Source organism: Heterodontus francisci, chromosome 13, assembly GCF_036365525.1.
Source record: "Heterodontus francisci isolate sHetFra1 chromosome 13, sHetFra1.hap1, whole genome shotgun sequence".
NCBI lineage: Eukaryota > Metazoa > Chordata > Chondrichthyes > Heterodontiformes > Heterodontidae > Heterodontus > Heterodontus francisci.
This window is the reverse complement of record NC_090383.1, coordinates 44,230,571-44,364,364: the sequence shown is the minus strand read 5'-3', so window position 1 is coordinate 44,364,364 and position 133,794 is coordinate 44,230,571. Positions and strand designations below refer to the sequence as shown.

Below are 133,794 nucleotides of genomic sequence, written 5' to 3'. Positions count from 1 at the left end.
TTCAGGCGAGACAGAGGAGGGGGTAAAAGAGAAGGGGGCATTGTAATATTAGTTAAGGAGTCAGTTACTGCAGTAAGGAGAGATGATATCTTGGAGGGGCATCAAATGAAGCTTTATGGGTAGAGTTTAGGAATAAAAAAGGGACAGCCACATTGCTAGGTGTTTATTATAGACCCCCAGATATTCAGCAGGAAATTGAGGAGCAAATATGTGCGCAATTCGCAGAGGAGTGTAAAAATAATAGGGTAATTATATTAGGTGATTTCAACTTTCCCAACATTAATTGGGATAGTCATCATGTTAAGGGCTTAGATGGAGTGGAGTTCTTAAAATGTATACAGGAGAACTTTTTAGCTCAATATGTAGAGGATCCAACAAGGGAGGGTGCAGTGCTGGACCTAATTCTGGGGAATGAACCTGGACAGGTGGTGATGTGTTGGTGGGGGTGCATTCTGGTGATAACGACCACAACATGGTACAATTTAATCTTGTTATGGAAAAAGAAATAGACAAGTTGCAAAAAAAGGTTTTTGACTGGGGGAGAGCGAATTTTAGTAAAGATTAGAGCTACAGCACTGAAACAGGCCCTTCGGCCCACCGAGTCTGTGCCGACCATCAACCACCCATTTATACTAATCCTACACTAATCCCATATTCCTACCAAACATCCCCACCTGTCCCTATATTTCCCTACCACCTACCTATACTAGTGACAATTTATAATGGCCAATTTATCTACCAACCTGCAAGTCTTTTGGCTTGTGGGAGGAAACCGGAGCACCCGGAGAAAACCCACGCAGACACAGGGAGAACTTGCAAACTTCACACAGGCAGTACCCAGAATCGAACCCGGGTCCCTGGAGCTGTGAGGCTGCAGTGCTAACCACTGTGCCACTGTGCCGTAAAATAAAGCAGGATCTGGCCAAGGTAGACTGGAAAGAGTTACTTGTCGGGAAATCTACAGAAGAGCAGTGGGGGGCATTCAAAAAGGAAATGGGGAGGGTACAGGCCCAACATGTTCCCTCTAGGGAAATAGGTAGGAGCAACCAGCCCAGAGAACCATGAAACATTCAACGATGAGAAGGAAAAGAGAGGCTTTTAGCAAATACAAGGAGAGCAAATCAATGGAAACATTAGTGGAGTACAGAAAGTGTAGGATGGAGCTTTAGAAAGCAATTAAGAGAGCAAAGAGGGGATATGAGAAAGCTCTGGCTGGTATAAGTAGGGAAAATCCTAAGATATTTTAAAAGTATATCAATGGGAAGAGGATAACCAGGGAAAGAGTAGGACCCATTAGGGACCAAGGGAGAAATCTGTGGGTGGAGCCAGAGGACATTGGTAGGGTGTTGAACAAATACTTCACATCTGTCTTCACCCAAGAGAATGAGGATGTAGATATGGAACTCAGAGAGAGAGACTGTGAGGTTCTTGAGCAAATTGTCATAGGGAGTGACAAGGTATTGGAGGTTTTGGAAGGCTTAAAAGTGGACAAATCTCCAGGTCCAGACGATTTGTGTCCCAGGATGTCCCTGTGGGAGGCGAGGGTGGAGGTTGCAGTGACTCTGACCCAAATTTTTAATTCCTCTCTGGCTACAGGAGAGGTGCCAGAGGACTGGAGAACAGCTAATGTGGTCCCACTATTTAAGAAAGGTTGTAGAGAAGCCAGGAGTGGCACGTCAGTGGTAAGGAAACTATTGGAGAAAATTCTGAAGGAGAGAATCTATCTCCACTTGGAGAGGCAAAATTTGATAAGGAATAGTCAGCATGGCTTTGTCAGAGGGAGGTCATGCCTAACAAATTTGATTGAATTTTTTGAGCATGTGACCAGGTGTGTAGATGAGGGTAGTGCAGTTGATGTAGTTTACATGGATTTCAGCAAAGCCTTTGACAAGGTCCCACATGGGAGCTTATCAAGAAAGCAAATGCAGATGGGATACAGGGTAACTTGATAAGGTGGATTCAAAATTGGCTTAGCTGTAGGAGACAGAGAGTGATGACAGACGGCTGTTTTAGTGACTGGAAGCCAGTGTCCAGTGGCGTACCACAGGGATCTGTGCTGGGTCCCCTATTTTTTGTCATTTATATAAACAACATAGATGACTATGTGGGGGGTAGGATCAGTAAGTTCGCGGATGACACAAAGATTGGCCGAGTGGTTAACAGTGAGGTTGAGTGTCTTGGGTTACAGGAAGATATAGATGGGATGGTCAAATGGGCAGAAAAGTGGCAGATGGAATTTAACCCTGAAAAGTGTGAGGTGATACACTTTGGAAGGAGTAATGTGACACGGAAGTATTCAATGAATGGCCTGACACTGGGAAGTTCCGAGGAACAAGGGACCTTGGCGTGTTTATCCATAGATCTCTGATGGCAGAAGGGCAGGTGAAAAAGGCATATGGGACACTTGCCTTTATCAATCGAGGCATAGATTACAAAAGCAGGGAGGTCATGTTGGAGTTTTATAGAACTTTGGTAAGGCCACAGCTGGAGTACTGTGTGCAATTTTGGTCACCACATTATAGGAAGGATGTGATTGCACTGGAGGGGGTGCAGAGGCGATTCACCAGGATGTTACCTGGGATGGAACATTTAAGCTATGAAGAGAGGTTGGATAGGCTTGGGTTGTTTTCGCTGGAGCAGGGAAGACTGAGGGGTGACCTGATCGAGGTGTACAAGATTATGAGGGGCATGGACAGGGTGGATAGGGAGCAGCTGTTCCCCTTAGTTGAAGGGTCAGTTACGAGGGGACACAAGTTTAAGGTGAGGGGCAGGAGAGGAGGTTTAAGGGGGATTTGAGGAAGAACTTTTTTACCCAGAGGGTGGTGACGGTCTGGAATGCACTGCCTGGGAGGATGGTAGAGGCAGGTTGCCTCACATCCTTTAAAAAGTACCTGGATGAGCACTTGGCACGTCATAACATTCAAGGCTATGGGCCAAGTGCTGGCAAATGGGATTAGGTAGACAGGTCTTTAATGCATCAGTGCAGACTCGATGGGCCGAAGGGCCTCTTCTGCACTGTATCATTCTGTGATTCTGTGGGGCCACATTACAATTTTTGTCTTACATGGGGAGCCAGTGAGACAATTTCGGAAAGATAAAGGAATTAAAAATTTATCTCACTATTTATCAACAACAAATGTGCATTTTTGTGAAGAAACTTTAAATGAGAAGATTAATTTTTTTGACTTATTTTCTCATCACTATGTTGGACACTGACTTAATGAGATACCTGGCATTTTGTTGCTTGCACAAGTAGTCAATGTTTGCCCGTACACTTGTAGTGATGCAGAGTATTCCAGATAGATGTCCATTAGGAGTGATCTTGATTACTCTCTCTGTCTCTCTCTCACTCCGTGTTCCCCCCTCTCTGTGTTGTTCCCCCCCCCCCCCACCCGTGTTGTTCTCCCCCATGTTGTCCTCCCTTTCTGTGTCCCCTCTCTTTCTCTGTCTGTCCCCCCTCTTTCTTTCTCTGCCCCTTCTCTTTCTCTCGATCCCCCCCACTCTCTGTCTGTGTCCTCTCTGTCTCTCTCTGCGCCCTCCCTCTCTCACTCTGCCCCCCTTTCTCTCTCTCTCTGTCCCTCTCTCTCGCTCTCTGTCTTTCTCTCTCTGACAGTTGCAGGGAGCAAGAGCGCTCAGCACAGCAGCTTTGTGGTTGGTCAGTTTTTTAAAACATCGCGCTGAGTTTCACAGTTGACAGGTCCAGACATCGGGAACAGTGGTTTCTGAACACAGGGCAGACTCAGGGTTTTCCGGCGGCCTTTAAATAAAAAGTCGGAAAACTCCAAATCTGTCCGAAGTTGGGAAATCACTGTTACCGCTCTTATGCAGCACCTGTCAGCTGTGAAATTGACAGGTAATGTTTTAAAAAGCTGGTCTGATAGAAGAAGACAATGGAAAATTTCTCATCTCTGAAATACATCCGTGGGCTGGACGGACACATTTGGCGGGCCGTATGTTGGACAACCCTGCTCAAATCTAATCGTCCTTCTCACATCTCATCCCCTCGTCCCACACTTCTGATTTACAAGCTGCAGATGGTACAAGTAAATATCCCCCACACCTCCAAACCACAACTTACCCTTGTGCCTTTTACTATTCAGATAACCAAGAGGTGCAACCTGGCCAGGCAGTGGAAGTACACCAAGAAGAGAGTGATGATAAAGACACAGCACCATCAATCGATTTCATACTCGCACCAGTTGAGATAATGACACTGTGTGTACTTTAGAGAATAGCATAGAGGTGGGCATAAGTGGGCTGTGGCCAGGGCAAGGGGCAAGGATAGTACAGGTGTCAGCTTGCCAGAGTTAGAGGTCAAACATGGATTCCACTACAGAGGACTCAGATGGAGACTCTGATGGGCCAGCTACAGAAGAAGGCTATTGGATATGCACAACATGGTGCATTGGCAGGCCTATGGTCAATAACAAGGAGCATGGAGGAGCATCAACTTGGAACAGAACTTTGTGCAGAGCTTGGAGATCATCTTTTCCTGCGTGCAAGTGATGGCCAACTCTGTTTGTATATTTGTGGAACCAACCATGATTCATCGTCTGGCTGATGTCATAGCTTCCACTGCAGAGCAAGCAGCAGCCAACCAATATCTGCGTGTTGCAGTGGAAGCTCAGATTGCTAGCATGCAAGCTCAGGCTGCTGCCATCATGGAAAAAGAGGCTTGCAGCAGTCTTTCCTCCAGCAGATTATTAGGACTTCTGAGGCACCCCAGGAGAGTGGCAGTAGCTTCAGGAAGAATTTGTTTTCCCAACCCTGTGAGTGCTCTTCCTGTTGCCTGTTAACCAACCAGCCCAGACATGCCGAGATGGTGAAGTCCGCAGCCGGGTCTTTTAGGCCCACAGCTGCTTGAGGTCATCCTCCAAGGCCATCTGCAGTCTCCCCTACTGAAAGTCAGCAGCCTTCTACCAGCCACACTGCATTCCACTGCAGGTTGTGCCAACCCTGTAATGGGTTTTGCAGGCTGTCTTGCTGACTCTGGAGAAACTAAGTGAGATATACCAGGACAGGCAAAGGCACACAGAGTACAGGCACTACAGGAATCCGCAAGTGTGACCAGTTGACTTTTGAATGCAATATGGCATAAGTTAATTTATAAATTCGGTTTGGAAAGTTTATTTTGTGGTGGTTTTTATTTTTTCATGTGGCTAAGTGGACCCTGTAATCATAAGATCATAAGAACTAGGAGCAGGAGTAGGCCGTCCGGCCCCTCGAGCCTGCTCCACCATTCAATAAGATCATGGCTGATCTTTTCGTGGACTCAGATCCACTTACCCGTGCTCCCACCGTATCCCTTAATTCCTTTATTGTTCAAAAAGATATCTACCTTAGCTTTAAAGACGTTTACTGAAGAAGCGTCAACTACTTCACTGGGCAAGGAATTCCATAGATTAACAACCCTCTGGGTGAAGAAGTTCCTTCTTAATTCAGTCCTAAACCTGCTCCCTCTAATCTTGAGGCTATGCCCTCTTGTCCTAGCTTCGCCTGCCAGTGGAAACATCCTCTCTACTTGTATCTTATCTATTCCCTTCATGATTTTATATGTTTCTATAAGATCCCCCCTCATTCTTCTGAACTCCAATGAATATAATCCCAATCTACTCAGTCTGTCCTCATAAGCCAACCCCCTCAACTCCGGAATCAATCTAGTGAACCTCCTCTGCACCCTCTCCAGTGCCAGTATATCCTTTCTCAAGTAAGGAGACCAAAACTGCACACAGTACTCCAGGTGTGGCCTCACCAGTACCTTATACAGCTGCAACATAACCTCTCTGCTTTTAAACTCAATCTCTTTAGCAATGAAGGACAAAATTCCATTTACCTTCCTAATTACTTGCTGTACCTACAGACCAACCTTCTGCGATTCATGCACAAGGATACCTAGGTCCCTCTGCATAGCAGCATGCTGCAACTTTTTACCATTCAAATAATAATCCTTTTTCCTGTTACTCCTACCGAAATGAATGACTTCACATTTATTAACATTGTATTCCATCTGCCAGACCTTTGCCCACTCACTCAATGTATCTATGTTCCTCTGCAAAGTTTCACAGTCATCTGCACACTTTGCTCTGCCACTCATCTTAGTATCATCTGCAAACTTTGACACCCTACACGTGGTCCCCAACTCCAAATCATCTATATAAATTGTAAATAATTGCGGTCCCAACACCGATCCCTGAGGCACACCACTAGTGACTGATTGCCAACCAAAATAGCACTCATTTATCCCCACTCTCTGCTTCCTGTTAGTCAACCAATCCTCTATCCATGCTAAAACTTTACCCCTGACGCCATGCATCCTTATCTTATGCAGCAGCCTCTTGTGCGGCACCTTGTCGCAGGCCTTTTGGAAATCTAGGTACACCACATCCACTGGGTCCCCATTGTCCACCTTGCTCGTAATGTCATCATAGAATTCCAAAAGATTTGTCAAGCATGACCTGCCCTTCATGAACCCAAGCTGCGTCTGCCCAACGGGACAATTTCTATCGAGATGCCCTGTTATTTCTTCCTTGATAATAGACTCAAGCATCTTCCCCACTACAGAGGTTAAGCTAATCGGTCTATAATTTCCCATCTTTTGTCGACCTCCCTTTTTAAACAGTGGCGTCACATCTGCTGTTTTGCAATCAACTGGAACTACCCCAGAGTCCAGCGAATTTTGGAAAATTACCATCAGTGCTATTTCTCCCGCCATCTCTTTTAGTACCCTGGGATGCATTCCATCAGGGCCAGGAGACTTATCAATCCTTAGCTCCATTAGCTTGCCCAACACTACCTCTTCCGTAATAATGATTGTTCCCAGGTCCTCACCTACGTTCGTCTCTTTGTCAATTACTGGCATGTTATTAATGTCCTCCACTGAGAAGACCGATACAAAATACCTGTTCGATGCCTCGGCCATTTCATCATATCCCATAACTAAATTCCCCTTCTCATCCTCCAAAGGACCAACGTTTACTTTAGCCACTCTTTTTCGTTTTATATATTTATAGAAACTTTTGCTATCTGTCTTTATATTCTGTGCTAGGTTTTTCTCATGTTCCTTCTTACTTTTCTTTATAGCTCTTTTTGTGGCTTTCTGTTGACCTTTAAAGTTTTCCCAATCTTCTAGTTTCATGCTGCTTTTGGCCACTTTGTATGCCTTCTTTTTCAATTTGATAGCCTCCCTTATTTCCTTAGACACCCATGGCAGATTACCCCTTTTCTTCCAGTCCTTCCTTTTCACTGGAATATACTTTTGCTGAGCACTTTGAAAAATTGCTTTGAAAGTCCTCCACTGCTCGTCAACTGTCCCACCGTAAAATCTTTGTTTCCAGTCCACTTTAGCCAAGTCCTCCCTCATTCTATTGTAGTCCCCCTTGTTCAAGCGCAGGACCCTGGTATTGGATTTTATCTTCACACTCTCCATCTGTATTCTAAATTCAACCATACTGTGATCACTCCTTCCAAGAGGATCCCTAACCATGAGGTCATTAATTATTCCTGTCTCATTACACAGTACTAGATCTAGAATAGCTTGCTCCCTCGTCGGTTCCATTACATACTGTTCAAGAAAACTATCACGGATACACTCAACGAATTCCTCCTCAAGGCTACCCTGACTGAGCTGGTTCGACCAATCTACATGTAGATTAAAATCTCCCATGATAATTGCCGTACCATTTTTACAGGCATTAGTTATTTCTTTGTTTATTGCCCGCCCCAATGTGATGTTATTATTTGGTGGCCTATAGACTACACCTATCAATGACTTTTTCTTCTTAAGAGTTTCTAATTTCCACCCAAATGGATTCAACCTCATTCTCCATAGAACCTATATCATCTCTCAGCACCGCCCTGATGTCGTCCCTGAGTATCAGAGCTACACCACCTCCCTTACCTTCCTGTCTGTCCTTCCGAATAGTCTGGTACCCCTGGATATTTAACTCCCAGTCGTGACCAACCTGCAACCATGTCTCCGTAATGGCTACCAAATCATATTTATTCGCGATGATTTGTGCCGTTAACTCATCAACATTGTTACGAATGCTACGAGCATTCAGGTAAAGTGCCTTAATGCTAGCTTTCTTACCCTCATGATTCCCAACATCTTTCATAATAACTCCTGAGTTATCCTTCCTTTCTGCTTCTTTCATCGTCTGCCTTGAACTTAAACCCTCCTGCACACATGTTAGCCTGCTGCTTACCTTTTTATTTATCATACTCCCTGTCGTTTTCCCTTTCCCTTCCCCCCGAGTAATGGTCAGTAAGAGGGAAGGTAAGGTTTGGGACTATTGGTGAATGGGGAATTGGGGTTGCGGTTACTGGTATCGCACTTGGATGAGTTCTTCACAAACAGTCCGGGCAGAAAGGGGCTGTCTAGATTGCCTCTTCTCTTCCTTTTCCTCCTTATGCTCCTGCTCATCAGCAGCTCACCATTAACATTGTGACAAGGTCTGTCCCCTCATCATGACAAGGTTTTGTAGCATGTAGTAAACCACATGGAAGCTTGACAACCATTCTGCCCAGTACTGCATGGTACCTCCAGTGGTCCAGGCAGTGGAAGCGTTGTTTCAGTATGCCAATGGTCTGCTCTATGACATGGTTTTCATCATATGCATGTTGTGCACGCTTGCATTGGTTGCATGCCGGAGTCATCAGCCATGTCATCAGCACATAGCACTTGTCACCTAGCAGCCACCCTTTGGTTTGCCATGTGACTCAAATGCAGCTGGCATAGTGGATTGCTGCAGGATGAAGGCCAGGATACGGGGCATGATTCTTTGCCCATGCAGGACATTGAGGGAGTGAAATCCTTTTAGCTTCCAGTAAAGGGGAAAATTACTGCCATTTTGACAGTCATAGCACCCAAAAAACAGGCATGAGCAAGCCAAATATCTCAGTTAGTTTCTCCAGAGTCAGCAAGACAGCCTGCAAAACCCATTACAGGGTTGGCACAACCTGTCATTTCTTAAGAGGCATTCTGAATCCTTGTGTTGTTCTTATCATTGGCTGAGTGCATTTATGTTTGACCCGCCACTGTACATCAGGAGACAAGAAATCTCCTTCCAGCCCATGGTGGAAAGAAGCAGCAAGTCTTCAAAAGGCCAAACAAATGGCAGCTAATATGATTTTACCCTGGGGTCTTGCACTATACCCTGACCCTGAGCTGTCAGGAATGAGAGATGAGTTAACACCCTACATTTCCAGGGATGTGAGAGTAGCTACCAATTTGTGCTATTGTCCTCTTTTATATGTAGGTGATTCTTTGGTCAGAGGCTTTACCACTCCCTGTAATGTTCACTCATCTGAGTGCAGTTCTTGCTTCCAGAGTTTTCTTTAAATTGTATAAAAAGACCTTATCTCAATGTATGATTTAGGGATTACAACAAGAGCTAATGATTCATTCTTGCTACATTAAGTTACTCAAGCACAGTAATTTTTTTTATTCATTCGTGGGACATGGGCGTCGTTGGCTAGGCCTGCATTTATTGCCCATCCCTAATTGCCCTTGAGAAGTTGGTGGTGAGCTGTCTTCTTAAAACGCTGCAGTCCTTGGTGGTGCAGGTACACCAACAGTGCTGTTAGGAAGGGAGTTCCAAGATTTTGACCCAGCAACAGTGAAGGAACAGCGACATAGTTCCAAGTTAGAATGGTGTGTGACTTGGAGGAGAACTTACAGGTATTGTTCCCATGCATCTGCCTCCCTTGTCCTTCCACGTGGTAGAGGTCATGGGTTTGGAAAGTACTGTCAAAGGAGCCTTGCTTAGTTGCTGCAGTGCATCTTGTATACTGTTGCCAATGTGCGTCAGTGGTGCAGGGAGTGAATGTTGAAGGTGGTGGATGGGTGCCAATGAAGCAGGCTGCTTTGTCCTGGATGGTGTTGAGCTTCTTGAGTGTTGTTGGAGCTGCACCCATTCAGGCAAGTGGGAGAGTATTCCATCACACTCCTGACTTGTGATGGTGGACAGACATTGGGGAGACAGGAGGTGAGTTACTCACTGCAGAATTCCCAGCCTCTGACCTACTCTTGTAGCCACAGTATTTATGTGGCTGGTTCAATTCAGTTTCTGGCCAATGGTGACACCCAGGATGTTGATAGTGGGGGATTCAGCAATGATAATGCCATTGATTGCCAAGGAGAGATGGTCAGATTCTCTTTTGTTTGAGATGGTAATTGTCTGGCACTTGTATGGCGCGAATGTTACTTGCCACTGATCAGCCCAAGCCTGAATGTTGTCCAGGTCTTGCTGCATATGGACATGGGCTGCTTCAGTATCTGAGGAGTCACGAATGGTGCTGAACATTGTGCAATCATCAGCGAACATTCCGACTTCTGACCTTATGATGGAGGGAAGGCCATTGTTGATGCAGCTGAAGATGGTTGGGCCTAGGACACTGCCCTAAGGAATTCCTGCAGTGATGTCCTGGACCTGAGATGATTGACTTGCAACAATCTTCCTTTGTGCTAGGAATGACTCCAACTAGTGGAGAGTTTTCCCCTGATTCCCATTGACTCCAGTTTTGTTAGAGCTCCTTGATGCCATACTCAGTCAAATACTGCCTTGATGTCAAGGGCAGTCAGTCTCACCTCACCTCTGGAGTTCAGCTCTTTTGTCTACATTTGGGCCAAGGCTGTAATGAGGTCAGGAGCTGAGTTGCCCTGGCACAAGCCCCCAGATGTTAGGAGGAATGTGCAGGGGCAACAGCTCTGGGTTTGACGTTGTCATTTCCAGTGCCTAGGTCAATGTCGATGCCGGGTGGTCTGTCCGGTTTTATTCCTCTTCTGAGACTTTGTAGCAGTTTGATACAACTGAGTGGCTTGCTAGGCCATTTCAGTGAGAGTTCAGGATAGTAGATGGGTGGCCATCCAGAAAAGTAGGAAGAAGCAGGAATCTTCGGGGTTGGTGCCACTCTCAAACCGGTACTTGGCATTGGAGACTGATGGGAATGACAATACCTTGAAGGAGTGCAGTCCAGACCATGGCACCAATGTGCATGGGACTGCACAGGAGGGAACAGCAAAGAGTAGAAATGCAGCCGACATAGGAGATTCTATACTTAGGGAGACAGACAGGCATTTCTGTAAGCTTCATTATGAATCCCGCGTGGTGTGTTGCTTCCCCAGTACCAGGGTAAAGGACAACACAGATAGGGTGTGGAATATTCTGCGGGGTAAGGGAATGAGCCAGAAGCTGTGGTACATATCAGTACCAACGAAAGAGAGAGATCAGGTATTGACGTCTACGGTCAGATTTTCAGAAGCTAGGGAGAAAGTTACAAAGTAGGACTGCAAAGGTAGTAACCTCTGGCTTACTCCCAGTGCCATACACTAGCAAGAGGGAGGGCTTCAGATTCTGGGACTAGTTCTGGGGCAGGAGGCACTCATTCAAGAAGGGACGCATTGTACCTCAACAGAACTGGGACAAATGTCCTTGCGGGGAGGTTCACTAATGTGGTTGAGGTGGGTTTAAACTAAATTGGCAGGGGTTGAGCACCAGCATATGGAAGTAGAGAAGGGGAATAAGGTGCAAAAAAGAGTGAGAATATTCAATAGTACTAGAGAAGGAAGTAGTACCATATTAGATAGGAGCAGACTAAGGAGGACTATGAGGAATTAAAGGCCTGCTCAGGTCACAAAAAAAACCCCCGACCCAAACCTGACAGAACCACATCCGACCCGACCCAAGCCCAAAAGCCAGACGTTGGGTTTGGGTCAGGTAGTGGGCCTTTATGAGGAATAGAAAGACAGATATAGAATGCATGTATATAATTGCACAAAGTATGGTGAATAATGTGCAAGCACAAGCACAAACAGCCATGTGGGAATACGATGATGTGGCAATAATGGAAAGGTGGCTTAAAAATGGTGAGGACTGGGCGCTTAATATTCATGACACAAAGTATTCAGAAAAGACAAGGACAGAAAAAAGGGAGATGTGCTACAAGTACTGATTAGGGAAGACATTGTAGTGTTGGAAAGCGAGGATGTTCTTGAGGCAAGGACTGAATGAAATTGGTTAGAGTTGAGAAGCAAAAAGGGTATGATTACGCTACTGCAGGTATTCTATAGGACTCCAAATAGTTGGAGAGATAGAGGGGCAGGGAGATCAAAGAGATGCATATGAACTACAGAGTGGAGATATTGGGGGAAATACCCAAATATCGATTGGGATAATGTTACAGTAAAGGGAGTAACTGCTGTCTTCACAGTCCAGAGTGTCTGCAGCCACGGCATGCGGTAAGTCCATTGAGGTGAAGAAGGAGCTGCGGGACCCGAGAGAAGTCCTGTGAAAAGGTGCCCCGAACACCCAAAACATCCACGAACGGCCCCCCCGGCCGCAACTTCAAAGCGCCCGCGGGAGATGGCTCGGAGAGCATCTGCAGCGCACTGTCGGCAATGCTGCATGCCTTTATTTAAACCACTGCAAAAAAAAAAAACCCTTAGCAAATGTAATCACCTCGAAGTCTGCCAAATGATGCTTCACCTCCCGAAGGACGTGGATGAGCTTTCCGGACGTCGATGGTGGGCACTGAGGAAATGGCTTATTACCTGCACCAGATTCCACCCCCCCTCCCCCCCCCTTTACCCCCCTTCCACCCCCCCCCCACCCCCGTCCCCTTCCCTGCTCCACCCTCTCAGCTCACCCCCTCACAACCCCGTCCCAGCCCGCCCCCCCCTCGCACCATCTTCACCCCGCACCCCCTTCCCCTGCACCCCCCCCCCCACCCCCTCCCTCTACCCCTCCCCCTTGCATCCCCTCCTCCCACCGGCACCATCCTACACCTGTGTAGGGGCCCCAACAACCCCACTGCCTTGTGGGCGTCTCGGGAGAGACCAAGGCTAAGGGAGTAAACCCTAACAGAAAATCCGGAGCGGAACCCCGTAGGCGGTCATGTGTCACCTTTGGCATGTTTCCGGCAGTTCCTGCAGCCATACTGGTGCCAAACGTCGTGTCCTGCACTCCTTTGGACCCCACCAGAAAGGCCGAGAGGGGGGCTTTGACGACTGGGCAACTCTCAACCTCCATAAATTTGCCCAGGCATGCGCCATGGAGAGGTCACTCCATAGTTGCCTCACAGCGACTGAAACAACACGGAAGGCAGCAGTTACGGGTTATAAGTCCAGATAAATTGGCGTAGAAACTGGGCGCCACGGGTTGCCTTTGTCGGTGGGAGAGGTCATTGCACCTCACTGGACAGCTACCGCCCGCCTCAAACCGGGCAGCCCCCGGTCAATAAGGTTCTGTCCCGCCACAGTCTGCCTGCTTCAATGGGTGCTTGGAGCTCAGGGTCATTGCCCGAAAGGTGGACTGATACACCGCACCAAACAACATGAAAAAAGGAAAGAAGGTACCAGCCCTTCGCTTTGCAAGCTGGAACGTCAGAACTATGTGTCCTGGCCTGTCGGAAGACCTTACACAAATCAACGATTCTCGGAAGACCGCCATCATTAACAACGAGCTCAGTAGACTCAATGTGGACATTGCAGCACTTCAGGAGACTCGCCTCCCCGCGAGTGGCTCTCTAGCAGAGCAAGACTACACCTTCTTCTGGCAGGGCAGGGATCCTGAAGAACCAAGACAGCATGGAGTGGGCTTCGCCATCAGAAACTCCTTGCTCAGCGTGATAGAGCCTCCCTCAAATGGCTCGGAACGCATACTGTCCATCCGACTGCTCACCACCTCTGGTCCAGTACACCTACTCAGCATCTATGCTCCAACACTCTGTTCCGCACCTGAAGCTAAAGACCAGTTCTATGAACAACTCCATAACATCATTAGCAGCATCCCCAACACCGAACACCTATTCCTGCTGGGGGACTTTAATGCCAGGGTTGGGGCCGACCATGACTCATGGCCCTCCTGCCTTGGGCGCTATGGCGTTGGAAGGATGAATGAGAACGGGCAGAGACTGCTTGAGTTGTGTACCTATCATAACCTCTGCATCACCAACTCGTTCTTTCACACTAAACCCTGTCACCAGGTTTCATGGAGGCACCCAAGATCACGTCGTTGGCACCAGCTAGACCTCATTGTCACAAGGCGAGCCGCCTTAAACAGTGTTCAAATCACACGCAGCTTCCACAGTGCGGACTGCGACACCGACCACTCCCTGGTGTGCAGCAAGGTTAGACTCAGACCAAAGAAGTTGCATCATTCCAAGCAGAAGGGCCACCCGCGCATCAACACGAGCAGAATTTCTCACCCACAGCTGTTACAAAAATTTCTAAATTCACTTGTAACAGCCCTTCAAAACACTCCCACAGGGGATGCTGAGACCAAGTGGGCCCACATCAGAGACGCCATCTATGAGTCAGCTTTGACCACCTACGGCAAAAGTGCGAAGAGAAATGCAGACTGGTTTCAATCTCATAATGAAGAGCTGGAACCTGTCATAGCCGCTAAGCGCATTGCACTGTTGAACTACAAGAAAGCCCCCAGCGATTTAACATCCGCAGCACTTAAAGCAGCCAGAAGTACTGCACAAAGAACAGCTAGGCGTTGCGCAAACGACTACTGGCAACACCTATGCAGTCATATTCAGCTGGCCTCAGACACCGGAAACATCAGAGGAATGTATGATGGCATGAAGAGAGCTCTTGGGCCAACCATCAAGAAGATCACCCCCCTCAAATCTAAATCGGGGGACATAATCACTGACCAACGCAAACAGATGGACCGCTGGGTTGAGCACTACCTAGAACTGTACTCCAGGGAGAATGCTGTCACTGAGACTGCCCTCAATGCAGCCCAGCCTCTACCAGTCATGGATGAGCTGGACATACAGCCAACCAAATCGGAACTCAGTGATGCCATTGATTCCCTAGCCAGCGGAAAAGCCCCTGGGAAGGACAGCATTACCCCTGAAATAATCAAGAGTGCCAAGCCTGCTATACTCTCAGCACTACATGAACTGCTATGCCTGTGCTGGGACGAGGGAGCAGTACCCCAGGACATGCGCGATGCCAACATCATCACCCTCTATAAAAACAAAGGTGACCGCGGTGACTGCAACAACTACCGTGGAATCTCCCTGCTCAGCATAGTGGGGAAAGTCTTTGCTCGAGTCGCTCTGAACAGGCTCCAGAAGCTGGCCGAGCGCGTCTACCCTGAGGCACAGTGTGGCTTTCGTGCAGAGAGATCGACTATTGACATGCTGTTCTCCCTTCGTCAGATACAGGAGAAATGCCGTGAACAACAGATGCCCCTCTACATTGCTTTCATTGATCTCACCAAAGCCTTTGACCTCATCAGCAGACGTGGTCTCTTCAGACTACTAGAAAAGATCGGATGTCCACCAAAGCTACTAAGTATCATCACCTCATTCCATGACAATATGAAAGGCACAATTCAACATGGTGGCTCCTCATCAGAGCCCTTTCCTATCCTGAGTGGTGTGAAACAGGGCTGTGTTCTCGCACCCACACTTTTTGGGATTTTCTTCTCCCTGCTGCTTTCACATGCGTTCAAATCCTCTGAAGAAGGAATTTTCCTCCACACAAGATCAGGGGGCAGGTTGTTCAACCTTGCCCGTCTAAGAGCGAAGTCCAAAGTACGGAAAGTCCTCATCAGAGAACTCCTCTTTGCTGACGATGCTGCTTTAACATCTCACACTGAAGAATGCCTGCAGAGTCTCATCGACAGGTTTGCGTCTGCCTGCAATGAATTTGGCCTAACCATCAGCCTCAAGAAAACGAACATCATGGGGCAGGATGTCAGAAATGCTCCATCCATCAATATTGGCGACCACGCTCTGGAAGTGGTTCAAGAGTTCACCTACCTAGGCTCAACTATCACCAGTAACCTGTCTCTAGATGCAGAAATCAACAAGCGCATGGGTAAGGCTTCCACTGCTATGTCCAGACTGGCCAAGAGAGTGTGGGAAAATGGCGCACTGACACGGAACACAAAAGTCCGAGTGCATCAGGCCTGTGTCCTCAGTACCTTGCTCTACGGCAGAGAGGCCTGGACAACGTATGCCAGCCAAGAGCGACGTCTCAATTCATTCCATCTTCGCTGCCTTCGGAGAATACTTGGCATCAGGTGGCAGGACTGTATCTCCAACACAGAAGTCCTTGAAGCGGCCAACACCCCCAGCTTATACACACTACTGAGTCAGCGGCGCTTGAGATGGCTTGGCCATGTGAGCCGCATGGAAGATGGCAGGATCCCCAAAGACACATTGTACAGCGAGCTCGCCACTGGTATCAGACCCACCGGCCGTCCAGGTCTCCGTTATAAAGACGTCTGCAAACGCGACATGAAATCGTGTGACATTGATCACAAGTCGTGGGAGTCAGTTGCCAGCATTCGCCAGAGCTGGCGGGCAGCCATAAAGACAGGGCTAAATTGTGGCGAGTCGAAGAGACTTAGTAGTTGGCAGGAAAAAAGACAGAGGCGCAAGGGGAGAGCCAACTGTGCAACAGCCCCAACAAACAAATTTCTCTGCAGCACCTGTGGAAGAGCCTGTCACTCCAGAATTGGCCTTTATAGCCACTCCAGGCGCTGCTTCACAAACCACTGACCACCTCCAGGCGTGTATCCATTGTCTCTCGAGATAAGGAGGCCCAAAAGAAAAGAAAGAAAAGGGAGTAACGGACACAGGGCATTCTGAAGGGGGAGGAACAGCCAGAGGTTGTGGTACACATCGGTACCAATGACATAGGCAGGAATAGTGATGAGGTCCTGCAGGGGGAGTTAGGTAGTAAGTTAAAAAACAAGACCTCTAGGGTTGTAATCTCTGGATTACTCCCTGTGCCACGTGCCAGTGAGGCTAGAAATAGGAAGATAGTGCAGCTAAACACGTGGCTGAGCAGCTGGTGTAGAACGGAGGGTTTCAGATATCTGGACCATTGGGCTCTCTTCAGGGACAGATGGGACCTGCACAAGAAGGACGGGTTGCATCTAAACTGGAAGGGCACTAATATCCTGGCTGCAAGGTTTGCTAGCGTCACTCGGGAGGGTTTAAACTAGTGTGGCAGGGGGGTGGGAACCAGAGCAGTAGGACAGCTAATGAAGTAAATGAGGAGAACATAGTAAATAAGGCCAGTAGGACTAAGAGGAAGAGCAGGCAGGGAGATGTTGCTGAGCACAGCGGGACTGCTGGTCTGAAGTGCATTTGTTTCAATGCGAGAAGTAAGGCAGATGAACTTAGAGCTTGGATTAGCACTTGGCAATATGATGTTGTTGCTATTACAGAGACTTGGTTGAGGGAAGGACAGGATTGACAGCTAAATGTTCCAGGATTTAGAAGCTTCAGGCGGGATAGAGGGGGATGTAAAAGGGGTGGGGGAGTTGCATTACTGGTTAAGGAGAATATCACAGCTGTACTGCAGGATACACCTGAGAGGGGTCATGCAGCGAGGCAATATGGGTGGAGCTCAGGAATAGGAAGGGTGCAGTCACGATGTTGGGGGTTTACTACAGGCCTCCCAACAGCCAGCGGGAGGTAGAGGAGCAGATATGTAGACAGATTTTGGCAAGATGTAAAGGTAACCGGGTTGTGGTGGTGGGTTATTTTAACTTCCCCAATATTGACTGGGACTCACTTAGTGCTAGGGGCTTGGATGGGGCAGAATTTGTGAGGAGCATCCAGGAGGGCTTCTTGAAACAGTATGTAGAGAGTCCAACTAGGGATGGGGCCATTCTGGACCTGGTATTGGGGAATGAGCCCGGCCAGGTGGTCGAAGTTTCAGTGGGGGAGCATTTCAGGAGTAGTGACCATATTTCCATAAGTTTTAAGGTACTTGTGGATAAGGATAAGAGTAGTCCTCGGGTGAAGGTGCTAAATTGGGGGAAGGCTAATTATAACAATATTAGGCAGGAACTGAAGAATTTAGATTGGGGGCGGCTGTTTGAGGGTAAATCAACATCTGACATGTGGGAGTCTTTCAAACGTCAGCTGATTAGAATCCAGGACCAGCATGTTCCTGTGAGGAAGAAAGACAAGTTTGGCAACTTTCGGGAAGCTTGGATAACGCAGGATATTGTGAGCCTAGACAAAAAGAAAAAGGAAGCATTTGTAAGGGCTGGAAAGCTAGGAACAGATGAAGCACTTGAGGAATATAAAGACAGTAGGAAGGAACTTAAGCAAGGAATTAGGAGGGCTAAAGGGGTCATGAAAAATCATTGGCCAGCAGGATTAAGGAAAATCCCAAGGCTTTTTATACGTATATAAAGAGCAAGAGGGTAACCAGGGAAAGGGTCGGCCCACTCAAGGACAGAGATGGGAATCTATGCGTGGAGCCAGAAGAAATGGGCGAGGTGCTAAATGAGTACTTTGCATCAGTATTCACCAAGGAGAAGGACTTGGTGGATGATGAGCCTAGGGAAGGGAGTGCAGATAGTCGCAGTCATCTCATTATCAAAAAGGAGGAGGTGTTGGGTGTCTTGCAAAGCATTAAGGTAGATAAGTCCCCAGAGCCTGATGGGATTTACCCCAGAATACTGAGGGAGGCAAGGGAAGAAATTGCTGGGGCCTTGACAGAAATCTTTGCATCCTCATTGGCTACAGGTGAGTTCCCAGAGGACTGGAAAATAGCCAATGTTGTTCCTTTGTTTAAGAAGGCCGGTGAGCCATACGTCAGTGGTAGGGAAACTATTAGAGAGGATTCTTCGGGACAGGATTTACTCCCATTTGGAAACAAACAAACTTATTAGCGAGAGACAGCATGGTTTTGTGAAGGGGAGGTCGTGTCTTACTAATTTGATTGAGTTTTTTGAGGACGTGACGAAGATGATTGATGAGGGAAGGGCGGTGGATGTTGCCTATATGGACTTTAGTAAAGCCTTTGACAAGGTCCCGCATGGCAGACTGGTGCAAAAGGTGAAGTCACACGGGATCAGAGGTGAGCTGGCAAGATGGATACAGAACTGGCTCAGCCACAGAAGACAGAGGGTAACAGTGGATGGGTGTTTTTCTGAATGGAGGGATGTGACTAGTGATGTTCCGCAGGGATCAGCGCTGGGACCTTTGCTGTTTGTAGTATATATAAATGATTTGGAGGAAAATGTAGCTGGTCTGATTAGTAAGTTTGCGGACGACACAAAGGTTGGTGGAGTTGCGGATAATTATGAGGATTGTCAGAGGATAAGCAGGATATAGATCGGTTGGAGACTTGGGCGGAGAAATGGCAGATGGAGTTTAATCCGGACAAATGTGAGGTAATGCATTTTGGAAGGTCTAATGCAGGTGGGAGGTATACAGTAAATGGCAGAGCCCTTAGGAGTATTGACAGGCAGAGAGATCTGGGCGTACAGGTCCACAGGTCACTGAAAGTGGCAACGCAGGTGGATAAGGTAGTCAAGAAGGCATACGGCATGCTTGCCTTCATCGGTCGGGGCATAGAGTATAAAAATTGGCAAGTCATGCTGCAGCTGTACAGAACCTTAGTTAGGCCACACTTAGAATATTGCGTGCAATTCTGGTCGCCACACTACCAGAAGGATGTGGAGGCTTTGGAGAGGGTACAGAGGAGGTTTACCAGGATGTTGCCTGGTCTGGAGGGCATTAGCTATGAGGAGAGGTTGGAAAAACTCAGATTGTTTTCACTGGAACGACGGAGGTGGAGGGGCGACATGATAGAGGTTTACAAAGTTATGAGCGGCATGGACAGAGTGGATAGTCAGAAGCTTTTTCCCAGGGTGGATGAGTCAGTTACTTGGGGACATAGGTTTAAGGTGCGAGGGGCAAAGTTTAGAGGGGATGTGCGAGGCAAGTTTTTTTACACAGAGGGTGGTGAGTGCCTGGAAATTGCTGCCAGGGGAGGTGGTAGAAGCAGATACGATAGCAACGTTTAAGAGACATCTTGACAAATACATGAATAGGAAGGGAATAGAGGGATATGGGCCCCGGAAGTGCAGAAGGTGTTAGTTTCGGCAGGCTTCAAGATCGGCGCAGGCTTGGAGGGCCGAATGGCCTGTTCCTGTGCTGTACTGTTCTTTGTTCATTGAGGGGTGGAATTTCTGAAATGTGTTCAGGAGACCTTCCTTGACCAGTATGTTCATCGTTCAACTAGGAAGGAGGCATTGCTGGATCTGGTGTTGGGAAATGAGGTGGGCCAAGAGAACCAAGTGTCTGTGGGGGGCACACTTGGGTAAGAGTGATCATCGTCACATAAGGTTCAGCTTAGTAATGGAGAAGAGCAAGGAACAATCTAAAGTAGAACTTCTAAATTGGAAGAGGACCAACTTCAATGGGATGAGAAGGGATCTAGCCAGGTAAAATGGAACCAAAGATTGACAGGGAAAACGGTAATGGAACAATGGTGACCTTTAAGGAAGAGATGTTTCAGGTATGCGTTAGGTAAATTCCAACAAGGACGAAAGGCAGGGAAACCAAAGCCAGGGATCTTTGGATGATGAGGGAGATAGAAAATATGATGAAACAAAAGAGGGTGTTTGATGCATGTCAGGTGAATTCTACTAAGGAAGAGGATGCTGATAAAATATCAGTAGAAGCAGAGATGGTAGAGATAATGGATAGGGTGAAAATTGACTGGATGTACTGGAAAGGCTAGCTATGCTATGGATGGCTTGCATCTCACGTTGCTAAAGGAAGTGGGAATGAAGATCACGGAATAGCTTGTCAGAATCTTCCAAACCTCTGGCACCTCCCTCTAGATATGGGGGAGGTGCCAGAGGTTTGGCGAGTGGCAAATGGAAAGGGTGTAAGGACATTCCTAGTAACTATAGGCCATTCAGTTTAACGTCAGTGGTGGGGAAAGTTTTAGAAACACTAATCAGAGAAAAGAGGCACTTGGAAAGGTTTGAGTTAATTAAGGAGAGCCAGCACGGAATTGTAAAAGGCAAATTGTGCTTGACTAATCAAATTGAATTTTTAATGAAGTAACAGAGAAGATTGATGAAAGGAAAGCAATGGATGTTGTCTATTTAGATTTTGAGAAAGTACCACATAAAAGACTGGTTAACTGGTTATGAAATAGGACAGTCAATGTCAGCATGGATAACAAATTGGCTTAAGGACAGAAAACAGGTAAATAATTGCTTTTCAGACAGGAGGATGGTAAACAGTGGTGTTCCCCAAGGTTCAGTGCTAGGACCACTGCTGTTTTTGAAATAGATAAGTTACTTGGACATTAGAATACAGAAAATTTCTAAATTTGTTGATGATATCAAACTTGGAATTGTGACAGAGAGTCAGGATGATAGCCACTCCTGGTCCACTCCTCCATTACCCCCACCAACTCGTCCCCTTCCCATGGCACCTTCCCCTGCAATCACAGGAGGTGTAATACCTGCCCATTTACCTCCTCTCTTCTCACTATCCCAGGCCCCAAACACTCCTTTCAGGTGAAGCAGCGATTTACTTGTACTTCTTTCAATGTAGTATACTGTATTCGCTGCTCACAGTGTGGTCTCCTCTACATTGGGGAGACCAAACGCAGACTGCGTGACCGCTTTGCGGAACACCTCTGCTCAGTCCGCAAGCAGGACCCCGAGCTTCCGGTTGCTTGCCATTTCAACACTCCCCCCTGCTCTCATGCTCACATCTCTATCCTGGGATTGCTGCACTGTTCCAGTGAACATAAACGCAAGCTTGAGGAACAGCATCTCATTTACCGATTAGGCACTCTACAGCCTGCATTGAGTTCAATAATTTCAGAGCATGACGGGCCCCCCATTTTACTTTTATTTTTAGTTATTTTTTTATTTTTCATTTTTAACATTTTTTTTTTGTGTTTATTTTATTTCATCTTAGTTTGTTCAGTTTGCTTACCCACTGTTTTTTTTTCATGTTTGTACTTGCGGCTGTTCAATTTTCAGTCCGTTAACACCCTATCTGTACTAGTGCTTTGTCTTTCAACACACCATTAACATATTGTTTGCCTTTGCTCCATGACCTTCTGGTCAGCTATTCTATGACCTTGTCCTATTTCCACCTTCTCCTTGTTATCTCTTGCCCCACCCCCGCTTTACTTGCTTATAACCTTCTACATTTCTAATATTTGCTAGTTCTGAAGAAAGGTCACTGACCTGAAACGTTAACTCTGCTTCTCTCTCCACAGATGCTGCCAGACCTGCTGAGTATTTCCAGCATTTCTTGTTTTTATTTCAGATTTCCAGCATCTGCAGTATTTTGCTTTTATTTTATTTTTTTATTTAGAGATACAGCACTGAAACAGGCCCTTCGGCCCACCGAGTCTGTGCCGACCAACAACCACCCATTTATACTAACCCTACAGTAATCCCATATTCCCTATCACCTCCCTACACTAGGGGCAATTTACAATGGCCAATTTACCTATCACCTGCAAGTCTTTGGATGTGGGAGGAAACCGGAGCACCCGGCAAAAACCCACGCAGACACAGGGAGAACTTGCAAACTCCGCACAGGCAGTACCCAGAATCAAACCCGGGTCCCTGGAGCTGTGAGGCTGTGGTGCTAACCATTGTGCCACTGTGCCGCCCTCAGGATGTCAGGATGATAGCAATTGACTTCAACAGGGCATAGGGATAGGGAGAGGCAATATAGACTTAATGGCACAGTTCCAAAGAGTGTGCAGGGACAGATGGAACGGGGGGTTCCTGTGCAAAGATCCTTGAAGGTGGCAGGACATATTGAGAGAGTAGTTAGCAAAGCATATGGGATCTTGGGCTTCATAATATTCATAAGATATTGTGTACAAAAACAGGGAAGTTATGCTGAATCTTTATAAAGCTCTGGTTAGGCCACAGCTAGAGTAGTGTGTGCAGCTCTGGTGACCACACTTTAGGAAGGATGTGAGGGTCTTTGAGGGTGCAGAGGAGATTTACCAGAATAGTTCCAGGGATGAGGGATTTTCGCTAAAAGGTTAAGTTGGAGAAGCTGGGGTTGTTCTCCTTAGAGCAAAGGAGATTGAGGGGCAATGTGAGAGAAGTGTACAAGATCATGACTGGTTTAGATTAGGTAGACAAAGAACTGTTTCCATTAGCGGATGGTACAAGGACTAGGGGACACAGATTTAAAGTTTTGACAGGCAACATAGAGGGATCATTGGAAACATATATTAACCCCCATTAACAGGCTCCTTATATAAATAAAAACCCTAACTTTCTGTGGTGAATCGAATTTATTTCTCCAGTGCAACTGCAGCAATTTCTAGACACTCATGGGGAAGCTGATGGCGAGCTTCAGTTTATGTGAGGTTAACAGCAGAGCAGAAGAAATCATCCAGCAATTTGTGGCGATCTGCAACTCATGGCATCTCTCTTCCTCACCAAAAATTGCATTTTTTAATTACACATTAATAACGGTATGCGCTGTGAACTACCCATTATTTTTGAGGCAAATTTTGGGCCAATGTATTGAAGGAGTATAACCAGTCAGTCATTAACAACAGTCTGCAATCACCCTTTAATTTTGTTAAAGCAGTTGTGTGAAATGCCTGCTCAATTTTATCCAGTGCCATTAGTGCAGGGCTTTGTTGCAGCAAAAGCTCAAGTCTGATTCATTGTCTTTCAACACACATTGCTATTCCCATACCACCACCAATACATAAAGCAGCGACCCCATGCTTTCCTCCTGTTCTCTCCAAAGCATAGAGAAGCGTGACCAGGATGCGGCACCCAGACATTCCCAGGGGGTGACCCAAAGCAATAGCACCACCTTGGATGTTTACCTACAAAACACAATCAGATCTAACGTCAATCAATACAACAACTTGTTTTCTAAAACAAAAGTAACTTTATCCTAGAATTTTAACTCTGATTTATCAATCAATTGCTCCTGAAGGCAGTAAATTGTGTGGAAGGTACAGTTCTATGGGAGGAGGCAGCTTCCTGGTATCTGGGTGATGAGTGGGATAATCCTAGCTGGCTCAGCAAAATAATGCAAAAACTAATAAATATGTCTTTTTCAGCTAATAAAAATACCTACATTAACATTATGTCCAAGGCTAGTTGAGAGATGACTGCAAACCCTGGTAGTTGTGATCTGGTCACAAGCTGTACAGAAACTGGATATTCACCAATTACAGGATTATGGGGATCCCTAAACAGGGATGTTCAGTACGGAGCAAAAGGTTTGCTTAAATTCATTGAAAATTTGGAGTTAAGAGTACAATTTAAAAGTTCTTTGATGGCTAAATGAACTGCAAAGTGTTGCATTGAGCAGTACACAGCAGAAACTCGCATGTGTGATCTGTGCTACATTAGCTAAACTCAATAAGCACATTGATAACTGGCTTCAACCCCTTAGGAAGGGAGCTGGGAAAAAACACAGTAATGGTTCTTCCCTCTGATCCATGAATGAGTCCTTGTGAAGAGAATGTGTGAACACTGGATGGCTTTGTTGCAGCACCCCCATGTTTGAATAGCCCACTGCTACTCGCTGACTTGGCTCACAGATGAAGAACTGGCATTTGGGTGAGCTAACAGATGATGGCAATACTCATGCAAGCATACTCTAGTAGGATCTGGCACCTTCAGGAGCAGTGATGGAGAGGGGAGAACACTCAGGGAAGGATTAGACATAAAACACAACACCTTAAGTGCCCAAAATTAAGCTGTCATGTTCTCTGATGCTCTGGGTAAAAAATATAGCAGAACCGTCTCAAGCAAGGGTCTGTTTTTGTCACTGACAACAATGTCCTCTCTGAGCTGCGCAGGTTTGTGGCGACACAGCAATTGGGAATGTGCCACACAGGCGACAAACTAGCCGCTCGCCAGTAGCATGCACAAGTGTGCGGCAATCTTAAAGGCACTGCGCAGCACAACAAACAGGCAGCACACAGCAAAGCAAAATTAGAGGAAACACTGACTGGCACACAAACTCCTGTCTAGCATTTCAATCTGCTCCAATATATTTCTTGTATTCGAGATTGTTGTATAACTCATGCTTTTGCAATACCTGTCTTTTCCAGATACACCATCACAGATACTGTTAAAAGGATTTTTGTATCTACATCTCACCTTTTCTGAGTTTAAACCCAGCTCCTTGACAACAGCGACTGACTGTGCTGCAAAAGCTTCATTAATTTCAAACAGATCAACTTCATCCAGTGTCCAGCCAGCCTTCTCCACCTAGTCAATTTAACAAGTCAGTTAATGGAATCCATGGCTGAGCAGTACTTTTACACAACTATGTGTGCCTCTGGATGCTGCTCTTAATGTAAAAAAAAACTCAACTTGTAGATTTGTTAGAGGGAATACTTACATAGTAAATTCATTATCATGGGTGGTCTCAAGTTAGTGGTCAGCTGAGCCAAGATGCAAAAGCAAGCTATTTCCATGATGCCACATCTCTTATTTTCCCCATGAAGCTTTGCACTGACTTATTCTCATCTGCATGACCGTGAGACAACACCACCAAGCAAGTCAGAGACTTGTGTGACAGAAGCATTAAGTTAGCAAGGCAGGTGTGCACACAGGAAATCACAGAGTTAAGGGATTGAAAAAAGAAAGACACATATTCATAAATATATACAGAGTTGCAGATGGCGACTGTGACAGATGCCACACTTGTGTCTCTATTAGATTATTGATTTTAATTTCTCATTACTAGTAACAACACACAAGGGGTGAATAATCCCACAGAAAAAAGACCAAGCTGTTCAATACAATCTGGTTCAACTTCGAATCCAGGCTTCCTGGATTGGTATCAATGTTTGTGTGTCAGTGAGTGCATTTGACTGGTACCTGTCGAAATAATAGGTGGTTTTAAATACCAATGTTGATTGAATACAGAGGCAGTGGGTTGTACCTGCTTTACAGTACCTTTGACTTTCCAATTGAGATATTTTAACTGGAGGGAAAAATGTCCCGTGCCACTTCAAAGAATGTCTAACATTCTAATTTTAATCATGAGAATCGCTATTCTTTGTGATTGAGCTTTGCTTCAGTAAAACTTCAAAGGATTTAGACTGTGAATGAGTTCACCTCAAGAAGTAGTTTAAAGTCTCCAACCAGCAGTGGGTTGAGGCTAGTGTGATTCTCATTGCATTGTACCATATAAGATCCAGTCATGTTGAAAGATAGCTTAGGGAAAGCATCTTTATTTATCTTTGATAAATGTATAACAACAAACACTTGCATTTATATAGTGCATTTAACACAGGAAAATGTCACAAAACACTTCACAGAAGCATAATCAAAAAAAATTGACAATGAAGCTAAGAAGGAGATTTTAGGAGAAATCAATAAAAGCTTAGCACAAAGATTATAAAGGTTATAAGGCAGGTCTTAAAGAATGAAAGAGAAGTGGAAAAATGGGCTATACTGAAGGTTAGTAAAATATGTAATACACTATTTTGGGATTAATAACATTCACTTAGTGAATTGATTTCCAACAATTTACATTAATATAGCACTTTTATTATGGGGAACAAAGAAATGGCTGACCAACTAAATGCATACTTTGGTTCTGTCTTCACGAAGGAAGACACAAATATCATACCAGAAATGTTGGGGAACACAGGGCTTAGTGAGAGAGAGGAACTGAAGGAAACCAGTATTAGTAGAGAAATGGTGTTGGGGAAATTGCTTGGATTGAAGGCCAATAAATCCCCAGGGCCTGATGGTATGCATCCCAGAGTAGTTTAGTTTAGTTTAGAGACACAGCACTGAAACAGGCCCTTCGGCCCACCGAGTCTGTGCCGACCATCAACCACCCATTTATACCAATCCTACACTAATTCCATATTCCTACCACATCCCCACCTGTCCCCTATATTTCCCTACCACCTACCTATACTAGGGGAAATTTATAATGGCCAGTTAACCTATCAACCAGCATGTCTTTGGCATGTGGGAGGAAACCGGAGCACCCGGAGGAAACCCACGCAGACACAGGGAGAACTTGCAAACTCCACACAGGCAGTACCCAGAATTGAACCCGGGTCGCTGGAGCTGTGAGGCTGCGGTGCTAACCACTGCGCCACTGTGCCGTACTTAAGGAAGTGGCCCTAGAAATAGTGGATGCATTGGTGGTCATCTTCCAAGATTCTATAGTCCCTGGAACAGTTCCTACAGATTGGAGGGGAGCTAATGTAACCTCAGTATTGAAAAAGGGAGGTAGAGAGAAAGCAGGGAATTATAGACCAGTCAGCCTGACATCAGTAGTGGGGAAAATTCTAGAGTCCATTATCAAAGCTTTTATAGCAGAGCACTTGGAGAACAGTGGTAGAATCGGACAGAGTCAGCATGGATTTACGAAAGGGAAATCATGCTTGACAAATCTACTAGAATTCTTTGAGGATGTAACTAGTAGAGTTGACGAGGGGGAGCCAGTGGATGTGGTTTATTTGGACTTTCAGAAGACTTTCGACAAAGTCCCACATAAGAGATTAGCATGTAAAATTAAAGCACATGGGATTGGGGGTAGTGTATTGCAATGGATAGAAAATTGGTTGGCGGACAGGAAACAAAGAGCTAGGACCCCAGCTATTCACAATATATATTGATGATTTAGATGAGGGAATTAAATGTAATATCTCCAAATTTGCAGATGACACAAAACTGGGTGGCAGGGTGAGTTGGACAAGTTGAGTGAGTGGGCTAATGCATGGCAGATGCAGTATAATGTGCATAAATGTGAGGTTATCCACTTTGGTAGTAAAAACAGGAAGGCAGATTATTATCTGAACGGCTATAAACTGAGAGAGGGAAATATGCAGCGAGACCTGGGTGTTCTCGTACACCAGTCGCTGAAGGTAAGCATGCAGGTGCAATAGGCAGTAAAAAAGGCAAATGGTATGTTGGCCTTCATTGCGAGAGGATTCGAGTACAGGAGCAGGGATGTCTTGCTGCAATTTTACAGGACCTTGGTGAGGCCACACCTGGAATATTATGTGCAGTTTTGGTCTCATTATCTGAGGAAGGATGTTCTTGTTATAGAGGGAGTGCAGCGAAGGTTTACCAGACTGATTCCTGGGATGGCGGGACTGACGTATGAGGAGAGATTCGCTGGAGTTCAGAAGAGTGATCATAGAAATCTATAAAATTTTAACAGGACTTGACAGGGTAGATGCAGGAAGGATGTTCCCGATGGTGGGGGAGTCCAGAACCAGGGGTCATAGTCTAAGGATACGGGGCAAACCTTTCAGGACTGAGATGAGGAGAAATTTCTTCACCCAGAGAGTGGTGAGCCTGTGGAATTCGCCACCACGGAAAGCAGTTGAGGCCAATACATTGTATGTTTTCGAGAAGGAGTTAGATATAGCTCTTGGGTCTAAAGGGATCAAAGGGTATGGAGCGAAAGCAGGAACAGGTTACTGTTACAGCCATGATCATAATGAATGGCGGAGCAGGCTCAAAGGGCCGAATGGCCTACTCCTGCTCCTATTTTCTATGTTTCTGTGTTTTAGTAAAAACGTCCCCAGACACTTGAGCCATAAAGGAGATATAAGGATGGGTGACCAAATATTTGGTCAGAGAGGTGAAGTTTAAGGGTTTTAAAGGATGAGAGGTGGATAGATGAGTTTAAGGAGGGAATTCCAGAATGTGGGACCCAGGCAGCTGAAGGCATAGCTACTAATGTGAGGACAAAGGGAAGGAAATGCACAAGATACTGGGGGGAGGTGTCACAGAGTTGGGGTTTGGCAATGTGACACCCTTATTCAAGAAAGGGTTTAAGAACATTCCTCGTAACTACACACCGGTCAGTTTAACATTAGCGATGGGTAAGGTTTTAGAAACAATAATCAGGGGAAAACTCGAAAGACACTTGGAGCCAGCATGGATTTGTCAAAGGCAGATTGTGCTTGACTAATCTAACTGAATTTTTTGATCAAATAATGGGGAAGGTTGATGATGGGAAAGCAATGGATGTTGTCAATATGGATTTTAAGAAAGCGTTTGACAAAGTACCACATAAAAGGCTGGTTAACCAAATTGAGGCTCATGAAATAGGAGGATCAGGGTCAGCTTGGATAAAATAAAATTGGCTTAAGGACAGAAAACAGCAAGTTGTGCTATATATGACTTGGGTATTGGAACACAGAATAAAATTTAAAAATTTGCCAATGATACCAAACTTGGGAGGTGCGGCAGACAGTGAAGATGATACCAATCAACTGCAACAGGACATAAGCTAGCAGAATGAGCAGACAAATGGCAGATGGAATGTAATACATAGACGTTTGTGGTGACGCATTTTGACAAAAGTGACAGGAAGAGGCAATAAAGTCTAAATAAATGGTACAGTTCTAAAGATGGAAAGGAACAGAGGGACCTGGGGGTTCATATGCATAGATCTTTGAAGGTGGCAGGATATATTGAGAGAGTTGTTAGCATAGCATATGGGATCTTGGGCTTCATAAATAAAGGTATTGAGTACAAAAGCAGGTAAGTTATGCTGAACCTTTATAAAACTGGTTCTTCCACAACTGGAGTATTGTGCCCAGTTCTGGTCACTACACATTAGGAAGGATGTGAGGGTCCTTGAGAGGGTGCAGAAGAGATTTACCAGAATGGTTCCAGAGATAAGGGATTTTCGCTACAAAGTGAGGTTGGTGAAGTTGGAGTTATTTTCCTTGGAGCAAAGGAGTTGAGGGGAGATCTGAACGAGGTGTACAAGATTATTACCTTTAGATAAGGTAAATGAAGAAAAGCTGTTCCCATTAGTTGATTGATAATGAAGAGGAAAGCTGTAGACTGCAGGAAGATGTCAATAGACTAGTCAGGGGCAGAACAATGGCAAATGGAGCTCAATCCAGAGAAGTGTGAGGTAATGCATTTGGGGAAGGCTATTATAGTAAGGGAATACACAATAAATGGAAGGATACTGAGAAGTGTAGGGGAAGAGGGACCATGGAGTGCATGTCCACAGATCCCTGAAGATGGCTGGACAGGTAGATAAGGTGATCAAGAAGGGATATGGGATACCTGCCTTTATTAGCCAAGGTATAGAATATCAGAGCTGGGAGGTTATACTGGAACTGTATAAAACACTAGTTCGGCCACAGCTGGAGTACTGCATGCAGTTCTGGTCACCGCACTGTAGGAAAGATGTGCTTGCACTAGAGAGGGTACAGAGGTGATTTACAAGGATGTTACCTGAACTGGAGAGTTTCAGTTATGAGGAAAGATTGGGTAGGCTCGGGTTGTTTTCTTTGGAACAGAGGAGGCTGAGGGGAGATCTAATTGAGTATACAAAATCATGAGGGGACTACATAAGAGTGGTTAGGAAGGCCCTTTTCCCCTTGATTGAGCAGTCTGTAACCAGGGTGCATAGATTTAGGGTAGGAGGTTTAGAGAGGATTTGAGGGGAATTTTTTTTTTACCCAGAGTGTCGTGGGGATCTGGAACTCGCTGCCTACAAGGGTGGTAGAGGCAGAAACCCTCATTACATTGAAAACATACTTGGATATGCACTTTAAGTGGCATAATCTACAAGGCTACAGACCGAGAGCTGATAAGTGGGATTAGGTTGGATGGCTACTTTTCGGCCGAATGGCTTCGTTCTGTGCCGCAAATTTTTATGATTCCATGATGCCATGGACAAGATGGTGAATTGGGCAGAAGGTGGAGTTCAATGTGAAAAGTAATATTCCTACAATCTATGTACCAGGCTTCACCCCAAGCATAAACAGAAAACTAAACCTTAATAATCTAGGGACTGTGATTCACCTCAAACAAAACTGGTAATTGATATCTCTACAATTCAAGGACCAGACTTCGATTCAACTATAACTCAAAAATTATACCCTTACAATCCAATGAACTGGCTTTTGATCAACCAAAAACTAGAAATGATACAATCCTAATCTAGGGACCAGGATTCATCCCCAACCAAAGTTAGAAAAAGATATTATAACCCAGGAACATGGCTTCAACTCAACCATAACTAGAATATAACACTTTTATAATCCAAGGACCAGATTTCAACCCAATTAAAACTGCCAAGAAATACAATTGTAATCTACAGACCAGGTGCAACCTCAACCAGAAAATTATACTTCTAATTCACGAACCAGGCAAAATCTCAATCATAACTAGAAAACAAAACATTTGTTTTCCAGGGCCCAGGCTTCACCCTCAACTAAAACTAGAAAAAAAACCCTTATAATCTAGGGAGCAGACTTTACCTCAACCAAAATTAAAAAATTATACTTATTATCTAAGTACCAGGCTACATCCAAACCATAAATAGAAAATTATATCAGTATAATCCAAGAATCAGGTTTCACCCATAACCAGATTATATCCTTACAATCTCGAGCCCAAGTCTACAGTCAACCAAAAGTATAAAATTATACACTTATAATGCAGGAACCAGCTTTTCCCCAACCAAATCTAGAGAGCAATATATTAATATTCCAAGTACTGATCTTCAATCCAACCAAACTAGAAAAAAAAAACCTTTCAAATCCAGGGACCAGGCTTCAACTCAACTATAAGTAGAAAATGATACTTTCATAATTCAAGGTCCAGGCTTCATTGCAACCAGAATTGGAAAGTTATACCCTTATAAGGTAACCTAGTGAGGACAAAAAGAAAAAGGAAGCATTCGTAAGGGCTGGAAGGCTAGGAACAGACGAATCCCTTGAGGAATATAAAGACAGTAGGAAGGAACTTAAGCAAGGAGTCAGGAGGGCTAAAAGGAGTTATGAGAAGTCATTGGCAAACAGGATTAAGGAAAATCCCAAGGCCTTTTATACGTATATAAAGAGCAAGAGGGTAACCAGGGAAAGGGTTGGCCCACTCAAGGGCAGAGAAGGGAATCTATGTGTGGAGCCAGAGGAAATGGGTGCGGTACTAAATGAGTACTTTGCATCAGTATTCACCAAGTAGAAGGACTTGGTGGATGATGAGCCGAGGGAAGGGAGTGTAGATCGTCTCAGTCATCTCATTATCAAAAAGGAGGTGGTGTTGGGTGTCTTGCAAAGCATTAAGGTAGATAAGTCCCCAGGGCCTGATGGGATTTACCCCAGAATACTGAGGGAGTCAAGGGAAGAAATTGCTGGGGCCTTGACAGAAATCTTTGCATCCTTATTGGCTACAGGTGAGGTCCCAGAGGACTGGAGAATAGCCAATGTTGTTCCTTTGTTTAAGGAGGGTAGCAAGGATAATTCAGGAAATTATAGGCCGGTGAGCCTTACATCAGTGGTAGGGAAATTATTAGAGAGGATTCTTCGGGACAGGATTTACTCCCATTTGGAAACAAATGGACTTATTACCGAGAGGCAGCATGGTTTTGTGAAGGGGAGGTCGTGTCTCACTAATTTGGTTGAGTTTTTTGAGGAAGTGACGAAGATGATTGATGAAGGAAGGGCAGTAGATGTTATCTATATGGACTTCAGTAAAGCCTTTGACAAGGTCCCTCATGGCAGACTGACACAAAAGGTGAAGTCACATGGGATCAGAGGGGAGCAGTGGAAGGGTGCTTTTCTGAATGGAGGGATGTGACTAGTGGTGTTCCGCAGGGATCAATGCTGGGACCTTTGCTGTTTGTAGTATATATAAATGATTTGGAGGAAAATGTAGCTGGTCTGACTAGTAAGTTTGCGGATGATACAAAGGTTGGTGGAGTTGCGGACAGTGATGAGGATTGTCAGAGGATACAGCAGGATATAGATCGGTTGGAGACTTGGGCGGAGAAATGGCAGATGGAGTTTAATTCGGACAAATGTGAGGTAATGCATTTTGGAAGGTCTAATGCAGGTGGGAAGTATACAGTAAATGGCAGAACCCTTAGGAGTATTGACAGGCAGAGAGATCTGGGCGTACAGGTCCACAGGTCACTGAAAGTGGCAACGCAGGTGGATAAGGTAGTCAAGAAGGCATACGGCATGCTTGCCTTCATCAGTCGGGGCATAGAGTATAAAAATTGGCAAGTCATGCTGCAGCTGTACAGAACTTTAGTTAGGCCACACTTGGAATATTGCGTGCAATTCTGGTCGCCACACTACCAGAAGGACATGGAAGCTTTGGAGAGGGTACAGAAGAGGTTTACCAGGATGTTGCCTGGTCTGGAGGGCATTAACTGTGAGGAGAGGTTGGACAAACTCGGATTGTTTTCACTGAAACGGCGGAGGTGGAGGGGCGACATGATAGAGGTTTACAAAGTTGTAAGCAGCATGGATAGAGTGGATAGTCAGAAGCTTTTTCCCAGGGTGGATGAGTCAGTTACTAGGGGACATCGGTTTAAGGTGCGAGGGGCAAAGTTTAGAGGGGATGTGCGAGGCAAGTTCTTTACACAGAGGGTGGTGAGTGCCTGGAACTTGTTGCCAGGGGAGGTGGTGGAAGCAGGTACCATAGAGACGTTTAAGAGGCATCTTGACAAATACATGAATAGGATGGGAATAGAGGGATATGGACCCCGGAAGTGCAGAAGGTTTTAGTTTCGGCAGGCATCAAGATCGGTGCAGGCTTGGAGGGCCGAAAGGCCTGTTCCTGTGCTGTACTGTTCTTTGACAGAGGTGATGGCGAGCAACAGTCCTATGTGTGATAGGACACAACACTGGGATACCATCCCAGATAACATTGGAGTAGTTGAATATTAAGTTTGTAACTTAAGGATCAGCATTTCAAACTGTCCCAGTCATTTAAATTACTTGATTTCAAGAAAACAAGACACTGAACTATTTCTGGCAGGTTAACATCGAATGATTTCTATTTTGAAACTCTGTGAAGAAACAATAGTCCCTTTCTTGACATTCACATTTATCCTCCATAAAAATCATAAGCAACAAGCTACAGCACTGGCAACTACCCGACAATGTGGAAAATTGCCCAGGTACGTCCTGTCCACAAAAATCAGTCTATGCTCAATCATCAACAAAGTGATGGAAGGTATTGTTGACAATGCCATCGAGTGGCACTTACACAGAAGTAACCTGCTCACCGATGCTCAGTTTGGGTTCTGCCGGGGGCAGTCGGCTCCAGACCTCATTACAGCCTTGGTTCAAACATGGACAGAGGACCAGATTTCCAAAGGTAACATAAAAGTGACTGCCCTCGACATCAAGGCGGCATTTGACTGCGCGTGGTATCAAGGAGCCCTAGAAAAACTGAAGTCAATGGGAATCAGGAGGAAAACTCTTCATTGGTTGTAGTCATACCTAGCGCATAGGAAGATGGTTGTGGTTGTTGAAGGCCGATCATCTCAGCCCCAGGACATCACTGCAGGAGTTCCTCAGTGTAGTGTCCTAGGCCCAACCATCTTCAGCTGCTTCATCAATGACCTTCCTTCAAATCGTAAAGGTCAGAAGTGGGGATTTTTGCTGATGATTGAAAGAATTTAAAAAAACTAAGACTGAACTTTTTATTTTCTGAAAGGGAGAGGTTTTTCTACTGATTTTTCTAATGGAATTATCGGACTTATCCGATGAAATAACCAAGAAAGAAAAATGAAATATTCTGTTATATTTTGCTACATTCTGTATGATATATGTAATACAGTGAGGCCTAGTATTAACGAACAAAGCTCCAAAGGAGCTTGCTTGTCTTACCGCTTTCCTTATTGCTGGTATAGGGCCAATTCCCATAATAGCAGGATCCAATCCAGCCTGTGCCCAGGATACAATACGTGCCAAAGGTGTCAGATTTCTTTTAAGAGCTTCTGATTTCTTCATCAGAATTACAGCTGCCGCCCCATCATTTATACCTGCCGCAAAAGGAACAGGAAGCAAAATAACATCGATCCAGTTACTGTGATAGCCAATCACTCTGCTGAGAAAATGAAAATGACAGGAGTTTAAAGGAAAGGCACCTCACTCACCTGATGCATTAGCAGCAGTGACGCTGCCAGTCCCATCACTTAAAAAACACGGCTTCAGTTTTGACATCACTTCATAGCTGCTCCCGTGACGGGGAAATTCATCAGCTGACACTTCAATAGAGCCTGCGAAAGATATGTTTACGTCCAGTTATTTATAAGCAGAAGCCAACACCGAACACGTTAACAGCACTTTCAGACAGACCCCTGGTGCAGTTTCATTGTTGGTGTCCTTTTCATGTGAAAACCACTGAAACTAACATCTACTTCACACCCCAACAAGCATTCAGAACAAAAGGATGAAATGCATGTATGATGTACCAATTTTTACTGTCCTAATACCCTGAGTTTGTATTTTTCAGTGCTATTCTTTACTCATGGTGCAGAATATGTCCAGGATCTGTTTTACTATAGTCTGTACAGAACTAATAATAAGAGAGAGCTGAAGTTGGGAATGGAAAAAATCCCATTGGTACAGTAGAGGCGTTTCACCAAGGGAGCTTTACACTGAAGTGGTTTTAGAGGGAGAAAGTACAACAATCAACCAATAAGTTATCAAATTTATTTGATAGAGGATGAAATGCCCATGGGATTGGATGCATTCAAATTACAAATGGATCATCAATTCATCCAGTACAATGCCCCTAAAGATAACACACTAGGAAAAAAAGGAGAAAAGCATTTTAATACCCAGCACTGACATTGCTTGCATGCCAAAAAACATAACTAGCAGAAACAGAGTATACCACCATAATGTTAAACTTCAGGAGTGAGCAAGTGTGGCCACCAAACCCTGATAATTTTGCTCCTGAGGCTAAATGACTAGGTCCTGTTTGTGTCTTTATATCTTATTGTTACGACCAGGTGAGAAAGGGGTCTACGGGTCCCGAGCAGCCTTCACCTGGTCTTACCGTAACAGGGTTTAATTTTAAACACACCGTGTTTTTAGCACCCCCTTGGTGTATGCTTATTCACCGCTTTTCAATTATAAGGCAAAGAAACCAGTACAAACAGGTTTCCTTAGATTTAAAGAAGAAAAGTTGAAATTTATTAAACTTAAACTCTAATTCGGTTGACGCCTATGGATACATGGCACGCCCATGCTAGCATGCATACGCGAGACACACATGCAGATGGAGACAGAAAAGAGAAGACAATAAAGTGGAAAAGTTTGAGGCAATATCTGAAGAGTTTTTGTTACGGTTCTTCAAGCTCACTGTAGAGTCATTGATTGTAGGTCGATCTTGCTTTTTGTGGGGCCCAGTATTCTTCGAAAACCTTGTTGCTGTAGGAGACTTTTCTCTCTTGGTTTTCATGTGTCTTCTTCAGTGGGTTTTGGAGTTTCATGAGAAAGAGATGGGAGCAGACAGGAGAGAGATCTTCACAGTCCAGGAGCAAACAGTCTTTCTGAGTTCAAACTGTTTGCACAATTCAGAAGAACAGAAACATAGAAAATAGGAGTAGGCCATTTGGCCCTTCGAGCCTGCTCTGCCATTCATTATGATCATGGCTGATCATCCAACTCAGTAACCTGTTCCCGCATTCGCCCCATACGCTTTGATCCCTTTAGAGCCAAGAGCTATATCTAACTCCTTCTTGAAAACATACAATGTTTTTGCCTCAACTGCTTTCTGTGGTAGTGAATTCAACAGGTTCACCACTCTCTGGGTGAAGAAATTTCTCTTCAACTCAGTCCTGGAAGGTTTACCCCGTATCCTTAGACTATGACCCTTTGGTTCTGGATTCCCCCACCATTGGGAACATCCTTCCTGCATCTACCCTGTCAAGTCCTGTTAGAATTTTATAGGTTTCTATGATCTCCCCTTACTCTTCTGAACTCCAGCCAATATAATCCTAACCAACTCAATCTCTCCTCACGTCAGTCCCGCCATCCTAGGAATCAGTCTGGTAAACCTTCGCTGCACTCCCTCTATAGCAAGGACATCCCCCCTCAGATAAGGAGACCAAAACTGCACACAATATTCCAGGTGTGGCCTCACCAAGGCCCTGTATAATTGCAGCAAGATATCCCTGCTCCTGTACTCGAATTCTCTTGCTATGAAGGCCAACATACCATTTGCCTTTTTTACCGCCTGTTGCAACTGCATGCTTACCTTCAGCGACTGGTGTACGAGAACACCCAGGTCTCGCTGCATATTCCTCTCTCTCAGTTTATAGCCATTCAGATAATAATCTGCCTTCCTGTTTTTGCTACCAAAGTGGATAAGCTCACATTTATCTACATTATACTGCATCTGTCATGCATTTGCCCACTCACTCAACTTGTCCAAATCACCCTGAAGCCTCTCTGCATCCTCCTCACAACTCACCCAGTTTTGTCTCATCTGCAAATTTGAAGATATTACATTTAGTTTCCTCATCTAAATCATGAATATAAATTGTGAATAGCTGGGGTCCCAGCACCAATCCCTGTGGTACCCCACTAGTTACTGCCTGCCATTCAGAAAAAGACCCATTTATCCTTACTCCTGGTTTCCTATCTGCCAACCAATTTTCTATCCATCGCAATACACTACCCCCAATTCCATGTGCTTTAATTTTACATGCTAATCTCTTATGTGGGACTTTGTTGAAAGTCTTCTGAAAGTCCAAATAAACTACATCCACTGGCTGTCCCTCATCAACTCCAGTAGTTACATCCTCGAAGAATTTCAGTAGATTTGTCAAGCATGATTTCCCTTTCGTAAATCCATGCTGACTCTGTCCGATTCTATCACTGTTCTCTAAGTGCTCTGCTATAAAATCTTTGATAATGGCCTCTAGAATATTCCCCACTACCGACGTCAGGCTAACTGGTCTATAATTCCCTGCTTTCTCTCTACCTCCCTTTTTAAATAGTGGGGTTACATTAGCTCCACTCCAATCTGTAGGAACTGTTCCAGAGTCTATAGAATCTTGAAAGATGACCACCAATGCATCCACTATTTCTAGGGCCACTTCCTTAGGTACTCTGGGATGCAGACCATCGGGCCCTGGGGATTTATCGGCCTTCAATGCCATCAATTTCCCCAACACCATTTCTCTACTAATAGTGATTTCCTTCAGTTCCTCTCTCTCACTAAGCCCTGTATTCCCCAACACATTTCTGGTATGATATTTGTATCTTCGTGAAGACAGAACCAAAGTATGCATTTAGTTGGTCAGCCATTTCTTTGTTCCCCATAATAAATTCCCCTGTTTCTGACTGTAAGGGACCTACATTTGTCTTCACAAATCTTTTTCTTTTCACATACCTATAGAAACTTCTACTGTCAGTTTTTATATTCTCCACATGCTTGCTCTCGTACTCTATTTTCCCCTTCTTAATCAATCCTTTGGTCCTCCTTTGCTGAATTCTAAACCGTTCCCAATCCTCAGTTCTGTTGTTTTTTTCTGGCAAATTTATATGCCTCTTCCTTGGATCTAATGCCATCTCTAATTTCCCTTGTAAGCCATGGTTTGGCTACCTTTCCTGTTTTACTTTTGCGCCAGACAGGGATAAACAATTGTTGCAGTTCATCCATGCGCTCTTTAAATGTTTGCCATTGCCTATCCACCACCATCGCTTTAAGTAACGTTTCCCAATCCGTCATAGCCAACTCGCGCCTCATACCTTTGTAGTTTCCTTTACTAAGATTCAGGACCCTAGTTTCAGAATCAACTATGTCACTCTCCATCTTGATGAAGAATTCTATCATATTATGGTTGCTCATCCCCAAGGGATCTCACACCACTAGATTGACAATTATTCCTCTCTCACTACACAATACCCAGTCTAGGATGGCCTGTTCTCTAGTTGGTTCCTCAACGTATTGGTCCAGAAAACCATCCCGTATACACTCCAAGAATTCCTCCTCTATGGCATTGTGACTAATTTGATATGCCCAATTTATATGCAGATTAAAGTCACCCATAATTATAGATGTTCCTTTATTGCATGCGTCTCTAATTTCCTGTTTAATGCCATTCCCAACAGCACTACCACAGTTTGGGGGTCTATATAAAACCCCCACTAACGTTTTTTGCCCCTCGGTGTTTCTCAGCTCTACCCATACAGATTCCACATCGTCAGAGCTAATATCTTTCCTCACTATTGCGTTAATTTCCTCTTTAACCAGCAATGCAACTCCACCGCCTTTTGCTTTTTGTCTGTCCTTCCTAAATAGTGAATACCCCTGGATGTTCATTTCCCATCCCTGGTCACCTTGCAGCCATGTCTCCGTAATCCCAACTATATCATACCCGTTTACATCTATTTGCACGATTAATTCATCCATTTTATTGCGAATGCTCCGCGCATGAAGGCACAAAGCCTTAAGGCTTGTATTTTTAACATTACTTGTCCCCTTCTCTCTATTTTTCACTGTGGCCCTGTTTGATTCAGGCCCTTAATTTCTCTGCCTATCACTTTTCTTATTCCCCTACTGTCTTTTGTTCTCGTCTTTGATTCCCCCTCCTCTGACTCCTTGCAAAGGTTCCCACCCCCCTGCCATTTTAGTTTAAACCCTCCCCAGCCACTCTAGCAAATACTTCCCCTAGGATATCAGTCCCGGTCCTGCCCAGGTGTAACCCATCCAGTTTGTACTGGTCCCATCTGCCCCAGAACTGGTCCAAATGTCCCAGGTATCTAAAATCCTCCCCCTCACACCATCTCTTCAGCCGATATATCCTGCTATTTCTACTCTGACTAGCATGTGGCACTGGTAGTAATCCTGAGATCACTAGCTTTGAGGTCCTACTTTTCAACTTACTCCCTAGCTCCCTATATTCTGATATTCTGCTTTTAGGACCTCATCCTTTTTTTTTTTTACTTGTGTCATTTGTACCAATGAGTACCATGACCACTGGCTGTTCACCCTCCCCTTTCAGAACGTCCTGTAACCGCTCTGAGACATCCTTGGCCCGAGCACCAGGGAGGCAACATACCATCCTGGAGTCTCTTTTGCAGCCACAGAAACACCCATCTATTCCCCTTACAATTGAATCCCCTATAACTATTGCATTCCCATACTTTTTACTCCTTCCCTGTGCAGCAGAGCCAAACATGGTGCAACGAATTGGGCTGTTGCTGCTTTCCCCTGAGAGGCCATTCCCCCCAACAGTATCCAAAGCAGTATACCTGTTTTGCAGGGGAATAGCCACAGGAGATTCCTGAACTGCCTGCCTAGCCCTCTTGCTCTGCCTGGTGGTCACCCATTCCCTTCCTGCCTGTGGAATCTGAGCCTGCGGTGTGACCACCTCTCTATACGTGCTATCCACGATACTCTCCGCCTCGTGGTTGCTCCACAGTGTCCCCAGCTGCCGCTCCAGCTCCAAAACCCGGGCTTCCAGGAACTGCAGCTGGAGACACTTCCTGCACACATGCTGGTCCCAGGCACTGGAATTGTTCCCGGCTTTCGACATGGAGCACGAGGAGCACACCACGGCTTTGAGCTCTCCTGCCATGACTTAACCTTTACTCTAGGACCCTTCTTTCCTGGTCCTCGTCACTACAGAACTCCCAAAAAAAAACTACTTACTACATATTAAAGCAAGCAAGTCCAGTAAGCAGGACGGGCAGGGGCAGTACAGGGAGCATGGAAGGTCTGGTAGGCTAAACTGCATTTACTTTAATGCAAGAAGCCTTACAGGTAAGGCAGATGAACTCAGAGCAGGGATCGGTACACGGGATTGTGATATTATAGTTACTATGGAAACGTGGTTGAGGGATGGGCAGGACTGGCAGCTCAATGTTCCGGGGTACTGATGCTTCTGGCGTGACAGGTGTGGAGGTAAGGGAGGAGGGGGTGTTGCACTGTTGATTAGAGAGGACATCACGGCGGTACTTAGAGAGGATATCCCGGGGGGAACGTCCAGTGAGGCCATATGGGTAGAACTCAGAAATAAGAAAGGGGTGATCACTTTGATGGGATTATACTATAGGCCCCCCAATTTTCAGAGGGAATTGGAGGGGCATATATGTAGGGAAATCACAGATAGGTGTAGGAATTATAGGGTTGTAATAGTAGGTGATTTTAACTTCCCTAATATTGACTGGGACTGCATTAGTGCTAAGGGATCAGATGGAGAAGAATTTAAGTGCGTCCAGGATAGTTTTCTGAAGCAGTATGTGGATGGCCCTACTAGAGAAAGGGCTACACTCAACCTCCTCTTAGGAAATGAGGCTGGGCAGGTGGTTGATGTGCCAGTGGGGGAGCACTTTGGGACCAGTGACCATAACTCTATTAGCTTCAAGATAGTTATGGAAAAGGATAGGACTGGGGTGCAAGTACATAGTTCCCTGAAAATGGCAGCACAGGTAGACAGGGTGGTGAAGGTGGTGTAGGGCATGCTTGCCTTCATTGGCCAAGGCACTGAGTACAAGAGTTGGGACGTCATGTTACAGTTGTACATAACGTTGGTTCGGTCGCATTTGGAGTACTGTGTGCAGTTCTGGTCGCTGCACAACAGGAAAGATGTGATTAAGCTGGAGAGGGTGCAGAAAAGATTCACAAGGATGTTGCCTGGTTTGGAGGGCTTGAGTTATAAAGAGAGATTGGAAACGCTGGGTCTGTTTTCCCTGGAGCGAAGGAGGCTGAGACGGGACATGATAGAGGTATATAAAATTATGATAGGCATAGATAGGGTAGATAGCCAGAGTCTGTTTCCCATGGTAGGGGTGACTAAAACTAGAGGGCATAGATTTAAGGTGAGAGGGAGGAGGTTTAAAGGGGATCAAAGGGGTAAATTTTTCACACAAAGAATAGTGGGCATCTGGAACGAGCCGCCAGAGGAGGTGGTGGAAGCAGGAACAGTAGCAACATTTAAGAGGCATCTGGACAGGTACTTGAATGAGCAAGGCATAGAGGGATAAGGAATTAATGCAGGCAGGTGGGATTAGTATAGATAGGCATTATGGTCGGCATGGACGCGGTGGGCCGAAGGACCTGTTTCTATGCTGTACGACTCTATGACTCTATATGAAAATAAACTGTAAACCTTTCTTACCTTAGATACTTAGCCAGCTATTTAGAGCTATTCCCTAACAGCAGTGACTCACCAACCAATCACCTTGCAGCTTTCCTATGACGTCACTGTTGGCTTTTTTTTTCTTTTTTTTCCAAAACTTCGGCACGCTGGAAGAGGTTCGACTGCTCTCCACTCCTGAAGGTAAGTGAAGGCCCCGAGCCTCGCGTTGGATTTATCCGCTCCCGGTTCTGGTTGTTGCCACACAGGTCCGACTGCTCTCCACTGCTGAAGGTAAGTCAATCCAGGTTGCCTAGCAGGTTAGTCATGTGACTAACTGGTTTGACCACGTCTTGGATTGTATCACCTTAGCAGTCTCTTACATATCTGGTGATCAAGGTCCATTGTGGGTTGAACGTGTCCTTTGTCCTTCCAAGCACTGTCTGTAATATGCAAATGTAATTTCCAGCCATGGTTGATCTGTTTAACAAGTCCTTTCTTCATTCCAGTAACAGTTTAAAATCAATGTTCATGACAAAATTAATGTGCCTCATTCTTGGCAGGTGGGGGCCTAGCATGACAATTATTCACTGGTTTGAATTTAGTGGGCCTAGAGGTCCATTCATTGGTGGCTAAAGCCTAAATTAGAACACTAAGATCTATTAATATCAGCAACTTGAGATCCGTGCAAATTAATATTTACATGGGTCCAAATATGCAAATGAACAGGAACATGTATTTAAATAGGCACATAAGTGAGATCAAAGATTAAACTATATAGGAGACATGAGGCTCCGTATGACCCATGAAGACCATTCTGCTGTTAAAGATTCTGTTGATAAGATGGTGAAGTTACAACAGTTCTCTCTTAATTTGCTTCAGTTGTTATGCAACATCAAACACAGAAACATAGAAAAATAGGAGCAGGAGTAGGCCATTTGGCCCTTCGAGCCTACACCGCCATTCAATACGATCATGGCTGATCATCCAAACTCAGTATCCTGTTCCCGCTTTCTCCTGGTATCCCTTGAATCCTTTAGCCCTAAGAAATATATCTAACTCTTTCTTGAATATATTTAATGATTTGGCCTCAACTGCTTTCCGTAGTAGAAAATTCCACAGATTCACCATTCTCTGGGTGAAGAAATCCTGCCTCATCTCAGTCCTAAATGGCTTACCCCTTATCCTTAGACTGTGACCCCTGGTCCTGGGCTCCCCTGCCATCGGATACATCCTTACTGCATCTAGTCTGTCCAGTCTTGTTAGAATTTTGTAGGCTTCTATGAGATCCCCTCTCATTCTTCTAAACTCTAGCGAATACAAGCCTAATCGACCCAATCTCTCTTCATATGTCAGTCCTGCCATCCCAGGAATCAGTCTGGTGAGCCTTCGCTGCACTCCCTCCATAGCAAGAACATCCTTCCACAGATAAGAAGAACAAAACACTCCAGATGTGGTCTCACCAAGGCCCTGTATAATTGCAGCAAGACATCCTTGCTCCTGTACTCGAATCCTCTCGCTATGAAGGCCAAAATACCATTTGCTTTCTTAACTGCCTGCTGCACCTGCATGCTTACTTTCAGCGACTGGTGCACAAGGACACCCAGGTCTTGCCACACCTCCCCCTTTCCCAATCTATAGCCGTTCAGATAATAATCTGCCTTTCTGTTTTTGCCACCAAAGTGGATAACCTCACATTTATCCACATTATACTGCATCTGCCATGTATTTGCCCACTCACTCAACCTGTCCAAACCACATTGGAGCTTCTCTATATCCTCCTCACAGCTCCCACTCCCACCCAGCTTTGTGTTGTCTGCAAACTTGGATATATTACATTTAATTCCCTCATCTATATTATTAATATATATTGTGAATAGCTGGGGTCCTAGCACTGATCCCTGCGGTACCCCACTAGTTACTGTCTGCCACTCGGAAAAAGACCCGTTTATTCCTACTCTTTATTTCTTGTCTGCCAACCAGTTCTCTAACCATGTCAGTACCTTACCCCCAATCCCATCTGCTTTAATTTTGCACGCTAATCTCTTATGTGGGTCCACATCGAAAGCCTTCTGAAAGTCCAAATACACCACATCCACTGGTTCTCCCTTATCTATTCTACTAGTTACATCCTCAGAAAATTCCAGTAGATTTGTCAAGCATGATTTCCCTTTCATAAATCCATGTTGACTTTGTCTGATCCTGTCACTGTTTTCCAAGTGCTCTGCTATTACATCTTTTATAATGGACTCCAGCATTTTCCCCACTACTGACGTGGCTAACCGGTCTATAATTCCCCATTTTTTCTCTACCTCCCTTTTTAAATAGTAGGGTTACATTAGCTACCCTCCAATCCGTTGGAACTGTTCCAGAATCTATAGAATTTTGAAAAATGACCAACAATGCATCCACTATTTCTAGGGCCACTTCCTTAAGTACTCTGGGATGTAGATTATCAGGCCCTGGTGATTTATCAGTCAAGTCAAGTCACTACTATAAATGTTGAAAGAAACAATTAACACTTATATAAAAGCAAAATAATGCAGGTGCTAGTAATCTGAAATAAAAACAGAAAGTGCTAGAAATACTCAGCAGGTCAGGCAGCATCGGTAGAGAGAAGCAGAGTTAACGTTTCAGGTCTGCGACCTTTCATTAGAACCTTTCATTAACACTTATAATTTAATTAGTGCTCTAACTTGAACTCAGCTTTACAAATATCCCACATACTAAAACTGATTGCTGGTAAAATCAATCAGAGACACAAAGGAGGAAAAGGGCTACAGCATAACAGGCCACACCATAAACTTGTGGCATCAGTACCACTGCTGTCAGTGTCTACAGACTGAGTGTGGCTGTGTGCTTTTATAGTCGCTACATAAATAATTGGCGCCAGGTCCCTTTGAAGGATTGACTGTTAAATGCTGTACAGACCAGGAAGACCCAAGATTGATAGGTAAATTGGCCATTATAAATTGCTCCTAGTATAGGTAGGTGGTGGGGGAATATAGGGACAGGTGGGGATGTGGTAGGAATATGGGATTAGTGTAGGATTAGTATAAATGGGTGGTTGATGGTCGGCACAGAGTCGGTGGGCCGAAGGGCCTGTTTCAGTGCTGTATCTCCAAATAAAATAAAATAAATAAATTCATTCTGCACCTTCATACCAAACTGGGTGATGCAATTGGTCTAGGTGCTCTTGAGCCAAGGGAAAGGCTCAACTGCTAGCTGCCATCTAGAAATTGCTGCTGGAAGTACAAATGTGTATGAACACTTGGAAGGATCAAGGTACCACTTGACTTGGTGGAGGTGCCCTCTGCAAAATCAAATAGCCTGTGACATGTACAGTCAAAGCTGACAGATGAATGAATCTATGATTAGGGTTAAATATCAATGCCCCAGTGTCAGGCAGCACTTTCAGAATAGGAAGGGTGAAGTTACTTGATGTCTCCCACAAAAAGCAAAGCTTACCCACAATCAATGTTAAAGATTGCACTACCTCCTTTGAAGGATCGCGCCAATACCTTTTCTAGATTTGACAGAGACGGGGACAATTTCCTTCTCAAAAAATCCAGCTTTTTGTGCCATTTCAGTTCTTTTCTGGGACTGTACAGCAAACTTATCCTGTTCCTCTCGGCTAACGTTCCACATTTTGGCCACATTCTCGGCTGCACAAGGAGAGGAAAAACAATAATAACACATCGCGCTGTAAAAATCATGATTAGCTGCTCTCCCGATTGTAGAAATGAAGATCAGGCAGGGTATATAACAGGCAGTTTATCCAATATTGCTTTTTTTTTTACATTATTTGCCATAGTCAAAATGACTCCCCTTGTCTAAGAACTTGGTGCTGGGCGGTATTGTTCAGTGTGCTGTGATCACTTCACACAGTTCTTGTTTTATTTATTTCTTCTGATCTTTCAAGCACCTCCTGCAAAATAAACTAGCCTTAATCAAAAACAGTGGCCAAATTTCCTATCACAAAGAAACATATGGGTATAGCCTTGGTGGACTGAAACTCCAAGCTTTTCCCAGTTCCTATGTGATAGCCTGACTAAAAATCAGCAAACCTTGCTGTAAGGCACGCTGGTTCAGCAGGCTTGTCTGCTGGCATGCCCTGTGCCCTGCTACCCAATGTCCACTCGAATGTCCTTAGTTTCACTTTATGATTCAGAAGCAGAATTAACTCAAGTGCCAACATTTAACATATCGCTAAACTAGGCATGACAGATCACATTTCCATAGCACAAACCAGTCAGACTTTTCCAGGTGATGCTCTACTCTCAAATGCTGGAGAAAACTTACCCACACCCTTAAATCCACAGTATTTAAAGGTTTATTTTATCGCCCACTTTAGAATCATCATTCACACACCCTTTTTTACACCCTCTTTCACATATCTTCTACTTGGCAAGTCAAAAGGTTGGCTATGGCAACACTCTTTGCAACTGAAATAAGTACAACTGAGCAAAGGGAACAACTGTTCATCCTAGCCATGTCCCTCATTCAGTGCTGTATGATCACATTATTGCCATGCATTTGGATTCACAGCTATAACTGGAGCAGAAATAACAGAATACATATTGTATACAGAATGTATATTGTGCCTTTCATGTCCTCAGGATGTTCCAAAGTGCTTACAGCCAATGAAGTACTTTTGAAGTATAGTCACTGTTGTAATATAAGGAAATGTTTCAGTTGTGGGATAAAGATTGGCTAGCGAACCAGGAGAACTCCAGTTCTCTTCAAATAATGTCAGGGGATCTTTTACATCCACCAGAGTGGGCAGATGCTGCTTGCATTTAACATCACACTGGAAAGATGGCATTCCCTTGCTGCTGCACTGAAATTTTAGCCTAGATTGCATGCTCAAGTCTCTGAAGTGGGATTCAGTAGTGAGAGTGCTACCACTGAGCCAAGATTGGCGCTTAAAGGAACAAATTTCTCTCAGGTTTGCAACAGTATCCACTTGATTCACTCACATGCTGAAAAAATCCTGTTTGTCTAAAATAGCATTTACCATACACTGGAGGGGTCTTTTCAGTAGTAAGTGACAGCTCTTACCTGTTATTCCCATATGGTAACAGTGAAATGCATCCATCAGACCATCACAAAGAATGACATCCTGAAGCGATACATCACCCATTTTGACTCCAGTTCTCATTTGTGCCACGTGCGGAGTCTAGAGTACAAAATTGAATGTAGCTTTTAGTTTACCACTTTACAGTGGGTCTGCACTTGTGACAGGTGCTTGAGATAAGACCTGGCTGAAAGGAACCACCGAGATTCATTAAACTTCAGTACATTTAAACAAATATCCTAACCTGCATATTTTTATCAATAAAAAGTGTGATTTAAACATTATGCTAGACAGATTAAATATTACTGTAGGGAAGCACACACATATGTGGACTGGCTGTCGACAGGTGCTCATCCACGATGCTCTCTGGTGGTAAAATAGTCTGCCAACACCCATGCTATCCCAAATGACCAACTGGGTGAGGTACCAACGGCCTGTGGGTGCACATGTTGATATTCCAGCAACAGAGAGAAGCAGAAAAAGTTGGTATGGGGGCATGGAAAAAGGACTTCTCCATGCTTTTAAATGAAATTGTCTGCATACAAGGACAACCTGAAGCAATTTTTTGTCAGTGATTGTGAGATTGGTTTTCTCTAGGTATATGAATAGTAAAATAGTAAGTAGAAAAAGTAAATAGTAAAGGGAGGAATGGGACCAGTTAGGGACCAAAAAGGAGATTTGGGCAAGGCTGAATAAGTCACAATGAGAGTATTGTTTCCAGTTCTGGTCACCACACTTTAGGAAGGATGTGAGAGCCATAGAGAGATACAGCACCGAAACAGGCCCTTCAGCCCAAGTCCGTGCCGACCATCAACCACCCATTTATACTAATCCTACATTAATCCCATTTCGCTCTCCCATCCCTACCTTCCTTCAATTCTCCTACCAACTACCTACACTAGGGGCAATTTACAACACCCAATTTACCTGTCAACCCACAAGTCTTTGGCATGTGGGAGGAAACTGGAGCACCCGGAGGAAACCCACGCAGTCACAGGGAGAACTTGCAAACTCCACACAGGCAGTAACCAGAACCGAACCCTGATCACTGGAGCTGTGAGACTGCGGTGCTAATCACTGCACCGCCACCGAGTCCTTGAGAGGATGCAGAGGAGATTTACCCAAATGGTTCTAGGGATGGGAGATTTTAGTTAAAGGGTTAGGTTGGAAAAGCTGGGTTTGATCTCCTTGGAACAAAGGAGATTGAGAGAGATTTAATAGAAGTGTACAAGATTGAGACGGGCTTAGATAAGTTAGACAAGGAAAATCTGTTCCCATCGACTGATGGTACAAGGACTAGGGGGACACAGATTGAAGGTTTTGGGCAAGAGATGCAGGGGGAATGTGAGGAAGAACTTTTTGTACAGAGTGAGTGGAAATGACCTGGAACATATTACCCACGAGGGTGGTGGAAGCGGAGACAATCAATGATTTTAACAGGAAATCGGATGGCCACTTGAGGGAAATAAACTTACAGGGCTACAATGATCAAGCGGGGGAAATGGGACTGACTGGATTGCTCTGCTGGCAAGGACTTCATCAGCCGAATGGCCTCCTCCTATACCGTATGACACTCTGCTACCTGCCCTCTGATTGCGCATGTTCAGACCTTAATCATGAATGTGCTGATACCTTAATTGAAGGCATTTTATAAATCTAAAATATATTACATCTACATTACCCTTGCCTACTCTTTCTGTTACTTCTTCAAAGCATTCAACAAGATTGGTCAAGCAGGGCCTTTCCTTTTGAAATCCAAGCTATCTACTCTTTCATTGTATTATCGGTTTCTAAATGCTTTTCTATTACATCTTTGAGTCAAGATTCCATTATCTTTCTGGTTGATTTTATTTTTCTAACTTGAAGTGCTAAGTACAACTGCTGCATCTGCTGCAACTTGAGACAGACCAGAAATCGACTCTTGAGATCTTCTGGTCTATAACTATTGATACACCAGAGAGTATTTTCATCCCCTATGTTTCCAAGCTTTGTATCTTCCAGAATTACATCAGTGTGCAATGTAGAGCCTTGGGGGTCCCATATAAAGTTTAAATCACTGCTCTCATTAGTTCCTATATAATCCCATGCTGTTGATACACATTGTGGTGTTCTGATTTAGGGTTGATTCAGCAATGAGGCAACAGTGCCACGAGCAGCCCTTTCCAAACTTCCAAGCTTATGCAATTCAAATAAGCAAGTAACAATTATTAGTGCAAATAGGAGTGAATTATCTGGACTTGAAGTGTTGGTTTGGCTGGGATTGGGAGCTGCTTCTGGCCTCTGGGGTACAATTTTGGAACCCCTGCACTAGTCAATTGAAAGAGTTTCTGACATGTGGTATGATAGCACAGCGGTTATGTTACTACACTAGTAATCCAGAGGCCTGGATGGATAATCTGGAGACACCAGTTAAAATCCTGCCATAGCAGTTTGTGGATTTGATACCAAACTGTCCGAGTCCTGAAGGACATAGCTGCCAGATGGTGAGAGAACCAAACTGAGGGAAAAACTTACTCAACCTCTTCCTTGAAAACCTATCCATTGAATCAGTTCGTGACAGTCTTGGCAGGACTGACTTTTGCAGACAAAGCTCCATCTTCACACTGTGTTTTATTTTGTTCAGTTATGAAATCTAAGCATCAGAGTTCAGAAGAGTAAGAGGTGACTTGATTGAAACATATAGGATTCTGAGGGGTCTTGATGGTGGATGTGGAAAGGATGTTTCCTCTTGTGGGAGAATCTAGAACTAGGGGTCACTGTTTAAAAATATGGGGTCGCCCATTTAAGACAGAGATGAGGAGAAATTTTTTTCTCTCACAGGGTCTTGAGTCTTTGGCACTCTCTTCTCCAAAAGGCGGTGTAAGCAGAGTCTTTGAACATTTTTAAGGTAGAGGTAGATAGATTCTTGACAAGCAAGGGGGTGAAATGTTATCGGGGGTAGGCGGGAATGTGGAGTTGAGGTTACAATCAGATCAGCCATGAACTTGTTGAATGGCAGTGCAAGCTCGAGGGGCTGAGTGGCCTACTCCTGCTCCTAATTCGTATGTTCATATGTATCGCTGGCAAGGCCAGCATTTATTCCCATCCCCAATTGCTCCCAAGAAGGTGGTGATGAGCTGACGCAATGAACTGCTGCAGTCCATATGGTGAAGGTACACCCACAGTGTTAGGCAGAGTTTTCCAGGATTTTAGCCCAGCAACAATGAAGGAATGGTGATATGTTTCCAAAAAAAAGAGAAAAGACTTTCATTTATGGAGCACCTTTTACGACCATCAGACATCTCAAAGCATTTTACAGTCAATTAAGTACTTTTTGAAGTGTAGTCACTGATGTAATATAGGAAACATGCCAGCTAATTTGCACACAGCAAGCTCGCACAAACAACAATGCAATAATGGACTTAAGGACAGAGGAAATAGGAGCAGGAGTAGGGCATTCGGCCCCTCGAGCCTGCTCCACCATTCAATAAGATCATGGCTGATCTGATTTTGGCCTTAACTCCACTTTCCTGCCTCCCCCCATGACCCTCCCTTGTCAATCAAAGATCTGTCTAACTCAGCCTTGACTATATTCAATGACTCAGCCTCCACTGCTTGCTGGGCAAGAGAATTCCAAACACTAACAACCCCCTGAGAGAAGAAATTCCTCCTCATCTCTGTCTTAAATGCCAGACTCCTTAAATTGAAACTGTGCCTCATAGTTCTAGATTCCCTCACGAGGGGAAACATCCTCTCAGCATTTACCTTGTCAAGCCCCCTCAGAATCTTACATGTTTCAATAAGATCACCTTTCAATCTTGTAAACTGCAATGGGTATAGGCCCAAACTGCTCAAACTTTCCTCATAATACAAACCCCTCATACCAGGAATCAGCCTAGTGAACCTTCTCTCAACTGCTTCCAAAGCATGTATGTCCCTCCTTAAATAAGGTGAGCAAAACTGTACACAGTACTCTAGGTGCAGTCTTACCAATGCCCTGTACAGTTGTAGCAAGACTTCCTTTTATACTTTTGTACTCCATCCCCCTTGCAAAACATTCCATTGCCTTCCTAATTACTTGCTGTACCTGCATGCTGACTTTTTGTGATTCATGTACAAGGTATACAAGGCCGAGGTATAGAATACAAAAGCAGGGATGTAATGCTGGAACTGTAAAAAACGCTGGTTAGGCCACAGTTGGAGTATTGCGTACAGCTCTGGTCACCACATTACAGGAAGGACATCATTTCTCTGGAGAGAGTACAGAGGAGATTTAAAAGAATGTGGCCAGGGCTCGAAAGTTGTAGCTATGAGGAAAGATTGCATAGGCTCGGGTTGTTTTCCTTAGAACAGAGGAGGCTGAGGGGTGTCTTAATTGAGGTGTACAAAATTATGAAGGGCCTAGATAGAGTAGACAGGAAGGACCTGTTTCCCCTAGCAGAGAGGTCAATTACTAGGGGGCACAGATTTAAGGTGATTGGTAGAAGAATTAGAGGGGACATGAGGAAAACCTTTTCACCCAGAGATTGATGGGTGTCTGGAATTCACTGCCAGGAACGGTGGTGGAGGCAGAAACACTCAATTCTTTTAAAAGGTACATAGACATGCACCTGAAGTGCTGTAACCGGCAACGCTATGGACCAGGTGCCGGAAAGTGGGATTAGATTGGGCAGCTAGTTTTTTCAGCCAGCATGTCCACGATGGGCTGAATGGCCTCTTTCTGTGCCATAATTTTTCTATGGTTTTCTAAGGGACACCCAGGTCATGTACCACAGAATTCTGTGGTCTCTGTCTATTTAAATAATATTCTGCTTTTCTATTCTTCCTGCCAAAGTGGACAACCTCACATTTTCCCACATTATACTCCATCTGCCAAATGTTTGTCCATTCATTTAACCTATCTATATCCCTTTGCAGACTCTTTGTATCCTCCTCACAACTTGCTTTCCTACCTACCTTTGTAACATCAACAAATTTGGCTATAATACCCTTGTAATTGCCTTTAATTAATTTTAAGACACTAGTTATGGACCCACATTTCTCACCCTCAAACTAAATGTGAAATTCTATCGTGTTATGATCACTCTTGCCTAGAGGATCCTTTCTGGCATAAGTCATCACAAACGCATCTTGTTGATGCTCAATTGAATGCAACAATGCGCATCATAACTGGAACCCTCGCTCAACACCCCTCCCCTGACTTCCTGTCCTCACAAACATCACTCCCCCACAAATCTGCCGACTTACGAAAACCCACAAGCTGGTTGAAACCGGCCATACTGCACTTCACTTACCACTCCATAATAACATGTTCATTCCACCTACTGCCTGCCTTCCATCTCAGCGCCCCATATGGAGCAACCTTTCTGAGCAAGATCTACCAGCAGACATCCTTTGAATCAAGGAATGGGAAACACGGGATGTCACTAACACGTTCCTTGTGCCAAACCCCATCTGTCGAATGGCAGGCTTTGAACTACCATGGCGAGAGTGGTCCTTGCTAAACAGATTCAGGATAAGCCAGGGCCCCTGCAAAGCCAACCACCACTGCTGGGACCTCAGTACAAATCACTTATACATTTGTGGAGGGACACAAACAATGCTGCACATTACCGAGGAGTGTCCCCTTCTTCAGACTAAGTGGCAGACTAATCACCTTAAATTCAGCAAATGAGGAGGCTATCGCTTGGCTCTGAGGATTCGCATTTGCTAAATAAAAAAAAGTCAAAGGATCCTTTACCATGAGGTCTTTAATTAACCCTATCTCATTGCACATTACCAGGTCCAAAATACCCTGGTCAGTTCTAGAACCTATTGTTCCAAGAAACTGTCCTGAATACTCTCTATGAACTCATCCTTCAGGCTACCTTTGCCAATTTGATTTGTCCAATCAATGTGAAGATTAAAATCACCAACCCTTACTGCCATTCCTTTCTTGCAAAGCCCAAATATTTCTTGATTTATACTCCGTCCTACTTTGTAACTACTGTTAGGGGGCCTATAAACTACTCCTACCAGTGACTTCTTTCCTTTGTTGTATTTTTTTTATCTCCACCCAAACTGATTCTACATCTTGATCTTTTGAACCAAGATCATTTCCCACTATTGAGCTGATCTCATCCTTTATTAACAGAGCTACCCCACCTCCTTTTCCTTCCCAAATGTCAAAAACCTTTGAATATTCAGGTCCTAGCCTTGGTCACCTTGCAACCATGTCTCTGTAACGGCTATCATATCATACTCGCTTATTTCTATTTCTGTTATCACTTCATCTATCTTGTTACGAATGCTGTGAACATTCAGATAAAGAGCCTTTAATTCTGTCTGCTTACCACTTTTGCCTACTCTGCCGTTATTTGCTGCTGCACTCTTAGCTGTACGCCTCTGTCCCTTCCTGTCACACTCTGGTTATCATTACCTATATCGTTACCATGCACTATTTCCTTGTCCTTTCCCTTTAACTTTTCAAATCTCCCCTCACGTGAACCCTTCCCTAGTTTAAAGCCCTCTCTACTGCTCCAGTCATATGATTCGCCAGGACACTGGTCCCAGCGCGGTTCAGTTGAAGGTTGTTCCAACGGTACAGTTCCCACTTTCCCCAGTACTAATGCTGGTGCCCCATGAATTGAAACTCATTTCTCCCACACCAATCTTTGAGCCACACATTTAACTCTCTAGTCTTATTCACCATATGCCAATCTGCTTGTGGCTCAGACAGAAATTCAGAGATTATTACCTTTGTGGTTCTGCTTTTTAATTTAGGCCCTAGCTGCTCATACTCTCTCAGCAGAACCTCTTTCTTAGTCTTACCTATGTCGTTGGTGGACAAAAACTGGATCCTTCCCCTCCCACTCCAAGGGCTGGATTTTATGGGCCCCCCCCCCACCCCGAGGCGAAGTCTGAGGTGGGAGGGCCCATAGAATCACGACGGCGGGGGGGACAGGGGCGCAGAGGGCCCACCGTCACCCCGTCGCCAAGTGATTTTCCCAGGGGCAGGATAGGCCGATGACTGCCTTCCCACCCAGGGGCCAACTGAGGCCCCTAACTGGCCTATTAATTGCCACTTAAGAACAGCCACTTAAGGGCTTCTCCCCCCCCCCCCCCACCGCTGCTGGGATCGGCAGTGGGTGGGGGGGGTCTCCACCACGCAGGAAGGGCACCTTGTAAAATGAGGCCCCTCCCTGTGGGCTTGGGCAGGGGTGTACCTCCTCCATGGGCAATCTGTGGTCCATGGAGGGCCCCAGCCGGGAAACAATGCACCTACCGGGAACACATCCTCCTGGGCTTTACAACCACCCCCAAAACCCTCCTCGCTGGAGCCTTCCAGACTGGCTCCGTGACCCTGCCTCACTCACCTTGGGCCTGGGGTTCCAATGCTGGGCCTGTGTCCAAAGTTTCTGCAATATCCCTGTCTTTAAAGGGACGGAGATCCCAACGCGGGAAACTTGGACAAAAAAAATCAACGGTGGGTCGCTCCAGGGGGGATGAAAAGGCCGAGGTGGGGGAGCCCCGCCTCCTACACAAAGTCCAGCCCCGAGATGATGTTCTTAACCCTGGCATTGGGCAGGGATCACTGCCTTCAGGACTCATATCTCTCCCCCTTACTATACTGTCCCCTACTACAAATATATTCCTTTTAACTCCCCCCACACTTGAATGGCCCCCTACACCCCAGTGCCATGGTCAGTTTGCTCACCCTCACTGCAGTCCCTGCTCTCATCCACACAAGCTGCAAGACCATAGAACCTGTTGTTCAATTGCAGGGGCTGAGACTCCTCTATTGCTACCTCCTGGGTTGCCATACCCGTCTCTCTTGTAGTCACACCCTCCGGTCTCTGACCACGGACCAAATCAGTACCTAGCCTAAAGGGTGTTACTTCCTCCTGGAAGAAAGTGTTCAGGTAACTTTCCCCCTCCCTGATGCATCGCAGTGTCTGAAGCTTGGACTCGAGCTCATCAACTCTGCTCTGATGTTCCTCAAGCTGCAGATGTGGTTGCTGTGGATCACACAGGTGTCCACCAGCTCCCACATGCTACAGCTGCCACACATTAATTGCCGTGTCATCTTTACTGTGATTTATTTAACAAGTTAGGCTTAGAAATACCACTCAACAATTATCTGTAGTTATATCAATGGGTTTAACTAGTTAATCGATAAATTAAATGAAAACTTATATCTCCCCAGTACTAGTTTAAACTACTGCCCCCATTTAGAGAGAAAAAAAAAAACTTAAAACTCAACCACTCACCTGCCTGCTCGTCTAATTAATGCTTCCGGGCATCAGCTCTCGCGTCTCGCTGCTGGTTTCTACCTCTTTTTCTCAGACCACTCTTTTTGTGTAAAAGGTCAGAACAGCACCTCCTCCCTCACTGCACTAAATCTCCTCACTTCCCAAACTCTCACTATGTCTCGAGCTGCTACTTTTGTGCCTGCTCACTTTGTGCGCTTAGCAAGACCACCTGCATTGAAACAGCTGAAATTCTACAGAGCAGAGTCATGCACTGCTGGCTATGGAAACCAGTTCTAACTAGCTACCTAATTAACTAACTGTAGCTCCCTCTCTCGCAGGGAGCTTGTTTATCCCTGACCTAAGACTGAAAGAAACTGAACTTTAACAGTAAATTGTAGTTAAATGCTAAATGCAAACTTGACTAGCTTTCAGAATGACATTAACCCTTAAAACCCCCGTACAATAATTCCCAAACTCCCACTCTGTCTTGAGCTGCACTCAGTTACGAGCTGCTACCTTCATGCTTACTTTGACCAGATAATCTGTTTTTGTGACATCGATTGAGGGATAAATATTGGTCAGGACACTGGGGATAACTCACCTGCTCAACTTAAAATAATGCCATGGGATCTTTTACACCTACCTGAGAGGGCAGACAGGGCCTCAGTTTAACGTCTTATCTGAAAGATGGCACCTCCAACAGTGCAGCATGCCTTTAAGAACAAAGAACAGTACAGCACAGGAACAGGCCATTCGGCCCTCCAAGCCTGCGCCGATCTTGATGCCTGCCTAAACTAACACCTTCTGCACTTCCGGGGCCCATATCCCTCTATTCCCTTCCTATTCATGTATTTGTCAAGATGTCTCTTAAACGTCGCTATCGTATCTGCTTCCACCACCTCCCCTGGCAGCAGGTTCCAGGCACTCACCACCCTCTGTGTAAAAAAAACTTGCCTCGCACATCCCCTCTAAACTTTGCCCCTCACACCTTAAACCTATGTCCCCTAGTAACTGACTCTTCCACCCTGGGAAAAAGCTTCTGACTATCCACTCTGTCCATGCCGCTCATAACTTTGTAAACCTCTATCATGTCGCCCCTCCACCTCCGTCGTTCCAGTGAAAACAATCCGAGTTTATCCAACCTCTCCTCATAGCTAATGCCCTCCAGACCAGGCAACATCCTGGTAAACCTCCTCTGTACCCTCTCCAAAGCCTCCAGGTCCTTCTGGTAGTGTGGCGACCAGAATTGCACGCAATATTCTAAGTGTGGCCTAACTAAGGTTCTGTACAGCTGCAACATGAAGTAGTACTGCACTGGAGTGTTAGCCTTGATTTTTGTGCTCAAGTCCTGGAGTGGGACTGATATATTTTGAGAGGACTTTGAGAGTATACTATAAATGGCATGATTTTGAAAAGAGTAAAGGAGCAGGGATATTGGTGACCAGATACACCTTAAAGGTGGCACAAGCAAGTTGATGAGGTGCTTAAAAAAGCACAGGTTATTTATGTTTATAAAAAGAGGCACAGAATATAAAAATCATCATGCTAGAACTTATATAAATCATTGTTTAGGCCTCAGCTTGCGTATTGTGGACAATTCTGGGAACCACATTTCAGCAAAGATTTAAAGGCTTGAGAAAGGGTCCAGAGGAGGATTACTCGGATGTTACCAGTGATGAGGGATCAGAGGTTGGAAAAGTTAGGACCGTTCATCTTGGCACAGAAAAGGTTAAGAGATGACCTAATAGAGGTTTTTAGGATGGTAAGAGGTTTTTGAAAGATAAGAGAAAAAGCATTCCCTCTGGCGAGTGAGTCAATAACCAAAGATCACAGATTTAAAATCATTGGCAAAAGATCCAGAGGGGAGATAAGGAAATTATTTTTCACTCAGGGTGGTCGCGATCTTGAACCTGAACAGGTTATGGAAGCTATTCCCTAAATAATTCAAAAAGGAAATTGAACTGGTACTTGAGGATGAGAAACTTATAGGGTTATGGACAAAAAGTGTGGGTGTGGGTCTAAGCACAGGCACGACGGGCTCATTAGTATGGCCCTGCTGAATGATTCTATGATTATCCAGGAAAAAGCAGCCCGCTTGATTGGCGCCCCATCCACCACTGTAAACATTCTCTCCCTCCACCACCAGCACACCGTGAGTACAGTATGTACCATCTACAAGATGCACTGCAGCAACTCACCAAGCCTTCTATGACGGTGGCAGGGCAGGTTGAGAAAAGGCATACAGGATTCTGGGCTTTATAAATAGAGGCACACTGTACAAAAGCAAGGAAGTTATGATGAACCTTATATTGTGCCCAATTCTGTGCACCACACTTCAGGAAGGGTGTGAAAACTTTAAAGAGGGTGCAGAAAAGGTTTACGAGAATGGTTCTGGGGATGAAGAGCTTCAGGTACGTAGATAGTTTGGAGAAGCTGGGGCTGTTCTCATTAGAAAAGAGCAGGTTGAGAGGAGATTTGATAGAGGAGTTCAAAATCATGAGGTGTCTAGACAGAGTAGATAGAGAGAAACTATTCCCATTATTCACGCCATCACCAAGACTGCCTATTTCCACCTCTAACATCGCCTGACTTCGCCCCTGCCTCAGCTCATCTGCTGCTGAAACCCACATTCATACCTTCACTACCTCAAGACTTGACTATTCCAGTGGATTCCTGGCTGGTCTCCCACAGTCTACCCTCCGAAAACTTGAGGTCATCCAAAACTCTACTGCCAGTGTCTTAACTTGTACCAAGTTCCCGTTCCCCTATCACCCCTGTGCTCGCTGACCTACATTGGCTCCTGGTCATGCAATGCCTTGATTTTAAAATTCTCATCCTAGTTTACAAATTCCTCCATAGCCTTGCTCCCTCCTTATCTCTGTAACCTCCTCCAACCACACAACCCTCAAATATCTGCGCTCCTCTAATTCTGGCCTCTTGCGCAGGTTCAGTCGAGGCATTCAAAAGGGAATTAGACTGTTAACTGAAAAGAAAGAATGTGCAGAGTTTCGAGGAGAAGGTGGGGGAATGGAATTAGGTGAATTGCTCATTTGGAGAGCCGGTGTAAACATGATGGGCCGAATGGCCTCCTTCTGCGCTGTAACAATTCTGTGACTCTGTGATCTCCGATTTTAATTGCTCCATCATTGGTGGCCGCACCATCATTTGCCTAGGCCCTAAGCTCTTGAATATCCTCCCAACACCTCTCTGCCTCTTTACCTCGTTCTTCTCCTTTAAGAGGGTCCTTAAACCCTACCTCTTTGACCAAGCTTTTGGTCATCGCACCAAACATCTCCTTACATGGCTCGGTGTCATATTTTGTTTTATAATATGAACATAAGAAATTGGAACAGGTGTAGGCCCCTCGAGCCTGCTTGGCCATTCAATAAGATCATGGCTAATCTAATTGTGGCTTCAACTCCATTTTCCTATCTGCCCCCACAAAATGTTTGACTCCCTTGTAGATCAAAAATCTGTCTAACTCAGCCTTGAATATATTCAATGACCCAGTCTCCACTGCCCTTTAGGGTAGAGAATTCCAAAAGATTAATGACCCTCAGAGAAAAAAATTCTCCTCATCTCCGTCTTAAATGAGAGATCCCTTATTCTGAAACTGTGCCCTCTTGTTCTAGATTCCCCCACGAGGGGAAACATTCATTCAGCATCTAACCTGCCAAGCCCCCTCAAAATCTTATACATTTCAATAAGATCACCTCTCATTCTTCTAAACTCCAATGAGTATAGGCCCAACCTGCTCAACCTTTCCTCAAAAAACAACCCCTTCATCCCAGGAATCAGCCGAGTGAACCTTCTTTAAATTGCTTCCAATGCAAGTATCTTCTTCTTCTCCTTCTTTGGCCTCCCTGTCTCGAGAGACAATGGGTAAGCGCCTGGAGGTGGTCAGTGGTTTGTGAAGCAGCGCCTGGAGTGGCTATAAAGGTCAATTCTAGAGTGACAGACTCTTCCACAGGTACTGCAGCTAAAATTGGTTGTCGGGGCTGTTACACAGTTGGCTCTCTCCTTGCGCTTCTGTCTTTTTTCCTGCCAACTGCTAAGTCTCTTCGACTCGTCACGCTTTAGCCCTGCCTTTATGGTTGGCTGCCAGCTCTGGCGATCGCTGGCAACTGACTCCCACGACTCGTGATCAATGTCACAGGACTTCATGTCGCGTTTGCAGACGTCTTTAAAGCGGAGCCATGGACGGCCGGTGGGTCTGGTACCAGTGACGAGCTCGCTGTACAATGTGTCCTTGGGGATCCTGTCATCTTCCATGCAGCTCACATGGCCAAGCCATCTCAGGCGCCGCTGGCTTAGTAGGGTGTATACGCTGGGGATGTTGGCCGCCTCGAGGACTTGTGTTGGAGATACGGTCCTGCCACCTGATGCCAAGGATTTTCCGGAGGCAGCGAAGATGGAATGAATTGAGACGTCGCTCTTGGCTGACGTACGTTGTCCAGGCCTCGCTGCCGTAGAGCAAGGTACTGAGGACACAGACTTGATACACTTGGACTTTTGTGTTCTGTGTCAGTGTGCCATTTTCCCACACTCTCTTGGCCAGTCTGGACATAGCAGAGGATATGCAAGTATATCCCTCCTTAAATAAGGAGACCAAAACTGTACGCAGTACTCTAGGTGTGGTCTCAACAGTGTTGTGTAGCAAGACTTCCCTACTTTTATACTTCATTCTCCTTGCAATAAAGGCCAACATTCCATTTGCCTTCCTAATTACTTGCTGTACCTACATGCCAACCTTTTGTAATTCATGCACGAGGACACCCAGATCCCTCTGTACTGAGCATTCTGCAGTCTCTCTCCATTTAAATAATATTCTGCTTTTCTATTCTTCCTACCAAAGTGGGCAACCTCACATTTACCCACATTATAGTCAGTCTGCCAAATTTTTGCCCACTCACTTAACCTATCTATATCCCTTTGCAGACTCGTGTGGCCTCCTCACATAGAAACATAGAAAACAGGAGCAGAAATAGGCCATTCGGCCCTGATCCGCCATTCAAAAAAGATAGTCTAATTCAGTACACTGTTCCCGCTTTCTCCCCATATCCCTTGATCCCTTTGGCATTAAGAAATATATCTATCTCCTTCTTGAATATATTTAATGACTTGGCCTCCACTGCCTTCTGCTGGAGAGAATTCCACAGGTTCACCACCCTCTGAGTGAAGAAATTTCTCCTCATCTTGGTCCTAAATGGCATACCCCGTATCCTGAGACTGTGACCCGTGGTTCTGGACTCCCCAGCCATCGGGACCATCCTCCCTGCATCTAGCCTGTCTAGTCCTGTTAGAATTTTATAGGTTTCTATGAGATCACCTCTCATTCTTCAAAACTCTCGTGAATATAGGCCTAGTCGACCCAATCTCTCCTCATACATCAATCCTGCCATCCCAGGAATCAGCCTAGTAAATCTCCTTTGCATTCCCTCCATGGCCAGAACATCCTTCCTCAGATAAGGAGACTCGTGTGCACACAATACTCTAGATGTATACAAGGTCCTGTATAACTGCTAAGGTACCGCATGGGAGATTGGTTAAGAAGGTAAGAACCCATGGGATCCAGGGCAATTTGGCAAAGTGGATTCAAAATTGGCTTAGTGGCAGGAGGCAGAGGGTGATGGTCGAGGGTTGTTTTTGCAAGTGGAAGCCTGTGACCAGTGGTGTACCACAGGGATCAGTGCTGGGACCCTTGCTGTTTGTAGTTTACATTAATGATTTAGACGTGACTATAGGAAGCATAATAAGTAAGTTTGCAGATGACATGAAAATTGGTGGTGTCGTAAATAGTGAGGAGGAAAGCCTTAGATTACAGGACGATATAGATGGACAGAGCACTGGCAAATGGAATTTAATCCTGAGAAGTGTGAGCTGATGCATTTTGTGAGGACTAACAAGGCAAGGGAATATACAATGGATGGTAAGACCCGAGGAAGTACAGAAGGTCAGAGGGACCTTGGGGTGTACTTGTCCGTAGATCATTGAAGGCAGCAGCACAGGTAGATAAGGTGGTTAGGAAGGCATATGGGATACTTCCCTAATCAGCTGAGGCATAGAATATAAGAGCAGGGAGGTTATGATGGAGCTGTATAAAACGCTAGTTAGGCCACAGCTGGAGTACTGTGTACAGTTCTGGGCACCACACTATAGGAAGGATGTGATTACAAAATTATGAGGGGCATTGACAAGTTAGATAAGAAACTTTTTCCCTTAGCGGAGGAGTCAATAACCGGGGGCATAGATTTAAGGTAAGGGGCAGGAGGTTTAGAGGGGATTTGAGGAAAAATCTTGGCACCCAGAGGGTGGTTGGAATCTGGAACACACTGCCTGAAGAGGTGTTAGAGGCAGGAACCCTCACAACATTTAAGAAGCACTTAGATGAGCATTTGAAACGCCATAGCATACAAGACTACGGGCCAAGTGCTGGAAAATGGGATTAGGATAGGTGCTTGATGGCCGGCACGGACACGATGGGCCGAAGGGCTTGTTTCTGTGATGTATAACCCTAACAACTTGCTTTTCCACCTATCTTTGTATTATCAGCAAATCTGGCTTCATCCAAGCCGTTAATACAGATTGTAAATAGTTGCGGCCCCAGCACCGATCCCTGTGGCACTCCACTAATTACAGTTTGCCAATCTGAAAAGACCCATTTAGCCCAAATCTCTGTTTCCTGTTAGCCAATCCTCTATCCATGCTCATATATTACCCACAAAACCATGTGCTCTTATCTTGTGTAGTCACCTTTTATGTGGCACCTCACCAAATGTCTTTTGGAAATTCAAATACATTACATCTACTGGTTCCCCTTTATCCACCCTGCTTGTTAGATCCTCAAAGAACACAAATTTGACAAACACAATTTCCCTTTCATAAAACCATGTTGGACTCTGTTTGATTGTATTATGATTTTCTAAACAAAGTGACTCCTGACAATTGCAGCCCAGCGCTATCATCAGAGCACTCCCAGCTTCGCACATGTGCAGAACAGACTCTTGCTGTCAGTATGGTGCTGCGCATGTGCAGCCTATGTCAGCACCCGACATGTCAGGACTAATTCATGTATGCGCGCGAAAACGTCATCGCGGACTGCAATGTCTGATCGGCGCCTCGCTCCCCGCCTCGCCACTTCTCCCCCCTTGGCCACTCACACCCCGCCTCGCCACTTCTCTCCCCTTGGCCACTCGCTACCCGCTTCACCCCTCCCCTCACCTGTCGGCCACGCGCACCCCGCTTCGCCACTTCTACCCCCTCTGCTCTGCCTCTGCTCCCTCCCACTTCTGGGGTCCGCTTCCATCCGCGATTGCCGCCTCTCTTCCCTGCATGGGGGAAGAAGGGGAGAGAGAGAGTGACAAGTTAGGCAGAGGAGGGGAGGGAAACTGCGATCGGGGAGCACAAGCGGGAGGGAGCGGGGAGTACAAGCGGGAGGGAGCGGGGAGCAGAGGCAGAGCAGAGGGGAGGCAGCGGCAAGGCGGGGATTGAGTGGCTGACAGATGGGGCGGGGGCAGTTGGGTGAAGCGGGGAGCAAGTGGCTGAGGGGGCTAGAAGTGGCGAGCAGATGGGCATGGGAGGCAGCGGCGAAGAGAAGCGGGATAGCAGAAGGGAGTGGGATAGTGTTGGGGGTGGGATGGAGGCAGCGATAGCAGCCACTGTGGGCATTTGGGTTTCATTTGTTTTTGTTTGATTGATAAATTGAGCAGCGCCATCTTTACTACTGGCAGCTGCCAAAAACGTCGCTGACAGTGATGTTTCAGTACATGAGGCTGTATTTGTGCATGAGCAGGTACTGCGCTACCTAGTGGTTGTGTTGTCAGCAAACGCAGCCTTTTCAAACTGTCCTGCTACTACTTCCTTAATGATGGATTCCAACATGTTCCCAATGACAGACATTAGGCTAACTGGCCTATAGTTTCCTGCTTTCTGTCTCCCTCCTTTCTTGAATAGGGCGTTAGTGGTTTTCCAATTCGCTGGGACCTTTCACAATCTAGGGAATTTTGGAAAATAACAACGAATGCATCCACTATCTCTGCAGCCACTTGCTTTATGACCCTTGAATGCAGGCCATCGCGTCTAGGGGACTTGTCAGCCTTTAGTCCCATTAGTATTCCCATTACTTTTTCTTTGGTGATAGCAATAAAAGCCAACATGCCACTGATTTTCCAAGTTAAGACTTCCTTAATAATAAGTTCTAGCATTTTCCTGACGACTACTGTCAGGCTAACTGGCCTGTAGCTCACTCTTTTCTCTCTCCCTTCTTTCTTGCATAGCTGTGTTACATTTGCTAACTTCCAATTTAATGGGCCCGTTCTGGAATCCGGAAGATTTTGGAAAATCATATCCACTATCTCGGCAGTTACCTTTTTTAGAACCCTAGCATGTAGCCAACAGATCCTGGAATTTGTAGGCTTTTAGTCCCTGAGTGTTCTCTAATACTTTTGCTCTGCTGATATTAATTACTTTAAGTTCCTCACACTTATTAGCTCCTTGGTTCCCTTTATTTCTGGTATGCAATTTGCTTCTCCTACTGTCTCTGCTATTTCCTTATTCCCCAAAATAATTTCTCCTACCTATGCATCTAAGGGACCAACATTTACTTTAGTTGCTCTCCTCCTTTTTATGTACTTGTAAAAGATCTTACAATCTGTTTTTATATTCCTGGCTAGTTTACTCTCATTCTTATTATTAACTTTTTGGTCACCCTTTGCTGGTTTCCAAACCTCCTCTAATCTCCAGGAGTGGTAGGGGATTCCATAATTAGGGGTACTGATAGCAGGACTGAGAGTCCCGCATGGTATGTTGCCAGGGTGAGGGACATCTCTAATCGGCTTGAAAGGATATTGGACAGGGAGGGGGAGGATCCAGTTGTTATGGTCCACGTTGGGACAAACAACATAGGCAAGGCTAGGCAAGAGGACCTGTTTGGGGATTATCAGGAACTAGGAACAAAATTACAAAACAAGTCCTCAAGGCTAATAATCTCTGATTAACCAAACCACGTGCAAATTGGCACAGGGATAAGAAAATTAGGGAGGTAAACACGTGGCTAAAGGAGTGGTGTGGGAAAGAGGGGTTCCATTTCATGGGGCACTGGCATCAGTATTGGACAGGAGGGAACTGTACCGTTGGGACAGGCTCCACCTGAACCGATCCGGGACCAGTGTCCTAGCAGAAAGGATAAATAGGGTGGTCACAAGGACTTTAAACCAGTAAATGGGGGGGGGAGGGGGAGGCCTCAGGGGAAATCAATCCAGTTTCAAAAACAAGTAACAGGACAGAGAATAAAGAAACAGTCAGGAACCCTACTTCAGGAACTGCAGGTAATGGCAAAACTGCAAGATGTATACTGATTAAACCAGAAGAGAGAAATAATAAACAGGCAAATAAAGCATCAGTGCTGAGGGACAGGTTAGGGGGTATAGCCCAAATAAGAGTTCTATATACAAATGCACGGAGTGTAAGGAAAAAACTAGATGAGCTGCAGGCGCAAATTCAAATGGAAGATTATGATATGGTGGCCATTGCGAAGACGTGGCTGCAGCATGGTCGGGACTGGTAACTAAAAATACCTGGTTATAAAGTTTACAGGAGGGACAGGGAAAATGGCAGAGGGGGTGGAGTAGCCTTACTGATTAGAAATAATATCACCTCATTGGTGAGGGATGATATAATGAGGGGAAAGCATCCAGTGGAGACCTTATGGGTGGAACTGAGGAACAGAAAAGGATCTAAAACTGTAACAGGTGTTGTGTATAGACCCCCTAGTAGCAGTTCTGAGGTGTTAGATTGTATAAATGCACAAATTAGGCAAGTGTGTAACAAAGGCAGAGTAGTATTAATGGGGGATTTTAACTTACACATAGATTGGGAGAGACAGACTAGCACCTGTCAGAAAGGTGAATTTCTGGAATTATCCGGGATAGTTTCCTACAGCAATATGTCCTAGATGTAACAAGGGGACAGGCAATATTAGATTTAGTTATGAGTAATGAGCCAAATTTAGTCAGTAGCCTAACTGTGCGTGAACACTTACCAAATGGTGATCACAACATGATCGAATTCAAGGCAGCGTTTGAAAGTGAAAAGCACGAATCAATTACTAGAATTTTAGACTTGGGTAAGGCTGACTTTAACGGGATAAGACAGAGACTGTCCACGGTAAACTGGGAAGATCTGTTAATTGGTCAAACGACTGAAGAACAGTGGAGAATATTTAAAGAAACATTTAACGAAATACAGAGCAAGTATATACCCGAGAGGGAAAAGCTCCACTTCACAAAAAAAACAGCCATGGACAACGAAAGAGATTAGGGATAGCATAAAACTAAAAGAAAGGGCTTACAAAAATGCAAAGCGCAGCACAGATCCGGCCGAATGGGAAAGATACAAAGACCAGCAAAGGGTCACAAAGCAGCTTATAAGAACTACTAAAAGGGATTATGAAAGGAAACTTGCAAGGGACATCAAAGTCAATAAGAAGAAATTTTATAGTCACTTAAAGGGAACACGGGTGGTCAAGAGCAATGTAGGCCCACTAAAAGCCGAAAATGGAGATATTGTCATTGATAATGGGGAAATGGCAGACATGTTGAACTTTGCCTCAGTATTTGTAGTTGAAAAGGAGGATAACTTTCGGAAGTTCCGAAAAAATTAATAGCCGATAGGGACAGGGACTTAATACAATTAATTACAATACAAGTAAAACATCAGTAACAAGGAAATTAATGGAACTAAAGAGTGAGAAATCCCCAAGACCTGATGGTTTCCATCCGAGGGTGTTAAAGGACGTAGGGGAGCACATTGTAGATGCCCTACCTATAGTCTTTCAGAGTTCCCTAGATTCAGGAGTGGTCCCTCTGGATTGGAAAGTTGCACATGTCACTCCACTTTTTAAGAAGGGTGAAAGGGGGAACCAAGGAAATTACAGACCAGTTAGCCTGACATCTGTGGTGGGGAAGTTGCTGGAGTCTAAATTCAAGGACAGGGTGACTGAACACCTAGAAAAATTTCAGTTAATCAGGGACAGCCAGCATGGATTCATGTTCAGGAGAGATGTTAGGAAGCACTTCTTCATGCAAAGGGTGGTAGAGGTTTGGAACTCTCTCCCACAAACAACAGTTGAAACTCGATCAGTTGTTAATTTTAAATCTGAGATAGATTTTTGTTAAGCAAAGATATTAAGGGATATGGGCCAAAGGCAGGTATATGGAGTTAGGCCACAGATCAGCCATGATCTCATTGAATGGTGGGACAGGCTCAAGGGGCTGAATGGCCTACTCCTGTTCCTATCTTCCTATGTTTCTATGTGTACTACTATTCTTCCCAATATTATAAGCCTCTTCTTCCCTAGCAAGTTACAGTTGGATCTTTCTTGCTCAGTTTTTTTTTTAATGGAATGTAATTTTGTTGATCATTTTGAAAGATTTCTTTAAATGTTTCTCACTATTATGTACCTCTATACCTTATCCAATCAACCTTATCCAGCTCTCTCCTCGTACCAATGTAATTAGCTTTGTTTAAGTTTAAGATTCTTGGTTTGCAATTGTGTCTATCGCTCTTAAACTTAATATAGAATTCAATTGTATTATGATCACATTTTCAGAGATCTTTTACTATGAGATTACTAATTGGGGCGGCACAGTGGCGCAGTGGTTAGCACCGCAGCCTCACAGCTCCAGGGACCCGGGTTCGATTCTGGGTACTGCCTGTGCAGAGTTTGCAAGTTCTCCCTGTGTCTGCGAGGGTTTCCTCCGGGTGCTCCGGTTTCCTCCCACATGCCAAAGACTTGCAGGTTGATAGGTTAATTGGCCATTATAAATTGCCCCTAGTATAGGTAGGTGGTAGGGAAATATATAGGGACAGGTGGGGATGTGGTAGGAATATGGGCTTAGTGTAGGATTAGTATAAATGGGTGGTTGATGGTCGGCACAGACTCGGTGGGCCGAAGGGCCTGTTTCAGTGCTGTATCTCTAAACTAAACTAAACTAAAACTAAACTAACCCTGCCTCATTGCACAATATTAGATCTAAAACAGCTTTGTCCCTAGTTGGTCCCAATTGTTCGAGGAAGCTGTTGTAAAAGCATTCTACAAACTCATCTTCCAGACGACCTTTGCCAATTCGATTTGTCTAGTCCATATGAAGATTAAAATCCCCTACAATTATTACGTTGCCTTTGTTACAAGCTCCAATTATTACTCCAATTAAATGATCTGTCCAATTGTATAACTACTGTTATACAATACAATGATGGGGTATAGATTAAATTGTCCTTGACAGAGGACAAAGGATCGGCACAACATCGTGGGCCGAAGGGCCTGTTCTGTGCTGTATTTTTCTATGTTCTATGTACTGTTAGGGGCCTCACAACTACTCCCACCAGCATTTTCTGACCCTTGCTAATCCTAATCTCCACCCAAACTGATTCTACTTTCTGATCTACTGAGCCAAGATCCTTTCTTACTACTGTCTTTATGTCATCCTTTATGAGGGCTACTCCTCCTCCTTTTCCGTTCTGCCTGTCTTTTCAAAATGCAATGTACCTTGGAATATTTATTTCCCAACCTTGATCACCAGAGACTATTATCTTTGAGGCTCTGCATTTTAATTCTGATCCTAGCTCCACAAACTCTCTCAGTAGAACATCATTCCTAGTCCTACCTATGTTGTTGGTTCCTACCTGAACCAAGACAACTGGATCCTCCCCCTCCCACTCCAAGCTTGTATCTGTCCGAGAGGAGATGTCTCTAACCCTGGCACCAGGCAGGCAACATAACCTTTAGAACTCCTGGTCTGGCCTGCAAAGAACAGCATCTATCCCTCTGAATATACTGTTTCCTAATACCACCACATTCCCTTTCACGCCCCCATTTGAATGGCTTCCTGCACTAGGGCGCTTTGGTCAGTTTGCCCATCCATCCTGCAGTCTTTGTTCTTATCCACATATGAACCAAGTACTTCGTATCTGTTGGTCAAAGTCAACGGTTGAGGCTCCTCCATCACGACATCCTGGATCCCCACATCTGCCTGACTCGCAGTCCCATCCTCCTGACCCTGACCATAGACCAACTCTAAAGTTCTACTTAACCTAAGCAGTGTGACTGCCTCCTGGAACTAAGTGTCTAGGTAACTCCCCCTCCCTAATGCTTTGCAATGTCTGCAGCTCCTGTGAATGAATACATTTTCAAAATTTCCAAAAATGTAACACTTTGACAAATTAAATACTGCAGTGTATTAGTTATATATTATTGGAATAGCAAGTCAGTGGCCTGGACTAGTAATCCAGAGAATTTTTTTTAAAAATTCATTCATGGGATGTGGGCATCGCTGGCCAGGCCAGCATTTATTGCCCATCCCTAATTGCCCTTGAGAAGGTGGTGGTGAGCTGCCTTCTTGAACCGCTGCAGTCCATTTGGGGTAGGTATACCCATAGTGCTGTTAGGAAGGGAGTTCCAGGATTTTGACCCAGCGACAGTGAAGGAACGGTGATATAGTTCCAAGTCAGGATGGTGTGTGACTTGGAGGGGAACTTGCAGGTGATGGTGTTCCAATGCATTTGCTGCCCTTACCCTTCTAGTTGGTAGAGGTCGCGGGTTTGGAAAATGCTTTCTAAGGAGCCTTGGTGCATTGCTGCAGTGCATCTTGTAGATGGTACACACTGCTGCCACTCTGCGTCTGTGGTGGAGGGAGTGAATGTTTGTCGATGGGGTGCCAATCAAGCGGGCTGCTTTATCCTGGATGGTGTCGAGCTTCTTGAGTGTTGTTGGAGCTGCACCCATCCAGGCAAGTGGAGAGTATTCCATCACACTCCTGACTTGTGCCTTGTAGATGGTGGACAGGCTTTGGGGAGTCAGGAGGTGAGTTACTTGCCTCAGGATTCCTAGCCTCTGACCTGCTCTTGTAGCCACTGTATTTATATGGCTACTCCAGTTCAGTTTCTGGTCAATGGTAACCCCAGGATGTTGATAGTGGGGGATTCAGCAATGGTAATGCCGTTGAATGTCAAGGGGAGATGGTTAGATTCTCTCTTGTTGGAGATGGTCATTGCCTGGTACTTGTGTGGTGCGAATGTTAATTGCTACTTATCAGCCCAAGCCTGGACATTGTCCAGGTCTTGCTGCATTTCCATACGGACTGCTTCAGTATCTGAGGAGTCACGAATGCTACTGAACATTGTGCAATCATCAGCGAACATCCCCACTTCTGACCTTATGATTGAAGGAAGGTCCTGGATGAAGCAGCTGAAGATGGCTGGGCCTAGGACACTACCCTGAGGAACTCCTGCAGTGATGTCCTGGAGCTCAGATGATTGACCTCCAACAACCACAACCATCTTCCTTTGCGTTAGGTATGACTCCAGCCAGCGGAGGGTTTTCCCCCTGATTCCCATTGACCTCAGTTTTGCTAGGGCTCCGTGATGCCATACTCGGTCAAATGCTGCCTTGATGTCAAGGGCAGTCACTCTCACCTCACCTCGAGTTCAGCTCTTCTGTCCATGTTTGAACCAAGGCTGTAATGAGGTCAGGAGATGAGTGGCCCTGGTGGAACCCAAACTGAGCGTCACTGAGCAGGTTATTGCTTAGCAAGTGCCGTTTGATGGCACTGTTGGTGACACCTTCCATCACTTTACTGATGATTGAGAGTAGGCTGATGGGGCAGTAATTGGCCGGGTTGAACTTGTCCTGCTTTTTGTGTACAGGACATATCTGGGCAATTTTCCACATTGCAGGGTAGATGCCAGTGTTGTAGCTATACTGGAACTAGGGGCGCGGCAAGTTCTGGAGCACAGGTCTTCAGTACTATTGCCGGAATATTGTCAGGGCCCATAGCTTTTGCAATATCCAGTGCCTTCAGTCGTTTCTTGATATCATGTTGAGTGAATCGAATTGGCTGAAGTCTGCCATCTGTGATGCTGGGGACTTCAGGAGGAGGCCGAGATGGATCATCAACTCGGCACTTCTGGCTGAAGATTGTTGCAAATGCTTCAGCCTTATCTTTCGCACTGATATGCTGGGCTCCCCCATCATTGAGGATGGGGATATTTGTGGAGCCACCTCCTCCAGTTAGTTGTTTAATTGTCCACCACCATTCACGGCTGGATATGGCAGGACTGTAGAGCTTAGATCTGATCCGTTGGTTATGGGATCACTTAGCTCTGTCTATCGCATGCTGCTTATGCAGTTTGGCATGCAAGTAGTCCTGTGTTGTAGCTTCACCAGGTTGACACCTCATTTTGAGGTGTGCCTGGTGCTGCTCCTGGCATGCCCTCCTGCACTCTTCATTGAAACAGGGTTGGTCTCCTGGCTTGATGGTAATGGTAGAATGGGGGATATGCCAGGCCATGAGGTTACAGATTGTGGTTGAGTACAATTCTGCTGCTGCTGATGGCCCACAGCACCTCATGGATGCCCAGTTTTGCATTGATAGATCTGTTCGAAATCTATCCCATTTAGCACAGTGGTAGTGCCACACAACACAATGGAGGGTATTCTCAATGTGAAGGCGGAACTTTGTCTCCACAAGGACTGTGTGGTGGTCACTCCTACCAATACTGTCATGGACAGATGCATCTGTGGCAGGCAGATTGGTGAGGACGAGGTCAAGTAAGTTTTCCCCTCTTATTGGTTCCCTCACCACCTGCCGCATACCCAGTCTAGCAGATATGTCCTTTAGGACTCGGCCAGCTAGGTCAGTAGTGGTGCTACCGAGCCACTCTTGGTGATGGACGTTGAAGTCCCCCACCCAGAGTACATTTTGTGCCCTCGCCACCCTCAGTGCTTCCTCCAAGTGCTGTTCAACATGGAGGAGTACTGACTCATCAGCTAAGGGAGGGCAGTAAGTGGTAATCAGCAGGAGGTTTCCTTGTCCATGTTTTATCTGATGCTATGAGACTTCATGGGGTCCAGAGTCAATGTTGAGGACTCCCAGAGCAACTCCCTCCCTACTGTACACCACTGTGCCACCACCTCTGGTGGGCCTGTCCTGCCAGTGGGACAGGACATACCCGGGGATGGTGATGGCAGTGGCTGGGACATTGTCTGTAAGGTATGATTCCGAGAGTATGACTATGTCAGGCAGTTCATTGACTAGTCTGTGGGACAGCTCTCCCAACTTTAGCACAAGCCCCCAGATGTTAATAAGGAGGACTTTGCAGGGTTAACAGGGCTGGGTTTGCCGTTGTTGTTTCCGGTGCCTAGGTTGATGCCGGGTGGTCCGTCCGGTTTCATTCCTTTTTATTGACTTCATAGCGGTTAGGTACAACTGAGTGGCTTGCTAGGCCATTTCAGAGGGCATGCAAGAGTCAACCACATTGCTGTGGGTCTGGAGTCACATGTAGGCCAGACCAGATAAGGACAGCAGATTTCCTTCCCTAAAGGACATTAGTGAACCAGATGGGTTTTTACAACAATGGACAATGGTTTCATGGCCATCATTAGACCAGTTTTAATTCCAGATTTATTAATTGAATTCAAATTCCACCTTCTGCTGTGGTGGGATTTGAACCCATGTCCCCAGAGCAATACCCTGGGTCTCTGGGTAACTTGTCCAGTGACAATACCACTACGTCACCGCCTCCCCCTATGCGAGTTCAAATCCCACCATGGCAGTTTGAGAATTTGACTTCAGTTACAAAAAAAACCCCTGAAATTTGGTGTTCGTAAATGTGCCCATGAATGATTGTCATAAAAACCTAACTGGTTCACTAATTTCCTGTAGGGAAGGAAAACTACCACCCTGATTTATGTGACTCTGTGGTTGACCCTTAACTGCCCTCTGAAGGGGCCTAGCAAGCCTCTCAGTTGTATCAACGCATTACAAAAAAGCTCACATGTACTTCAGCGGATCAAGAAGGTGGCGAACCACCACCTAATCAGAGAAATTAGGATGGGCAATAAATGCTGGCCTTGCCAGTGACCCAGAGAAATTTTTGTTTTAAATCTGCACATCAATCAAGAAGTTGTGGTGAGAATGACACCTAGTGACAGACCAACTGTGCTCCTACCTTGCTCATACTTTCCATGCCTCCTGCTACCACAATATTGGAACTGCCCGTCTGGATGGCCTGCATTGCGAGACACACCGCTTTCAGTCCAGAGCCGCAAATCATCTGACAACTCCATGCTGGCACCAAATATGGGATTCCGGCACAGACACTAGCCTGGCGGGCAGGATTCTGTCCTTGGCCTACAAAACAATTGAAGAAAAATATAATAGGAATGCTTTCATACCACAAAGCACAACATCATTACTATAAAAAAAAGAACAAAAGATGTGCAAATGCTTTGTCAAAAGTTTCTGAGTTATTTGTCTTGTGTGAGAGATTTGATTTTATTGGAAACTTTTTTTTTACTGGTATTTTCCCATCTCCTCCATCTCTCCTGAAGGCTTTGACATCTTGCAGGCTAACTGTTGCACATACTGGTCACTTGCCCCTATTTATAGCCTTATCCAAGTGCTCATTATTGCCTGTATGACCTTTGAAAATGAGCGATAACAGGCTATTCCATTATGCGAGGCATCACAGCTTAGCTGGATCCTCACTGCATTAGGATATTCATGGTTTACAAAACATAGTCAAAGAAACTACAAAAGGCAATGGCGAATGATCATTTAAAAAGACAGCAGGGATTAGCAATACTAAAGGGAATAGAGCCTGAAAAAAAACGTAAAAAGAGTGAGTCGCATTTGGGGATGCATGTTTTCATTACAGGGTTCAGAAAGCCAATCAGGAGCATGCAGCTCAAAGATTCAAGCTGAAACCTTCAGATGGAAAGAGTTGCCCCATCAGAAATAAGCGTTGGAAACGGAAGTGAAAAACAAGTAGGAGAATCATAGAATAATTCAGCACAGGAGGCCATTTGGCCCATTGTGCCAGTACCAGCTCTTTGAAAGACCTATCAAATTAGTCTCACTGCCTTGCTCTTTCTCCATAGCCCAGCATTTTTTCCTTTTCAAGTACTTATATTTTGAATATTATTATATCTGCTTCCACCACCCATTCAAGCAATGCATTCCAGGTCAGAACAACTCGCTGCGTAAACTGTGGTTTCCTCATGTCACCTCTAGCTCTACCTCACCACACCTCTCCTGACCCCTCCAATGTCTCTAAATTGTCATGCTGCTTGTCCAAAACTCAGTACTGGATGAGCAGAAATTTCCTCCGACTAAATATTGGGAAGACAAAAGTCATTATCTTCAGGCCCTGCCACTAACTCCATTCTCTAGCCACTCCGTCCATTTTGACGTCACCCCACACCCTGGCAACTGTCTGAGGTTGATAAAAAACATTCACACATCAGTGTCGTATTTGACCCCAACATGAGCTTCCAACTACATATTCGCACCATCACTAAGACTACCTACTTCCACTTCCATAACATCACCCAATTCCACCCCTGCCTCAGCTCATCTGTTGCTGAAACCCTCGTCTGTGCCTCTGTTACCTCTAGACTACTATTCCAATAAACTCCCGGCTGGACTCCCATCTTCAACCCTCCATAAACTTGAGCTCATCCAAAACACTGCTGCCAGCATCCTAACTTGCACCAAGTGCTGTTCATTGACCACCCGTGCTCGTTGACCTACATTGGCCTGTGGTGCAGTAACACCTCAATTTTAAAATTCTTATCTTTGTTTTCAAATCCCTCATCTGCTCTAATTCTCTATGTGGCTTGGCGTCAATTTTTTTTGATCAGACTCCTGTAAAGCGCCTTGGAACTTTTTACATTAAAGGTGCTACATAAGTACAAGTTATTGTTGTACTCTATGCCTCTATTAAAAAGCCAAGGATCCCGTATGATTTTTAACAGCCTTCTCAACTTGTCCTGTTACCTTCAAAAGACTCGTGTACATACACCTGTTCCTGCATCCCCTTTAACATTGTGCCATTTGGCTTAGATATCACGCACACATCTCTGTTAAATTTCATCTGCCACGTTTCTGCCCATTTCAGCAGTCTATGTCATCCTGAAATCTGATACTATCCTTCCCACTGTTTACTAGATTTCCGAGTTTCGTGTCATCTGCAAATTTTGAAATTATACCCTGTATACCAAAGTCCGTGTCATTAATATTGCAGTGGTCCCAACGCTGATTGCTGGGGGACACCACTGCACATTTCCCTCCATTCACCAATACTCTCTGCGCTCTGTCCCTTAATCTCCCTAAATTGTCTCCCTAAACTTCTCTGCCTCTCTCTTCATCCTTTAAGGCACTCCTTAAAACCTACCTCTTTGACCAAGCTTTTGGTGATCTGCCCTAATATCTCCTTTTTCCCTATATATAAATGACTTGGATCCTGGAATAATGAGTAGAATCTCAAAATTTGCTGACGGCACTAAACTTGGAGGTGTGGCAAACAGTGAGGATGATGTGAACTGCCTGCAACAGGACACAGATAGGCTAGCAGAATGGACATAGAGGTGGCAGATGGAATTTAATACTGACAAGTGTGAGGTGATGCATTTTGGAAGGAATAGGGAGATGCAATATTTACTTAATGGCACAGGGATCTGGGGATGCATGAACCATCTTTGAAGGTGGCAGGACGTATTGAGAGAGTGGTTAGAAAACCATACGGGATCTTGGGTTTCATAAATAGAGGCACTGAGTACAAAAGCAGGGAAGTTATGCTGTATCTTTATAAAGTTCTGGTTGGGCTCCAAATGGAGTTCTGCGTCCAATTTTGGTCACCACACTTCGGGAAAGATGTGAGGGTCCTTGAGAGGGTGCAGAGGAGATTTACCAGAATGGTTCCAGGGATGGAGGATTTTAGTTACAAGTCTACAAGGTTGGAAAAGCTGGATTTGTTCTCCTTAGAGCAGAGGAGATCGCGGGAAGATTTAATAGAAATGTACAAGGCTTAGAAAAGTTAGACAAGAAAAGAACTGTTCTTTTCAACAAATGGTACAAGGACTAGATTGAAAGCTTTGGGCAAAAGATGCAGGGGGAATATAAGGAAGCACTTTTTTTTTTTTTTTTACACAGCGGCTGGTAATGACCTGGAACTTGCTGCCCACAAGGGTGGTGGATGCGGTGATGATCAATGACTTCAAGAGGAAGTTGGATGACCACCTGAGAGAAATAGACTTGCAGGGCTACAGAAATCAAGCTGGGGAGTGGGGTTGACTGCATAGCTCCGTGGAGAGCCGGCATGGACTTGATGGGCCGAATGGCCTCCTTCTGTGCTGTTAAATGACTCTATATAGCTTGGTGTTAAATTTTGTTTTATAATGCTCCTGTGATGTGCCTTGGCACCTTTTACTACATTAAAGTCGCTGTATAAGAAAAAGTTGATGTTGCTGTTAGCCAATTTTTTATCCACACAGCCATGGCCTCTTTAATCCCACAGGCTTCAATTTTGCTAACCAGTCTATTAATTGGTACCTTATCAATTTAAAAGTCCATATACACAACATAAACTCCAATCCATGCTCCCTGTTATTTCAAAGAACTCAATCACATTCTACTTCTCAAAGTAGAAAAGTCACTCAATCCAGATGAGATGCATTTTAGGTTACTGAATAAATAATGGGTAGATATCATGGAGGCTCTGGCCACAATCTTCCAATTCTCCTTGGATATGGGGGTGGTGCTGGAGAACTGCAGGATTGCAAATGGAACACCCCTGTTTAAAAAAAGGGGAGGGGATAAACCCAGTAACTAAAGTCCAGTTCGCCTAATGTTGGTGACTGGTACACTTTTAAAGATAATAATCTGGAACAAAATTAACTGGTATTTAGAAAAACGTGGGCTAATAAATGAGAGTCAGCACATATTTTTTAAAAGAAAATAGTGTTTGACAAACTTAATAGAGTTCTTTGGTGAATGAATGGAAAGGGTTGATGAGGGTAGTGCGGGTGGTATTGTGAATATAGACTTTCAAAAGATTTAGATTTAGAGATACAGCACTGAAACAGGCCCTTCGGCCCACCAAGTCTGTGCCGACCATTAACCACCCATTTATAACAATCCCATATTCCTACCACATCCTCACCTGTCCCTATATTCCCCTACCACCTACCTATACTAGGGGCAATTTATAATGGCCAATTTACCTATCAACCTGCAAGTCTTTTGGCTGTGGGAGGAAACCGGAGCACCCGGAGGAAACCCACGCAGACACAGGGAGAACTTGCAAACTCCACACAGGCAGTACCCAGAATTGAACCCGGGTTGCTTGAGCGGTGAGGCTGCGGTGCTAACCACTGCGCCGCCCTTTTGATGTTTGACAAAGTACCACATGATAGACTTGTCAGCAAAATTAAAGCCCACGGGATTAAATAGACAGTGGCAGGATGGATATAAAATTGGCTAAGGGACAGAAAGTAGAGAGTAGCGGTGAGTGGCTGTTTTTCAGACTGGAGGGAGGTATACTGTGGTGTCCACCTTGGGTCACTATTAGGACCTCTGCTCTTTTTGATATATATTGATGACATGGACCTGTGTATGCAGGACATAATCTCAAAGTTTGCAGCTGTTACAAACCACGGAAATAGAGCAAACAATGAGGCAGATAGCAACAGACTTCAAGAGGACATGGACTGCTGAAAAGGGCAGACACATGGCAGATGTAATGCACAGAAGTGCCAGGTGTTATACTTTGGTAGGAAGAATGAGGAGAGACAATATGAACTAAATCATGCAATTTTAAAGAGGGTGCAGGAACAGAGAGTATGTACACAAATGGTTCCCTGAATGTGAATTTGTCAGTTATGTGGAGAAACTGGGGTGGTCCACCATAGAGGAAAGAAGGTTAAGAGGAGATTTAATAGAAGTGTTCAAAATAATGAATAGTTTTGGTACAGTAAATAAAGAGTTTCTGTTTTTCACGAGTTCAAAGTGAAAGGGGAAAAGTTTAGGGGGGATATGCGTGGAAAGTTCTTTACGCAGAGGGTGGTGGGTGCATGGAACGCATTGCCAACGGAGGTGGTAGACGCGGGCACGATAGCATCTTTTAAGATGTATCTAGACAGATACATGAATGGGCAGGAAGTAAAGAGATACAGACCCTTAGAAAATAGGCGACAGGTTTAGATAGAGGATTTGGATCGGCGTAGGCTTGGAGGGCCGAAGGACCTGTTCCTGTGCTGTAATTTTCTTTGTTCTTTTTTGTTCTTTGACAGAAGGGTCTGAAGCCAGAGGACATAGATTTGAGGTGATTGGCAAAAGAATCAGAAATAACATTCGGAAACAATTTTTTACACAGCGATTTGTTGTGATCTGGAAAGCATTGCCTGAAAGGGTGGGAAGCAGATCCAATAGTATAATACAAAAGAGAACTGGATAAATACTTGAAAGGAAGAATTACAGAACTGTGGGTAAAGAGCAGGGGAGTGGGATTAACTGGATAACTCTTCCAAAGAATGGACCGAATCACCTCATTCTCTGCTTTATCATTCTAGGATTTTATGATACGTTAGTTAAACATGATTTGCCTTTAAGAAATCTGCACTGGCTTTATTAGCCCATATTTTTTCTGAACGCCAATTGATTTTGTCCTGGAATAATGTCTGTAAAAGTTTTTCCACCATCAATGTTAGGCTAATTAGCTGAGTTTATCCCTCTCCCTTTTTTTGAACAGGGCTGTTACATTTGCAATCCTCCAGTCCTCTGGCACCTCTCCCATATCTAAAGAGGAATGGAAAACAGCGCTGCAATTTCAAACCTGATTTCCCTTCGCAATCTCAGATGCATGCGATCCGAACTGCGTGACTTATCTACTTTGAATACTGCCAACCTATTTTCTGCTTTCTCTATTTTTATCCTATCCAATTTCTCTACTACCTCCTCCTTTACTGTGACAACTTCTTTAGTGAAGACAGATGCAAAATCCTCATTTAGTACCTCAGCCATGCCTTTGCCTCCTTCTTGGTCCCCAATCAACTCCACCCTTCTTTTAACTATCCTTTTACTATTTATGCATTTATAAAAGACTTTTATAAAAAGTAAGACTGCATAATGTTAACCTGCAGTGTGGCAGTTATGATATCTGGCTATGATAAAAATAGTTTTATAGGGAAAGTGACACAAAGGAAGTGTACATTAACCAGAAGACATAGTCATAGAGTCATAACTGCACAGAACGTGGTCATTTGGCTCATCGGGTCCATACCAGCTCTCTGTAGAGCAATCCAATCAGTCCCATTCCCCTGCTCCATTTCTGCATCCCTGCAAATTTATTTCCCTCAAGTGCCTATCAAATTTCCTTTTGAAATCATTGATTGCCTCTGCTTCCACCACCCTTGTAGACAGCTAGTTCCAGGTCATTACCACTCGCTGCGTAAAAAAGTCTTCCTCCCTGTATCTCTTGACCAAAACTTTAAGTCTGTGTCCCCCTAGTCTTTGTACCATCAGCTAAAAGCTTTTCTTTGTCTACTGTATCTAAACCTGTCATAAACCTGTACACCTCCTTTGTTCTAAGGAGAACCACCCCAGCTTCTCCAATCTAACCTTGTAGTTAAATTCCCTCATCCCTGGAACCATTCTGGTAAATCTCCTCTGCACCCTCTCAACGACCTTCATACCCTTCCCAAAGTGTGGTGACCAGAATTGAACACAGCACTCCAGTTGTGGCCTAACCAGAGCTTTGTAGAGGCTCAACATAACTTCCCCGCATTTGCACTTAATACCTCTATTTATGACATGGGTGTTGATGTCTGACTGTTTTTCAACCATCTCTCTCTCTTTCCCCCTCCCTCCATTAATCCCCATGCAATTTCTGCCAGTATCAAGGGTTTCTCCAAGTTGGAGACTGTTTCATGGCTCACATGATTGGCTTACAACTGAGACCAACCATTGGTTGATGTGTCCTGATTTGTAGCCTGCTTTCAAACTGACTCAGCTCCTGTAAACTCAACTACAACTGGAAAATTACTGTGTACATGACAATAAACTGATTGACAGATCAGGCATTGTCCCTGTACTGGAGGAGACTCTACACAAATTGAACACTACATAGCACCAATTAAACAAAAACTATAATTTACAGCAAGTTCCTTAAAGTCTATAATTGCACCATCCTACTCAGTACTGCTGACAATGCGCCCAGGACTAATTATGGAGCTGAACAATTATTATTTAATTGAAGTAGTCTATATCATGTATACTGAATAATACTACAGTCTCGTGATCACATGATTACAGAATCACAGAATTGTTATAGCACAGAAGGCCATTCGGCCCATTGTATCTGCACTGGCTCTCTGAAAGAGCAATTCCCTTAGTCCCATTCTCCTGCCTTCTCCCCATAACCCTGCACATTCTTCCTTTTCATAGAATTGTCTAATTCCCTTTTGAATGCTTCATTTGAACCTGCCTCCACCACACTCTCAGGCAGCGCATATAAATTAGTTTAAAACTTCATGTTAGATACATGTGGTACAGTTAGAGTGAATCATGAACTGTATCTGCAAATGTCCATTACCTTGTGTGGTGTTGTTTATCAACATCCAGGTGTCCTGTAACCAACAATGCTCCTCAAAGTTTTGGAAATGTATTTGTCCTGCATGGTCAACATTATAGGCACAAAGTTTATTTGTGTAGTGCTGCGAAGGTCAAACTGATGCTTACTTGCACATGAAGCGCCACTGGCTGCTTCCTACGAGGTGCAACTGAATATGCAGATGCATCCCCTGCATGCACCTGAAAACGTTGCAAGCACGTTATCATGATGCCATTAATTTGAATGGGCTGATACAATACCAGGAAACCAAAATTAGTCAACGAATGTGCAAGCAACGTCTTCCTTATACATTCCTGAAATAACAAGTGTTAGGAAAACAATGTGAGCGCTGTTCTGTTGAAGCCGAGGTGTTTCTGACTTGCTTGTGCTCAGGCAAAGTTTGGGGAAACACTGGTGAGTTGCTGGAGGAATTTGGAAGTTTTTGCTGTCCACATAAAAGTCAAAAATAACATTGCCTTGCACAGGTATGGGGGCAGTTGCAACTCTACTTCTCTGCATCAAGAGAAAGACCTGCAGAGGAGGAGGCAGAGAAGGGAAGCGCTACAAGGAGAAAGGAGAAGGAGGGATCTGTGTAGAAGGTCCTACCCGCAAAGGGTCTTCCAAGAGCACCACTCCTTCGTAGCAATAAGCCAGGGGCAGAGCCCAAGGAGACAGCACTTCATAAAGGAGGTAGGGATTGAGTTGTGCCACCTCATTCATGACAACCTGGAGCCTCAAACCAGGGCAAGGATGGCCCTCCCAACGACTCTGAAGATGTCACTATCATCCTTACATTCTAATACCACAGAATCGTTCCAGGTGGGAGCAGGTGACATCAGCAACGTGTCGCAGTTCACCATGCATAGGAGCATCAAGGAGGTGACAGAGGCACTATACAGAAGGACAAGAGACTTCATCCTCTTCCTCCTGAGCAGGGCAGACCAGGATGAAAGGACACGTGCGTTTGCCAGGACAGCGAACTTCCCAATTGTGCAGTTGATGGCGCCATGCACTAACATAGCTCTGCGGGCCCCGCATGCTAGTGGAGATACTACAAACGCAAGGGATACCACTTTCTCAATGTGCAGTTGGTAAGTGACCACACCAAGACGTTCACCATGGTGAATGCCCGCTATCCTGGCAGAGGCCATGATGCTTTTATCCTGTGACAGTCAGCAATACTAACTGTCTTTGGGCCTCCAAGACACACCACAGGATGTGGCCACTTTGCAACAAGGCCTACTCCCTCCAACTATGGCTCATGACCCCCTTCTGCCATTCCACCACGTAAGGTCAGAGGGTTTTCAGTGAAAGTCTTGGAGCCACCTGCGAAACCTTAGAGCAAGCTATCAGTCTCCTAAAGCAAAGCTTTCACTCCTTAGATCACTCAGGAGGATGGCTGTAGTGCATGCCCAAGAGGATCTCCATGTGCCTGTGGTGGTATGCTGCACCCTCCATAACCTTGCAATTATGAGGACCCAGCCACCACTTCCTGGGATTCAGAGGCCTCTTTGAAGTTGGAGGAGGAGGAGAAAGGGAGACTACATGCAACTGGATGGAGCAAAAGTGACCACATTCTGAGGCTTCACTTCAGTTGAAATGAATTCCCCCACCCCCAACATCCACCCACCATTCCTTAACAGTACATCCAATTCAGACTCCACATTAGACTCCACTGGATCAACGTCATTCAACAAAGGCCAACAGCAAAACAACACTCAACAACTTTAGTGGATGTTGTCTATATGGACTTTTGTAAAGTCTCTGACAAGGTCCCGCATGGCAGACTGGTACAAAAGGTGAAGTCACACGGGATCAGAGGGGAGCTGGCAAGATGGATACAGAACTGGCTCGGTCATAGAAGACAGAGGGTATCAGTGGATAGGTGTTTTTCTGAATGGAGGGATGTGACTAGTGGTGTTCCGCAGGGATCAGTGCTGGGACCTTTGCTGTTTGTAGTATATATAAATGATTTGGAGGAAAATGTAGCTGGTCTGATTAATAAGTTTGCGGACGACACAAAGGTTGGTGGAGTTGCGGATAATGATGAGGATTGTCAGAGGATACATCAGGATATAGATCAGTTGAAGACTTGGGCGGAGAAATGGCAGATGGAGTGTAATCCGGACAAATGTGAGGTAATGCATTTTGGAAGGTCTAATGCAGGTGGGAGGTACACAGTAAATGGCAGAACCCTTAGGAGTATTGACAGGCAGAGAGATCTGGGCGTCCAGGTCCACAGGTCACTGAAAGCGGATAAGGTAGTCAAGAAAGCATACGGCATGCTTGCCTTCATCGGTTGGGGCATAGAGTATAAAAATTGGCAAGTCATGTTGCAGCTGTACAGAACTTTAGTTAGGCCACACTTAGAATATTGCGTGCAATTCTGGTCGCCACACTACCAGAGGACGTGGAGGCTTTGGAGAGGGTACAGAAGAGGTTTACCAGGATGTTGCCTGGTCTGGAGGGCATTAGCTATGAGGAGAGGTTGGAAAAACTCGGATTGTTTTCACTGGAACGACGGAGGTGGAGGGGCGACATGATAGAGGTTTACAAAGTTATGAGCGGCATGGACAGAGTGGATAGTCAGAAGCTTTTTCCCAGGGTGGAAGAGTCAGTTACTAGAGGACATAGGTTTAAGGTGCGAGGGGCAAAGTTTTGAGGGGATGTGCGAGGCAAGTTTTTTTTACACAGAGGGTGGTGAGTGCCTGGAACTTGTTGCCAGGGAAGGTGGTGGAAGCAGATACGATATCGACGTTTTAGAGACATCTCGACAAATACATGAATAGGAAGGGAATAGAGGGATATGGGCCCCGGAAGTGCAGAAGGTGTTAGTTTAGGCAGGCATCAAGATCGGCGCAGGCTTGGAGGGCTGATTGGCCTGTTCCTGCGCTGTACTGTTCTTTGTTCTTTATCCAGCAACACATCAATAACAGAAAAAAAAACAGAACTATTCATCCTTATGCATTTCCTCAGTGCCCGTCTTGCAGGTGCCCTTGCCTGGCCGGTGAAAGGCAACTGACTTTCACTGGGGGAGACTGGAGATGACCTTGCAGGATGCTCTTGAGCAGCTCTGTGCCTCGAGGGCCCGACTTCGGACTGAATCACCTCGGCATGGGTGACAGTTGTAGGAACATGCATGCTGTCATCCTGAGAGAGGACAGAAGGCTCATGCTCCATAGTGCCACTGCTACTCCCACAGGACAGCACCTCAGCAATCCTTGCAATCTGTGGAGCACAGATTGCTGAAGGGGTGAATTGCAGGAGTTCTTGAGGATAATATCCTAGACCCAACCATCTTCAGCTGCTTCATTAATGATCTGCAACATAAGGTCAGATGTGAGAATATTCACTGATGATTGGACAGTATTCAGTACCATTTGCAATTCCTCAGACGCTGAAGCAGTCCATGCCCGCATGCAGCAAGACCGGGACAACATTCAGGCTTGGGTTGATAGTGAAACGTATTGCTCACACAAGTGCCAGGCAATGACCATCTCCATAAAGACAGAATTTAATCATCTACCCTTGACGTTCAATGGCATTACCATTGCTGAATCCCCCACTATCAACATCCTAGGGTTGCCATTGACCAGAAACCGATCTGGACCAGCCTTATAAATATTGTGGCTACAACAGCAGGTCAGAAGCTGGGAATCCTGTAGTGAGTAACTAACCTCCTGACTCTTCAAAGCCTGTCCACCATCTACAAAACACAAGTCAGGAATGTGATCGAAAACTCTCCACTTGCCTGGATGAGTGCAGCTCCAATAATATTCATGGAGCTTGACACCATCTAGGACAAAGCAGCCTGCTTAACTGGCACCCCATCCACTACCTTAAACATTCACTCCCTCCACCACCGGTGCACAGTACAATACAGCAACCTGCCAAGCCTCTTTTAACAGCACCTTCCAAACCATCTAGAAGGAAAAGGGCAGCAGACACACTGGAACACCAACACCTGCAAGTTCCCCATCCAAGTCACACATCGCCCTGACTTGGAAATTTATCACCGTTCCTTCACTGTTGTTGGGTCAAAGTACTGGAACTCCCTCCCTAACAGCACTGTGAGCGTATCTACATCACAAAGACTCCAGCAGTTCAAGAAGGCGGTCAGCTTCTTAAGGGCAGTTAGGGATGGGCAATAAATGGTGGCCTTGCCAGTGATGCTACATCCCAGGAACGAATATAAAAAAAAAGCCTGCATGCCCCAATGAGCAGACAGATCCACATCCATGATGGCAGCAGTCTGTGGCTGTATGACAGCAGCCAGGAATCTCATGACCTCCGTCTGAATGTTCACTGCAGCACTGAGACATCGGGAAGCCTCCGCCGCCTTTGCTGCAGTGGAAGCTGAGACAGCAGCCTGCAGACGCTCCATCATGGGTCAGACTGACAGTGCTGCCATGGAGGTATCCACTACTTCCATGGTGGAAAGGATGAGCTTCAAGTTTTTGTGTGTGTCCTGCCACGGTGCAGCCAGACTCCTGCATGCTTCTAGCCAGTGACTGGAGGCTATCTGGCAGGCCAAGCATCTTAGTTTGCATCATCAGCGTTTTCCTATAGTCTGCCCCAATGAGGGCCTCATCTGAGTCCCCGCTGCAGAATTCGTCAGTGTCTTCGCCCTCCAGGAAGTTCGCACACAAGCTGACCTTATCCTCCTGTCATGTCTGCAGCCCATTCGTGCCCAATAACTCACTAATTACAGATTGGACTCTATACTACCCTCTAACATCTGTGTAGTGCCAGTAACTGGGTTGGTGGCAGCGAATACAAGGTCATGAAGCAGTGATTCTTCTTTAGAGGTCTGCTCTAACTCATGACCCAAGGCTGCAATGGTAGATCAGGTGTCAATTCTTGACTATCTGAAAACACGGAAGCATAAAGGGAGCGTAGGGTTGAGGGAAGGAAAACAGGACACAGATTAAAGACATTTTACACAGTGAGTGGTAATGACGGTGAATGATTTCAAAAGGAAATTGTATGGGCACTTGAGGAAAATAAACTTGCAGGGCTACAGGGTTAGTGCTAGGGCATGGGACTGACTGGATTGCTCTACAGAGAGCTGGTATGGACTCGATGGGTCGAATAACCTCCTTCTGTGCCATAATGACTCTAGGAGGTCCACAGTCACTACACCTGCAGTTTCCATTTCATAGCACCTTTCAGGATATGGGTGAGGAATGAGCGGAGAAGGTGCATCATCCATTACCATCACCCTGAATGGCCTCAGCAGCACTGGGTGCCACTGGCACTGTGGCATTGGGACCGTAGGAACTGTCCCTAGTTTGCTTGTGGACGGGGTTGACCTGCTCCTAGGTAATGATCTGGTGATGGTGAAGGTGGTAGCCTACCACACCGCCCCCCCCCCCCCACCCCCGAAGGTAGTGAAAGAAAGACTGCAGGTCAGAGAGACAGGACAGTGGCAGGAGACGGTCCCCTGCAGTTTCCCTGAATGTGTAGTGGGTCAGGCCATGATCAAACCTGCCCCCCCAGAGCAGAGTGCATTGACACTGCAGGCAGATGACCATGAGGTCTGCCTGTCCGAGTCTTTCTTTGGAAAGTTAGGAGACCCAGGGAATGAATTAAATGGATTTTCCCTAGCTGAGGCTCAGCATGCCGACCCAGTCTCGCGAGAGTTAACACAAGCTGCTCAGTCTGAAAGTGAAGCAGAGGGAGTTCCTGATTGCTACTATTTAAAGAATGAGGCACTGATGAGGAAATGGAGTTCTCCCCACAGACCTCAGAGCAAGGAGTGGACAGTAGTTCACCAGTTAGTGGTGCCGCAGAGGTACCGGGGAGAAATATTAAGAAGGGCCTACGAGACTAGAGTGGCTGTACATGCCGGTATATGAAAGACGTTAAAGCCCACAGAAAACAGCAGTTTGACTGGCCAAAACTCCACAAAGATGTGGTGGAGTACTGTAGGAGTTGCCACATGTGCCAGGTTGAGGGGAAACCCCTACAGTGAAATCTGCACCCCCAAGACCTGTACCAGTGTTAGGAGAACCCTCCAGCAGAGGGCTGGTGAACTGTAAGGGACCCCCGCCGAGAACAAATGGGCACAGGCAGGCACACGGCTGGCAAAAGTTAGAAAGAGAAGGGGAAAAAGTGACCAAGAGGGCAGGTTAAGGGAAGTCAGGGAGGAATCCCGGATGAAAACCCCTATTGTCTGGTCAGCCAACCCCAAGAAATGTGAAAAGTTAGACCACACATCCTTCTATGTAAATGCAGACACTAGATGCACCCCACCAGAGTTGCTAACAGCATTTACAGGAACCTGCAGAGACAAAGAGACCTCTAGGGGGCACAGAGACCGTGAGGGTGATGGCTCACCTAGTCAAAGTGCCACAGGAGTGCGCAGTCAAGTCTGCACAAATACCTACATGCAGGGGTGTCCCAGAGAACAAAGGGGAGATTAACAAAGAATCCTCCCCCACAGTCAGAGAAAAAGGGAACCACCCATCACCTGAAGTCAAAAGCCTTTGCATGACACAGCAAAGCACTGAGAGTTCAGGATAGACTTGCCCACTACGAACTCTCCTGGAAAAAAAATGACCTCAACCAGAACCCAGTCCCTAGGCTGTCATGGCAATGGACAATCTGAAGAAAGGCTTCCCCAAAGAACCACATGGTTACTGGGATGCCAAAAAGGGGAAATTAAAGCAGCATTGGCATCCAGAAAAGACTATTTTAATAAGCTTTAGGATTCATGAATGAATGGAAATGAATGAGAGAAATGCATGGTTTTCTGTATCTTATATATATATATATTTCTCTCAACCTTTTTAATGAAATGCGCCATTTTTTCAAATCGCATGTCATTCCCCTGGGTGTGGAGGTGTCATGCAGGCCCCCAACTGCCAAGAATGAGGCACAATAATTTTGCCACATGAACATTAAACTTCAAATTGTTACTGAGAAGAAAAGAGGGCCTATTACAAGGAATTGCCAGGCCCCTTGCCGGAAAGACACTTTTTGCATACTGGCAGACAGTGTTGGAACAAAGGAACCAGTTCCTGCGCCCAATACACAGAAGAGACCTGGTCAAACCAGTCGGTCACAAGACCACCTGTTATCCAGTTTTAAATTGGAAAAACAGTGTTTGAAGACAGAAAGCTCCTGGATTGAGAACATCTCTCTCCTGTCTGCTCCCATTTCTTTCTCACCGGCTTCAGAATCCATTGAAGACATGTAAACCCCAAGAGGGAAAAGTCTCCTACAGTGAACAAGGTTGAAGAAGAATACTTCCACCCTGGGAAAAAGCTTCTGACTATCCACTCTGTCCATGCCGCTCATAACTTTGTAAACCTCTATCATGTCGCCCCCTCTACCTCTGTCGTTCCAGTGAAAACAATCCGAGTTTATCCAACCTCTCCTCATAGCTAATGCCCTCCAGACCAGGCAACATCCTGGTAAACCTCTTCTGTACCCTCTCCAAAGCCTCCATGTCCTCTGGTAGTGTGGCGACCAGAATTGCATGCAATATTCTAAGTGTGGCCTAACTAAAGTTCTGTACAGCTGCAACATGACTTGCCAATTTTTATACTCTATGCCCCGACCGATGAAGGCAAGCATGCCGTATGCTTTCTTGACTACCTTATCCACTTTCAGTGACCTGTGGACCTGTACGCCCAGATCTCTCTGCCTGTCAATACTCCTAAGGGTTCTGCCATTTACTGTATTCCTCCCACCTGCATTAGACCTTCCAAAATGCATTACCTCACATTTGTCCGGATTAAACTCCATCTGCCATTTCTCCGCCCAAGTCTCCAACCGATCTATATCCTGCTGTATCCTCTGGATAGTGCATCAATAGGCGTTAACCGAATTAGAGTTTAAGTTTAATAAAATTAATTTTTTCTTCTTTAAACCTGAGAAAACCTGGTGTGCTGGTTTCTTTGCTGCCATGTCCTGGTAGCCATACTCTGGGAATTTAACCACCCTTGCCGCATGCTGCCATCCCCTGGCTCAATCTTGATGGTTTCCCGCCGCCCTGGCAGAAACATTGCCTCCTTCCTGGCCTCCAAGTCTCCAACTAACGTGTCCAGGGTAACGTCACTAAAGCGGGGAGACCTACCCTTCATCTTGTGTGTCGTCCTCCCTCTCCCTCAGTGTCAAAATTGATTATTCAACAGCCTGTAGTGCTTTGCTGCAACTTCCCCTTTATAGGGACTGCACACCTTTAAAAAAGGAAGGCTGCCTGGAGCGCGTGGTTTATTTGCTTTTAATTATTTATTCATTCATTCCTCTGGGGACAGGAAATAGGAGTCAGGACTATTTCTGGGGCTGAACCTGCCCCCTGGGGGAAACAGTCACTTTTTGGAATTTTCACGGAGGTGCTCCCTTAATTGGTATTGAGACAGGTTCCCGGTATCATTAAGGGCGGCGGGAGACTCTTGAAGTTGAGGACCTATTATAGGCCTTCAAGCTTGAGATGAGCAGCAGGGTAAGTAGTTTCAACATGGAGGTACTCGCTGACCAACTGTTTTAAAAGCTTAAATAAAAAACAGACAAAGCAGCCAGGCCACTACTGTGGGGGGCGGCGCAGCGGTGGGGCGGTAGGCAAGTGCCTCTACAGGGTGGCCTTTAACTGAACCTGCAACCAGGCAGGCAAGGAGGGTCTGTAGGCCTGCCTGGAACACTAGTCCCCTGGCCTGCAGCAGGGTGCACTCCTCCAGGAAGTTAAACTGTCCCATCGCGTCAGAAAACTGGAGGCCGACTGGAAAATCCCAGTCGGCCTCCTTTAACTCTGGTTAACAAGGCTCTTAATGAGCCTATACTCAGCAGGTCTGGCAGCATCTGTGGAGAGAGAAGCAGAGTTAACGTTTCAGGTCAGTGACGAAATATATAAAAAAGAAAAAATGACTAAAAATAAAAGTAAAATGGGGGGCCCATCATGCTCTGAAATTATTGAACTCACAATTTCAGAGCATGACGGGCCCCCCATTTTACTTTTATTTTTAGTTATTTTTTCTTTTTTTTTTGTGTTTATTTTGTTTTATTTCATCTTAGTTTGTTCATTTTGCTTACCCACTGTTTTTTTTTTCCATGTTTGTACTTGCTGTTCAATTTTCAGTCCGTTAACACCCTATCTGTACTAATGCTTTGTCTTTCAACACACCATTAACATACTGTTTGCCTTTGCTCCATGACCTTCTGGTCAGCTATTCTGTGACCTTGTCCTATCTACACCTTCTTATTTGTTATCTCTTGCCCCACCCCCACTTTACTTGCTTATAACCTTTCACATTTCTAATATTTGCCAGTTCTGAAGAAGGGTCACTGACCTGAAACGTTAACTCTGCTTCTCTCTCCACAGATGCTACCAGACCTGCTGAGTATTTCCAGCATTTCTTCTTTTTATTTCAGATTTCCAGCATCCGCAGTATTTTGCTTTTATCTTAATGAGCCTAATTGGTTACCTGCCTCATAGGGGTGGGTAGCCCTGCCAGCCCGAAACCCACCTTGGCAAAAATGGCTGCCACCGGGAACGGGGTCAGGAAACAGGCACATCTGCTAGTGCCGGTATTTCCGGGCCTCGACCGCCTCCATTTCTGACCTTGGTGGGGTCTGAAAATCCAGCCCCTGGTCTTGGGTATTTTTGACTCCAAGATCATGTTAAATTTTTATCATTCTGTGATTATTGCTCCCAGAAGTGTTACAACTTTTGTACATTTTCTGGATCATTAACAAATAGATAAACATTACTTCTCGGCTTCATTCACGTACTGGGTCAAGAAGCGGTCATCACTACATCTACTAACTGATGCTAAACCACTTGGGTTTTCACATTTAATTGACCTCACATTAAAATAACTGGAAAGGCTCAAGAAACTTGGGATTTCCAGCCTGAAGGGAGGTGTTCAAGAGGTGATCTAATGGAGATATACAAGATTGTTAAGCATATAGAACTTTTAAAAAATTATTTTATGAGATGTGGGCGTTGCTGACAAGGCCAGCATTTGTTGCCCATGCCTAATTGCCCTTGAGAAGTTGGTGGTGAGCCGCCTTCTTGAACCGCTGCAGTCCATGTGGGATAGGTATACCCACAGTGCTGTTAGGAAGGGTGTTCCAGGTTTTTGACCCAGCAGCAGTGAAGGGATGGCGATATATTCCAAGTCAGGATGATGTTTGACTAGGAGGGGAAGGTGCAGGTAGTTGTGTTCCCATGTGTCTGTATGCTGCAGTGCATCTTGTAGATGGTACATACTGCTGCCACTGTGCGCTGGTGGTGAAGGGAGTGAATGTTTAAGGTGTTGGATTTGGGGGGGGGGCGGCGGGGGGGCCTTGCTGATCAATTTACTTTAAATTAACCTGTCGGAGCAGAACCAGATAATACAGCTTCAAACTAGTAAAAGGTAATTTTAGGGACAAATATCAGGAAATTCTTCTTCATAGAAATTGTGATCAACATGTTGAGTAAACTTCCACATAAAATAATGAAGGTGAAAACTCTGGAATCATTTGAGATGAGTGGATGCTAATATTGCAGCAGACAGCGGTGACCTGAGGCTCCAGAGCAGCAGCAGTATCAACAGCGAGAGCAGCAGCAGAGGTGGGGATATAAAGAGCGGATGGAGCAAATTCGAATCAAGAGTTCGAAAAAAATTCAAAGTGTGATGTCACAGGAAAGCAGGTAAGTGTTTTGTTGGTTAGTATTTTGTTTTTATTTCTCTCTAAACTAGGGCATTGGTTTAAACCAAGAGCCAGGAAAGTAAACATTTCAATCAAGGTAAGTAAAACAGCACGTGAATAAGAGTATTCAGCACAGAGCAGTATTAAATCATGAATGCGCAGCTGAGACCTGTTGCTTGCAATTCCTGCACCACGTGGGAACAGGATCATGTGTTTTGGGGGACGTGTGTAGGAAGTGTCTCCAGCTGCTTGAACTCAAGCTCAGGGTTTTCAAACTTGAGGGGCAGCTGTAATCACTGCGGAGCATCAGGAAGGCTCAGAGTTTCCTGGATCGTATGGATCGACAGCAGAAACTGAGGTCATACGGTCAGATTTTCAGGAGCTAGGGAGGAATTTCCGAAATGTGTTCAGGAGAACTTCCTTGACCAGTATGTTCTTGGTCCAATTAGGAAGTAGGCATTGTTGGATCTGGTGCTGGATCTGAACGAGGTGGGCCAAGTGAACCAAGTGTCTGTGGGAGAGCACTTGGATAAGAGTGATCATCATATCATAAGTGGCAAATGTAACACCCTTGTTCAAGAAAGGGTTTAAGGACATTCCTCGTAACTACAGGCTGGTCAGTTTAACATCAGTGGTGGGTGAGGTTTTAGAACAATAATCAGGGAAAATATTAACAGGCATTTGGAACTGTTTTACTTTATTAAGGACAGTGAGCACGGATTTGTAACAGGTAGATCCTGTTTGACTAAACTAATTTGACTTTTTTGATGAAGTAACAGAGAAGGTTGATGAATGCAGTGGATGTTGTCTATCTGGATTTTAACAAAGCGTTTGACAAAGTACCACCAAAAGGTTGGTTAACAAAATTGAGGCTCATGGAGTAGGAGGGTCAGTGTCAGCTTGGATTTTAAAAATTGGCTGCAGGATGGTAGACAGTCGTGTTCTGCATGGGTCATTGCTGGGACCACTGCCATATATATATATATATATATATATAAATAAATAAATGACTTGCATATTGGAATACAGAGTAAAATTTAAATATTTGCCAGTGATACCAAACTTGGAGGTGTGGCAAACAGTGAGGATGATATGAACCACCTGCAACAAGATCGGCAAGCTGAAAAGGCAGACAAGTGGCAGATGAAATTTAACACAGGTAAGTGTGAGGTGATGCATTTTGGCAGACGGGATAGGGAGGGGCAATATATACTTAATGGCATAGTTTCAAAGAGTGTATATGGTCAAAGGTGCTTGACGTTTTGGGCAAAAGATACATGCAGGTTGTGAGGAAGAACTTCTTTCACACAACGAATGGTAATGAGCCGGACCTTGCTGTCTACAATAGTGGTGGAAGCAGAGGTGATCAATGATTTCAAAAGGAAACTGGATAGACATTTGAGAGAAATAAACATGCAGGGCTACAGGGATAGAGCAGGGGAATGGGTGGGACTGGACTGCTCTACATAGAGCTGGCATGGACTCGATCGGCCGAATGGCCTCCTTCTGTGACATAATGACTGTATGACTCTATGAGAGTTAGTTTGTCACTAAATGGATGATGTAAGATGAACTGAATGATGTCCCTCACAGTAGTTACCTTGTGATGTAATCAGATCGACTGCAGTAAGGACGCACTTTTTCATGGGTTGCCCCATCTACTGTCAGAATGATGACTCATTGCTGCATCCTGCCAAACATAGCAGGGCTTTAGTCCTTTCATATGTTTGTGATTAAATCTAGCTTTCATATCTGTACCCACTTTCCAAATCCACCCAAAGTCAGCTGATAGTTGACCAGTGCTCTAAACATGGTCTGAAGTCAGACATGGAAAAGATATAACAGCATTAGAAAGAGTACATAGGAAGTTTACCAGGATGTTATTAGGGATGAGGGACTTCAGGAAAGGTTGGAAACGTTATGACTGTTCTACTTGGAACAGAGAAGATTAAGAGTTGATCTAATATGAACAAAAGAACAAAGAACAGTACAGCAAAGGAACAGGCCATTCGACCCTCCAAGCCTGCGCCGATCTTGATGCCTGCCTAAACTAAAACCTTCTGCACTTCCGGGGTCCGTATCCCTCTATTCCCATCCTATTCATGTATTTGTCAAGATGCCTCTTAAAGGTCTCTATGGTACCTGCTTCCACCACCTCCCCCGGCAACAAGTTCCAGGCACTCACCACCCTCTGTGTAAAGAACTTGCCTCGCACATCCCCTCTAAACTTTGCCCCTCGCACCTTAAACCTATGTCCCCTAGTAACTGACTCTTCCACCCTGGGAAAAAGCTTCTGACTATCCACTCTGTCCATGCCGCTCATAACTTTGTAAACCTCTATCATGTCGCCCCTCCACCTCCGTCGTTCCAGTGAAAACAATCCGAGTTTATCCAACCTCTCCTCATAGCTAATGCCATCCAGACCAGGCAACGTCCTGGTAAACCTCTTCTGTACCCTCTCCAAAGCCTCCACGTCCTTCTGGTAGTGTGGCGACCAGAATTGCACGCAATATTCTAAGTGTGGCCTAACTAAAGTTCTGTACAGCTGCAGCATGACTTGCCTATTTTTATACTCTATGATGACGAGAGATTTTGATAGAGTGAACAGGGGAAAAAAATCCCTCTGGTGAACATGTCAATAACTGGAGGTCATAGATTCAAAATCATTAGAAAAAGATCTGGAGGGAGGATGAGAATTTTTTTTCCACTCAGAGTTATCAGGATCTGGAATGCTCTACCTGAAAAAGTGGTGGAAATTGATTCCATAAATCATTTTAAAAGGGAGTTGGGCAGGTATTTGAGGATGAAGAACTTACAAGGTTATAGACAAAAAGCAGGAATGTGCAACTAAGCACAACTGCTCTTTCAAAGAGCCAGCACATGTATGATGGCTGAATGGCCTCCTTGAGTGCTGTCAGTTTCTATGATTCTATGAAAAATAGCTCATTCCTTAGGTACTAGACGTTACCCAATGCCTATGGGCCAAGAGCAAAAGGGAGGATATTGGTAAAAATTGCAAACGCTAAATTTCCATCAATTTATCTTTGCTGCTTAAAAACAATTTTAACACCTCATTATCCCCCAGTAGCTCAGCCTGTGCAGCATTAGCTGATCTCTGCCGTGGCTTGGGTAGGGGCAGTGCAATTAGCCTCAGCATCCTGCAGTTAAGGGGGCTAATTAAAGAAACAAAGTGACTCCTAACAATGCTACACTTCAAAAGTACTTAATTGGCTGTAAAGCATTTTGGGATATCCTGAGGACATCAAAGATGCATGATACATGCAAGTCTTTGTTTTGTTTCCTTCTTTGTGTGCAACCCTCACCTTTATGGCCACCCAATTACCATACTGTACCTGCAGTTAAAACCTGTCCTAAAATTACTTCAGACACGTCTTCTGGTTTGATGTTTGCTCTCTTCAGGACTTCTTTTATCACCACAGAAGCCAGGCCATGGGCAGTCAGGCATGATAAACTGCCACTGAAGGAACCTACATAGGCAAATAAATCCGTAAGATCAAAATTTATTAAGATACAAGATATACAATGTAAATAACCTAGATTTCCCAAGGAAACATTTATTAATAGGCACTTAGTTAATTTGCTGCTTCTTATTTGTTGGTTTGTTTTATTAAAATTCTGTGAGCCTGAAGGTGTGGAAAGGGCTGTTCTTAGCACTACTGCCTCTATTACCACCATTGGTAGACAAGTCCTAAATCAGAACACCAGGATTAGTTATCAGCAACTTGATATACATGGGAATGTGGCTCCAAGATAAACAGACTTAAGCAACTCACAAATACAAAAGCACAGATGGTAGGGTAGAATTTCTCCAGAGAATCCCCAATCTCTTGCCATAGCTTTGATGGAACCACTGCAGAAACAGTATAAACAGTTGTTTCCACCCATTTCCGCCCAAGTTACGGCAGATCAGAAGAACACCCACAGAAAATCAAGGCATCCCAGTAACTCAAAACAGAAAATGCTGGAAATATACAGCACAACTGTTAACAGTTTAGGGTCAGATCCTCTCCCAGAATTCACCAGAACCTGTTTACCAATCTACAATTTTAGCCCATTTTTTCTCTTTGCAAATGCTGACCGACCTTCTTGTGTGGAGATAGCAGAAGGGCTCATCATAATCTTCCAAACTTCCCGAGATATGGGGGGAAGGTGCAAGAGGATTGGAGTGCGACAAATATGCTATCCTTATTCAAGAAAAGGCATAAGGACATTCAGAGTAACCACAGGTTGGTCAGTTTACCAACAGTGGTGGGTAAGGTTTTAGAAACAATAATCAGGGAAAGTATCAACAGACAACAGAGGTTTGAGTTAATCAGAGGAGCCAGCACAGACTTGTAAAAGGTTTGACTAAGCTAACTGAATTTTTTGATGAAGTAACAGAGAATGCTGAGGAAGGGAATGCAATGGATGTTGTCGATATGGATTTTAAGATAGCGTTTGACAAAGTACCACATAAAAGGCCCATTGAGTCCATGCTGGCTCTCTTTGGAGCAATCCAGTCAGTCCCACTCCCCCGCTCAATCCCCGTAGCTCTGCAAGTTTATTTCCTTCAAGTGCCCATCCAATTTCCATTTGAAATCACTGTTTCTCCCCGTGTCCACCATCCATGTGGGCAGCGAGATCCAGGGCATTACCACCCACTGCCTAAAAAAGTTCCTCCTCATATTCCCCCTGCATCTCTTGCCCAAAACCTTCAATCTGTGTCCCCTAGTCCTTGTACCATCAGTTAATGGGAATAGTTTTTCCTTGTCTAACTTATCTATGACTGTCATAATCTTCTACACCTCAATTAAATCTCCCCTCAATCTCCTTTGCTCTAAAGAGAACAATCCCAACTTTTCCAACCTAACCTTGTAACTAAACTCCCTCATTCCTGCAACCATTCTGGTAAATCTTCTCTGCACCCTCTCAAAGAACGCAGGGCGGCACAGTGGCGCAGTGGTTAGCACCGCAGCCTCACAGCTCCAGCAACCCGGGTTCAATTCTGGGTACTGCCTGTGTGGAGTTTGCAAGTTCTCCCTGTGTCTGCGTGGGTTTCCTCCGGGTGCTCCGGTTTCCTCCCACATGCCAAAGACTTGCAGGTTGATAGGAAAATTGGTCATTAGCAATTGCTCCGAGTATAGGTAGGTGGTAGGGAAATATAGGGACAGGCGGGGATGTGGTAGGAATATGGAATTAGTGTAGGATTAGTATAAATGGGTGGTTGATGGTCGGCACAGACTCGGTGTGCCGAAGGGCCTGTTTCAGTGCTGTATCTCTAAACTAAACATCACAGGAACAGGCCATTCGGCCCTCCAAGCCTGCACCTATCTTGATGCCTGTCTAAACTAAAACCTTCTGCACTTCCGGGGTCCATATCCCTCTATTCCCATCCTATTCATATATTTGTCACTATCGTAACTACTTCCACCCCCTCCCCCGGCAGCAAGTTCCAGGCACTCACCACCCTCTGTGTAAAAAACTTGCCTCGCACATCCCCTCTAAACTTTGCCCCTCGCACCTTAAACCTATGTCCCCTAGTACGTGACTCTTACACCCTGGGAAAAAGCTTCTGACTATCCACTCTGTCCATGCCATTCATAACTTTGTAAACCTCTATCATGTCGCCCCTCCACCTCCGTAGTTCCAGTGAAAACAATCCGAGCTAATCCAACCTCTCCTCATAGCTAATACCCTCCAGACCAGGCAACATCCTGGTAAACCTCTTCTGTACCCTCTCCAAAGCCTCCACATCCTTCTGGCAGTGTGGCGACCAGAATTGTAACGCAATATTCCAAGTGTGGCCTAAGGTTCTGTACAGCTGCAGCATGACTTGCCAATTTTTATACTCTATGCCCCGACCGATGAAGGCAAGCATGCCGTATGCCTTCTTGACTACCTTATCCACCTGCGTTGCCACTTTCAGTGATCTTTGGACCTGTACGCCCACATCTCTTTGCCTGTCAATACCCCTAAGGGTTCTGCCATTTACTGTATACTTCCCACCTGTATTAGACCTTCCAAAATGCATTACCTCACATTTGTCCGGATTAAACTCCATCTGCCATTTCTCCGCCCAAGTCTCCAACCGATCTATATCCTGCTGTATCCTCTGACAATCCTCAACACTATCCGCAACTCCACCAACCTTTGTGTCGTCCGCAAACTTACTAATCAGACCAGCTACATTTTCCTCCAAATCATTTATATCGACTACAAACGGCAAAGGTCCCAACATTGCTCCCTGCGGAACACCACTAGTCACATCCCTCCATTCAGAAAAGCATCCTTCCACTGTTACCCTCTGTCTTCTATGACCGAGCCAGTTCTGTATCCATCTTGCCAGCTCAACTCTGATCCCGTGTGACTTCGCCTTTTGTACCAGTCTGCCATGCGGGACCTTGTCAAAGGCTTTACTGAAGCCCATGTAGACAACATCCACTGCCCTTCCTTCATCAATCATCTTCGTCACTTCCTCAAAAAACTCGATCAACTTAGTGAGACACGACCTCCCCTTCACAAAACCATGCTGCCTCTTGCTAATAAGTCCATTTGTTTCCAAGGATCCTCACATCCTTCCTAAAGACTGGTGACCAGAAATAAAGAACAAAGAACAAAGAAAATTACAGCACAGGAACAGGCCCTTCAGCCCTCCAAGCCTGCGCCGATCCAGATCCTCTATCTAAACATGACGCCTATTTTTTAAGGGTCTGTATCAATTTACTTCATGCCCATTCATGTATCTGTCTAGATACATCTTGAAAGACGCTATCGTGCCCCCGTCTACCACCTCCGCTGGCAACGCGTTCCAGGCACCCACCACCCTCTGCGTAAAGAACTTTCCACGCATATCCCCCCTAAACTTTTCCCCTCTCATTTTGAACTCGTGACCCCTAGTAATTGAATCCCCCACTCTGGGAAAAAGCTTCTTGCTATCCAACCTGTCTATACCTCTCATGATTTTGTACACCTCAATCAGGTCCCCCCTCAACCTCCGTCTTTCTAATGAAAATAATCCTAATCTACTCAACCTCTCTTCATAGCTAGCGCCCTCCAGACCAGGCAACATCCTGGTGAACCTCCTCTGCACCCTCTCCAAAGCATCCACATCCTTTTGGTAATGTGGCGACCAGAACTGCATGCAGTATTCCAAATGTGGCCGAACCAAAGTCCTATACAACTGTAACATGACCTGCCAACTCTTATACTCAATACCCCGTCCGATGAAGGAAAGCATGTCGTATGCCTTCTTGACCACTCTATTGACCTGCGTTGCCACCTTCAGGGAACAATGGACCTGAACACCCAAATCTCTCTGTACATCAATTTCCCCCAGGACTTTTCCATTTACTGTATAGTTCACTCTTGAATTGGATCTTCCAAAATGCATCACCTCGCATTTGCCCTGATTGAACTCCATCTGCCATTTCTCTGCCCAACTCTCCAATCTATTTATATTCTGCTGTATTCTCTGACAGTCCCCTTCACTATCTGCTACTCCACCAATCTTAGTGTCATCTGCAAACTTGCTAATCAGACCACCTATACTTTCCTCCAAATCATTTATGTATATCACAAACAACAGTGGTCCCAGCACAGATCCCTGTGGAACACCACTGGTCACACGTCTCCATTTTGAGAAACTCCCTTCCACTGCTACTCTGTCTCCTGTTGCCCAGCCAGTTCTTTATCCATCTAGCTAGTACACCTTGGACCCCATGCGCCTTCACTTTCTCCATCAGCCTACCATGGGGAACCTTATCGAACGCCTTACTGAAGTCCATGTATATGACATCTACAGCCCTTCCCTCATCAATCAACTTTGTCACTTCCTCAAAGAATTCTATTAAGTTGGTAAGACATGACCTTCCCTGCACAAAACCATGTTGCCTATCACTGATAAGCCCATTTTCTTCCAAATGGGAATAGATCCTATCCCTCAGTAACTTCTCCAGCAGCTTCCCTACCACTGACGTCAGGGTCACCAGTCTATAATTACCTGGATTATCCCTGCTACCCTTCTTAAACAAGGGGACAACATTAGCAATTCTCCAGTCCTCCGGGACCTCACCCGTGTTTAAGGATGTTGCAAAGATATCTGTTAAGGCCCCAGCTATTTCCTCTCTCGCTTCCCACAGTAACCTGGGATAGATCCCATCCGGACCTGGGGACTTGTCCACCTTAATGCCTTTTAGAATACCCAACACTTCCTCCCTCCTTATGCCGACTTGACCTAGAGTAATCAAACATCTGTTCCTAACCTCAACATCCTTCATGTCCCTCTCCTCGGTGAATACCGATGCAAAGTACTCGTTTAGAATCTCACCCATTTTCTCTGACTCCACGCATAACTTTTCTCCTTTGTCCTTGAGTGGGCCAATCCTTTCTCTAGTTACCCTCTTGCTCCTTATATATGAATAAAAGGCTTTGGGATTTTCCTTAACCCTGTTTGCTAAAGATATTTCATGACCCCTTTTAGCCCTCTTAATTCCTCGTTTCAGATTGGTCCTCCATTCCCGATATTCTTTCAAAGCTTCGTCTTTCTTCAGCCACCTAGACCTTATGTATGCTTCCTTTTTCCTCTTAGCTAGTCTCACAATTTCACCTGTCATCCATGGTTCCCTAATCTTTCCATTTCTATCCCTCATTTTCACAGGAACATGTCTTTCTTGCACGCTAATCAACCGCTCTTTAAAAGCCTCCCACATATCACATGTGGATTTACCTTCAAACAGCTGCTCCCAATCTACATTCCCCAGCTCCTGCCGAATTTTGGTATAGTTGGCCTTCCCCCAATTTAGCACTCTTCCTTTAGGATCACTCTCGTCTTTGTCCATGAGTATTTTAAAGCTTACGGAATCGTGATCACTATTCCCAAGTTGGACTATTTACATACTGCTCTAGAAAACCCTCCTGGATGCTCCTGACAAATTCTGCTCCATCTAGACCTCTAACACTAAGTGAATCCCAGTCAATGTTGGGAAAATTAAAATCTCCTATCACCTCCACCCTGTTGCTCCTACACCTTTCCATAATCTGTTTACATATTTGTACCTCTATCTCACGCTCGCTGTTGGGAGGCCTGTAGTACAGCCCCAACATTGTTACCGCACCCTTCCTATTTCTGAGTTCTGCCCATATTGCCTCACTGCTCGAGTCCTCCATAGTGCCCTCCTTCAGCACAGCTGTGATATCCTCTTTGACCAGTAATGCAACTCCTCCACCCCTTTTACCTCCCTCTCTATCCCGCCTGAAGCATCGATATCCTGGGATATTTAGTTGCCAATCATGCCCTTCCCTCAACCAAGTCTCAGTAATAGCAATATCATACTCCCAGGTACTAATCCAAGCCCTAAGTTCATCTGCCTTACCTACTACACTTCTTGCATTAAAACAAATGCACCTCAGACCACCACTCCCTTTGCGTTCATCATCTGCTCCCTGCCTACTCTTCCCCTTAGTCACGCTGACTTCATTATCTAGTTCCTTACAGTCTTTCGTTACTACCTCCTTACTGTCCACTGACCTCCTCATTTGGTTCCCATCCCCCTGCCACATTAGTTTAAACCCTCCCCAACAGCATTAGCAAAAGCACTCCCAAGGACATTGGTTCCAGTCCGGCCCAGGTGTAGACTGTCCAATTTGTAATAGTCCCACCTCCCCCAGAACCGGTCCCAATGTCCCAAAAATCTGAACCCCTCCTTCCTGCACCATCTCTCAAGCCACGCATTCATCCTGACTATTCTTTCATTTCTACTCTGACTATCACGTGGCACTGGTAGCAATCCTGAGATTACTACCTCTGAGGTCCTACTTTTTAAACTTGGCTCCTAACTCCCTAAATTCTGCTTGTAGGACCTCATCCCGTTTTTTACCTACATCATTGGTGCCTATGTGCACAATGACAACTGGCTGTTCACCCTCCCCCTTCAGAATGTTCTGCAGCCGATCTGAGACATCCCTGACCCGTGCACCTGGGAGGCAACATACCATTCGGGAGCCTCGTTTTCGACCACAGAACCGCCTATCTACTCCCCTTACAATCGAATCCCCGATGACTATAGCCCTTCCACTCTTTTTCCCGCCCTTCCAAACAGCAGAGCCAGCAACAGTGCCATGAACCTGGCTACTGCTGCCTTCCCCTGGTGAGCCATCTTCCTTAACAGTATCCAAAACGGTATACTTGTTTTGGAGGGAGATGACCGCAGGGGACTCCTGCGCTGCCTTCCTGCTCTTTCTCTGCCTTTTGGTCACCCATTCCCTTTCTCCCTCAGCAATCCTAATCTGCGGTGTGACCAATTCACTAAACGTGCTATCCACGACCTCCTCAGCATCGCGCATGCTCCAAAGTGAGTCCATCCGCAGCTCCAGAGCCGTCATGCGGTCTAACAAGAGCTGCAGCTGGACACACTTCCTGCACGTGAAGGAGTCAGGGACATCAGCCGTGTCCCTGAGCTCCCACATTGAGCAAAAGGAGCATGACACGGGTCTGAGATCTCCTGCCATTTTTAATCTTAAGCTTAACTTAGTTAAATGAAAAAGGAACGAAAAGTTTTTACCAATCACACAATAAAAAAAAAAGAGAAATACAAAAAGCCTTACCTTATCTACACACCACCGAGTCCTTTTTTTTTGGTTAGAGGAGGAGGGCGGGTGGGAGCCACTACCTGTGTAGTGTCTCGGCTTCAGAAACAGCCCAAATATATAGGGTTTTACTTACCCAGCAGCCCCCTGGTCTCCGTCGAAAACAAAAGGAAATTAAGTTTACTTTGAAACTGACCTTCCCAGCTGATCACTCGCTCGCACTCTCTGCTCCTGAATAAGCTGCTGCAATGAAAGAATGGACACAATACTCCAGTTGGGACCTAACCATAGCTTTATAAAGGTTCAGCATAACTTCCCTGCTTATGTATTCAATGCCTCTATTTATGAAGCCCAAGATCCCAAATGCTTTCCTAACCACTCTCTCCCTATGTCCTGCCACCTTCAAAGATTGATGCACATGCACCCCCAGTCCCACCGTTCCAGCACACACTTTAGAATTGTGCCTTTAGGTATATATTGCCTTTCCCCATTCATTCTGCCAAAATTTACCACCTCACACTTGTCAGTATTAAACTCCATCTGCCACCTGTCCACCCATTCTGCTAGCCTATCTATGTCCTGTTGCAGGTGGTTCATATCATCCTCACTGTTTGCCACACCTCCATGTTTGGTGTCATCCAGAAATTTTGAAATTCCAATCTGTATTCCAAGATTCAAGTAATTTATATGGAGCAAAAAAAGCAGTGGTCCTAGCACTGACCCTTGGGAAACATCTCTGTCTACCATCATCCAGTCTGAAAAACAAGCATTTACCATGACTTGCTGCTTTCTGTCCTTACGCAAAAAATTTTTTTAATCCAGTTGGGCACTGTCCCACCTATTCCATGAAACTCAATTTTGCTAACCAGCCTTTTATGTGGTACTTTATCCATCGCTTTCTTAAAATCCATATAGACAACATCCACCACATTCCTTCATCAACGTTCTCTGTTACTTCATCAAAAAAATTCAATTAGATTAGTCATGCATGATCTTCCTTTTACAAATCCAGACTGGCTGTCCTTAATTAACTCAAACCTCTCCAAGTGTCTGCTGATTTTTTCCCCGATTATTGTTTCTAAAACCTTACCCACCACTGATGTTAAACTAGGTGGCCTGTAGTTGCCTGGACTGTCCTTACACCCTTTCTTGTATAAGGGTATCACATTTCCACTCTCCAATCCTCTGGCACCTCACCCCTCCAGGAAGATGATGGCTAGCTCTTCTGCTACCCCCACCCCCATGTCATTTAGCAACCTGGGATGCAAGCCATCCAGACTAGATGACTAATCTACCCTAAACATAGCCAGTCTTTTCAGTATCTCCCCCTCTCAATTTTTACCCTATCCACTGCCTCTACACTCTCCGCTTCTACCGAAATTTTGTCAGATTCCTTTTCCTTAGTGAGCACTGATACAAAGTATCATTAAATATATTAGTCTCGCCCTGTGCCTCTAAGCATATATTACCCTCTGTCTCTAATAGGCCGCACTCCACCAATTACTATTTACATGCCGGTAGAAGATTTTTGGGTTCCCTTTTATGTTGATTGCCATTCCATTCCCATGTTCTCCCTTTGCCAGTCTTATTTTCCTCTTCACCTCCCCTCTCAACTTATTGTATTTCGTCTGGTTCTCACTTGAACAATTCACCTGATATGCATCATACACCCTCTTTTTTTATTTCATCATAATCTCTATGCCCCTCAGGATCTAAGGAGCCCAATTTTTGGTTTCCTTATCTTTTGCCTTTGTTGGAATGTACCTAATCTGTACCTGAAGCATCTCTTCCTTAAAGATAACCCATTGTTCTGTTACAGTTTTTCCTGATCAGCTTTATCCTGGCTGGATCCCTTCTCATCGCATTGAAAATTAACCCTCTTCCAATCTGTACGTTCTACCTTATTTCATTCTTCATTCTTTTCTGCATTATGAGTCTAAACTTTATGATATGATGATCACTCTTACCCAAGTGCTCCTCGACAGACACTTGGTCCACTTGGCCCACTTCATTCCCCAGCAATAGATCCAGCAATGCCTCCTTTCTAGTTGGGCTGAGAACATACTGATCAAGGAAGTTCTCCTGAACACATTTCAGAAATTCCTACCCCTCCTTATCCTTTACTCTAGAATTATCCAAATTGATAATAGGGGAATTAAAGTCCCCCAATGTCACCACTCTTGCATTTCTCTGAGATTACCCTAGAGCTTAGCTCCTCTATCTCTCACTATTTGGAGACCTATAGAATACCCCTTGTAGCATGATCATACGCTTTTTGCTTCTCAACTCGAACCAAATGGATTCTGTCCTCACCCTTTCAAGGACAACCTCCCTTTCCAACAATGCAATGTCTTCTTAAATCAGTACTGCCACCCCATCTCCTTTTTTACTTCTCTATCTTTTCTGAACACTTTACATCTTTGTATATTAAGCACCCAGTACTGGCCCTTTTTAAGCCACGTTTCTGTTTTCGCCAATGCACCATATTCCCATACTGCTATTTGTGCGTGCAGCTCACCATCTTTATTCACCACACTTTGTGCATTTACACACAAGTATTGTAATTCTGTCTTTGCATTCTTTGTAGTCCTCCTCAGTCCACTCCCATCTAATACGGAACTACTCCCCTCTCTGGTTCAGCCCAACACACTCCCCAGAAATGTTGGGGAACACAGGGTTTAGTGAGAGGGAGGAACTGAAGGAAATCAGTATTAGTAGAGAAATGGTGTTGGGGAAATTGATGGGATTGAAGGCTGATAAATCCCCAGGGCCTGATAATCTACATCCCAGAGTACTTAAGGAAGTGGCCCTAGAAATAGTGGATGCATTGGTGGTCAACTTCCAAGATTCTATAGACTCTGGAACAGTTCCTACAGATTGGAGGATAGCAAATGTAACCCCACTATTTAAAAAGGGAGGTAGAGAGAAAGCAGGGAATTATAGACCAAGTCAGCCTGATGTCGGTAGTGGGGAAAATTCTAGAGTCCATTATCAAAGATTTTATAGCGGAGCACTTGGAGCACAGTGGTAGAATCAGACAGAGTTAGCATGGATTTACAAAAGGGAAATCATGCTTGACAAATCTACTAGAATTCTTTTTCCCAGAGTGGGGGATTCAATTACTAGGGGTCACAAGTTCAAAGTGAGAGGGGGGATATGCGTGGAAAGTTCTTTACGCAGAGGGTGGTGGGTGCCTGGAACGCGTTGCCAGCGGAGGTGGTAGACGGGGGCACGATAGCGTCTTTTAAGATGTATCTAGACAGATACATGAATGGGCATGAAGCAAAGAGATACAGACCCTTAGAAAATAGGCGACAGGTTTAGATAGAGGATCTGGATCGGCGCAGGCTTGGAGGGCCTGTTCCTGTGCTGTAATTTTCTTTGTTCTTTTTGTTCTTTAACTAGTAGAGCTGATGAGGGACAACCAGTGGATGTAGTTTATTTGGACTTTCAGAAGGCTTTCGACAAAGTCCCACATAAGAGATTAGCATGTAAAGTTAAAGCGCATGGGATTGGGGGGTAGTGTATTACGATGGATAGAAAATTGGTTGGCAGACAGGAAACCAAGAGTAGGAATAAACTGGTCTTTTTCCATATGGCAGGCAATGACTAGTGGAGTACCGCAGGGATCTGTGCTAGGACCCCAGCTATTCACAATATGTATTAATGATTTAGATGAGGGAACTAAATGTAATATCTCCAAATTTGCAGATGACAAAACTGGGTGGGAGGGTGAGTTGTGAGGAGGATGCAGAGAGGCTTCAGGGTGATTTGGACAAGTTGAGTCAGAGGGCAAATGCATTGCAGATGCAGTATAATGTGGATAAATGTGAGGTTACCCACTTTGGTAGCAAAAACAGGAAGGCAGATTATCTGAATGGCTATAAACAGAGAGGGGAATATGCAGCGAGACCTGGGCGTTCTTGTACACCAGTCGCTGAAGGTAAGCATGCAGGTGCAACAGGTGGTAAAAAAGGTAAATGGTATGTTGGCCTTCATAGCGAGAGGATTCGAGTACAGGAGCAGAGATGTCTTGCTGCAATTATACAGGGCCTTGGTGAGGCCACACCTGGAATATTGTGTGCCGTTTTGGTCTCCTTATCTGAGGAAGGACGTTCCCGCTATCGAGGGAGTGCAGCAAAGGTTTACCAGACTGATTCCTGTGATGGCGGGACTGACGTACGAGGAGAGATTGAGTCGGTTAGGATTATATTCGTTGGAGTTCAGAAGAGTGAGGGGGGATCTCATAGAAATCCATAAAATTCTAACAGGACTTGACAGGGTAGATGCAGGAAGGATGTTCCCTATGGTGGGGGAGTCCAGAACCAGGGGGTCATAGTCTAAGGATACTGGGTAAACATTTCAGGACTATGATGAGGAGAAATTTCTTCACCCAGAGAGTGGTGAGCCTGTGGAATTCACTACCACAGAAAGCAGTTGAGGCCAAAACATTGTATGTTTTCAAGGAGTTAGATATAGCTCGAGGTGAAAGGGATCAAAGGATATGGGGCGAAAGTGGGAACAAGTTACTGAGTTGGATGATCAGCCATCATCATAATGAATAGCGGAGCAGGCGCGAAGGGCCTAATGGCCTACTCCTGCTCCTATTTTCTATGTTTCTATGCAACTTATACCTCTTTTCTACTTGTATATGCCAATTTAATTTAAACCCTTTCCAATCATACTAGTGAATCGCCCCATGAGGACATTGGTCCCAGACCTACTGAGGTGCAAACCGTCCCTTTTGAATAAGTTCCTTCTGCCTTAGAACTGGTCCCAATGCCTCAAGAATCTGAAGCCCTCCTGTTTGCACCATGCTTCAAGCCACGCATTGATCCTTTGTATTTTCCTATTTCTGCTCTCGCTAGCACGTGGCACTGGGAGCAATTCAGAGATTACTACCTTTGAGGCCCTACTCTTCAACTTCCTCCCTAGCTCCTAAAAATCTGACCATTCGACCTCAATACCGGCCCTTGCTATATTGTTGGTACCAGCGTGTACCATAACTTCTGGCTCACTGCCTTCCCCCTGCAGAATATCCTGCATCCGCTCTATGATGTACTTTACCCTGGCACCAGGGAGGCAACACACCATGCTGGACTCATGATGATGGCTACAGAAATGCCTATCTGTCCCCGACTATGGAATCACCTATAACAACTGCATTTCTGAACTTTGCTGCTCCCTCCTGCACAGTCTCATGCTCATTCGTGCCATGGTCTGGACTGCAGTCCTTCAAGGTGTTGTCACTCCCAACAGTCTCCAAAGGTCTGCTACCCGACCCGAACACGACGGGACCAGACATGTGTCAGGTTCGGGTCGGGTTGCACTTCCAGGTCCGGCATTCGAGCTCAGGTCGGGTCGCACACGCTCTATCACAGGTAAGTGGCTCCATTGTTAATGTAATTTTTTGACTAGAAAGGTGATTTTGTTACAGTTAATTTTAAGCTTATGCAGATCAGCAACAACGTGAAAAACGGAAGGCAAGTTAACTGATGGTCGAGTTAGGTTGGGCACGGGAAAAAATGGAAGGACTCGGGCCGGCTCGGGCTTGGGTCAGATGTGGTTCTCTCGGGCTCGGGTCGGGTTTTTTTTTTGCAGACCCAAGCAGGCTTTTACTGAGTACCGGCTTGAGTGTGGTACACACCCTTAAGATTCCTGCACTTACTGCCTCTTCCTAGTCTTCCGGATGACCACCCACCGGAACGCTCACTACCTGTGGGGTAAACACCTCCTGGAACGTATGATCCAGGAGACTCTCATCCTCCCTGATGCTCCGCAGTGACTCGGAAATCCTAAGCTCAAGCTGAAGCAGCTAGAGATACTTCCTACACACGTGGTTGCCTAAGATGCCTGAAGTGTCCTCGAGTTCCCACATGGCGCAGGAATTTTTTTTTTTTCATTCTTTCATGGGATGTGGGCGTCGCTGGCCAGGCCAGCATTTATTGCTCATCCCTAATTGCCCTTGAGAAGGTGGTGGTGAGCTGCCTTCTTGAACCGCTGCAGTCCATGTGGGGTAGGTACATCCACAGTGCTGTTAGGAAGGGAGTTCCAGGATTTTGACCCAGCGACAGTGAAGGAACGCCGATATAGTTCCAACGATATAGTTCCAAGTCAGGATGGTGTGTGACTTGGAGGGGAACTTGCAGGTGGTGGTGTTCCCATGCATTTGCTGCCCTTGTCCTTCTAGTTGGTAGAGGTCGCGGGTTTGGAAGGTGCTGTCTAAGGAGCCTTGGTGCATTGCTGCAGTGCATCTTGTAGATGGTACACACAGGCTGCCACTGTGCGTCTGTGGTGGAGGGAGTGAATGTTTGTAGATGGTGTGCCAATCAAGCGGGCTGCTTTATCCTGGATGGTGTCGAGCTTCTTGAGTGTTGTTGGAGCTGCACCCATCCAGGCAAGTGGAGAGTATTTCCATCACACTCCTGACTTGTGCCTTGTAGATGGTGGACAGGCTTTGGGGAGTCAGGAGGTGAGTTACTCGTCTCAGGATTCCTAGTCTCTGACCTGCTCTTGTAGCCATGGTATTTATATGGCTGCTCCAGTTCAGTTTCTGGTCAATGGTAGCCCCTAGGATGTTGATAGTGGGGGATTCAGCAATGGTAATGCCGTTGAATGTCAAGGGGAGATGGTTAGATTCTCTCTTGTTGGAGATGGTCATTGCCTGGCACTTGTGTGGCGCGAATGTTACTTGCCACTTATCAGCCCAAGCCTGGATATTGTCCAGGTCTTGCTGCATTTCTACACGGACTGCTTCAATATCTGAGGAGTCACGAATGGTGCTGAACATTGTGCAATGATCAGCGAACATCCCACTTCTGACCTTATGATTGAAGGAAGGTCATTGATGAAGCAGCTGAAGATGGTTGGGCCTAGGACACTATCCTGAGGAACTCCTGCAGTGATGTCCTGGAGCTCAGATGATTGACAACCACAACCATCTACCTTTGTGCTAGGTATGACTTCAACCAGCGGAGGGTTTTCCCCGATTCCCATTGACCTCAGTTTTGCTAGGGCTCCTTGATGCCATACTCGGTCAAATGCTGCCTTGATGTCAAGCGCAGTCACTCTCACCTCACCTCTTGAATTGCAAGCAACAGGTCTCAGCTGCTCCTCCATGATCTAAAAAAATTCTACTCCCACTTTTAAAATCTATTTGGCACCTTATTTAAACTATTAATTTTAATTAACACCTCTTGAGTTGTGGTAAATGATTGTTTTTCAGAATGGAGGATGGTAGACAGTGGTGTTCCCCAAGGTTCAATGCTAGGACCATTGCTTTTTTTGATTTATATATAAATGACTTGGATATTGGAACACAGAATAAAATTTCAAAATTTGACAATGATACCAAACTTGGAGGTGTGGCAAACAGTGGGGATAATACCAATCGACTGCAACAGGACATAAAAATTGGCAAGTCATGCTGCGGCTATACAGAACCTTAGTTCGGCCACACATGGGATATTGCGTACAATTCTGGTCGCCACACTACCAGAAGGACGTGGAGGTTTTGGAGAGGGTACAGGGGAGGTTTACCAGGATGTTGCCTGGGTTGGAGGGTATTAGCTATGAGGAGAAGTTGGATAAACTAGGATTGTTTTCACTGGAATGACAGAGGTGGAGGGGCGACATGATAGAGGTTTACAAAGTTATGAGTGGCATGGACAGAGTGGATAGTCAGAAGCTTTTTCCCAGGGTGGAAGAGTCAGTTACTAGGGGACATAGGTTTAAGGTGCGAGGGACAAAGTTTAGAGGGGATGTGCAAGGCAAGTTTATTTACAGAGGGTGGTGAGTGCCTGGAACTTGCTGCCGGGGGAGGTGGTGGAAGCAGGTACGATAGCAACGTTTAAGAGGCATCTTGACAAATACATGAATAGGATGGGAATAGAGGGATGCGGACCCTGGAAGTTCAAAGGATTTTAGTTTAGACAGGCATCATTATTGGTGCAGGCTTGGAGGGCCGAATGGCCTGTTCCTGTGCTGTACTGTTCTTTGTTCAGAATGGACAGACAAGTGGCAGATAGAATTTAACACAGAGGTGTGAGGTAATGCATTTTGGCAGAAGGAATAGGGAAAGGCAACACAGACTTAATGACATGTTCTAAAGAGTGTGGGCAGGGACAGAGGGACCTGCGATCCATGTGCACAGATTCCTGAAGTGGCAGGACATATTGAGAGTGTAGTTAACAAACCATATGGAGTCGTGGGCTTCATAAGTAGAGGTACTGAGTACAAAAGCAGGGAAGTTATGCTGAGCTTTCATAAAGCTCGGGTTAGGCCACAACTGGAGTATTGTGTCCAGCTCTGGTCACCCCACACTTTAGGAAGGATGTGAAGATACATAAAAGGCTTCAGAGGTGATTTACCAGAATGGTTCTAGGGATGAGGGATATTAGCTATAAGGTTAGGTTGGAGAAGCTGGGCTTGTTCTTGGAGCCAAGAAAATTGAGGGGAGATTTGATAGAGAAATACAAGATTATGACAGATTTAAATAGGGTAGACAAGGTAAAGCTGTACCCATTAGGTAATGGATAAGGACTAGAGGACACAGATTTAACGCTTTGGAAAGAGATTCAGGGGAAATGTGAGGAAGAACTTCTTTTTACATAGTGAGTGGTAATAATAAATAATAATAATTTTGCAAAGAAAAGACCAGTCTATAGAAGCAGATAGATGATAGTCAGTCAGGATTCAGACCAAAGAAAGGAACAAGAGAGGGCATCTTTAACTTGAGAGTAGTCATTGTAAGATACCTGGAAGTGCAAAAACCTGTGTATGTATGCTTTATAGACTATGTGAAGGCATTTGATAGAGTCTATCATCAGCAAATAATGGAGTGTTTAAACAAACTAGAACACAGAAATGATAAAAGATAATTCAGACTCTATATTGGAATCAATCAGCAATGATTAGACTTGATAGCAGCTTGTCAGACAGATTCCCAGTCAAAAGAGGAATGCACTAGAGATGTGATATGTTGCCAAAACTGTTCAACCTGTTCAATGAAGCTACCTTCAGAGACATAGATGATCTACCAGGATGCAACATTGGTGGGTTGAACGTCAGCAACTTGAGATATACAGATGACACTGCATTGTTTGCAGAGTCAGAAGAGGCACCAGAGGAAATTTCGAACAACATTGAAAGCAAGGAATGTGGAACATAGATTACAAATGAATGTGAAAATGTGAAGACAACCAAGACAATGGTGATAAGCAGAGAACTAATCCAGGATGTGAAAATTGAAGTAAATGAACAAATGTATGGGGTGTTCAGATAGAGGTAGTACCCTTGTATTTTCAGTCAGCTGCATCCAATTTGTAGGATGGACTGGAATCACTGGGCCTCACCTACACCCAGCTCTCACTTCTGGCTCCAAGCGCCACATCCCGGCACAGCTGACGGGCGAAATGTAGTGAAGGGAGAAATGATAAACATGACACTACCTGGGCGGATGTCTTTCTTGATAAAGCTAACGGCCAGGGCGGAAGGATTCCAAGCGGCTCAAGCGACCATCATGTTCTGTACCAACTGTGTGCCACACCATGTTGCATGGACTACGGGGTTGTTGGTATACCAGCTATGGATAAAATAGCAAGGGAAGGAGGGTCCCTTCAAGCCTTGGTCGGCAACCCACCTAGGAGAGAGAAACTCTGAATCCAAACCTACGGCTTGGAGACCTCGTTGCCACCATCCCAGTTCACTGGGCCACAACAGATGAGCTCCAGGCTTAAAGGGTGGGGCCAGTCAGCACAAACTCTACTCCACCTTAAAGCAACACTGCGCAGGCAGGAAGGAAAGATCCACCCCAAATGCAACTCAACAAGTAAGTCCTGTAGTGACGGGAAAGGGGTGAAAACGGCAAGTGCAAGATGGCACTGGCAGCTGCAGTTCCAATCCTGCATGCAGGCGGCTCAGGAATATTATTCGTTTTGATGATGACCTAGAGAGGACATCATCACCTGGTAGCACCCTGAGCGACCAAGCAGCCTTTTTGAAGGACAGCACTGCTTGCTCTGAAATTGGAGAGGGGCCTAGAAAAGGTGGCCTAAACAAATGCTCGTCTCCCTACCACCCAGTTGGCTTGCCGCGGTCAACGGGCATCTCTTAATGCGGTCAAACTACGACAGAGAAGGAAACGCGAGCTCCTAACCTTGCTTCAAAAAGGTGGAAAAAGACGACAAATTCTGAAACTCACCTGCTGGAACATGAGAACAATGCTCGACTCTGGTGACAACAGCTGCCCACAATGACACTCAGCCCTGGTGGCCCATGAGCTAGCCAGACTAGACATTGATATAATGGCCCTGAGCGAGGTCCGCTTCTCAGAGCAAGGCAGCCTGACAGAACACAACATTGGCTACACCCGCTATTGGTTAGATAGACCTCAAGGTGAACAACGCCTCTTTGGTGTCGGCTTCATGGTGAAGACTAGCGCCACTAAACTTTCAAGCCTGCCAATTGGCCATTCCGAATGCATCATGTCCCTCCACCTCCCCCTCCAAGACCAGCAGCATGCAACCCTCATCAGTGTTTATGCTCCAACCCTGAAGGCTAACCCAGCTGACAAAAATAAGTTCTACACAGAACTCCGTAAACTCATCCAGATTGCCCCTCCCAAGGACAAAATTGTCATCCTTGGCGATTTCAATTCCAGAGTGGACCATGACAGCCTGGCATGGAAAGGAGTGCTCGGAAACCATGGAATCAGAAACTGTAATGAAAACGGATATTTACTCTTAGAACTCTGTGCAGAAAAGCAACTGTCCATAACCAACACCTTCTTTCAACAAAAAGATCACTTCAAGACCACCTGGATGCATCCATGCTCTAAACACTGGCACCTGATAGATTACATCTTGGTGCGCCAGTGTGACCTAAAGAACATCCTGCATACAACAGTCATGCCCAGTGCTGACTGTCATACAGACCACCAACTCATTTGTTCGAAGCTGAACTTCCACTTCAAACCTAAGCCCAAGAACAGGCCTAGAGACAACCCATCAAAGAAATTTCCAGTCAGCAACCTGCAAACCTCATATTGCAGAGATAGCTATCAAGCAACCTTACAGACTAGACTGGAACATCCTGATCTCACTGCTGATTCCACTCCAGAAGACCTCTGGGATAAAGGCCTGCTCAGGTCAGAGAAAAAAACCCGACCCGAACCCGACCCGGCCCAAGTCCCTCCATTTTTTCCTGCGCCCAACCCGACCCGACCACCGGAACGTTCACTTTACCTACCTTCCCATTCCGAATCTGCAGGAAGCTGCAGTATGAGCGCGATGACATCATAGAGATGCTCACTGCGCAGACTCAAAATTTCCCTCCTTGAGGTCCTGGACTCCCAGCTCAGGTAGGCTTTTCAACTTTTGACACTTACCAGCAGAGCAAAATGCAATACTTACGGCGTGTGTCCGACCCGGACCCGAGCCCGAAAGCCAGACCCGTCGGGTTTGGGTTGGGTAGCAGGCCTTTACTCTGGGTACACATCAAAGCTGCAGTACTGGATACTTCCAACTAGGTCATTGGACCCAGCACCAAGAAGAATAGGGACTGCGTTGATGAAAATGACAAGGAAGTTCAAGATCTGTTAAAAATAAAAAAGGTCAGCTCATCTGGCTCAGCCAAGAGAAAAAGACAACCTACATTACCCTTCAATGTAAACTGAACATCCAAAATGACTGGTGGATCACACTTGCGGAAAAAAAACTCAACTGTACGCTGACACTGGTGACATAAGAAGTTTCTATGAAGCACTAAAATCTGTCTATGGACCAGCACATAAAACTCAAAACCCTTGGAAGAGCGCCGATGGCAAGACCCTACTCACCAACAAGGAGTCAGACCTGAATCACTGGTTGGAACACTTTGCAACTCTCTTCAGTGCCAAGTGCACAGTGCATGATACTGCCATCAATCTCATCTAACAACAGCCCGTCAAAGAAGAAGTGGATGAGAGCCCAACTCTGAAGGAAACTGTGACTATCATCAACCAGATGAAGAACAACAAAGCTCCCGGAGCTGATGGAATTCCACCTGAAGCCTTGAAGCGTGGTGGCTCTGCCCTATACACCAAATTCCATGAGTTTTTCACGGCCTGCCAGAACAGGGCAGGATTCCACAGGATCTTCATGATGCCATTATTTTGTACCTTGTACAAAAACAAAGGAGAAAAATCAGACTGCTCCAACTACCGTGTGATCGCCTTCCTTTCTATTGCTGGGAAGATCCTGGCTAGAATACTTCTAAACAGGCTTGTGCCTTCCATTGTGGAAGAAAATCTCCCAGAGAGCCAGTGTAGTTTCAGAACAAACAGAGGCAAGACAGACATGGTATTTGCACTCAGACAATTACAAGAAAAGCATTGTGAGCAAAACAAAGGCCTGTACGTCACTTTTGTAGACCTCACCAAGGCAGAGATGGACTTTGGAAAATCCTTGTAAAACTTGGATGCCCAGCCAGGTTCCTGGCCATGGTGAAGCAGCATGGTGACCCAGGTGATCCTGATGAGCTGACCTTTTTATTTTTAGCAGATCTTGAATTTCCTGGTGAAAATCAGCAAGGATAAGTCAAGCAAAACAGCGACCTCTCGAGTCCCTTCCGAATCTCGAATGGCGTGAAGCAGAGATGTGTGCTGGCCCCAACCTTATTCACCATCTTTTTCAGCATGATGCTGCAGCAGGCAACGGAAGACCTTAAGGAGGGAGTTTACGTACGCTTCCGAACTGATGGAGAACGTTTCAACCTCAGGCGTCTTCAGATTCACACAAAGAAAATCTCATCTGTGAACTTATTTTCGCCAATGACTGTGCTCTCCTGGCCCACAGTCAGTCAGACCTGCAACGTATAACACATTTTTCCGAGACGGCACAACTCTTCGGACTAAAAATCAATTTAAAGAAAACTGAAGTCCTGCATCAGCCTGAACCCCAAGAAGAATATAGACCACCAAGCATGGTCATCGAGGGAACCGAGCTGAATGCCGTCAAGCAATTTACTTATTTGAGGAGCATCATCTTGTTTGATGCCACCTTGGACAAGGAAGTGACAATAGGCTCTCAAAGCAAACAGTAACATTCAGCAGACTCTACAAACGAGTGTGGAGCAAACGTAGCCTCAGAGCAAAGACCACAGTCCTCACCACCCTTCTGTATGGCGCCGAGTCATAGGTCCTATACTGCCGTCATATACACCTTCTAGAGCGCTTCCATCAGCGCTGCCTCTGCAGCATTCTCAAGATTCGCTGGCAGGACCGCATCACAAACATTGAAGTCTTGGAAACAGCCAACATCACCAGCATCGAAGCCATCCTCCTGCAAAGCTAACTGTGTTGGGCTGGTCGCCTGCCCAAGATCATATTGTATGGAAAGCTGCCCAATGGTAAAAGGAACACAGGGGCCCCATGCAAACGTTTCAAGGACTCCCTGAAGAAGTCCCTCTCTGTGTGCCACATTGACCATCGCCAGTGGGATGCACAGGCCATAGATCGTGATGCCAAGAGATGCTACATCAGGAGGGCTACAGACACCTTTGAGATTGAGCAAAGAACCAGCATGAAAGAGAAGAGGAGAAAGATAGATCCAATTGCCCCCAGCAGCGACTACACCTTCTGTGGGAGAATGTGCTGGTCATGGATAGGCCTGACTAGCCACCAGCGGGCCTGCAACCGATGAGTATAACCTTCCCAAAATCCTCATCCGCAAAGAAATGCCATGAGAACCCAGGGTGTGAAAATTGAAGTAAATGGACAAGTGCTGGAACAAGTTAAAAGGCTCACATACCTTGGGCAGATTATCACAAACGATAGGAGATGTGATTGTGAGATCCAAAGGAGAACTGAGCTAGCCAAGTCTAGCTTTGTCAGAATGAAGGACCTGCTAATATCAAAGAAACTGAACCTGAACCTTAGGAAAAAAATGCTGAAGTGCCACAGTTTGCCATACGAGCATACGATCATACGAATTAGCAGCAGGAGTAGGCCACTTGGCTCCTTAAGCCTGCTCCACCATTCAACAAGATCATGACTGATCTGATTGTAACCTCAACTCCACATTCCCGCCTACCCCCGATAACCTTTCACCCCCTTGCTTGTCAAGAATCTATCTACCTCTACCTTAAAAATGTTCAAAGACTCTGCTTACACCGCCTTTTGGAGAAGAGAGTGCCAAAGACTCAAGACCCTGTGAGAGAAAAAAATTTCTCCTCATCTCTGTCTTAAATGGGCGACCCCTTCTTTTTAAACAGTGACCCCTAGTTCTAGATTCTCCCACAAGAGGAAACATCCTTTCCACATCCACCCTGTCAAAACACCTCAGGATCTTATATGTTTCAATCAAGTCACCTCTTAATCTTCTAAACTCCAGCGGATACAAGCCTAGCCTGTCCAAGCTTTTCTCTTAAGACAACCCGCCCATTCCAGTTATTAGTCTAGTAAACCTTCTCTGAACTGCTTCCAATGCATTTACATCCTTCCTTACATAAGGTGACCATTACTGTACACAGTACTCCAGATGTAGTCTCACCAATGCCCTCAATAACTGAAGCATAACCTCCCTACTTTTGTATTCAATTCCCCTCGCAATAAACGATAATATTCTATTAGCTTTCCTAATTACTTGCTGTACCCGTATATTAATCTTTTGCGATTCATGCAGTAGGACACCCAGATCCCTCTGCATCTCAGAGCTCTGCAATCTCTCACCATTTAGATAATATGCTTCTTCTTTGCTCTTCCTGCCAAAATGGACAATTTCACATTTTCCCAAATTACACTCCATTTGCCAGATCTTTGCCCACTCACTTAACCTATCTATATCCTTTAGTAGTCTCATTATGTCCTCTTCACAAGTTACTTTCCTACCTATCTTTGAGTCATCAGCAAATTTAGCAACCTTACCTTTGGTCTCTTCATCCAAGTCATTTATATAAATCATACAAAGTTGAGGCCCCAGCAATGATCCCTGTGGCACACCACTCTTTACATCTTGCCATCCAGAAAGTGACCCTGTTTCCTGTTAGCTAGCCAATCTTCTATCCATGTCAATATGTTACCCCCTACACCATCTCTGTTATGTGCCTCGGAGACATGAACAACAAAGAAACTATTGATAAGCTGAATGCATTCGAGATGTGGACATATTGAAGGATGTTCCGGATAGCCTACACAGACAGAAAGACTAATGGAGTGCTGGAAATGGCTGGAAAAAAGAGGAAATTATTGCATAACATCAAAGAGAGAAAGTTACAATATTTCTGTCACATCATTAGAGGAGAAGATAGACAGAGACAATTACTCGAAGGAAAGATCGATGGAAAATGTAGGAGAGGGAAGCAGAGGAGAAAATAGATGACAGATATAATGGACTGGATGCAGTTGACCAATGTGGAATGTGTAAGGGCAGCACAGGTCAGACAGAGGTGGAGATCCATGGCAGTCAACCTTCTGGGAAGAGGATGTCACCAACAAATGAGCGAACGGTAATGACCTGGAACTCACTGCCTATGAGTCTGGTGGAAGCGGAGACGATTAATGATTTGAAAAGTAAATAGATGGGAACTTTAGGGAAATAAACTTGCATGGCTACGGGGATAGAGCGGGGGAATGGGACTGACTGGATTGCTCCACAGAGAGCCTGCAAGGACTCTCCCTGTTCTGCAATTACTCTATTTCCAGTATTTTCATTTTTTTCTTTTATCACCAAACAACTGTTCTTCATCATTTTGCCTCTAAGCATTTCCTACAACGTACTGTAGGCACAGAGGCCAGGCAGAATGGTGGGCCGGAGGTATCATTTAAATGAAAAAAGCTTAAAAGATATATTCCTGTAAAAATACAAAACTGAGAAGTTTACAACATTTAGTATACAAACCAGATGCTGGATCCATCCATTTATACAAACTAAGTATCTTTTTTGGTAAATTAAAGCTTTCTGCGCTGTTTCAACTATACCCATTAAAGGACTGCTTTGATCAGTGTCAAAAAATAAAACCTGGAGTACATTGGATAGACAGCACAGAAACAGGCCATTTGGTCCAACTAGTCCACGCCTGTGTTTATGCTTCACTTGAGACTCCTCCCATCTTTCCTCATCTAAATCTGTAGTGGTAACTCCATTCCCGTCTCCTCCATATGCTTGCCTAGCTTCCCTTTAAATGCAGATGCATTTGCTTCATATTATTTGCTTCAACCACTCCCTGGGGTAATGAGTTTAACATTCTCACCACTCTTTGGGTCAAGAAGTTGTTCTGAATGAATAGTTGAAAATACTGCTATTTTTTCCCCTATCTGGATTCGACATGGGACTCTATGGAGCTAAGAAACATTCACGACTCAATTAAGCAATTTTGATATAGGCTTCAGGATTTGGAAAGCTTTAATTTATTGAGTCATGTTTAAAGTGTGTGGTTAATGCTGGTTCTCTTTCCACTGTATTCTCAGCCTGCATTCTCTGTGTTAAAGACCCACTGCGCTGTTCGAGCGGGAAATATCGAATTCCCGGCATTGCTGCTCAACGCGCCTCCGCGTTTCAGACAATCACAGCAATCGAAAGCAGGCCATGGGACCGCAGCCAATCAGGCGCTGGTATGAGAACCATGCCATATTCTATCGGAGCGCTGAATTGGCTCCGAGCCACCAGCCGCTGCCGGGTCTTCGCAGCTCTGAGTGGCTGCACCTGGTGCTAAGGCCGGAGGAAGGAATCCGGCTTCAGCAGCCTGCCTAAACAATAGATAATGTCGGATAGGCCACGGCTCATATCGAAGAAGTCCAAAGGCAACCAGGGTTCCCATATAGTTTGAAAGGAGGGCAGGGAAGGAAACCGAGGATTCGCGTTCCATTATTGCAGGGCAGCTGGCCCGACTCTTTCCCTACCCACGCCGAGCTGAGTGTTCTTACCGATAGGGGTTCTGGCAGCAGATACAATAACCACATCGTCCTCCTGATTCATGGTACGAGCAATGGATGTGAGACAAAACAAGAAATGCTTGATTCACTCAGCAGGTCTGGCAGCATCTGTGGAAAGAGAAGCAGAGTTAACGTTTCGGGTCAGTGACCCTTCTTCGGAACTGCGCGTTCGGGGAGGAGCCACTGCACACAGAGGCCACACATCAGCTCGGGGGCGGGGTCTATGTTCAGCTTGGCAGCCGCGTTCTCTCCAAACTCTTTTGTGATCTGTGGAAGAAAACATTTATTATTTTCGTTAAATTCTTATATTCAACATACTTTCCAAAGTGAATGTATAGATTCGTCCTTGTGTAGCTATTGGACATTGTAATCTGGTCTTAGTCCTAGTCAAATTGACTTCCATTTTATTTCAATTGGTAGTTATAGATAACATCAACCTCCTATCTGATTCAAATTTCCTTAGCTCTGCTAATCAATAAACCCCACTCTGAAGACTAGCGTATAAACTAAGATTTACAACTCTGTGTCAGGAGCGTCATTTTTGGGATGATGCATTAAACCAAAAGTTTATTTGTCTTGAGGATGTAAAAGATCCTATGAAATTATTCTAAGAAAATATGAAGGTCTTTGAGAGGGTGCAGAGGAGATTAACCAGAATGTTTCCAGGCAGGAGCAAATATAGCTTACATGGTCAGGTTGGAGAAGCTGGGGTTGTTCTTGAAACAAAGGAAATTGTGGGGAGATCTGATAGAGCTGTGCAATATTGTTAGCGGGAATGAATCTAGAAGAATCACTCGACGCTCAGGTCTGCTCCAATGTCAAACAGTTTATTTAGTTACATGAGCAGGTCACTGGGCTGTCCAGATGCCTCTCCCCTGAACAAAGGGGAATCATCCATACTTACACATTTTCAAACAGTTACTCAGCCCATCCTGGCCGGACATGGTCCAATCACAACGATTATCGATTATATACATTGATTATTAGAACCAATGGAAGCGGTTACTAAGCATAGAGGGGCTGCATGACCGGCCCATACACAGATAGGGGATTACTCATGATGTTTTCCATACCCCCTTATCTTCACCTCGTTACCGGCCCATACACAGAGAGGGGACTACTCATATAATAAAAGCAAAATACTGCGGATGCTGGAAATCTGAAACCAAAACAAGAAATGCTGGAATCACTCAGCAGGTCTGGCAGCATCTGTGGAAAGAGAAGCAGAGTTAACGTTTCGGGTCAGTGACCCTTCTTCGGAACTGACAAATATTAGAAAAGTCACAGATTATAAGCAAGTGAGGTGGGGGTGGGGCAAGAGATAACAAAGGAGAAGGTGCAGATTGGACCAGGCCACATAGCTGACCAAAAGGTCACGGAGCAAAGGCAAACAATATGTTAATGGTGTGTTGAAAGACAAAGCATTAGTACAGATTAGGTGTGAATACACTGAATATTGAACAGCAGCAAGTGTAAACCTGAAAAAAACAGTGGGTAAGCAAACTGAACAAACTAAGATGAAATGAAATAAATGCAAAAAAAGATTGTAAAAAATGTAAAAAAGAATGTAAAAAAAAAGGAAGAAAAAATAACTAAAAATTAAAGTAAAATGGGGGGCTGTCATGCTCTGAAATTATTGAATTCAATGTTCAGTCCGGCAGGCTGTAGTGTGCTTAATCGGTAGATGAGATGCTGTTCCTCGAGCTTGCGTTGATGTTCACTGGAACACTGCAGCAATCCCAGGACAGAGATGTGAGCATGAGAGCAGGGGGGAGTGTTGAAATGGCAAGCAACCGGAAGCTCAGGGTCCTGCTTGCGGACTGAGCGGAGATGTTCCGCAAAGCGGTCACCCAGTCTGCGCTTGGTCTCCCCAATGTAGAGGAGACCACACTGTGAGCAGCGAATACAGTATACTACATTGAAAGAAGTACAAGTAAATCGCTGCTTCACCTGAAAGGAGTGTTTGGGGCCTGGGATAGTGAGGAGAGAGGAGGTAAATGGGCAGGTATTACACCTCCTGCGATTGCAGGGGAAGGTGCCCTGGGACGGGGACGAGGTGGTGGGGGTAATGGAGGAGTGGACCAGGGTGTCACGGAGGGAACGATCCCTTCGGAATGCTGACGGGAAGGGAGGGGAAGATGCGACTGGTAGTGGCATCACGCTGGAGGTGGCGAAAATGGCGGAGGATGATCCTTTGGATATGGAGGCTGGTGGGATGAAAAGTGAGGACAAGGGGAACCCTGTCATGGTTCTGGGAGGGAGGGGTAGGGGTGAGGGTAGAGGTGCGGGGAATGGGTCGGACACGGTTGAGGGCCCTGTCAACCACAGTGGGGGGAAATCCTCGGTTGAGGAAAAAGGAGGTCATATCAGAAGCACCATCATGGAAGGTAGCATCATCAGAGCAGATGCGTCGGAGACGGAGAAACTGGGAGAATGGAATGGAGTCCTTACAGGAGGTAGGGTGTGAAGAAGTGTAGTCGAGGTAGCTGTGGGAGTCGGTGGGCTTATAATGGATATTAGTAGACAACCTATCCCCAGAGATGGAGACAGAGAAGTCGAGGAAGGGAAGTGTCAGATATGGACCATGTAAAGGTGAGAGAAGGGTGGAAATTGGAAGCAAAGTTGATAACGTTTTCTAGTTCGGTGCGGGAGCAGGAAACGGCACCGATACAGTCATCAATGCACCGGAAAAAGAGTTGGGGGAGGGGGCCTGAGTAGGACTGGAACAAAGAATGCTCGACATATCCCACAAAAAGACAGGCATAACTAGGACCCATGCGGGTACCCATAGCGACACCTTTTACTTGAAGGAAGTGCGTGGAGTTGAAGGAGAAGTTGTTCAATGTGAGAACAAGTTCAGCCAGGCGGAGGAGGGTGGTGGTGGATGGTGACTGGTTGGGCCTCTGTTCCAGGAAGAAGCGGAGAGCCCTCAAACCATCCTGGTGGGGGATGGAGGTGTAGAGCGATTGGACGTCCATAGTGAAGAGGAGGCAGTTGGGACCAGGAAACTGGAAATTGTCAAAATGACGTAGGGCGTCAGAAGAGTCACGGATGTAGGTGGGAAGAGACTGGACCAGCAGAGAAAAGATAGAGTCTAGATAGGAAGAAATAAGTTCAGTGGGGCAGGAGCAGGCTGACACAATGGGTCTGCTGGGACAGTCCCGTTTGTGGATTTTGGGAAGGAGGTAGAAGCGGGCTGTCCGGGATTGTGGGACTATGAGGTTGGAAGCCGCAGAGGGAAGATCTCCAGAGGAGATGAGGTCAGTGACAGTCCTTTGGATGGTGGCTTGATGTTCGGTGGTGGGGTCATGGTCCAGAGGGAGGTAGGAAGAGGTGTCTGTGAGTTGGCGTTGAGCTTCTGCAAGGTAGAGGTCGGTATGCCATACAACAACAGCACCACCCTTGTCTGCAGGTTTGATGACCATGTCAGGGTTAGACCTGAGAGAACGGAGTGCCTCAAGTTCAGAGGGGGACAGGTTAGAGTGAGTGAGGGGGGCAGAGAAATTGAGACGACCAATGTCTCGCCGACAGTTTTCGATGAAGAGATCAAGAGCGGGTAAGAGGCCAGGGGGAGGGGTCCAGGTAGAGGGAGAATGCTGGAGGCGGGTGAATGGGTCTGCTGGGGACTACTCATGATGTTTTCACCTCGTTACAGGCTAGCACCTTTGTCAGCATTCCACAAGGGTGTCTGCTTTTCATTTTAATTAGCCTTTTGTTTGAGATTGGATTACTCAGCTCCTGTGGAATGTGGTCAAGTTCACTGAGCCCCATGGTGCTTTGCAACCTCCTCACTGTTGACTAATATATGTTACTGGTTACTCAAATAATATTTAAACAGTATGATATGTACTGCAGGTGCCTCTGCGCTTGGGAATACCCTACAACAATATCATGACAGGTTTCAATAAGGTAGACAAAGAAAAGCTGTTCCCATTAGCTGATGGTACAAATACTAGGGGAAACAGGTTTTGAGCAAGAGTTACTGGGGGGTTGGCTGTGAGGAAGAACTTTTATGCAGTGAGTGGTAATGACCTGAAGCACTACATATGAAGGTGGTGGAAACAGCTGCTCAATTAATTCAAAAGGAAATTGGATAGGCACCTGAGGGGGAAAATGACTTGCAGTGCTATGGGGATAAAGTGTTGAAATGGGACTGACTACAGAGAGCCAGCATGGACTTCATGGGCCAAGTGGCCTCCTTCTGTGCTGTAATGACTGAAAAGCTGGAGAATTCTCCTGGTTCCTGGTTAACATTATTTTCGTCCGACACCACCACAAACAGGTTAACTGGTCTCTACTAAGAATCTTACATTTTTCTGTTTTCATTTAATCTCTATATTCTTAGTCATCCCTTTCCCTTAGGGAGTTCTAGCTTTGGATGCCATCCCTTTCGCCTTTCAGGGGTATGTGTCTACTCTACCTAAACTTTCTCCTCTTTGAAGGTCTCCCATTGTTCAATTACTGTTTTGACTACCAACTTTTGATTCCAATCCACCAGGGCCAGATATATTAATTATTTCTTACATGGAGTTCTTGTTGAGAGAAGCTGAGATGTCATTTTCAGTGCTGTTGGAAGGAAAGGGACTGAACCCACTAGCGTGACAATTTCATTTCCTACAATAGCTATTCTATTGAGTTGTCATTTCATTTGCCACAGGTTCTCAACCAATAGGAGCTGCATTGAGTTCAGGAGACAGGAAGGAATCAAGACAGGCTTGTTGAAAGTGCAGCTGGATAATAAAAATAGGAAATAAAAAAGGGAAGAAATTGTAGGTATAGAACATCTTATTTATTTTTTTATTTAGAGATACAGCACTGAAACAGGCCCTTCGGCCCACCGAGTCTGTGCCGACCATCAACCACCCATTTATACTAATCCTACATTAATCCCATATTCCTACCACATCCCCACCTTCCCTCAATTCCCCTACCACCTACCTATACTAGGGGCAATTTATAATGGCTAATTTACCTATCATCCTGCAAGTCTTTGGTTGTGGGAGGAAACCGGAGCACCCAGCGAAAACCCATGCAGTCACAGGGAGAACTTGCAAACTCCGCACAGGCAGTACCCAGAATTGAACCCGGGTCGCTGGAGCTGTGAGGTTTCAGTGCTAGCCATTGTGCTGCCCAAACAACCTCAGAACAACCAGACCATGTCAGTCAATTAATTACTTTTTGAAGTCACTGTTATGTAAATAAATGCAGCAGGCAATTTGTACACAGCCCTGAAAGCAAGTAAGATAAGTGATCAATTAGTCTACTTTTGGTGGTAATACTTGGTGGAGGAATGTTGGCCATGATATCAAGAGAGAACTCCATGTTCTTCAAATAACACCTTGGGATCTTTACTCTCGTCTTGAATGGGTAGAAGGGATTTTGGTTTAATATCTCACGTACAACACTCCGTCAGACTGAAGTGTCAGCTTGGATTATATGCTGCAAATAGTCCCAACGCTACAATCTTCTGTTTCAGCATGCTTGGAACGAAGCAAAACGAACACGAGAAAAACCTGGCTAGCTCAGAGGGTTGAGCTTCGATGAGCTGAATGGCCTTTTCATCCTTGCCTTCTCTGATTTCTCTTAAATTTGTATTTTTTGGGGACAGCCACTGTTGGAGAAAATCCAGTTAAAACCCAATGATTCAACAAATTCTCCGGACTCAGACTTTGAGAATTAACAGACTTTATTCATGATATCATGGAGAGCACACCTTACCTAAAAGCAGTCCAGTGTTACTCTCTGGAACAAAGGAAATTCACAACAGATATACAGTTACTCAGCCCATCCCGGCTGGACACAATCCAATCAGAATGGTTATTGATTACATACATTACACATAGTACCAATTAAATCACTGATTAGGCATCATGTGGCGACCTGACCAGCTTATGCCGGCCCTGATCATCAATTGATGAATCAGTTGTCCTGAAGTCTCCCAATTGTCACTTTAAATGGGCCTGCATTCCTGAAGGTGCCGGGCAGTCTGCAGATTCATTGATAAGAGGGGCCCTCTCTCGTTATCTGTGTTATGCTGTACCAAGCTCCAACTGTGAGCTCACTAAATCTGTCCCACAGTGCCTCGGGCTAAAACTCCATTTTGTATCAATATGTGGCTATACTTTCAACTCATGAGAGAATATGTGTATACGTTCTCACTAGGATTATATTAATCTATTTACAAAATAATAGGTATAGAAGCAAAACTCAGCAAAATTGCTCACACAGCCACCATCATTGGTGGTTGAGTTCTTATTTTCGCAATCTTTTTTAAACCATCAAAATAGGACCATAGAGTAGCATAGTGCAAAAGGAGGCCATTCGGCCCATGGAGTTTACACTGACTCTTTTGAAGAGCAATCCAATTAGTCCCACAAGCTCGCTCTTACCCAATATCCCTACAATTTCTTTCTCCTTCAAGTATTTATCCAATTCCCTTTTGAAAGTTAGTATTGAATCTGAATCTACCACACTATCTGGCGGTGCATTCCCAATCCTAACCACTTGTTGCGTAAAAAAGTTTTTGTCGCCTCTGATCCTTTAGCCAATCTTCTTAAATCTGCTCTTTCAGGTTATCGACCCTTTATCTATTGAAAATTTCTCTTTATTTACTCTTTCTAAACCCTTTTTGATTTGAAACACCAAATCTCCAATAATCCAAGGCATAAAACCCTCAGTAGTCCAAGAATAACCCCGGTTCAATAACCTAGAGATAACACCCCAATAACCCAGGGCCGAATCCCCGAGTAACCCAGGTGATTAAAACCCAATAACCCATTAGATAAAACCCCCCTAAATCCCAGGGATAAAACCTTGATAACAGAGGGATTAATCCCCAATAACCCAGTGCTAGTCTCAGTAATGGTGAAACTATCATCGATTGCTGTAAAAAAAAAAATCTGGTTCACTAATGCCCTTTAAGGAAGGAAATCTGCTGTCCTTATCTGGTCTGGCCTACATGTGACTCAACCCACACTAATGTGGTTGACTCTTAACTGTGCTCTCAAATGGATTACCAAGCAACTCAGTTCAAGGGCAGTTATGGATGGGCAACAAATGCTGGCCTGCCAGTGATGCCCACATCCCATGAAAAAATTAAAAGAAATGACCCGGGTGATAAAACCACCAATTACCCAGGGATAGAAGGCTCGATAAGCCAGGGATGAAACCCCCAACATCCCAGAGACTAAAACCCCCAATTACCCAAGGATAAAACACGCAGCAACCTGGGAAAGAATTGTTAAAACCGTGAAGCTCTGCCCACTGGCTGTATCATCAAGATGGCTGTGCATGCGCTATGCTCCATGCTCAACCAAGATGGCAGCTGTTAACCTGGGCCTGCTCCCGGGAAAAAGCCACGGAGCAGCAAACGCGGAATCTGGAGATTCTTATTCGGGGCTTGCAGCCTACACTGAAGCCTCCCCGCCAACCCTCTAGCTCCATTCCTCCCCTGTGCCCCACCAACTCTCACTCACTACAAAAGTGCCTCCAGCACTTTCGAGACTCTGATCAAAGTTTTATCCCCTGGATAATAACCCTGGGTTTTATACCTGGGCCATTGGAGTTTTTGCCCCTGGCTAATTGGGGATTCTGTCCCTGGGTTGTTCTGGATTCTATCACTGGGTTATTGTGGGTTTTATCCTTGGGTAATTGGGGGTTACTCGGAGGCCTGACCTCCAGATGCGTGGCATGCGGGCCCACCAATATCTGGTTCCGCTCTGGTGCCGAGAAACAGACCCCCAGCTATGAGTAAATAGCCTCACTGCCTTGTGGGTGTCTTGGGAGAGAAGGCGGCCTCGGGAGTAAACCCCGACAGAAAATCCAGAGTGGAGTCCTTTTACCTATCAGGAAGTTTTCCGCAAACTCCTGCAGCAGAGCTGATACCAAACAGTACTTTTCCCCTTTCAGATGGGCAATACTAGCAATGCCAACAGGGGGGTCCTGATGCTTGGACAACTCAGGGTCTCCATGCTATTTGCCTAGGCCAGCGCCCTGGAGAGGACACTCCAGCTTCGTGTTTAAATGTTGACACAACACGGGACAAAACAATTACTACTTATAAGCTCTCGCTCAATTGGTGTAGAGTTAGGGAGCCAGGGGTTACCTCTGACAGTGGGAGAGATCATCGTGTCTCATTGGATAGCTACCGCCCATCCCAAGCTGGGCAGCCCTCAGTCAGTTGTCCCACCACAAAGTGCTTGCTTCAATGGGTGCTTGGAGCTTAGAGAGTCGTCTCTCGACAGGCGGGTTGATAATCTATACACTAGGCAAGACAAACCTAACAAAAAAAGACACTAGTCCTCCGCATCACAAGCTGGAATGTAAGGACCATGCCTTACCAACGACCTTCCGCAGGTTGATGATGCAGGTAAGGCAGCTCTGATCAACAAAGAACTTACAAGGCTCAATGTGGATATTGCTGCACGCAAGAAACTTGGCTCGCTCAATGTGGTTCCCTTAAAGAGAAACACTACATGTTCTTCTGGCAGGGGAAAGCCCAAGAGTCAACACGTGAGCTTGGAGTGGGTTTTGCAGTAAAACACATACTGCTTGTGATGATTAAACCACTCTCACCCCCATCCCCCACCGAAGGCTGAGAGAGACTTCATACTCTTCGATTGTCCACAAGCATGGGCCCAGTTAATCTTGTCCATCTATACCCTGATACTCACCTCCACCCTCAGATGTCAAGGATCAGTTCTATGAGACACCTGATGCTGCCATCAGCAGAATTCCCAGCACCGAGGAACTATACCTTCTCGGGGACTTTATGTCCACATTGAGCCTTGTACGTTCTTTGTCGATCACAATTGTCTTGCATGCATCATCAACCTGCAGAAGGTTTTTAAACAAAAGTTGGAGCCTGCCGGGAAATCCCAAATCTGTCCGTAATTCAGAAACTGCTGTTCCCACTTCCAACACCTGCCAGCTATGAAACTGACCTGTGATTTTTTAAAATAAAACTGACCAACCGCAAAGCTGCTCTGCTGAGCATTCTTGCTCTCTGCAACTGTCAGAGGGACAGAGAAAGATGGTGAGAGAGACAGAGAGGGGAACCAGAGAGAAAGAGATGGGGACAGAAGGAGAGAGGAGGGGGCAGAGAGAGGGACAGAGAGCGAGGGGGGGGACAGACAGTGAGATGGGGGAGAGAGAGGGGGAGATGGACAGAGAGAGGGGGAGACAGAGAGCGATGGGGAGACAGAGAGAGAGATGGGGGGACAGAGAGAGAGATGGGGGGACAGAGAGAGAGATGGGGGGACAGAGAGAGAGATGGGGGGACAGAGAGAGAGATGGGGGGACAGAGAGAGAGAGAGGTGGGGGAGAGAGAGAGATGGGGGACAGAGAGAATGAGACTGGGGCAGAGAGAGAGGGGGGACGGAAAGCGAGGGGCGCACAGAGAGAGAGCAAGAGATCAAGATCACTCCTGACAGATGGATACCTATTCGGAGTACTCCGCAGTGATACAAGTGTGCGGGCAAACATTGACTACCTTTGCAAGCAAAAAAAATGCCTGGTATCTCACTGAATCAGTGTCCAACATCGTGATGAGAAAGTAGGTCAATAAATTAATCATCTCATTTAAAGCTTCTTCACAAAAATGCACATTTGTTGTTTTGATAAATAGTGTGACAGAAATCACGCCTGCCAAATGGAAACATATTAATTTTGCCATATGGGACACTACTTGAAACTTTTTTACTGGACGTTGCAAAGAATGTGTTTAAAAAAAAAAAGAACCAACCTACTGGTAAGACTGGGGCTTATTGAATTGTGCCTGAGAGAAAGGAACAGACTGCAATTTAAACACCAAGAAGATCTGTCTCTCTCTCCAGCAAAGTCCCAGGGAACCCATGGTGGCAGCGTAAACTTCAAGACTACAGACAAAGCCCCTCTTCAGCCTTCTGGTACCAAAGAAGCAGTCTGAAATTGTGCACCAGGCCCCAGCGAGAATACCTTCACTTCAATCAAGGACACGACCGCAAGGACACTAATAACAGTATCTGTATTCCATTTATTATGAACTCTACTTCAATTCCCCCCCCCACCCAATTCTTTCTCCCCCTCTGCATCTATTTGTGTGTGTGTGTGCATCTCGTATGCACGCAAGCGGGGTTGCGTCACGTTTTTTAGTAACTTTAACCGGGTGAGAGTGATGAGGCTAATAAACTTGCATCTTTCTTGTTTAAACCTAAGAAAACCTGTCTGATTGGTTCATTTTCAATTGTGACAAAAGTGAATTGAGCAAGGGCTCACTGAGGTGATAAGCTAAAATCACTGTTTTAAGAGATAAACCGTGTTATGGCCAAACCAAAGAAGGGGCAAGAGGGAAATCTGAGATGCCTTCCTCACCTGGTCTTAACAATAGTAAGGTAAATTTTTAATGCCTTTATCTTTCTGAAATTGTCTCAATGACCCCCTATATAAGACAAAAATTGTAATGTGGCCCCCCCACATGAAAAGGTTGAACAACCCTGAGCTACATCTCATCAGACATACCAGCCTCAACAGTGTCCTCATCACTCACAGCTATCACAGCACTGACTGTGAGACTGACCACACCCTGATGTGTAGCAAGGTCAGGTTTCAGCCAAGGAAGCGACACCACTCCAAGAAGAAAGGTCATCCTTGGAACAACACTTGCTGTACCACTGACCTAAAAAGGAGCCAGGAGTTCCTCAACATCCTCTTTCAGACAACAACACTCAAGGGCTGAGTGCGGTGTCAAAATGGGGTCATCTGCATCTCACCATCTATAACTCTGTATTCACTGCATATGGAAAAAGAGATCGGAGAAATGTTGAATGGTTTGAGGCATATTGGACTGAAATGGAGCCAGTTACTGCAACTAAGAGAAGAGCCCTCATGTACTACAAGCAAGTCTCCAGCAAACAAAACCTAAATGCTGTCAGAGCTGCTGGAAACAATTCTCAGCAGACATAAGAACATAAGAAATAGGAGCAGGAGAAGGCCATTCAGCCTCTCAAGCCTGCCCCGCCATTCAATAAGATCATGGCTGATCTGTCCAAGGCCTCAACTCCTCTTTCAGGCCTGCTCCGCCTAACCCTCGACTCCCCGAGATTTCAAAAATCTATCTACCTCCTCCTTTAATACATTTAGTGACCTAGCCTCCACAACTCTCTGAGGCAGGGAATTCCAGAGATTCACCACCCTCTGAGAGAAGAAATTCCTTTGCATCTCAGTTTTAAATGTGTGTCCCGTTATTCTGTAACTATGTCCCCTAGTTCAAGATTCCCCCACTAGTGGAAACATCTTCTCAACATCTACTCTGTCAAGCCCCCTTAAAATCTTATATGTTTCTATAAGATCACCTCTCATTCTTCTAAACTCCAATGAATAAAGGCCTAACCTGTTTGGCTATTCTTGATAAGACAACTCCTTCATCCCAGGAATCAGCCTAGTGAACTTTTTCTGAACTGCTTCCAATGCTAGTATATCCTTCTTTAAATACGGGGACCAAAACTGTACGCAGTACTCCAGGTGTGGTCTCACCAACACCCTGCACAGTTGTAACAAGACTTCCCTATTTTTAAACTCTAACCCCTAGCAATAAAGGCCAAAATTCCATTTGCCTTCCTAATTACTTGCTGCACCTGCATGCTAACCTTTTGTGTTTCATGCACAAGAACACCCAGATCCCTCTGTACTGCAATATTTTGTAGTCTTTCTCCATCTATATAATAATCTGCCTTTTTATTCCTCCTACCAAAGTGGATTACCTCACACTTTCCCACATTGAACACCATCTGCCAAGTTTTTGTCTACTCACTTAACCTATCTATATTCCTTTGTAGATTCTTTGTGTCCTCATCACAACATGCCTTCTCACCTATTTTTGTATCGTCAGCAAATTTGGATACACTCTGTCCCTTCCTCTAAGCCATTAATATAGATAGTAAATAGTTGAGGACCTAGGACCGATCCTTGTGGCACCCCACTAGTTATGGCTTTCCAACCTGAAAAAGACCAATTGATCCCGACTTTCTGCCTTCTGTGTGTTAGCCAGTCCTCAATCCATGCCAACACATTACCCCCAATACCCTGAGCTCTTATTTTGTGCAATAATCTTTTATGTGGCACCTTAACAAACGCCTTCTGAAAAAGACTGATTGGCACTGCGCCAATCAATACTGGTTGAAACTCTGCAACAGCATCTGATCTGCTGCTGAATCTGGGGATGCTAAAGGGATGCAAGAAGGAATTAAGAAAGCAATGGGGCCAGCAGTAACTAAATCAGCACCCTTGAAGGCAAAGACAAGGGTGATCATCGCTGAACCGAGCAAGCAGATGGACAGGTGGATCAAGCATTATCTCGAACTCTATGCAATGGAGAACCTTGTCACTGAAGTAGGTGTCAGTGCCATTTCAGACTACCCCGTCATGGAGGAGCGAGCCCACCATCATAGCTCAACAAAGCCATCAACCGTCTTGCTAGTGCTAAAGCATTGGGAAATGATGCCTGAAATCATCAAAATTGGAAAACTCACAGCTGCAGCATCTCCATGAACTTTTGTATGGTTGGAAGGAAAGATCTGTGCCTCAAGACATGTGTAATGTAAAAATAATGTGGATCACAGTGACTGCAACAACTACTGAGGCATCTCCTTACCCTGGCGTCACACATCTATCCTGAGTCTCAGTGCGGCCTCAGAGCTGGCAAATCGACAGTCAACATGATTTTCTCACTTCTGCAGTTATGGGAGAAAGAACAAAGAACAGTACAGCACAGGAACAGGCCATTCAGCCCTCCAAGCCTGCGCCGATCTTGATGCCTGCCTAAACTAACACCTTCTGCACTTCCGGGGCCCATATCCCTCTATTCCCTTCCTATTCATATATTTGTCAAGATGTCTCTTAAACGTTGCTATCGTATCTGCTTCCACCACCTTCCCTGGCAGCAAGTTCCAGGCACTCACCACCCTCTGTGTAAAAAAACTTGCCTCGCACATCCCCTCTAAACTTTGCCCCTCGCACCTTACTCTTCCAACCTGGGAAAAAGCTTCTGACTATCCACCCTGTCCAGGCCACTCATAACTTTGTAAACCTCTATCATGTCGCCCCTCCACCTCCGTCGTTCCAGTGAAAACAATCCGAGTTTATCCAACCTCTCCTTGTAGCTAATGCCCTCCAGACCAGGCAACATCCTGGTAAACCTCTTCTGTACCCTCTCCAAAGCCTCCACATCCTTCTGATAGTGTGGCGACCAGAATTGCACGCAATATTCTAAGTGTGGCCTAACTAACGTTCTGTACAGCTGCAACATGGCTTGCCTATTTTTATACTCTATGCCCCGACCGATGAAGGCAAGCATGCCGTATGCCTTCTTGACTACCTTATCCACCTGCGATGCCACTTTCAGTGACCTGTGGACCTGTATGCCCAGATCTCTCTGCCTGTCAATACTCCTAAGGGTTCTGCCATTTACTGTATACTTCCCACCTGTATTGGACCTTCCAAAATGCATTACCTCACTTTTGTCCGGATTAAACTCCATCTGCCATTTCTCCGCCCAAGTCTCCAACCGATCTATATCCTGCTGTATCCTCTGACAATCCTCATCACTGTCCGCAGCTCCACCAACCTTTGTGTCATCCGCAAACTTACTAATTAGACCAGTGGGAACTGGATAGAAAACACTAAATTTTCTAAACAGAAGCTTTCCCGGGGCAAACCTTCAATGCCCAAAAAGGAAATTCAATTATAATTGTCCATCATTGAAAGGAAGGATGTCAAACTGAAATTTGAACAAGAAATGGCTGTTACAGACAATGCCAGTTGTAGCAGTTCTAAGATTGAGGTGTGGGTGTCATGAGTGCAGAAGTTATGCAGTGGTGTGATTCTATACCTGCCTTCTTTCTTACTAAACCAAAAAACCAAACAACGTAAAAATGAAATCCAAGGAATTTCATATTTTCCCTTTTGGTGGAGGTGTCACGCTCACAAGACGTGCAACAATGAAAAAATACAGAACCAAAGTGAAGACTAATAAAAAATTGGAACAATTTGAAAGAGACTGATGTATATGCTGTCAAAAAATGGAAATGGAGGACAAGACACAAGACCCTCAGCATCTCTTGCCCTCAAATCCACATCCATATTTACTAAGAAATGCGATAGATAATCACCTGGATGTGAGCTATACTCAAACACAATAAGACAAGACCTTTCACGGACATCTTATCTCCGATTAACCTCCCCTACAATGGGAGTGTGGACCACCTTCATCTCCTCAGAATGGGGTCATCATCAAGGCCATTATATAGCCCAGCTAGGACTGAAACTTGAAGTCATATGGGTGAAGCCAACTCTTGTAAAAATTCAGCTTAAAAGGTAATCATTTTCAGGAACAAAGGGGGAGTTTTTCAGGACAGGACTAGAGCCAACATTAGTCAGGTCTGTCCTCAGCTCTCTCAGTACAATAACAAAAAAGCCATTTTGAATTCCAGCAAGGCTGAGAGAGAGAGAGAGAGAGAGAGAGAGAGAGAGAGAGAGAGAGAGAGAGAGATCATTTCCAGCCAATATAGTTGAATCCTGCTGAGACAAGTTGAAAGCTAGCTGTAGCAGAGACAAAGGAGTGCCTTTGCAAAAATGACTTCTCTACCAATGAGAATTGACCCAAGACATCAGCACCATCTTCAACCCAAACAGAACCAGCAAAAGACTGTAACAGCCCAACAAATACAAGACAACCAGCAAACAGGTCTGCAACCTCAAAAAATCACCTTCCGAGAAGAATTCCATATTATTCCTGAAACAACAAACTTTTATAACCTGAACTCTGAACACCTTTTACCCTGTACTTTTCTATCTATCTTCTATTGAGAGTGCATGTGAGAGTGAATGCATGCATTAGTGGTGTTGTGATCATTTCAGGATTAGTTAAAAAATAGTTTTTTTTACTCTATGAGAAAACTTGTCGCTCTCTGTTTATTTGACAAATAAAACCCAAGGTGTTAAATGCTAGTAACAAAAGCATTTACTTGTGGTCAGTTGAGAGGTGAACGGTGGGAACAAGCCACGCCATCACCCACGTGGCCAGAACAACAGAATCTTTTGGAACCTTCTGGCTTTGGTACCAGCACAGCCGGAGAACTCCAGCTACTTTGACTGAGTTCAGTTTTATCACTCTTTAGCATATATTGAAAGTCATTGACTTCAGCTAATTTATCAGGATTGAGTCGATAAGGGTTCTGTTTAATCGGCGTAGCTGCCCCTACATCAACCCCATGAATAGCCAGAGGAGTTCAACCTGGATTATTTGAACATACTGCTTTAAAGACTTTTAACAGCTCAGTTATATCCTTTTTATGTTGCTCAGAAAGATAGTGTAGAACTGTATCTAAATTTTCTAACACTTCTTTGTTTATCAGTTTCACTGCAGGGGCTTCAATTTGAGAGCTCTCTGTCTCTGCCTCTTCATCCAGTTCATTAAAAGTAATACTATGCTTATCCTCATTTGGCACACATTTACTGGCTGACAAGGTTCACGGTCATAGTACCTTTTCGACATATTCACATAACACACCCTTTGACATTTCCTTCTGTCTGGGCTACTAACCAAATAGTTCACCTCACCGAGTTTCCTCTTAATGAAGTAAGGTCCACTGAACTTAGCTTTCAATGGGTCCCCAGGCAAAGGGTACAAAACTAGAACCAAGTGGAAAACTCTGTGCCTTAGCTGTTCTATCCGCTTTGGTTTTCATCACTTGCTGAGAAACCTTGAGATGTTCTCTGGCCATCTCACAAGCTCTGAAGGGTCTCTCTCGAAACTCTGGCACATAATCTAAGAGGGTAGTTTCCTTTTCCTGTACTAAAAATCTCTCCTTCATGTGATTAAGGGGACCCCTAACCTCGTGTCCATAGACCAATTCAAATGGACTGAAACCAGTAGACTCAATTGGTGTGTCCCTGGTGGCAAATAAGAACAAAGAACAAAGAAAATTACAGCACAGGAACAGGCCCTTCGGCCCTCCAAGCCTGCACCGATCCAGATCCTCTATCTAAACATGTCGCCTATTTTCTAAGTGTCTGTATCTCTTTGCTTCCTGCCCATTCATGTATCTGTCTAGATACATCTTAAAAGATGCTATTGTGCCCGCGTCTACCACCTCCGCTGGCAACGCGTTCCAGGCACCCACCACCCTCTGCGTAAAGAACTTTCCACGCATATCCCCCCTAAACTTTTCCCCTCTCACTTTGAACTCATGACCCCTTGTAATTGAATCCCCCACTCTGGGAAAAAGCTTCTTGCTATCCACCCTGTCTATACCTCTCATGATTTTGTACACCTCAATCAGGTCCCCCCT

General features: G+C 45.2%; 1 protein-coding gene across 3 annotated transcripts; it reads right to left on the bottom strand.

The window, feature by feature from the left end:
- Positions 1-23,336: 23,336 nt before the first annotated feature.
- Positions 23,337-117,654, bottom strand: acat2 (acetyl-CoA acetyltransferase 2). Of its 3 annotated transcripts, XM_068044740.1 has the most exons (10): positions 117,461-117,653; positions 93,330-93,464; positions 79,318-79,395; positions 71,896-72,077; positions 46,663-46,780; positions 45,123-45,266; positions 34,660-34,782; positions 34,391-34,545; positions 24,912-25,022; positions 23,337-23,620 (listed from the first exon to the last, which is right to left on the bottom strand). In XM_068044740.1, exons 1-10 carry the CDS (start codon positions 117,510-117,512, stop codon positions 23,450-23,452), a joined length of 1,269 nt encoding a protein of 422 aa, XP_067900841.1. In that variant the 5' UTR covers positions 117,513-117,653; the 3' UTR covers positions 23,337-23,449. The 3 variants fall into 3 exon arrangements, with proteins under 3 accessions (XP_067900841.1, XP_067900843.1, XP_067900842.1); XM_068044742.1 differs by lacking the exon at positions 24,912-25,022 and having other exon boundaries at positions 117,461-117,654; XM_068044741.1 differs by lacking the exon at positions 79,318-79,395.
- Positions 117,655-133,794: the final 16,140 nt, after the last annotated feature.

What these genes read in the sequence shown, in the direction of transcription:
- acat2 (XM_068044740.1), bottom strand. Translation starts at nt 117,512, where the DNA reads ATGAATCAGGAGGACGATGTGGTTATTGTATCTGCTGCCAGAACCCCT. An exon ending in AGGACAGGTTTTAACTGCAG is followed by an intron (nt 79,396 to 93,329) that starts GTACAGTATGGT and finishes TTGACCATGCAG; the next exon opens with GACAAATACATTTCCAAAAC. An exon ending in TGGGTTTAAACTCAGAAAAG is followed by an intron (nt 23,621 to 24,911) that starts GTGAGATGTAGA and finishes TGTGTTTTGTAG; the next exon opens with GTAAACATCCAAGGTGGTGC.